Source organism: Vulpes lagopus, chromosome 5, assembly GCF_018345385.1.
Source record: "Vulpes lagopus strain Blue_001 chromosome 5, ASM1834538v1, whole genome shotgun sequence".
Lineage (NCBI taxonomy): Eukaryota > Metazoa > Chordata > Mammalia > Carnivora > Canidae > Vulpes > Vulpes lagopus.
In genome coordinates this window covers 4,405,975-4,548,146 of record NC_054828.1, presented here as the reverse complement: position 1 = coordinate 4,548,146, position 142,172 = coordinate 4,405,975, and the positions used below count along the sequence as shown (strand labels likewise).

Sequence of the window (142,172 nt, the reverse complement as noted above, 5' to 3'; positions counted from 1 at the left end):
TGGGGGGCCAGGGTGGCAGGAGGGGCCGCAGAACCCCTAGCTGGTGTGCAGTCCTGAGTTTCCTGTTCTGATGTGCAACGCTGTCCCGTGCTGGCTCGGGAGCCCCCCCGCCGGTCAAACCTCATCCCCCAGAGCCTGGCCGGGGTGCCACTCCCTCGGGGCACCTCTCCCATCAGCCTGGAAGGAGTCCAAGCCCCGATTCTAGCCTCGCCCTAGCCTGTTATGGGGTTTCTTTGTTTGTTTGTTTGATGTGTTTTGTGTGATTATTTGACAAATGTCTCCTTTTCCTAACAGAAAGCGTCCTGAGCGCCGGGCCTGTTTCCTCCCACAATTGTTGGATGCTGTGCTCCCAGCACATGGTTATAGGCCCTTAGTAAGCACTTGCTGAATGCATATTCATTTGAAAGAAGGAATCGTGAGGCACCTTGTCCTACCAGCAGCCACTGTCGCAGGTGTCCTGGGGTGTCCCGCCCCTTATGCCGGCCCCCGTCCTGACCAATAAATGGAATCCCGGAGTGATGCCCCATGGACAGCTAACCTGGCCTCCAGAATAGCACCAACAGAACCTTCTGCAGTGGGCACCTGGGTGGCTCAGTGGTGGACCATCTGCCTTCGGCTCAGGGATTGAGTCCCGCATTGGGCTCCCTGCAGGGGGCCTGCTTCTCCCTCTACCTCTGTCTCTGCCTCTCTGTGTGTGTCTCTCATGAATAAATAAATAAAATCTTCAAAACAAAACCTTCTGCAGTGACAGAAATGTTCTAGATCCTCCGGGTCCGGTATGGCAGCCGCAAGCCACATGTGGCTATGGGACACTTGACATGTAGCGAGTGCACTTGAGGAGCTGGATTTGTTATTTTATTTACTGTGGGTGGACCGTGAACACCCAGTGGCTGTAGTATTGGCCACGCGGGGCTTTGGAGAAAGGGGAGACTCGACGACAGGGATGGATTGGAGGAGCAGCAGCAGAACAGCCCCCACCCCAAGACTCCCTCCCACCTCTGGGGTTCTTCGCGTGGAGGCAGCCTCTACTAAACATGCAACCTCCCAGGGTCCCTTTTTTTTAATTTAAAAAAAATTTTTTTTTTTTAAATTTATGATAGTCACTCACACACACACACACACAGAGAGAGAGAGAGAGAGAGAGAGGCAGAGACGCAGGCGGAGGGAGAAGCAGGCTCCATGCACCGGAAGCCCGACATGGGATTCGATCCTGGGTCTCCAGGATCGCGCGCTGGGCCAAAGGCAGGCGCCAAACCGCTGTGCCACCCAGGGTCCCTTTTTTCAACGTATACGCTCTCACTGAATCCTTCCAACTGAGTCCTTTGCTACATACGGGAGTTTATTTAATCCTTAGAGCAGATGGAGCATTTCCAAATGAGGACGTCGTGCGGCAAGTACTGTGCTCGGCCACAGCGACGTGCAGCTGCCCAGCTGAGGGAGCAGAGGGAGAAGCAGGCTCCTCACAGGGATCCCGATGCGGGACTCGATCCCTAAACTGGGATCCTGCCTTGAGCCAAAGGCAGACCCTCAACCGCTGAGCCACCCAGGCGTCCGGAAAAGTCATTTTCTGCTGGCAGGGTGTTCACATGCAGACTCCGACACCCAGAGGGCAGTGTTGGAAAACTCCAGGCCGGAGCTGTCCTGTGTCTGAGCCGCGAGAGGCAGCAGAAAGGGGCCAGAGCGTCATCGGGGATGCAGGAGCATGGATGGGGCGAGAACGGATCTCTGAGCCCACCAGGCTGGGGCTGGGCTGAGTGGCTGTCCCCGGCTCTTCCCTCCAGGCCTTGGGGGGTCTGGATGCCCACAGAAGCCCCCTGCCAGCTGGCCGGGCGGTGGGCTGGTTGGGGAGGGGGTGAGCTGAGCAGCATCCCATCAGACCGAGGCCAGGAGTCCAAGCTCCCAGCATCCCCTGAAGTCTGGGGGTGCCCCACACCAACCCTCCATCCAGTCTCCCCCCCAGCCCCTGACCCCCACCCCAGAAGTCCTGCAACACATGCTCAGTGTAGCAGAGCCTGCACAGAGCCAGCAGCCTGGGTCGCAGGTTCAGGTTCTGTCAGGAGACAGGGAAAACACTGCACCTGGAAGTCCTATTTTCTCCTCTGTAAAGAGGGGGTGCGGGTTGGGGAGGGGGCAGACAGCCGGGGCCTACCCCCAGGGGCTGCAGGGATAAAGGGAAGCAGCATGCTGTGGGGTGGGGGGGGAGCCTGGGGAGCTATGAAGTGCTCTCCATCCTCCCACCAGGGCCTGTGCTCATCCTCCCCGCTCATCCTCCCGGCTCCGACCCACCCAGGTTGGCTCAGGGTAGAGGTAAGTGGGGACCAACCATGTGGCAGAGTGACAGCGATCCCGAGCCTGCAAAGACCTTTGTGGCTGGGCAAGAAGGGCCCCCAGGCCTGCCAGCCTCCAGATCCCGCAGATAAGGAGAGATTGTCTAATCTGGGCTTCATTCCAGAGATGGACAAACCAGTTTGCCTCACCTTCCCCCAGGGCAAGGGGGTGGGGGCCAGAGCCTCAGCCTGAACCTCCTCTGCCTGGGGACAGGCAGTCAGCCCCTTGGCCTTGACTCTGGGGCCCTGAGAGCCTCTCCATGACTCAGCGGGTCCTACTGCCCTCCGTCCCCTGTGCCCTAAGGCGTTTAGGGACATTTGGTAAAGGTACAGTCAGGTTGTAAATCAGTCCCCCACCTCCTGCCACCCTCAGGCATCACTGGGGGGAGAAGCCGCCACTTCTGCTGCACCAGCTCCCTGGAGCCCCGGGCCAGGTCCTTTGATAGATCCCAAAGTGGACACCTCCAGGAGCAGTAGGAGCGGGTCTGACCACGGCGCAGGTGGCCCCGGCCGTGCTTTAGGACAGCCTCTGCTGGGGACCAAGTTGCACGTGGCACCTGAAAGAGTCTCCTCTCTCCTCCTTATGCTAATTTAAAAATCCTTGTGCTCATTCCTTCAACACGGATGGGCATGTGCCCTGGGTGGGGCACGGGAGTCACTGTGATGAGGACTCTATCACTGCCCTGGGGGAGGACTCTGAATCTGGGGTTCGGGGGGAGCAAGACGCACCAGTGGCATGATGTCATCAGAGCTATGCAGGCTGTGTGCAGGAGAGCCAGGGAAGCAGGACGCCCGGAGGAGGAGGAATTGGGGCTGGGTCTCCAGGATGGGGATGTCCCTGCAGGAGCTCAGCACGGGTCCCCCAGGCAGAGGGCCCAGAGTGCTGCGTTTCAGGGCAGCGGCTCAGGAGAGGGGCCTTGAGAGCACTAGTCATTGATACCAAAGTTGGGGACAACAGAGAAAGCCCTTGTTTTCAGAGCCAAACGGCTAGAGAGAGTGGGGTGAGCTTGGGGACGTACCAGTGTCCAGTGGGGCTGGTGCCAGAGGAAGGGGAGGGAGGGGGAACAGATAGGCTGGCGGGAGCTGACCTGCCTTGCAGAGCTTTGGGGGCTGTGGCTGTGTCCTGTGGACACAGGGCCCCCAGGAGGTGACAACCAGATTTATGCTGTAGAAATGCCACTCTGGCTTCCAGGTGGAGAGGTGACAGGTGAAAGAGGGGACCCAGGAGGAGGTAGGGCCATGTAGAGGTAGGGAGTGCACACTGGGGTCCCCTAAGTTCATTTATTTTTGTATTTTTAAAGATTTTAATTGAGCAGCCCGGGTGGTTCAGCAGTTTAGCTCCACCTTGGGCCCAGGGAGTGATCCTGGAGACCCGGGATTGAGTCCCACACTGGGATCCCTGCATGGAGCCTGCTTCTCCCTCTGCCTGTGTCTCTGCCTCTCTCTCTCTCTCTCTGTGTCTCTCATGAATAAATAAATAAAATCTTTTCTTTTTTTAAAAGTGGTGCTAAACCTCTGAGCCATCCAGCCACCTGCCCCCTTAACCTAAGTTTAAAATCTGCTTCCCTACTTCCAACCTGGGGGTCACCCGACAGGTCCATCTGGCCAGCACAGCGGTGTCAGGAACTGTGCTGGGTGCTGGCGTTAGAGACCCTGCTCCTGCCCAGGCCAAGCCTCCGTTCTCACAGGCACCTCCTCAACCCCTCTGAGCCTTGGCTGCCTGCCTGCAAAGTGGAGGCGATAATCATACTGCCTCCCAGACTAGGATATGATACAGGAGTTGATATGAGTAAAATGCTTAGTGTCGTCCCTGTCGTTATGTTACTCGTTCAGGCAAGAAGGCAGGGGAGCAGCCAGTTGTGAACTGCGTCCCCTCAGGTCCATAGGCTGAAGTCTCAAACCCCCAGGATCCCAGAACATGACTGTGTTTGGAGATGGGGCCTTTGAAGAGGTAATTAAGGTGAAATACAGTCATCAGGATGAGCCCTAATCCAACCTGATGACAATGACAGCGGCGTCCTTGGGAAAAGAGGAGAGTGGCCTGGGAGGAACCAGCCCTGCCCACACTTTGATATCAGACTCTCGGCCTCTAGAACCGTGAGAAGCTAAGTCTCTGTGGCTTAGGCCGCCCAGCCTGCGGTATTTGCTTCTGCATCCCTAGCAAACTAATAGGATGCACCAGGCAGCGTGGCAGGACGGGGAAGGAGATGGATTTGGGTCCCTTGGGGGACTGGTGTGCCCAGCACACAGTAGGCACTCAGGAGACATCTGTTGAGTAAGGTTCGATTCAGCATGAGAGGAGCCAGAAAGGGGGGACTGGGCATTCCAGAGGGGGCAGGACAAGCCTGATGGGGCCGGGCAGAGGGCGGTGGGAGAGAGATCTCTAACCTCCAACACTGCCCAGCGCCCCTGGCACAGAGCGTGTTCACCCCTCGACTGCACTCAGGCCTCCGCGCAGCCCGGGATACCTCCGTATCCCACATTTACTGAAAAAGAAACCGAGGCTCTGGCAAGGGGCAGGGGGTCCTTTAGGACCCCCAGGGGGTCGCTCTGCAGGACAGGTGGCTGGAGCATGGGGGAGAAGGGGGTGCCACTGAGAACAACCCGGAGCTGGGACCCGGGAGCTCCCAAGGCTTGGGGGTTTGGGTTGCTTTGCTCACCTTTCATGTCATTTAGTTCCAAAGTGACTGAACCTGAGCAGGCTGGGAAGCTTGGCCCTCAGCCCCTCTCAGATGGAGCAAAGGCTGAAAGCAAGGGCGCTCAGGGGTCAAGGTGACCCACAACTTCTCTGATTTCTAAAGAAAAGAGTAGTGGAAACCGGCTCAGGCCTCTCTGGTGCTGGGAGAGACATTTCTGGGTGGAGAATGTCCAACCCATAAATTCCCCATGTTTTGAATTCAAAGGAGGCCTGTATGGGGCCGGGAAGTTTGCATAACCTCTCACATCACAGGACTTCCTGCTTGCGGTGGCCTCCTGACAGGCTTGTCATCTGGGCCAGGGTTCAGAGACGGGCTGAAGCACCCGAGGTATCCGAACGGGTCTGAAGTCAGTCTGAGGCTCGGAGCCATGGAATCTGCTGGATCAAAGAGCGAAAAATTAAAATATATATATATATATATATATATATATATAAAATGTGACAAAAATGTTTCGGGAATGTGTACCCAGGATGCTGGGTCACAGCACAAGGACACAGGCAGGGTGCTGCAGGGGGACAGTGGTGTCGTGGCCTCTCCGTACCCCACCTCCCTGCTCACACACCAGCCTGGGTGTCTCCCGGGGGAATGTGCCACAGTCTCTCCTCTTTCCTGCACTTGTCCGTCTTCAGAACTGGCCACATCAAAGTCAGCATCTTTGAAGTGGAGACTTGTTTATAAATCCAAGACCTTTTAATTTTATTTTTTCCCAGAATGTTTTGGGGCCTCTGCAGATTGTTATTTTAACTCTTTTCCCCAGATGTTCTAGCCATATTTGGGCAAGACAAGAGACTGGAGGACTTTTTGTATTTTTTTTTTCTTTTTTTCATGAGAAATTGCAGTATCTGAGAGAAGACAGCAGTGCCTGGGGTCTTCTCCCTCTCCCTCTCGTGGGTGATTCTGGGCTGAGCCTTTGTGGTCAACTTGGCTGGTCCCTATTTATGTCCACATTCACAAACAATCGTTGGATGAGAAATGTCAGCCCATAAAAATTCTTGGAGGAAACTCCCACTGCCTTGCCCAAGAGATCACTATCTCTGGGGCAGTGACTTTCTATCCCCCAGCGATAGGGATCTGACCATACACTCCATATATCTGGGCTCCAGTGACTGGACCCCTCCCCATGTCACAGAGGGGAAACACGTCCAGAGACGAGCATGCTCCAGAGAGCATGAGTTTTTTTTTTTTAAAAGATTTTATTTATTTATTCATGAGAGACACACAGAGAGAGGCAGAAGCAGGGACATAGGCAGAGGGAGAAGCAGGGTCCCTGCGGGGGAGCAGGATGAGGACTCAATCCCAGGACCCCAGAATCACAACCTGAGCTGTAGGCAGATGCTGAGCCACCCAGATGTCCCCGGATGTTTGGTTTGTAAAAACACTCTTACTTGGGCAAATTTCAAACTATAGACACATTTCAAGAACAATACAATGAATATCCATATATGTATATTTTATTTTTATTTTTTACCAATTGTTCACATGATGTGACATCTGCTTTCTCTCTTACTTTCTCTCTCTGACTTCCTCATATACTTGTGCTAGTTTCAGATACGGTGACATTGTACGCACAGTACTCCAGCACACGTCTCCTTCCACGTGACCACCATACCACAACCACATTCAGGAAACTGAAGGTCTACTCTGTGTGATTATCCAGCACACATCCCATAATCCAGATTTCTCTCATTGTTCTGCTAACTACAAGGGGGCTCATTATAGGTTGGGTTTTTTAAATATTTTATTTGTTTATTTGAGAGACAGAGACAGAGAGAGCACAAGCAGGGGGAGCAGCAGGGGGAGAGGGAGAAGCGGACTTCCTGGCAAGCAGGGAGCCCGATGCGGGGCTCCATCCCAGGACCCTGAGATCACGACCTGAGTCGGAACCAAGGATCAGCCATTCAACCATTCAACTGGCTAAACCAATCAGGTGTCCCTACAGGTTGTTTTTATCCAACAATTAATCAAGGGGCACAGGGAGCAGTGAGCTGTTATGTCTTCTTCAACCTACGACAGTTCTCAGCCTTTTGTTTTGTTTGCCTCTGCCTTTGTGGATATGAGCATTTTCAAAGCATCCAGACCAGTTGGTTTGCAGAAAGTCCCTCAATTTGGATCTGTCCGATTGTTTCTTCTTGTTTAGATTTGGGTTAAAGTTTTTGGATGGGAGCACCACATAGATGGTCCCAAGCCCTTCTCAGAGGCCCGACCCCAGGAAGCACATGAGGTCAGCCCACCCCATTCCTGGTGACCTTAGGTTCAATTACTTCACTAACTTGACGCCCCCAGATTCCCACACATCTTGTTCCTTAAAAATCTTTCATCAGTGGTTTTAACATTGAGAGGATTCTTTCCCATAATCCATTATTACCAGGAGGTTTGCAAATGACGATTTTTGTTTTGTCATTCCTTGTACATTTATTAGTTCGTTTTCTTCTTTGAAGGAAAATGTTCTCTTTTGCAACTTTTCTTAAAGTGCCAGTATTGACTCATGGATTCGTGTTTCACCCAATGGGCTAAATATGTTGCTTCCACTATTTATTTTGTGCACAAACTTTCCATTGGGCTGTTGGAAAGTCTGGGCCAGTACCTTGGACATAACTCCATCATCTTCCAATACTCCTCCAGATTCCAGGATCCTCTTGACATTCCCCATCCCAGCCCCAGAGTCACCTAAAAGGCCCAGATGCCCTTTACTGGGGAATGCTGTTTCAGGATGCAGGGTGCTAAGTGGGCTCCTGTCACTTAGGAGTCACTTCAGTAGGTAGCACTAGGGGGCTGTTATTTTGTCCTAACAATGCTACTAATTCAAAACTCCAGGGGGTATCTGGGGGTTGGGGGGTGTCCACCTTCAGCTCAGGTCATGAAACCAGGGCCCAGATGGAGCCCCTGGACTGTGGGGGGGGGGGTCCCTGCTCAGCGGGGCGTCTGCTCCTCTCTCTCCCTTTGCCCCTTCCCCTGCTCATGTGCTTTTGAGCAGCCGGCTCTCAAATAAATAAATAAATAAATAAATAATCTTAGAAAACTCCCCACACCTCCGAGAGTTCTTCTTCCTCCCTTCCAAATCTCCTTCATCCCATAGTGAGGACCTGGGTCCTGACCCCAGTTCTAGGATACACCCAGTTGCTACAGAACTGCTCCGCCCTCCCCTCTGCCTGGCTCCTGCAGAACAGGGTTCTGCAGGAGTTCCCTTTGCCCTCAGAAAGCTCTCTCTAAGGGAGTGTAGTCAGACAAGCTTTCCAGTCTCTTAGACACTATTTTTTTTGCACAGGATTGTGTCTGAATTCCTTACTTTCTGTTGGTTTCTAATTCTAGTTTTTTCCCATCCTTGTTGACTTATGTCTTAAATGTAAAATATAGTATTTAAGGTACTCTTGCGGAAAACTACCATTCCTGACTCTGGAAGGAACCATCTAGACCAGGTGAAGCCCACAGCACTGTTTTCAAATGCTCCATGGGAAGCAAGCCTTTTGAAATAAATAGCCCAGGCTGGGCAGCAGGACTGTGCTCCTCCAATCTGGGCGTTTCGGGAGTCCCTGAGGAGCCCTGGCCTTGCACCTGTGACCACAAAGGGTCACCCCGAAGTCGCCTGGGTGGCTCAGTGGTTTAGCACCTGCCTTTGGCCCAGGCGTGATCCCAGAGTCCTGGGATCGAGTCCCATATTGGGCTCCCTGTGTAGAGCCTGCTTCTCCCTCTGCCTGCGTCTCTGCCTCTCTCTGTGTGTCTCTTATGAATAAATAAATAAAATCTTTAAACAACAACAACAACAACAAAACAAAGGGTCACCCTGGCGCATCCAGATAGCTCCCAGGCCCGGGACCTCAAGGTTTCCATGACAGCACTTTCTCTGATGAACCTGTTGCAACTATCTCCACCAGAGCCCAGCCAGTACCTGGCACTTAGTAGGGTCTCCATAAATAGCTGTAGGAATTAGCGCCCCATTTCCCAGTGTGGACACGGCGGCCCAGAGAGGGGATGTCTCGTCCCCCCGCCGCCCTCGAGGTCTGATTAGGCTGTGAAAGCGCCGCCTGAGCCTGTGCACACAGTAGGCGCTTCGGTAAAGGCGCGCGGGGTCGAAGGGAGGGAAGGTCCGACAGGTGTGAGTGAGTCTCCGGGGGCACCTCGCGGTCAGGGAACGGGGGCGGCGCGTATGCAAATAGGCCGCGAGGAGCCCGGGGATTGGTCAGCGCGGCCGGGGGGCGGGGCGCGCCGAGGGAGGCCGGGCCGCCAGGTGCGGGTGGACGGGGGCGGTGCGTATGCAAATAGGCCACAAGGAGCCCGGGGATTGGTCAGCGCGGACGGGGGGCGGGGCGCGCCGAGGGAGGCCGGGCCGCCAGGTGCGCGGACGCCGAGAGGCGCTGGGCTCTCCGGGCCCCCCAGCCGGCCCGCGCTCCCGCGGCTTCTTCAGGGCGATGCCCCCGCTCTGGGCCCTGCTGGCCCTCGGCGGCCTGCGGCTGGGCGTGGGTAAGCGGGGAAGGGACAGCGGGTCGTGCCCCGGGAGGGCGGGCAGCCGCCCCACGGTCCTGAGCGCAGGGATGGAGCGCAGCCCTGGGAACTCCCTCTATGCCAAGCCCTGGGCAGGCCCTGGGCATCGGATATTAATAATAAAGACAGCACTGTTTAATGAGCTCCCTTGGGTGGGGGATTCCAGGGCTCACGGATCAGATTCCTGGGATGGACCCTGTGACACACACAGGGTCTGCCGGGGAGCAGAGAAGGGGCTGGACTAGACCCTGGAGGTGCCAGGACATTTCAGGGGAAGAGGCAGCTGGGCAAGTTCAAGAGTGAGGCAGTGTGGTCTATCCTGGGAACCTCCCCACCGGGGTCCATCAGCCTGGCTGGAGCATGGGATGGGGTGGGGTGTGCTTTGGGGTGAGCCTGGGCACCCAGGGAGGCAGAGCCCAGAGCTTCTGGACTATGATGCCTCTCCAGAGAAGCCGGACTGCGCTGGAGGCCCTTCCAATGCAGTGGGCGAGCCCCAGAAGGGGCCTAGCAGGAGAGTGACAGGGTCAGATGTGCCCGTTAGGGAGCAGAAGACTTGGGAAGGGGGGCTTGTTTCTGGGGTCCAAGTCAAGAGAGTGGAATTCCCAGACTGGGCTGACTGGGTGAAGAGATGCCTGGGGAGGCAGGGGGGTTCTTGGCAACTGTCTGTGTGTGGGGAGAGAGGGCAGCCGTTAGGCCAGACTGCTTGGTTTCTGGAGGGACAGCTGGTAGGGGCAGGGGTGCCGCTTGTGACTGAGACAAATTCTTGAGATGGGCCACAGGCAGGGTGAGCCCCAGGGCCTGCCACGCCCAATAATGGTATGCAGACTGGGGCGGGGGGCAGAGCGTGCCCATGGGTGTGGACAGTTCTACCGGGGGTCAGTGCCTGTCCTCCCTGCCTCCTATAGGTGTGAACCTCCAGCCCCAACTGGCCAGCATGACCTTTGCCACCAACAACCCCACCCTCACTACTGTGGCCTTGGAAAAGCCTCTGTGCATGTTTGACAGCGCGGCGACCCTCAATGGCACCTATGAGATCTACCTCTATGTCCTGGTCAACCTCGGTGAGGGTTTGCTTCCCTTGGGCGGTGCTGAAGGGGGCTTCGGCCTGTCTGCGGGGAGGTGGAGAGGGGGCAGCTCGGGGGACACTCTAGCTCTGTCATTCAGCTACCCCCGGGGACCTCACCGACGGCCACCAGTGCCTGCCGTGTGCCAGCCCTGGGCTGCGTGCTACCGTCACACATCCGTGCTTGCCCTTGGAGAGATGTCGGGCAGGTGGAGAAGTAAAGACAGTGCCAGTCACTGAGCACATACATCATGCTCAGGGCTTCACATGCCTTGGAGTGAATGTTGACAACCAGCCCGCAAGACAACTGTCCCATCACAGAGCTGATGCCCATCTCAGAGCGAGGGACCTAGGCTCACGGAGACAGGATGGCTCCTAGGAGCTCCCAGGCTGGGAAGCAAACCCAGATCTCTGTGGCCCCTCAGACCCCAGCGCTTCCCCGTGCTTCCCCCGGTGGGTCGCAACTGACGTTGGTGAGGGGAACCATGCACTGGGACCCGCATGCTCCAGGCCGGCCCCTGCCCAGTCACCAGAGCAATCCTGGGCTTCCCAGGGACCACCTCTTACGTTCCTGGCAGCCAGTCTTTTACAGCAGCTCATTCAGAGCCGTCACCTGGGCCTGTGCCCAATCCATGCACACAGTGGGGTGTTTCTCTCCCATTTCACAGACGGGGTCCAGAGAGGTAGAGTGCATTGTCCAAAGTCACCCAGCAAGTCAGGAAGTGGCCTAGGACCCAGCATAGGTCTGTGCACCTCCACACTATTCCCCCTGAACCATATGACCCCCCTTCTCATTTTACAGAAGAGAAGATCTAGGGGCGCCTGGGTGGTGCAGTGGGGGGAGCAACAGACTCTTGGTTTCAGCTCAGGTCATGATCGCAGGGGTGTGAGATCGAGCCCCGTGTTAGGCTCTGTGCTCAGCGCGGAATCTGCTGGAGACTTTCTCCCTCTGCCCCTTGCCACTACACTCGCTCAAGCTCTGTCTCCATAAATAAATAAATCTTAAAAAAGAAGAAGAAGAGGATCCAGTGGTCTCAGGGGAGAATGACAGAAGTCTGCTGGAGTAGGAGGACCTGTGAGATCTTACAGGCCTGTAGGAAGAGGGGGTGCTCTTGCCCTAAGTCGGGGGTGCTCTGAGGGAGCCCCTGAGGGACCCTACCCCCGCCTGGGACCCCCAGAGGATGTGCGGCAGTGCTGGGTGACTGGCTGAGTGAGTACCTTTGAGCTGGGGCGGCCTGACTCCTGCCCCTGCCCCTGCCCCTACAGCCAGCTCCAGGAACGCCTCGGTGCAGGACGGCGCCAGGGCCCCGCTGAGCTCCACGGTCCAGCAGACAGAGGGAGGGAGGACAGGCCCCTATAAGGCCGTGGCCTTTGGCCTGATCCCCTGCGGTGACCTGCCCAGCTTGGACGCCGTGGGGGATGTGGCCCGGGCCTCGGAAATCCTGAACGCGTACCTCGTCAGGGTGGGCGCCAACGGGACCTGCCTGTCAGACCCCAACTTCGGGGGTCTCTGCAACGCGCCCCTGTCAGCAGCCACGGAGTACAGGTGGGTGCGAGAGGCAGCGCTGCCCTGGCCCCGCCTCGGGAAGGCCCAGGAGGGGGAGGTGTGCGAGGCCACATGTCTTGTGCCTGGTCTCCTGAAAGGCCGTGTGACCAGGCCAGGACCCCTGGGCTCAGAAGGACCTCTGCTTGGCTGCTTGGCTTAATCCTCTGCTGTTGTCACCTTGAAATTCTTTTTTTTTTTTTTTTTTTTTTTTTAACCACGGGGCCTGCATTTCCATTTTGTACCCAGCTCTGCAAATCCAGCACCTGGTCCTGGCTCATCACCTGTGGCAGCTCCTTCCCAATCCACTTCATTCAACAGGGACTAGCTGGTCTGGAGAGAGGATGGGTCCCTGCCTGAAAAGCAGTGGCCCCACATGAATGAGAGCCCCAGCCCCGTTGAAGGCTTTTCCTGCTACCAGCCCATCCTCTGCCTTTTCCTGCCTCCTTCTGACATATCCTCTGTGCCCCCCTCTCCTGACCACAGCACGTCCCTGATTCTTTTCCACACTTGTTTCTTCTCCGTGCGGAGCTGGGGGCTCAGCCCTGATCCATGGTCGTGGGGTCCCGCCTATGCCAGAGCCTCGGGTACCCCCACTCCTGTAACCATGGAAGCGCCCAGGCCCGAGACTCTGCACCTGCTAGGTGCGTTCGGGGCCCAGACCACCCTGCCGGCCATCCTGTCAGAAGGCTGGCGTCTCCTTCGGCCTCAACCACAGGGCCGGACAGAAGCCTCGGTGTCCTCTCCCCTACCTCCAACCTTGTTCTTAATGAGGGAAACCACCCCCCTTCCACCTACATCCCTGAGCCTCCTACCTGGGGAACTCGAGGCACATATCCTGGCCTCTTGAATTCTCTTCAAACCCAGAGAAATAGGAGATTAAGCAAAACACTGGAGGTTGTAGAGATTTTAAGGGTCATCTTTTTTTTTTTTTTTAACATCATACAAGAGGCTGTCACTTTTTTAGTTCTCAGACTATCCATGATTTTTAGCTGACTGTGTAGGAGGCTTCAGGTGGGCTCTGGAAATTTTGTGCTGATCTTTCATTATGGTTAGTGGCACTGGATTGGAATTTCTATATAAATGTGTAGTCCTGTCTCAAGGCAGTTGGGTTGGGAATGAATACTATTCCTTCTTTTGTTTGTTTTTTAAGTCCCTTTTGTGATACCAAGGACCAGGCTGGGAGGAAGGCAGGAACTCCATGAGGACAAATGGGTCAGCCAAAATGCTACACTCATCCTGTAGATAACAGAGAAACAAACAGGGGGGCCCTGGAGGGCGAGCTGCGAGGAGGGCCACTGACCCTGAAGGCTTTGTGGAAAAAGTCCAGGGGCAGGAGTAGGGGGCAAGGGCCCCAATGCCAAGTCCAGCACTGTCCTGTGGCCCGGAGCCCACCTTGTAGCCGTCTACGCTTCCATCTCCTAAAAGGACCTCTTCTGCCCCCCCAACCCCATCCTGATCCCTCCGCCTGCCTCTGGCCGGGGCGCACGGGATGCTTAGATGTCCCCCTCTCTCTGTCTCCTTACAGGTTCAAGTACGTCCTTGTCAATATGTCCACGGGCTTGGTGCAGGACCAGACCCTGTGGTCCGACCCCATCCGCACCAACTGGCGTGAGTGGCAGGGCTGGGCTGGGGGGCGACCCTCAGGGGGACGTGGGACACACCCTCAGGCCGTCGCTCAGCAAAGTACCCCCAGACACAGGCAGGCTAGTGGGCTGATGAGGAAAAGGCAACCTAAAGTGGTTTGACTCGAGACCCCCCACCTGCCCTCGTCTCCCTCCCCTGGGGCCAGGTGTCGGCAGAGGCAGGGGAAAGATGGGCTGGCATGATGGCAGGACCATAGTCAAGGCTTTTGCCTCCAAGCGGCAGGGGATCTATCCCGCATTTCCATCCCAGCCTGCCCCTTTGTGGAGACCTCACAGCCACGTCAGATGGTTCCAGATGGTTCCAGATGGGTCCGGAGGCGAGGACTTGGTGCAGGGGGCGAGCAGGGGAGGCAGCCAGAGTGCCACCCACCTCTCCACCCTGTTCTCTGGAGACTCGGCAGGCCTCCTAAAGGCCAGGGAGCTCAGGGGCCCAGGCGGCGGCCTGTGGTCCTGCCCTGTCCCTCCTCAAGCCTCCATCCGGGTTCTCAACATGCATCTGAGGTTTAGACACAGAATCGTGTCTGCTGAAGCAGAGGGGCAGCAGAGGAGATTTCCCAGGGTAATCTTGACAGCACCTGACCCTAACGTTAGAGCCCCAGCCCCCACACCTTGGTGCCCAAGTTGACACTTGACAGCTCAGCATAAAACCTCCTCAGACCCCCGACCCCCTTGGTAAGCTTCCAGGGTCTGCAGTGGCTCAGAAAGCTTGCTTGAGGTCACAGGGCTAGGGTGGGGTGTGGCTGGGGTGGCCCCCCACCCATCCTTCCCATGGCACATCAGTGCATCGAAGTCTCCCTGCCCTGGGACCGAGGGTGCTGAGTTCAAGCCCAGCCCCTGCATCTCACCGCTCTGTGAACCCGTCAGGACCTCAGTCTCCACATCTGAGAAGTGGGGAGAAAAGCCCTTGCTCTGCGTCCCCTCAGGGTTCCTTGGAGCAATGCAGACAGAAGCGCTAGGCCCAGCTCTTCTTGGGCAGGGCAGGAGGTCAGCTTGGGACAGCGTGCCCTCTGGGACCACCCAGCCCCGTAGACTTGGGTCTGGGTTCCGGGTGCCCTTGAACAGGAGCCCAGCCTCCCTCGGCTGCAGTGAGCGATCTGCAGAGCAGGGGTCTTGTCAGGTGTGCGAGGGACAGTGGCTGTGAAGCGGCCGGCTCGCAGGAGGACCTATGAAGAGTTCGTGTAGTTCCAAAGGGTGACGCGGGCCAGAGCCGAGGGGAAGCTGAGGTGCACTTGGCCCCTTAGCCCGGGCCCTTGTTCCATCCTGAATCACTTATAATCTGCGTCCCTTCCATTTCACCAGAAGGGTTTAGTTTGTAATTGAAAATTACGCAGAAAGACAATTAGGGAGAAAGGAGATGAGCCAGGGAGGGGCAAGCAAGGGGACTGCATCTCGGGGCTGCGCAGGGGGGACACAGACACTGACCGGGGTCCCCCTTCATCCCAAGACCCATGGCTGCCCGGCCGGGTGGGGGGGCGCGTGTGTCCCTGGGAGAAGGCTGAGGGGTGCCGTGTCTGGGGACTAAGTGGGCCCATGTCCTGTTAGCCACCCCGTATGCGGCGATTGACACGTGGCCAGGCCGGCGGAGCGGGGGCATGATCGTCATCACGTCCATCCTGGGCTCCCTGCCCTTTTTCCTGCTGGTCGCCTTTGCCGGAGCCGTTGTCCTCAGCCTTTTGTGAGTACCTGCCGGCTGGAGGCCCAGACTGGGGGCACTGGGGGCACTGGGCGCACCCCACCCACAGGGTCTTCTGAGGTGGGGGAGGGGGGAGCCCAGAAGGCAAGGGAGCCACCTTCCACCCTGGGCTGGGGTGGGGTCCGGTGAGAGGGGAGCAGCGTTCTGGGGTGTCCACGGTGGAGTCGTTCAGCCGGGCGGGGGGACCCAGCAGCAGGACTTTGTGGGCAGGTCGCAGCTCCCACACGTCTCCCATGCCTCAATGTCCCCATCTGGGAAAGGGGGGGTGCTAAAAACCATTATTCTCCCTGTGGAGTCATGACCGGTCAGCGGCATAATCCCCACGGAGTTTGTAGGGCGGCACCTGGATACTCCACAAGTATTAGGGTTCATTGTCATAATCCACCCCCTGGCTAGACTCGTGGGGAAACTGAGGCCAGAATAGGGGAAGGGTGGCCCTGGGTCACATGGCCAGTTAAAACAGCTGGGACCGGAGCTTGGGCTCCTGGTGCTACTGACAGCCCTGACGTGTGTCCGTTTGGATCAGGACTGGAGGTCCCCTGTGGGTGTCTGGAGCAGCTAACAGGCTGCCTGGTGGGAAGTCAGGTGTGCACACGATCCACCAATCCTGGGCAAGTGGCACGGGGCTGAAGCGAGGCGCCAGCAGGTGCCATGGGAATCCAGAGGAGGCTGAGGAAATCCTGCTGGGACTACCAGGGTGGGCTTCCTGGAGGAAGGAGCAGCAGGAGCGAGGTCTCTTCGGGACAGAGATGACTTGTAAAGTCCTATGACTTGTCAAGTCCTCTCATTGAGAGGGAGGGAGCCCCCGGGAGGCTTTGGAGATGGAGAGGGGTGCCTGTCCCGTGTGGGTGGGGGGAGCAGATGGAAAAGCTTGGAGTAGGTGAAGTTCAGTGGATGCAGAAATTAGCTGGGTGGAAAAAGCCACGGGGGCTGGAGGGGGGTGGGGGATGGAGTCAGGGGCAGGGAACTTGCAAATCAGGTGCCCCCCCACCATGGTTAAGTCAATAAAAACACAAACAATAGGTAAGATTAGCCGCCAGGAGTCTGGTCTGTCTGGCCTGGGAGCCGGCAGGGCAGGACGGGGTCATGTCCCTCCCTCCTTTTGGGCAACGGGTTAATCTGGCACCAAAGGTCCTGTTACCTGAGGAGGGCCTGGCTCCTCCACTGAGCCCTCCTCAGTCCCCCGCCCCCACCAGCTCCACCCAAGTGCCCACGGTTGCCCCAGACACTCTCAGCCCTTCCTCTCACATGCCTGGAATGCCTTTCTCTACCCTCTCTCCTCAGGCTATGCAGGGTCCCCTCCTCCAGGAAGCCTTCTGGGGGCTCCCACCCAGACTTGTCCATTCCATCTGGTCATTCTTTGCTGTGGCCCGTTTCCCCACACAGTCGTAGCTCTTTGGGGATTTGGGACCACAGCCTCCACCGTGTCCAGCTCCTGCTAAGATCTGTAGACTGTTCACCCAGTTGCAAAGGGTGCCCCCCGCCCCCTGCACTCCCGCATCTCAGGGCTTGGTGCACAGTGAGTGCTCTGCAAACACTGGTCTACTGAGTGCACGCCTAGGGTGACGCGGGTGAAAACAGCGTCTAGGGTGAAGGGCTCCGCCAGCCGGAGGGGTTTAGGGTTGCTCTCTGTGCCCCTAACCCTCGCCCTCTCCATCTGCTTGGTCAGGGACACGGGCAGCTCTGACCAGGAAACGAGGACTCACGACTCCCAGATCACGCAGGAGGCTGTCCCCCGGTCCCTGGGGACCTCAGAGGCTGTGTACACGTCTGTGAACCGGGGGCCGCCGCTGGACAGGGCTGAGGTGTACACCAGCAAGCTGCAGGACTGAGCCCGGGCTCCTCACCTAGGGGGGTGTGGGCAGCAGGTGCCTGCACCCTGACCCCAGCCTCGGAGAAACAGAGCACGTTGGTCCTGCGTGCAGGAAGGCCTCTAATAAAGTCTCCCCAAGATTCTGAGTTCAATAGAGATTTGCCAAATGAATGAATAAGAGGATAAAGGAATGAATGAATGAGCCAATGTCATAGGGAGGGGTTGGGTTGTATCTCTGGGGGGCGGAGCGCGGGTTCATTTGCAGTCGTGGAGGTGGGGAGGGTTAGGAAAACCCGGGATGGGCAGCCCCCGGGGGCAGGGGTTGGGGCAGCGGTGTAGTGTGGCCTTCTGCCCGGGCCTGATCCTGGAGTCCCGGGATCAGTCCTGGGATCGAGTCCCCATCGAGCTCCCTGCACGGAGCCTGCTTCTCCCTCAGCCTGTGTCTCTGCCTCTCTCTCTGTGTGTCTCATGGATAAATAAATAAAATCTTAAAAAAAAGGGGGGGGGGAACCAGGGCTGTCAGGCCTGGAACATCTAGATGTGAGAACCTGCCCACCCCTGCCCCTGGGAGGGGGAGGGTCCTGACAGGCAACCTGCTCAGCACGTGTTTGGGGTTCACTGGCCATGAGGAACTGGAAGCCCATCTGGGCCCCCCGGGGAGGGTGCTGGCTGGCCCCCAGCAGCCATCTCCTTCCCCCTGGGGCTCAGCTTCCTCATCTGGAAAATGCTGGTGTAAACGGCTAATTTCAAGGCTCCTTCCCTACTTTCCCTGAGGGCCCCACGGTGGGTGGCAGAGAGGCCTCAGACATGAGGGGCCCCAAGGCCTGGGGCAGGGAAGGGGGCGGAGGGACTCTCCCTGTCCTGCTTCTCAGCTCCCATGACTCACTTCTGTCTTCTGAGCCAGGTAGCAAGACCACTTCCCTTTGGGGAATGTGCAAACCGGGTGACGGTCCCACGTCCCATCACTGAAAGAAGACACTTGTCAGAGCAGGGCTGGGTCATAAAGCAGGAACACCACCGGCCACCAGCTGGGAGGAAGACCACCTTCCTGAGCTGCTGCACGCTCCCCATGGGCCTTGTCAGCAGGGGCGGGTGGGGTGCTCTGGAGTCACCTGATGGACCTCTGGGGGCGCGGACGGGGGCTAAGACACGCACGTATCTGCCAGAGGGTTCCAGAGCTGAGAGGTCTGGAGGCACAGGCTGTGGGAAGAAGCCTGAAGGCAGGAAGGAGCCAGAGCAGCTGAGCGTCCCAGGACCTGGGAAGAGCCCAGTCCCTGGGCAGTGGGGACAGGAGGGAGCCATGGTGCTGCTCTCCAGGGGGCACCCAGCCGGGGGGAGCCTTCCACTAGCTCCCAACCCCTCAAGACTGACTTCCGGGACACAGGAGGCTAGCCTGGGCAACCGCTGGAATTCCCGCTTCCTCTGTCTTGAGCCTTCTCCTCAGCCCTGCCTCCATGAGGACAGTCCTTCCAGAGCTTCTCTCTGAGAGTCGCCCGCAGCAGCAGAGGGGAGGCAAAGCTCCCTGGAAGTCTGCTGTTGGAAATTCATGCCAGTTTGCATTCCACTTTATAACATGCCTCTTTTGATTTTATTTTATTTTTTTATTGAGGTGAGATTCACATAGCATAAAGTTAACTTTTTTATTTTATCCTAAAGATTTTATTTATTGGGATCCCTGGGTGGCACAGCGGTTTGGCGCCTGCCTTTGGCCCAGGGTGTGATCCTGGGGACCCGGGATCGAATCCCACGTCGGGCTCCCTGCATGGAGCCTGCTTCTCCCTCTGCCTGTGTCTCTGCCTCTCTCTCTCTCTCTCTCTGTGTGACTATCATAAATAAATAAATTAATTAAAAAAAAGATTTTATTTATTTATTCATGAGAGACACACAGAGAGAGGCAGAGACACAGGCAGAGGGAGAAGAAGGGTCCCTGCGGGAGCCCGATGTAGGACTCCATCCCAGGACCCCGGGATCACGACCTGAGCCGAAGGCAAATGTTCAACCACTGAGCCACCCAGGCACCCCTAAAGTTAACTATTTTAAAGCAAACAATTCAGTGCCATTTAGAACATTCTCAGCGTTATGCAACCATCATCACCTCGACCTAGTTCCAGAATTTTTTTTTTTCAGAATGTTTTATCACCCCAAAAAGGAAACTCTGTACCTATGAAGCAGTGACTCTCCATTTCCTCCTCCCCTACTCTGTGTCCCTGACAGCCACAGATCTGCTTTCTGCCTCTTTGGATTCCCCTACTCGGGGCATTTCCTGTCAGTGCAGTCCTACAATGTGTGACCTTTTATGCCTGACTGCTTTTACTGAGCATGGTGTTTTTGAGGTTCACCCACACTGTAGCAGGTGTCAATGCTTTGTTCCTTTTTATGGATGAGTAATAAGTAGTTTGTTGTATGGATCTCTTGCTCATCGTCGATGGACATTTGGGTTTTTTCCACCACTTTGCTATTGCGCTGTTGTTTGTTTAGAACAGTAATGCTCTGAGTGTGTCTTCATGTATTTGTGTGAACACCTGTTTCACACGTCTCAGGTATGCCCCTAGAAGTGGAATTGCTGGGTTTCATGGTCATTCTATGTTTAACATTCTGAGGAAACATCAAATTGTTTTTGGAGTGGCCAGACCATAATGCATTCCCGCCAGCAACATCACCTGCATTTATTTTAGTATCAAAACAGCTAGAATGCATCAGTTGCTGTGGAGAAGGCCTCAGAATTATTCTATGGGTTTGGGTCTGGATCCATCCTCCCACCCCTTGCTACCACCATTTGAAAAGCAGGACCCCCAGTAGCCCAAGCCCCTGTCTGCTAGCAGGAACTATCCCCTCACTAGGGCCACTGGGTGGTGGCTGTCTCTTGATGCCAAGTCCTCTTCCCACCGGCCTGGCTGACTGAGGCCCAGGGGAACACGAACTTCCAGCTATGGAGACACTTTAGCATGAGTTCGTGACACAAAAGCTGAAGAGACAGAACCACTGGAACGCGGATGGGCAGACACATGCTGGGGCTCCGAGTAAGTGAGCAAATGAGCACTCACTGGTCTGTGGCTCAGGCAGGACCTAGCTCCCTGGGTGATGAGTCTCCTCTCCCCAGGGAGTGTTAATGAGGCCCTGCTTCTGGCTCTGAGGAGACCCTGTTGGGAGAGGCTGTTGGTCTCGTGAGTAAAGCTCAGCCTCTATGGAGTCAGATCTGACTTACCTGTCAGCCGGCAGAATGTAGGTGACCCATGGTGCCTGGTGTTTACTTACTCCTGAGAGACACACACAGAGAGGCAGAGACACAGGCAGAGGGAGAAGCAGGCTCCCTGCGGGGAGCCCGATGCAGGACTTGATCTCAGGACCCTGGGGTCACGACATGAGCCGAAGGCAGACGCTCAGCCATTGAGCCACCCAGGTGCCCCTGAAAAGGTTATGCTTGCTTCCTCCACCAGCATCAGGCCCCCCTGGGACGAGCTGGGGCCACTTCTGAGCAGCTCCTCAAGAGCAGTCAGGTGGCTCCCCTTGAGGGAACATGTGCCAGGGCCACGAGTGAAGAAGACACTGCGGAGCAGAGCCACAGCCTACGTGTGATGTGAGCAGGAATGACACCTGGGGTTGCAGACCCCTGAGCCTTGACGGTCGGCTGTCCTGGGAGGGGATCCACTCCCAGCTGTGCCCAGGGCCCTGGCACGTGGTCGCACCGGCTCCGAGGCAAGGCTGCCCCACTGCTGTCCCCGCTGCCGCAGGCCCCGCGATCTTCCCAGGACAGGTGAGCAGGGCAGGTGTGGCAGCAGCAGCCACTGGGCCGTGTGCCACCAGCCTCCGCGTCTTCCCAGGAGTCTGCCTGGAGCCCGTGTCCCGTCCTGGGGTTCTGATGAGGTCTGAGGCCTCCTGCCTCCCCTCCTGGGGGTGTGGCTGTAGTTGGGGAGCTGGACACGGGGTTCCCCTAGCCCTGTGGCAGTCGTCTAGCCCCTTCTGTCCGGGGTCGGTCTGCGGGGTGTGGAAGGCGGGGAGCAGGGGTCTTGCTTGGTCTCCCTCCGGCCTGCGTCTGATGAGGAATGCTGTGTGTCAGCAGCCAAACCGGCCCCTGGGCCTTGACAGTCGTGCATCGGTCACCACGGGTTCTGCAAACACGGTGTGAAGCCCTGGGACTGGCTGGGGTCACTTAGGAGGGCAGCTACAGGGAAGGCAAAGGACAGAGCCCGGTCAGCACTGGGACCGACCGGGAAGGAGGGAAGAGAACTCACTGGAAAGTGATCCCTGCCTACTCTCCGTGACCCCACTCCGTCTCCAGCCTCCATTTTCCTGCTCAGCCCCAGAACCTCCTTGTCACTGAGACGGAGGCGGTGTCGCTCACCGTGTCCCCTAAACCACCCTGACCCCCAGCACGCACTCTGTGCGCAGAACAGCCTGCCTGGAGGCCTTGGGTTGGTCCCTGTGGAATGTGGCTCCAGGCTCCCCCTGCCCCTCCCCGGGCCGGTGACCTAGCATCTTTCAGAGGGTGAGTTTAAGGCAAGGCCAAGCCTTCACTGTCTTCCAGCCAGCTCTACCCGACCCGGTGTGAGCACAGTGACCCAGGCGGTGCGTGCAACAGCCGAGCGCGGCTCATGAGCCCTGGGGGGGACGAAGCCCTCACAGAAACTGCTAATTGTAAATATCCGCGGGAGCAGGTTTCCTAGCTCCCGTCCCAGATTCTGAGGCTGCCCCTCTCCCGCCTGCCTGGTGGCTGAGATGGCAGAGTCTTCGGAGCCAACCTTTCCGCCTCTACACGGGGACCCCAGGCATGGCTCATGCATTAGCTGATCACACAGACGGTGCTGTGTGGCGGGGGACCAAGGATGTAACCTCTCTGTGCACCCTTGACCTCCTCTGTGCAGAGAGGGTCAGAATGCTGGGGAAGCCTGCTCTAAAATGGGTGATTTGTTTTTTGCTGAGATCCGATCAATCACAAAGTGATGTCAACAGAACCCTGAACCCCAGGCTTAGGAGAACTTGGAGCCACCCATCTGGGCAGGGGAACAGAACTGCACGGAGCATTTATTGGGGGCAGAGCCTTGGGCAGAGCACGGGCAGGCCTTCAACACACACGCTGGGCTAGAAGTACTGTAGAAATCAGGGCTTGAATAGGAGGGCTTCCTGGAGGAGATGGTACTCTTCCCAGATCCCTACCGCGTCTCTACCCAGAGCTCCTGAGGCCCTGTCACAGTAGATAGAGGCTGAGTAAACAGTGATAAGTTCCTGGGATGTTGTAGTTCTCGTTTCCTCCAGTTTTAATCAACAATTCTACATTTTACCAGCTGTGCAGCATACAGACAGGCTGCTTGAGAAAAGAGAAGAGGAGCCCAGAGTGCTCCTGAGCCAGGCCTCGGTCCCCTGCCCTGTGCTTTCTTCTGGAACACGGAAGGAATTTTGTCCCCTGGCCACAGCATTCATCCTTAGGTGAATGGGTGTTTCCGGGGACACTTGGGTGTTGCCAGCTCGGGGGGTCTCATGGGTGCGGCTGCCGTGAACGTGTGTGTGAGCTTCTACAATGGTTTTCTAGTTTTTTTTCTGGGATGAATCTCCGAGGATGCAGTTGTTGGGCAGCGTGGAGGGGCGTGGTCACTACTTTCTGGGGGCGGGGGCGGCTGGGAACCATTTACGTTTCCCCAGCAGTGGGTGGATGATCCAGTTTCTCTGCATCCTTCCCAGCACTTGGTGTTACTGCTATTTTTTATTTTAGCCTTTCGGATAGGTGTGCGCTGCCTGGAACTTGTGCCCCCCCCCCCCCCCCCCGGCCACCACCAGGGCAGCATGGGAGGGCTCGGGTTCCCCCTGCCCCTCAGCTACTCTTGGTGTGGTCGCCTTTTGGTTTTGGCCGCTGGAGTGGTGTGCGGTGCCGTCTCTTCGTGGTTTTCATTTCCATTTCTGCAAAGGTTGAGTGTCCTCTTAGGTTCTTATTTGCCATCCACAGACCCACCCTGATGAAGCATGTGTTTGGGTTTCCAAAAAACTGGGCTGTTTGTCTTCTATGAGTTACAAGAGTTCCTTCTATATGCTACACGGGGTCCTAGGTCAGACACATATCGTGCACGTTTCTCCCCAGTCTGTGTATCGCCCTTTCATTTTCTCATTGTGTGGGCTGTCCCTCACCCCACTTCCTTTTTCTTTAAAACCTCGTCCCCCCCAAAAAAAAAACCTCGTCCCACCTGACAGGTGTGATTATTGCCTGCTCCACCCCCCCCCACCCCCCACTGTCAGCTCCATGGGCTCAGGTGCTGACTCTCCTGCTGCATCCTCAGCTCCCAGCACAGTGGGAACTTGGTATTTGTTCAGTGGCCCTGCCGGTCCCCCAGCCGCGTCAGAGCTGCCAGGGGTAGAAGGGGGGCATGGACTGGGAGTGGAGACCGAGGGCAGCCTGTTGCAAACTTCCAGGTCGGCTTCCAGGAGGCTCGGCCTCCTCAGACCTCCCGGCCTGCAGACAGGTGGGAGCCGCATGAGTTTCTACAGGAAACTGGTGGGGGGCAGGGGGGGGGGCGTCCCAAAGATACAATCAGCTCCTTTTCCATCAGAGTGTGCACGTGTCACAGGGGCGTTATGTGCACAGGGTGTGTGTGTGTGGGGGGGGGGGGGGATGTGGTCTATGGAGGGCGTGGTCCAGGGTATATGACGTTCGGGTGTGTCTGAGTGCACCTCTGTTACGACGCACATCTTCCCAGGTGAGAAAGCAACTTCTTCTCCAGGATGCAAGGATCGCAAGGATCGCAAGGATCGTGGCTGGTCTCCATTTCCTGCTCACCCCTCCCGGGGGGCCCATCTGTGACTCTGTGCCTTCTCTCCTGATGGCGCAAAGCTCCTTCTGTAGCCAGACACCCCCTTTCCAGCTTGGCCTGGCTACCCTGAGTCTTTCAGTCTGTTAAAGGGGAATAAGGGCTACTGCACATGGTGACGGTGAGGATGAGGACCATATGAACAGTTTAGAACGTGGCACCTTATGGTGCTCAGTAAGCCGTAGTGAATACACGCACACACCAGCAGGTCCCTTCCGAGCGCTCTCACGTCCCACCTGGCAGCCCCTGTCGTGCGCCCACCAGGGCAGCATCCGTGCAGAAATGAATGGGGTTGGTCCCTGGGCTTGGGCTGCTGAGCCTCGTCATGTACACACATATTTATTCTTTGTTGAACACACACTAAGGGACGATCGTGCCAGCCGGGTGGCTGCTGGGACAGGCGACTAGCTGGTGCCGCACTGGGCACCATGTGACCCACACGCCAGCAGGCCAGCCCCCTATCTACCCCGGCAAAGCTCAGGGCAGCAGGTGGCACCAGCACCCAGTGATTCTCCACCAGTAGAGACAAGCTGCGCCCCTCTGGGTCCCCCTGGCACTGATGGCGATGGCGTGACCCTTACCACGCTGCCCGGAGGGCTGATCCGAGGCATGGACCCACAGACCGAGGGCTCGGGTGAGCGCCCCGCCAGCGCAGGGGGCCACTTCTGCCTGGTTCTCTCCCAAGCCACTGACCCCCCCTCCCCGCCTAGCCGGCCGGTGCACAGGCTGCTGCATCCCACCAGCTTCCCTGGCCCAGGCTGGGGGTGGGGGCGGGGGTGGGGGCAGGGGTGGGATACGGTGAGGGGGGAAGAATTGTTAACTGTGACTGGCTCCGCAGGGCAGGGCAGCCAAGGCGGGTTTTGACCGAATTGGGGCTTCTTCGGCCTGGCCGGTCCAGGGGCAGACGAGGGGAGGAGGGGGCCCCTGAGAAATAGGATCGCCAGGCGGGGGAACCCAGCTGCGCGCTCCGGGGGCGCAGTCCACGCACACATGACTCTGAGTTCCCTCCAGCACCCCCGGCTCACGGGGACAGAGAGGACCGGTCACAGGGCCTCGGAGCGAACCCAGCCGAGGCCACTCTCAGCCTCTGGGAAGAGCCTTTCCGGATGGCGGGGCACCTGGGGAGGGCACTGGCGCGTTCACGGGCACCTGGGCAACGGCCGCCGGGTACGCGCAGCTTCGGGGACCCGGGGACCCCGTGGAGGGACGGGAGGGACGAGAGGGAGAGGACAGCAGGCGCGCTGCTCCAGGGGGTGCGAAGGGCTCTCAGGCAGCACAGCGCTGGGCAGGACTCCCTGGGCCGCAGCGCGAATCTGGGGCGCGGAGGCGGGGGGTCCTCCCGGGGTCGGGGTGCGGAGGGTGTTCCGGGGGTCAGGATGTGGAGCGGGGTTCCGGGGGTCAGGGTGCGGAGGGGGCCCCGAGGTCCTGGCGCGGAGGGGGGTTCCAGGGTCCGGGTGTGGAGGGGGGCTCCGGGGGTCAGGGCATGGAGGGGGGTTCCGGGCGCAGAGGGGGGGTCTGGGGGTCAGGGTGCGGAGGGGGGCTCCGGGGGTCAGGGCGTGGAGGGGGGCTCCGGGATCTGGGTGTGGAGGGGGGCTCCGGGGGTCAGGGCGTGGAGGGGGGCTCCGGAGGTCAGGGCGTGGAGGGGGGGTTCCGGGGTCTGGGTGTGGACGGGGGCTCCGGGGGTCAGGGCGTGGAGGGGGGGTTCCGGGATCTGGGTGTGGAGGGGGGCTCCGGAGGTCAGGGCGTGGAGGGAGGGTTCCGGGGTCCGGGCGCGGAGGGGGGTTCAGGAGGTCAGGGCGTGGAGGGGGGGTTCCGGGGTGCGGGTGTGGAGGGGGGCTCCGGGGTCCGGGCTCGGAGGGGGGTTCCGGGGGTCAGGGCGTGGAGGGGGGGTTCCGGGGTGCGGGTGTGGAGGGGGGCTCCGGGGTCCGGGCTCGGAGGGGGGTTCCGGGGGTCAGGGCGTGGAGGGGGGTTCCGGGGTCCGGGTGTGGAGGGGGGCTCCGGAGGTCAGGGCATGGAGGGGGGGTTCCGGGGTCTGGGCGTGGAGGGGGGTTCCGGGGTCCGGGCGCGGAGGGGGGTTCAGGAGGTCAGGGCGTGGAGGGGGGGTTCCGGGGTGCGGGTGTGGAGGGGGGCTCCGGGGTCCGGGCTCGGAGGGGGGTTCCGGGGGTCAGGGCGTGGAGGGGGGGTTCCGGGGTGCGGGTGTGGAGGGGGGCTCTGGGGTCCGGGCTCGGAGGGGGGTTCCGGGGGTCAGGGCGTGGAGGGGGGTTCCGGGGTCCGGGTGTGGAGGGGGGCTCCGGAGGTCAGGGCGTGGAGGGGGGGTTCCGGGGTCTGGGTGTGGACGGGGGCTCCGGGGGTCAGGGCGTGGAGGGGGGCTCCGGGGTCCGGGTGTGGAGGGGGGCTCCGGGGGTCAGGGCGTGGAGGGGGGGTTCCGGGGTCCGGGTGTGGAGGGGGGCTCCGGGGTCCGGGTGTGGAGGGGGGCTCCGGAGGTCAGGGCGTGGAGGGAGGGTTCCGGGGTCCGGGCGCGGAGGGGGGTTCCGGGGGTCAGGGCGTGGAGGGGGGGTTCCGGGGTGCGGGTGTGGAGGGGGGCTCCGGAGGTCAGGGCGTGGAGGGGGGGTTCCGGGGTGCGGGTGTGGAGGGGGGCTCCGGGGTCCGGGTGTGGAGGGGGGTTCCGGGGGTCAGGGCGTGGAGGGGGGGTTCCGGGGTGCGGGTGTGGAGGGGGGCTCCGGGGTCCGGGCTCGGAGGGGGGTTCCGGGGGTCAGGGCGTGGAGGGGGGTTCCGGGGTCCGGGTGTGGAGGGGGGCTCCGGAGGTCAGGGCATGGAGGGGGGGTTCCGGGGTCTGGGCGTGGAGGGGGGTTCCGGGGTCCGGGCGCGGAGGGGGGTTCAGGAGGTCAGGGCGTGGAGGGGGGGTTTCGGGGAGCGGGTGTGGAGGGGGGCTCCGGGGTCCGGGCTCGGAGGGGGGTTCCGGGGGTCAGGGTGCGGAGGGGGGCACCGGGGGTCAGGGCGTGGAGGGGGGCTCCGGGGTCCGGGTGTGGAGGGGGGCTCCGGGGTCCGGGCTCGGAGGGGGGTTCCGGGGGTCAGGGTGTGGAGGGGGGCTCCGGGGTCCGGGCGCGGAGGGGGGCTCCGGGGGTCAGGGTGTGGAGGGGGGCTCCGGGGGTCAGGGTGCGGAGGGCGGTACCGGGGGTCTGGGGGTCATGGCGCGGAGGGGAGGCCTGACCGCGGGAGGCGCGCGCACACGCACAGGCACCCGCAGCGTCGGGCATTTCCGGGCGCACGGAGTCGCTCCCCGGGTCCCCGCAGAGTGCGCCTGCGCCCATTTTCCCGACGGGAGCAGCGAGGACGCGCAGACCCGCGGGTTCGAAGGCGCGAGCGCTCCGCGCGTCCCCCACCGCGTCTGCGCCGGAGAGCCGGGGGCGGGCCCACGGGGCGGGGCTTGTGCGTCCGCGGGGCCGTTGGGCTCGGGGCGGGGAAGGCTTGGCGGCGGCGCGGCGGCCGCTCACCGGGAGGCGGCGGCTCCCGCCCCGGGTCCCCGCCCCGCCCCGCCCCCGGGCTGCGCGCGCAGCCCTCGCCGCCGCCGGCCCCGCCCAGCCGGGGAGCGCGCGGCCGCCCGGAGCCCGGGATCGCGGTGCACCGCTGAGCGGGAGGCGGCGGCGGGAGCCGGGCCCGCAGGTGAGGCGCCCGCGGTGAGGGGCCCGGGGGGCGGGGGGCGGGGGGCGGGGGCGGGCCCAGAGCCCCCGCGGGCCCCGAGACCCCTCCACGCCGTTACGGGCCCCCCGCCCCGAGGCCCGTGGCAGCCCCTGGCCTCCCCGATCCCTGCCGCTCCCAGGACCGCGGGGCCGCAGAGCCTCAGGATTCCCGGACGCCGGGGACCCCCGAGGAACCCCGAGGCCGCCCGGGGCCCCCTGAGCCCGCCCGGGTCACCGCCCGGCGCGCAGGCCCTCGGCGCCCTCCCGCGACCCGGGCCCGCACCTCCTCTGTCACCTGTCACCTGCTCCGCGTCCGGTGCCCCCCCCATGCTACGGTGGAGTCGGGGCGGCTGCTGGGGCGGCTGACGACCCCTTGCAGCCCCTCCGGGCCTGTGACCTCGGCGCCCACGTTTCCATTTGTGTTCACTGCTGCCTGAGGCCCGAGCAGCCACAGTGATTAACTTTTAATGCTGTTGCCGAGACTCCTGTGGCCCCGAAGAGTCTAGAGAAGCCATCTGAGGTCGCGGAGGGAGGGGCAGCCGCGCAGGTGGGGAGTTGGAGCAGATGGGGCTCTGAGGTTGTCTCCTTGGCTTAATTTTTTCATTTGTGGAATTAACATATATATGTATATATTATTATTATTATTATTATTTTTTTTTGAATGCCCAGTAGTTTCCAGGAATTGGTGCCGGAACCAGAGATGCCGGAGTCCTTGCTCTCAGGGCCGCATGTGGGCAGGGTCACCTGGGGGAGGACCGTGAAGCAAGCAGGTGGTTCCTTGGGGCAATGATCACCACATAGGCCTTGAGCCCAGCTGAGGTGGGAGCCTGATTCTCAGGAAGTGGTGTTGGGGAGAGCTCCCTCAAGAGGGGAGGGAGGCCCACGGTAACCGGTGTGCTGATCTTGAAGGTTGAGGTTGAGAAGTTTGCCCCAGTCCTGGGAAGGGGACTGTGTGTGAAAACACAGAGCGGTGTTGCCACCAAGCACAGCGGATTTTGGAAGCAGGGGTGGCTGGAGCCGAGAGCCATCCCAGGGGACGGCTGCAGATGTACTGCTGCCTTAACAGAAAGGTCATCAGGGTGGGACTCATAAGTGGGGTGAATCCAGCTTTGTTCCCTGAGACTCATGCCCTTGCTCCTTTCTTGAATTGCGGCTGCTCCTATCGTGGGAGGAGACAGTGACGGGGCTCAGGGCTGAAGGAAGGCAGGAGTTGGTCAGTGGGGAGGACTGAGGGAGATTCCAGGGAGACCAGAATGGGGAAATCGGGAAGTTTGGCAGAGTGCAGGGTTTGGGACGCAGAGTGGTAAAGAAGAGGGTGGGCAGGGGGGATCAGGATGCAGGCACGGAGTCAGGGCCCGCTGAGGGGTTTAGGGGAGTGGAATGGTTTTTGTGTTTATAGCAATCACTGGCTGTTGCAGCGGGAGGAAGCGAGGTGAGGGATCGAGGGGTCCCGGACCAGGGTGGGGGCAGTGGAGACCTTGGCTGGGCCTCTCAAGGCTAGACCCCAGAGACTGCCGTTCAGCTCTTTCCTGTCTGAGCCTACACTTTCCTGCCTGGAAATGGACTTTGGAACTTAGTAGTCCCAGTAGGAGAGGTTTTGTCCTTTTCCTCAAAAGGTGGGTGGTCTCTGGGGCTTCGGGGTCACTGCATTGGGGTGGGAGCCCAGCACCACACAGGAGATGCACACATGGCATGGGGTGGGAGAGGAGGCAGTGTGAAGAAGCAGGTTCTTGGAGATGGAATAGGATACAGGGTTTGGAGTTTGGACTTTGGACTTAGGAGCCCTGAAGAGATGGGAAGTCCGTGAACGAGAGGCAAGTTCGGATGGGTCCTGTTCTCTGGAGACTGTGTGGGACTGGAGGCAGGGTGGCTCTCAGGAGGACACAGGTGGTGGCCTGGAATTTCACGTGGTGGTGAAAATGTTCGGCATCCGTGCTCTGCAAGGCACTAGCCCCGTGCACCTATCAGGCACTTAAAATAAGGCTGGTGGGACTGAAGAACTGGATTTGTAGATTTATTTAATTTTAACTAATTAAATCCAGGAAGGGCAGCCAGTCACATGCAGGGTGTAGTGGGAAGCATACTGTTCTAGTCTGTGTTCTTTTAAGTGTTACCTTTAATGTTTCCAGCAACCCTAGGAGACATGACATAGGATTCCTTTTTTACAGATAAAGGAAATAGAGACCCAGAGTAAGTAACCTATCCCCATGTTAAGTAGTACAACCAGAGTGGGGTGTGGAACTCCTCGGGCTGGGCTCTTTCCACAGACCCTGTTTCCTCCCTGCCAGGAGCCTGGAGCCTCTCCTTGCCCGGAGACAGAAGTCCTTTTGAGGCGGCCCTGGTTTCTGCCCAGTGCTCCGGGTCTGGTCTGCCCAGGCCGAAGTCTGTGTGAACTGTGGGGTGGTGAGCCAGCCTAGACCAAACAGAAAACTGTTGGGAGCTGCTGCTTTTGCCTGCAGCTTCTTCCTGCTGCCTCTTAGACCTTCATCACGGCGGCCGTTGCTCTTAGCATTTCTGGAAAGTGAGCTAAGAAAGCAGGTGAAACTGCAGGTCAGCTAGACACTGTGGCTTGTTACCTGTGAGGAGTTGGTGGTACAAAAGGTGTCTTAGATGCAGTGAGTACTTGAGATGAAGCTTTGCTCCCATGGGGGAGCAGGTAATGCCCCAGGATGCAAGGTCAGGGGCCATGAGGCAGGAGCAATTTTCTAGCTTGCCCCTTAGTCCTCGGTGGGGGGCTGGAGAGGGGGAGAGGAACTAAGTCACTACCTCCCAGAGTCTTCATTTTCACTTCTCTAAAATTAGGGCATCTGGCATCCCATAACCTTTTGGATCCCCCCAGCTCTAGAATTCTGTAGTGTCACATCTCATTAGAGGTTTACTTTCTAGAACATCTCTTATTTTTCTTGGGATGGCTCAATGCCGGTGGTTCAGCCTGCCTTTGGCCTTTGTGGGTGTGTATCTTATCGTTATTGGCTTATCATTAAGTAACGTGTCTATTTGAGTTAATTTGACGCATCTCGTCTGATGGACAAACTAAAACAGCAAACACTTCAGAGGTTGCCAGGGTTCACGATAAAACGTCAGGTATGTTTGCCATCCTGAGCTGGGCCCAAGTCAGGAGAAAATGCACAGGCCTGTATTCACCATGGTGACCGGTCTCTGGGAAAGGTTTACTGTTGCCTCGCCCGATGAGGGGCCATAGTAGTGAGCACTTCGCCGGGTTACTGATGGGATGAAGTGAGATGATGCACGTGAAGTACTTTCCCCTGAATCTAGTAAGGGTACAGAAAATGTCACTAACGAATGTTGCCATTTGAACCAAACTGTGACGTTCACGTTTTTTATGAGTGGTGGGTTTTCTTGTCTTCCTTTGGGGTATATGCCCAGGCAACGCTAGAGGCATTATAACTGTTAAAAATGCAAACGAATGCATTATAACTGCTAACAAGATGCATTTTTTTCTGTTGTTAATTTATTTTGACCACATTTAAAAAAAGATTGGTTTAGTGTCAGGTGTTCAAATCAAAGTTCTGTGTTTTCTGTAAAATGAAGAAAAAACATTCATTGTAAAGACCCCTTGTTAGTAATGGCTGGGAGGAAGTTTGACCAGAACTGTGGCTAAGTGAGTGTGTGGTTGTGCTTGCCGCCTTGGAAACCAGAGCCTTGAGCTGGGAGCCCCCTGATGCTGAGGGCAGCCAGCTGCTGCCGCGGTGGTTTATGGTGATCAACGCTTTACAGCCGATCAAGAACCTTTTTGGTCTTTGCCTCAACTGAAGTTTGTGCAACAGTGAGCGGTGTGGGAGGTGGAATTCCCAGCTGACACGTTTGGAAACACAGGTTCACAGAGAGATGGCCCCTGCTCCTGAAGTGGTGGCATTTTCTTAAGCCCAGATCTTGTGTTTTCTCTGTAGCGGCTCCAGGGCTGCCCCCATATTGGGGTTGCTGTGGTCTCAGGGCTAAGCCTCTTGTAGTTCTGGAAGTTTGCTGTCCATTCGCACCTTGTTTCCACGTCAGGCGAACTTAGTCATGCTAATCAAACTCACCAGAAGCACATTTATCACTCCCAGATGATTCATTTGTGGTTAGAAGTATGGCCGTCAGATGTACTTGAAAACTTTTGTTACCCAGTGATTTCTGCTTTTGCGTCCACCACCCCCACGTCTGCATGCGGAGCCAGGTTGCTGTGAAAAAGGCAGTTTGTGGGAATGACATCAGAGTAAAAGGAGAGGACAGTATTAAATACCAGTGTTTGCGTCAAGAGCTTTGGTAGCTGCTGTAGTGTGCCCATAGGTGGAGACGCACTGGGAAGCGCTTGCTTTATGGCTTCCAGGCTTGCCTTGAGTGTAGCCAGAGTACAATGGCTAGGTTTTGGCCTCCTCTTAGGATTTTCCAGTCCTTAGGAACCACACTGATGCTGTGGATTACACTTAATACTAATACAGTTGACCCTTGAACAACACAGGTTTGAACTGTGTGGGTCCACTTACACGCAGTTTGTTTTCAGTAAATACATTGGAAATTCCTTTTGAGATTTGTGACAGTTTGAAAAAAACAGACAAGCTGCAAAGCCTTGAACTAAAAAAATTCAGAGAGAGATATGTCATGAATGCATAAAATAGTTGTAGATACTAGTCTATTTTGTCATTTACCACCATAAAGGATACACAAATCTATTATAAAAGAAGTCAAAATTCATCAAAACTTACAGACTTAGGACTTCATTCTTGGTCAAGAGAATGTAAATAGAGATGCAGTATTAACTGTAACTGCATCGAATGCACTGCAGGGATACTGTACTGTCCTTATTAGGTGGCTGCTTCCTATTGCTCTTGTGGCGAGTTCAAGAACTGCCCGTATCTGCCTGAAATGATGTGTGCACTAATCTCCCCGTGAACGGTTCATCTCTCTGCAAACTTTGTGGCTCTTTCTATTATTATAGTTTTGGGGAGTCAAAAGTTAGACGCAGCTTTTCAAGCATACAGGGTGCCTCTAACCCGTCCCTCCTCCCCATTGTTCAAGGGTCAACTCCATTTCCGAGTCTCTGTCTTTGCGAGCAGCACATTTATACATGATTTCTCAGCCTGGGTTACTTTGTAACAGCGGCAGGGCCTGACTGTGGCTAGTACCTAATACCCAGGCCTTGCCCTGCTGCCAGTCATGTATTTCCACATGTCCAGGGAGCACCTCATTCCATGACTGTGGGTCGGCTACAGGTGAGGGGAGAAGCCAGCTTTAGGAAACCTTGACAGATACTTGCATCTTCCCTTCCCCTGCTGTGTGAGAGGAATATATTTTGAGTGTACATCCCTCTTCACTGAGAGCTCTCATCTCTCTGCTCTTATGCTGCGCCAAACGCATATCATTCATTTATAGAGAGAAGTGAAGAGGTTTTCCTAAGGATACTTTTGAGGACCCCACAGATTCTCATTTGTGGTTTGTGCTTGTAAAAGGAAAGTGTAGTTTATAATAGAAAATAATTTGTTTCAGTAAGTTTTTTGTTATGCTAATTTCATAAAGACTATTCTTGACATTTTATCCCTCCCCCTCAAAACTATGATTGGAACACTCCTTGATCCATTCTTTTTTCCTTCTCTTGACCCTTTTGCCTTTTCCATCCCTGTGCCCTTCCTAGCAGTGGAGAACAGTGAGGTAATTCCAACAAAGGTCGGTTCTGCAGATTGGCGTCCGAGCCTGCTCCAGCAGGTCTTCAGCTGGCCTCACTGCAATCTCTCGTGATCTGGCTGTTTGGCCGGCACCAAATAGCTCCAGGTAACCTTTGATGTGTTGGGTGGACGGGTGCTGGATAGTTGGATGGTGTGCCTCAGCCTCCCAGGAGGCTAGACTGTGCATTGCAGGCCCGAGTTCTAAGAGGGCTGGCTCCAGAGTCAAAGCTCTTAAGAAATGCTTGCTTGCCTGCCCTCCCATCTCCTGTTGGCTGGAGAAGTCACACAATGAGTCCAGAGTTAGAATTGTGGGGCCTCTATGTAGGCATGGTCAGGAAGGATGATGGCAGGGGAAGGTCATGAACCATCTGGCACAGTGGGGTTAGGGAGTTGGGAGGGGACTTTGTCTTGCTAGTTGTAAATAACAAGGGCCATGTTCATAGTTGATTCTCTTGCATTGGACCCAATGTGGTGAACATTTATTTTGTGTTGGATGCTGGCAGTCTCTGGCTACTCTGAAGCTAGTTCATAAAATACTCATGATCTCAGATTTTAAGCAGAAGACATCCTGTGAAGACTTTTATTCCTGGCTTTAGATGAAAAGGACAGGAACTGCTTCTACAGATCTGTATTGGGCCAGAGTTTGCTTTTAGGAAATGCTGATAGGTCCTTGAAAAAAAAAAAAGGTTGCTATGATGACTTGGCTTTGGGCCTACACACTGTGGTGACGGCATGGTCACCAAGGAAACCAAAAGATGCAGCTTCTCAAAGGTCTCGGAAGGCTTTTGTTGCTGCTGTCTGGAATCCGATTGGTTTAGAAGAGTGGTGTTGAGCATGGGAGCAGACCAGCTGGGGCTTGCCATCCTGCCGGAACTTCTAGGATCTGGCACTAGTTGCTTTGGAAATCTCCTACTTGGCCCTTGGTGTGAGAAGAAGGAGATTTGGGGGTACTCTCCAGATTCTGGTGAGATTTGGCTCTGATGAGTACTCTGCCGAAAGAACAGGAAGTGAGGTCGTATCTCCAGCCTGCAGCGTTAGAATGAGCCGTCGATGTCTAAATATGGGCAGCTGTGCAGCTCATCACAGTGCTTGTGTGGAGTCTTCATATAATTGGGGACTTCCCTGTTGGCTACTTTGCTTCTTAAAGATGCACAGAGGTGTGGAAGTCTAGAGGCACATCTATCTGCCTGTTGAAGCTGGAGCCTGGGATTCGGTTGAGGCGCTGAGGGGCCAGCTCCTGACTTTGATCAGGCTCAGACAGAGAAGGAGGTTTGAGCATCTGGACCAGCAGCAGAATGGTTTGGAGGGCGAGCTGGGAATCTGTTGTGTGTAAGTGTTCAGTATTTACAGGGATGAATTCCTTTGGAAAACTTTGAAATCATGTAATTTGGGAGTTAAATCTTGTCCACCGAAGTTTAAATTGTCCATACTGTTTTGCAGATGTGTAAATGCAGTGTTTGGGTTTCCAGTTTGTGCGGGTACAAGCAGTTGCACAAGAATTGAAAGAACTACAGGTAGATTTGTAAAAGTCTTTACCATGGAAAGAGATTGGGGCATTTCTTAAGTCTTTGGTTGACCAGTGACTGCTTAAAGATTACTCTTAAGATGTTATGTAGAGGAGGCTAAGATAAGAGGCTTCTTCCCAGGAGTAACTGTGTCAAAGGGATGTGCATTATTTTGGGAGGCAGGGGCGGGAGGCCATTGGATTAGTCAACTGATAAGCATCTCCTACTAAGTTGTCCAATAGGATTGAGTAGGAATGAGTCTCAAGTTCCATCCTGAAGTGGGAGGTTAGGAAAGCTGCCTCATTGGCAGGTCAGAGCCTGAGCTGTTTGACTCAGCAAATTGAGCTTCCAGAGCTCCTTTCATATGAGAGATTCTCAAGCTTTCAAAACTTGGGTCAGTTAGCCACATTTCATATTTTATAGATGTTAAAACAGGATTGGTGAACAGTTAGGTCAGCCATTGAAATCTCAGGGCTGGGATCCAGGGTGTCCAAATAGAGTGGAAAGCCCCAGTATGTTACTTTCCTTAGAAAATATCTAGTAGGTTAAAAAAAAGATTTGACTTTGATGGCTCTGATAGTAACTTTTTTTTTTTTTAAGATTTTATTTATTTATTCATGATAGACACAGAGAGAGAGAGAGGCAGAGACACAGGCAGAAGGAGAGAAGCAGGCTCCATACAGGGAGCCTGATGTGGGACTCCATCCCAGGACCCCAGGGACTCAATCCCGGGACCCCAGGATCACGCCCTGGGCTGAAGGCAGGCGCTAAACCGCTGAGCCACCCCAGGGATCCCCTGATAGTAACTTTGTAGTGGAAGGAAGATGGAGTGAAGGCGGAGAACCAGCCCTGACTTTGCCAGCCTCTCCCTGGACAGATGACAGGCATCTGTGAGCAGCATTTTTCTTGCCCGTGTACTACGATTTCTTAACATTTGGGGAAAGGTCACAGACACCATTGGGAGTTTAAAGGAATCTGAACCCTTTCCCCAGGGTGGGGTGGGGCGAGGCGGGGTAGGGTAGGGCGGGGTGGGGTGGGAGGAGGCATCCAGGCGCCTACATTGTGTGTGCATTGTCAGGGGATACTCTGAGGATCCCATTTAGCTCTAAAATCTAATGATCCTTACAGGGAGATTAAGCCTGTTTACTTACCCTGGGAAATTATTTTTGGTGACCTGGTTCTAACTGAGATTAAAAAAGACAAGACTACACATGTAAAAAGGCGGATTTCCGTCAGGGCTGGTTAGGATCTGGTGAAGCAGGCACTCACATATTCTGCTGACTTGCTTTTCTGAGAGGTAGTTTGCCAGTATGTTTTCAAGTATTTTACAGTGTTTATATTCCTTAACTCAGCAATTCCACTTCTCAAAAAATCTCTCCTAAATAATTCCAAAATAGATAAAAAATCTTTGCGCACAAAGATGGTTGTCAGGAAGATGCTTTGATTATAATGCATGGAAAACAGTAGGTTATGGCTTTTGGACTCCAACGAGAGGAAAATGTAAAACATCTAGAAGGCAATATATACCTGTTCGCAGCAGTTCGTGCTGAGGTAGTGGTTTATGGGCTTTTTAAACTTTATTTTTATGTTTCCTTGTTTACAGTAAATATTCTGGAATTGGGGTAAAGTGATTCTGCAAAATTTGTAGAACATGGAGGTAGTTCGGCAATAGAGACCTAGCTGGTTTAAGATTCTTGTTTTATGTAAAGCTAAGAATTGACCTTTTATTTAGATAATTTTTTGTGGACTGGCTTTCAGCACGGCCGAGCGGGCTGGAGCCTGGGAAGACTTGCTGAGGGGGCTGGGCTCCCTTGCACTAGGGCACTGCCCCCTGCAGAGCATGTCTGTGCCTCCCCCCTAAGAAACTGCTTCCTGGCTCTGCTCTGTTGGGCCACTTGCCCTTCTTCCTTCTGTGATAAGTCATTTGTGTCCATGTCAACTGGAAGCAGAGTCATAAAGGGGGCGGCAAGGGGACACCCACCCCTGAGCCCACTGCACCGTCTAGGTGGGTGTGTGTGAACTTTCGTTCCCTTTCTGTCTGGCGTGGAGCTACGGGGAATCTGAATAGGAGGCTTTGCCTGGCCTGGGTGGTGGGAACCGTGGTTTAGGAAACATTAGGGAAGTATGTGTTTTGTCTATGACATTTTTTAGGCCTTCTAATTTAAATAAGGATCCAGGGGATCCCTGGGTGGCGCAGCGGTTTAGCACCTGCCTTTGGCCCAGGGCACGATCCTGGAGACCTGGGATCGAGTCCCACGTCGGGCTCCCAGTGCATGGAGCCTGCTTCTCCCTCTGCCTCTCTCTCTCTCTCTCTCTCTCTCTCTCTCTCTCCTCTCTCTCTCTCTCTCTCTCTGTGTGTGTGACTATCATAAATAAATAAAAATTAAAAAAAAAAATAAGGATCCAGGACCTTTGATTTTAATTCCAGCTTGAACTCTCTTCCATGTACTAATAAAAGAACTTCTATCTGGGAAACGGAAGTCACTTCTAATGTTTCTCTTTAGGATTTACAGATGGATCCAGTGGAAAAGACAACAAACAGAAGTGAACAAAAGTCAAGGTAAATAAAGTCAGCCACATCTTCACGCAGGTAGATAGCCTCTGTCACACGTCTCCTGAGGTGTCATTTATATTTAACCTGCCACCTGCAGAAGCAAATGTGGAAGCGGAACCTTGTGTCAGGAGGGAACGTTGCGGGGGCTGTGCGGCCAGCCTTCACTGCGATGTAAGAAACGTTCCAGAAGGTAGTTTCCTCTTTGCATAAGGAAACGACTGTAACCTGGTCTCCAAACCAAGCAACGAGTGATCCCAGGGTCACCTCGGGGACTGGGGTGCCATGCTTCACTGGAGAGCACTCTTTGACCCCCAGTGAAGTACGAGTCGTGCTTGTTCAAAGTGATGCTAGATGAGGAAGTGTTAGCTTGGGAGGGGCTGCGGTGTGTAAGAGGCAGAAAACCAGCTCTGGCTGGGAAGTTTCTTACCTGGCACTGCAAGCAGGGATCGTTTTTGTCATTGTGGTTAGTATTTACAGGCTCTTGGCAGCTTCAAAGGAATTAAAACTGCTAGCTTTTTGTTCACATATATATCACTTAAATGTGTGCTTCACACCATGGGGGACTCAAGATGAATAAGACACAACTGTCCCCGGGTCCCAGGAATGAGGATAGGACGTGTAAAATAAATACACAAAAAAGAATAACGTGCAGGCTCTGTCTTCTGGTGGTGTGAGTGGGGGCAGGGGGCCTGTGGTCCGTCTGACCTCACAATTCGTAGATATTCCTAGACACCATTTTCCTCCATGGGTGCAGTACTTTCCACATTGACTTCTGTTCTTTCTGTTGTTTTAAGTAGAAAGTTTCTGAAAAGCCTCATCCGGAAGCAGCCCCAGGAGCTGCTGCTGGTCATTGGGACAGGCGTCAGCGCCGCGGTGGCGCCGGGAATCCCAGCCCTCTGCTCGTGGAGGAGCTGCATTGAGGCAGTCATCGAGGCTGCTGAGCAGCTGGAGGTGCTTCACCCGGGGGACGTCGCGGAGTTCCGCAGGAAAGTGACGAAGGACCGGGACCTGCTGGTGGTCGCCCATGATCTGATCCGGAAGATGTCACCTGTAAGTCTTTTTCAGACAGGCACTTTGGGTTTCCCTGGGGTAGCATGGTTCTCTGAACCTGTGGCCGGGTTGGGACCACGTGCTCCCGACCTGGGACCCTAACGTGGACATTTCTTTAAGCCTATGTCATGTTTAGTTCTCGGCAGAGTGAGGCTGCTGGGCCAGAAGCTTCTGGTCCACTAGCATAGCACCTCTCGTAGCAGTGGTGATGCCAGGCGCACGGTGGGGCTCCTCAAGGAGTGTGTGCTAGCTCGGGCCTGAATCCACGTGGGGCATCTGGGACGGGCTCTGGGATGTCGTCATGCCGCAATAGGGACAAGCCTTAGGATTTCGTACTCCGCGGAGTGGTATCCTTGAGGTGTATTTTGGTTTAAGTGGGCCAGCCATGTATCTTCAGATGACAAGTGGTTCCTGCCAACTTTTGAAGATAGGAAAAGGTAGAGCGGCTTCCTCGGCAGGTGGAAGTGGTCTAGTAGAGAGGAAGGGTGGAACAGGGGGCCATTGCCGAGGGATGCCCTCAAATCAGGCGCTGGCGCAGGTGTGGGGTCTGCTGTCAGCCGCTGCTTGGCCAGGTCAGCCGTGTGGACTGGTGTAGACGCTGGAAGCTACATAATGTGGTAGAGGCTCGCGGCAGGTTTCTTCTCGCTACTTGAGTATCTATTAAAGCACAGCCATCCTCTGAGGGTTGGGGTGGGGGAAAGCTTTGGAGGTGTTGCACAGAAAGCATGAAAAGGTGTCTTTGGGGTCCCTGGGGAGACTGGAAGCGTTTAGCTGCTGTAGACACCCCAGCTTGGCTTGCAGATGATCACGTTTTTATTTCTCACATAAAAATCTGGGCCGGCAGCCCGGTAGAGCAGGTGGCGTGCCAGTGTTGGGGGCCCAGGCCCTGTCCTGCTGCGCTGCCGTCTTCACCATCCAGCTGGGGGGAAATGAGGTGAGCTCCTGCCTCCTCCCCTCAAGGGCCTGACAGGGAGCCACATCTCCCACTGCCAGGTTACACATGGTCCTGCCCGGCTTTCCAGAGCCTGGGAAGGGTTTTCAGTGGGGCAGCTATCCCACAGGGGGGTGTTCTATTAATACTGGGCCACTTGGATCTGGGCCAGGGCTGGCCAGTTGCAGTCCTGGCCAAACCTGGCCCGCCGCCCATTTTGTAAATGAAGTTACTGGTCCACAGCCACACGGATCGTTTGCATATCGTGTGTGGGGCAGTTGAGTAGTTGTGGCAGAGACTGTGAGGCCCATGTTCTAAAACAGTGGCTCTCTGGTCCTTTATGGACAGGGTTGCTGAGCCCTGTCCTAGGAGGAGGGGGCTGCGTCCGTGGACAGAGAGGTGTAGGAGTGCTGGGCAGTGCCAGGGGCACCGTCAGGTGAGGTCGTTCGTGTGGAGAGAGGCCAGCGAGGTGGACGCTCATTTAACCCACTTAGAGCGCCCACCTTCGTGGAGACTTACTCTTCACGTGTGTATTTTGTAAAACTTCATAAGGACTTAAAGTGAGGCCAATCGGAACGACTGTGTCCCCCCCACCATGCTGAGCAGCTGAGAACGGGTGTGGGAATGTGGTGGGGGGAAGAGGGGTCGTATCCAAGTTGCCAGGAAATCCAGCAAAGCACAGGAAGAGGTCAGCAAGGTTGGAAGCTTATTCAAGGAGGTAGTTGCAGTGATAAAAATTCTAAAAATCGCGAGTGTAAGCTGCTGAGTGGGAGGAGTTAGGTCGGCAGGGGGGCAGACTCGGGGTACCTGTAACCCAGCTGGTGGTGTGCTGCCTTGGGAGTTGGGGCTGCAGGGTCAGACAGTGGGAGCCTGGGCCAGAAGTTCTGGAAGGGTCCTGCTCCTAATAGTGTCAGGTTTGGGATGTGATGGTAGGCTGGTTGGCAGAGATGGGATAAGGCCAGTGGAGGAAAGGCCGCGATGCAAAACGGGTCATCTCAGTGGATGAATAAATCAGCAGACACTGTGACCTGACGGCGAGCCATTTCCCCATCTCCCCAGGCCCAGCGAGTGTGAGGGCCTCAGGGACAGCGAGGGACAGCTTTTCAGTGGCAGAAGGAGGATGATGTGGGGGTTTACTGACGATGGACCCACTGGGAACAGAGGAAGGGTTTCCGGGATTGGGGAGATAACAACTGTCAGAAAAGTGCTGGCTGGGAGCCACGAGTGCTCACAGGAGGGTCTTGTGGCCTGTGACATCCACAGAGCCAGATGGTACAGTGGGTGTGTGTGTGGGTGACTTCTGATGGACGGTCCCGAGGGCAGGCTGAGGGATTTGGTGGTGATGCAAAAGTCCTGGCCCTGCTGACCCTGCAGCTGGTGCTCATGGAATGCCTGGGGGAGGTTCAGTTTTACTGGCGTGCACGACACCTCCTGCCCCCCAGGTACTAGCCACCGCCCCAGGCCTCTGCTCCCCTTCACAGCTTCAGAGTTGTTCAGAAGCACTCTGCGTATTTGCTGCTGCCAGTTGCTTACGTCTCCTCCTGAGCCCATCCCAGCCAGGCTTGGCCCCACCGCTCCACTGAAGCAGCTCTCGTGCAGGCCACGAGTGACCTCTGAGACCGTGGCTGCTCCATCCAGGGGCCGGCTCTCGCTCTCCAGCCATCGAATCCCTCCGCACTCGCTGTCAACCCCACTGCCTTGCACCTAACTGCAGATGCCATTAAGATACACTTTTCCTCTACCAGCAAGAAAGACAAACCAGTACCCCTGCCGCACTCTCGGGGGGAATCTGAAGTCTTTCCTACGCTCTGAGGTCATCAGAGCCTCACGTGATCTGGTTCTGGGTCACCTCACCTGCTGACCTTAGCCATGCTCTCGCCCTGCGACAGGGGCCCCTTGCACACCCTTGGATCTACCCGTGCTGTTGCTACCTCAGTGCCTTTGCACCTGCTCCTTCCTCTGCCTGGGACACGCTCTCCAGAGGCCCCTCATTTCCTCAGCTCTGCTCAAACGCCCCTTCGCAGAGGCCCTCCCTTCCACCTGTCGTCCCTCTGCCCCCAGCAGCACCTGGCCCCCTTTCTCTTCTTACTTTCCCATAACATTTGCCACTATTGACAATCACTTACGTATTTGTGCAGGAACTGTCTCCCTCTAGGGTTTCAGTAAACTCGTATGAGTCAGGGGTTTCCTTCTTTTAACGCTGGTGCCCAGAGTATCACTGCTTAGCTGCTCAGGGGTTGATGAGAGACGATGTTTGTAACTCCTGTTCCACCTCTTCGTAGCGTACAGGCGACACCAAGCCCAACTTCTTCCAGGATTGCCTAATGGAGATTTTCGACAACCTGGAGCAGCACATCCAGAACCCGCTGGTGCTGCAGTCCATCCTCAGCCTGATGGAGAGGGGCACCATGGTGCTGACCACCAACTATGACAACCTGCTGGAGATCTTCGGGCAGCAGCAGAGCAAGCCCATGGAGTCTCTGGACCTGAAGGACAAGACGAAGGTGCGGCCCACGGGTTCCAGGGCGGGAGGCAGCCACGGAGGAGGCGGTGCGAGCCGGCTGGGGATCTGCACTGCCTCGGAGGCGGCCCAGGCTTCCCACGGGGTGATGCCCTTCCCGTCTTGCTGCCTGCTCTGGTTTTGTTGTGTGTTCTGTCCTGCACATCCGTAAGGGCTTCTTGTGTGGATTCATCACAGTCCTCGTGGGAAGTAGGGGCCGTAAGAGTCACGAGCAAGGTCGCCCCCGGTCCTGGCACCGTGGTTCGGGTGGTCCTGTCCCTTCGTTAACAAACTGGGAGTATGCCATATGGAACGTTTTTATCTTGTTTTTTTTCCCCTTAATATTATACTTTGAGTATTTTGCTGTCCTTAAGCTGTGTTTCAAAGCGTGCTTTTAAATAGCAGTTTAATCATTGAAACATAACCGTTAATCTTTCTTTATTATCGTTAGCATATTTCCACGATTGTAAGTAATGCTGCAGTAAAAATCCTTATGTTTCCATGTCTGTTCTTTAGGGTAGATTCCTAGAAGAGTTGTGGGGTCAGAGGGCAGGAGTATTTTAGATGATAGGAATCACCAGCTGGCTGTCCAGAAAAAGAGTGAGTTCATCCTCCCACCAGCTATGTGGGAGGGTATCCACCTCCCACGTCTTGTGAACACACCGTGTTACCAGAAAACAAAACACATTTCCCCCGCTGAAGTGAAAATAGGTGAAAATTTAACATTTTGGTTTTGCCTTGCTAAGGTGGATCATGGTTTCGTGTTATTGACTATTGCTTTTGTGACATGTTTATATCTGTTGCATATTTGCTTAAAGATTTTATGTCATTACCGATACTGCCTCCACCCCATGTGTCTGCACCCTGAGGGTGATCTCGGCCAGGCCTGCCCTCCACGCAGGAACCTAAGGCCTAGAGATTATGCCCCCTTGAGGCCCAGAGTGAGTATGCAGCTGCAGCCAGTTCAGACCCGGAGCTGCTTTCCTGCAGAGCTTGGCACAAGTCTGGTGGGCGGCCACGTGTGTCCAAGGGACAGCCCGCTAGGACTGTGCTGGTGCTGTCACGGGTCCCACCCTCTTCTGAGCTGTTAGTGACACTAGTCCCCTCTGTGAGGCTTGCTTGCTGTTGTAAAGAGCATCTCTGGAAATTGCTGAGGGCTTGAGGCTGAAGTGCCCACTGGCTCCTCTGTCTGGGTTGCACCAGTAGAGCCGTTGGGGTTTGTCCAGTTTTCTGGTACCGTGGGGACTACCTGCCACCGTGAAGGTGCCCCTGGCATGAGGATAAAATTCGGTGTGTGTGATGTGCCTCTTTTTTTTTTTTTTTAAGATTTTATTTATTTATTTACTTACGAGAGACAGAGAGAGGCAGAGACACAGGCAGAGGGAGAAGCTGGCTCCATGCAGGGAGCCCGACATGGGACTTGATTCCAGGTCTCCAGGATCAGGCCCTGGGCTGAAGGTGGCGCTAAACTGTCGAGTCACCTGCCCTGATGTGACTCTTTTTAAAGACCTCTATTCTAGATCTTGAAATGAAATCAATATAGAGCTTTTTGCTAATTATTTGTTTCATATGTTTTTTTCTGGGTGTAAACACAACTGCATTTTAATATACACAGCGGTAATTAAAATGCAATGTGTCACTTAGAAGTCCCCTTAGTCCCCTAAAGTCACCAGCCTTGACCGTGTGTTTTGGTCTTGGGTGCTGGAGGTGGCTTCTTCGCAGCTGTCTGTGGCTGTCCTGCAGTCCTCTTTTTTTTTTTTTTTTAAAGATTTTATTTATTTATTTACTCATGAGAGACACAGAGAGAGAGGCAGAGACACAGGCAGAGGGAGAAGCAGGCTCCAATGCAGGGAGCCCGACGTGGGACTCATTCCCGGGTCTCCAGGATCACACCCTGGGCTGAAGGCAGCGCTAAACCGCTGAGCCACCTGGGCTGCCCCCTGCAGTCCTCTTTGATGTGACAGGAGTCACCAGCGCCAACAGCTGATCACTCTTAGGCTTTGTGTAGCACTATGACGTGAAGTATCTCTGTCATTCTTTCCAAAGAGGTTTGAAAAAACCACAAATCCAATTTAGGTATTTTCCTCTTCTGTTTTGAATAATACCCGGTTTTCCCCTTTGTCTTGGCTTGATTTCTGACAGGTCCTTCAGTGGGCAAGAGGACACATCAAGTATGGAGTTCTTCATATTCATGGCTTGTACACGGATCCCTGTGGGATGGTCCTGGATCCATCGGGATATAAAGATGTTACACAAGACCCAGAAGTCATGGTACGGCCCCCTTCCTTAGGCTTTGGTCGTGTCCCCTGGGACTTGGTGGCAGTGCAGGTAGCTCCCGGCCTCCAGGCATGCCTGCCCTGTGGGGCACACAGCTGGCCCTGTTCTCAGCTGGATCTCCAGGGGCTGGCACCTCGCACGGATGCCCAGTGCTCACACGGTGAGTCCTGAGTGCTCCACGGTGCCCGTAAGCCTCCAGCGTGGCCCATGGACCCTGCACCATCTGTGCGGACTCTCGGGCCACCCCCCGCCCCACTACCCTCGTGTGTTTTCCTTCAGGCACCTCCTTTCCTTTCTCCACTTGGCAGTCTTTCTCTCTCGCTTTCGAAACCTCATTTTACAACCTCATTCTCTGTGAGGCTGTTTTGATATCCTGGACAAAATGAAGTGTGGAAAAGCTGCTTTTCAGCTTTCTATGAAGTTTTTGATTAGTGCATTTAGAAACCACTGTACCTTCACTGAGTCCCTGCTGATCTTGGGGTCAGGCACTCCTGTCCTTGGGCTGACCCGGCTTGTGGCCCATGGGACAGGCGTGGCCTGATGGGTGACTGGACTGGTGCCCCTCTGGGGGTCAGGGATGCTCGTGGGAGGCTGTGAGAATGGCTGGGTGGACCCTGGCCCTCTCACTAGGGTGTCAGATGTCTGAAGTGCTGACTCTCTGCTGCGTGCCTGAGTGACCCCCTGAATCTTTGCCGGCCCCTTTTGCCTGTTCCCTTGGATCACTGTCATGGGTCCCCTCCTTCCTCAGCTCTTTTGCCTTCATTCCCAAAACCCCTGTTCTCCTGACAGCGGTCCCTGGTTCCCATCTGTGATCCATGCAGACACATGAATTCCCAAGTGTTGGATGTGCACAGTTCTGAACAGAAACAAATGGAATGTCTTTATTTCATGTTTTAAGAATTTAAAATTGTACATAATTCCCGAAGATTTGAGTTGCTAGGCTGCACCACAGGATGGCTGGGTGGGTCGGTGGGTGGGCATTAGGCTTTCCTTACTTTGAGGCACAATGACACTGGACATTGATGGGGGCTGTACCCATTACCCTGGCTTGGAGAGGAAGGGGCTCCCACGAGTGCTGAGCAGGGACGTCCGCTCAGCTTGGGCCTCTGTTTGCTGAGTGCTGCACTGGGTTGACTTGCAGAGTGTGTGCTGCCTCTTGCTCTGTCCCTGGTGTAGCTGGTGGAAGGGGCCCATTGCCGAGCAGCGTTCTGAAGGCGTAGACATGCAGCTGGCACTCGGGCCTAGGGTTGCACCACTTTTCAGGTGAGCATCCATGGCTCTTCGTTGGCTTTTCCACAGGAAGTCCTCCAGAACCTGTACCGCACCAAGTCCTTCCTGTTTGTGGGCTGCGGGGAGACCCTCCGGGACCAGATCTTCCAGGCTCTCTTCCTGTACTCAGTGCCGAACAAGGTGGAGCTGGAGCACTACATGCTTGTGCTCAAGGAGAATGAAGACCATTTCTTTAAGCATCAAGCGGACATGCTTTTGCATGGGATTAAAGTCGTGTCCTACGGGGACTGTTTTGACTACTTTCCTGGCTACGTGCAGGACCTTGCCACTCAGATCTGCAGGCAGCGCAGTCCAGGTAGGGGATTTCTTTCTTGCTTTTTCCAGGCACGACATTAATGGAGTTCTTTTCAGTTTTTCCTTTTTTTTTGCGATACAATTTACACACAGAAAATAAAATGGGGATGGAGTTTTCATACCACTAAGCTCCCCAGCCCTCCAGTTACCTTTAAAAAGATGCGTGTATAAAATCGAAGGTCAAGGTAGTCAGTGTGATGGTGATCTCTGCACAGGACTTGAGCATTTAAAGCTGTTTGATGGCAGTCAGTGTTTGCCATGCTTCTGGTATCCTTAGCCAGGAGACGGCACACCCCGCCAGCTCCACAGTGGAGACACCAAAACCCTGGGAAGCGCAGAGCCTCAGTTACCCTGTCTCCTCACTGCATTTTACAAGTTAAAACTGCAGAGGCACAGAATGATCTCATGAAGACTTTTACACTTTTTTGCAAATACCATCTTTATCCCATTGTGGTGCGTGCAACACATAAGTCTCCTTGGCCCAGCTGCTGGGGACCTGTCAGGAATGACCTCGATAATGGAGCCGGTCTTAAATTGGTCATCCCGACATAAGGTGGTTAATGGCTTTGAGTTTGGGGTCCTAAAACATGGATGATGGCAAACTTGGAAAGGTCTGGACTGGCTGGATTTAACTACAGTGAGAACGTAGCCCCGCTCCCCACCCCCTGGGCAGGGGAATTGGGGGCCAGGGTCACAGGTGACCGGAGGCACACGTGGTCCAGCGGCTCTGTCTCTCCCCGCTAGTCCTAGTGAGAATTGCGAGTGATTAGCAGGTGGACCAGTTTAAGTTGCATGTCCGTGAAGGAAAGTAGAGTTAGGGCGTTAGCCCATTTCCTCGGCGGAGGAGAAGCAGGGACAGATGCTCACTCGTAAAACTCTGCGTTTTACGTTATTGACCTTCATTTTCAGTGACAGTATCCATGGCCAGAAACTAGATGATTTGACAGATGCAGGACCAACTCAAAGAGATGAATCACTTGTCCAGGTAGCTCTCAGAGAGTTTGGAGTTGGGACTGGAATCCAGTGTGTCCCAAAGTGGACCACGGGCCCAGCTCTGGAGAGGACCAGAGGTTACCCTACGTGACCCACAGCCTCTCCTGCCTCTGCATGCATGGCTCCCCGGAGGACCAGGGCCTCACAGACACCCACATGAGCTCGGGCCTCGGAGGGTGCCTCTGGGTGCCTTCCTAACCCGGCGGAGGCCCCATTCCCGAGCCCAGGCAGCTGAGAGGATTTGACAAGCTTTTGGGGCCAAAAGATCTTTTGGACTTATAATTGGTGATCGGGTCCTTCAAGGATGTTGTACTTAGGTTTTTGTTTTGTTTTTTAAGATTTTATTTATTCATGAGAGAGACACAGGCAGAGGGAGAAGCAGGATGCATGCAGGCAGCCCGATGCGGGACTCGATCCTGGGTCTCCAGGATCATGCCCTGAGCCGAAGGCAGGTGCTGAACTGCTGAGCCACCCAGGGGTCCCTGTATGTAGGTTTTTGAAGTACCTCTCTTGACCGGAGAGGGTGGTGTCCCAGCAATGATGGTCATGATAGTGATGGTGGGTCCCGGACCCTTTCTCCCTGTGGGCCAGGCCAGCCCATGCCACCCCTCCCTCGGTCCTCACAGTGACACTGGGTGTAGGAGAGGAGGGCCGCCTGCTGGCCGGGGTCCCCCGGCTCCCCAGAGCTGGTATTGAGGTTCCCAGTTGCTGTGGCGCTGCCTGAGTAGGCCTGTCCGCTGTCCCTGCCACTGGCCCGAGGAGGACGAGCATGTGAAGTCTGGGTTCTGCTGACTGTTTTCCTTTCTTCTCCAGATGCTGACCGAGTGGACAGCACCACACTGTTGGGTAAAGCAGATCTTGATTTTTACCAGCCTGTTTTTTGCCTACACGTTCCATTATCTTCCTGCCATCGTAGAATCATGAAAGTTTCTCGCAGTAAATACCTAGCCTGTATTCAGACAGCCCCGCCAGAGATGTTGGCCGGCTGTGCCTCTACGGTCCCCATGACAGTAGAGAGATTAAACTCGCGTCCCTTTGGCAGGGGCAGCGTAAACTGGGGTCACTTGCTGGCACCTGACGATACTGTCCCGCAAGTGAGAGATGCAGGGCAATTGGAATGAGAGTCCTATTTTACCATGGGGTCTAAGGCGTAGTAGCGTTGTCCCAGCCCCTTCTGAGATGTTTATTGCAAAAGTTCTGACCTTTTCACATCAAGTTTTTCTGTGCGCTGCTTGCTGGAAAGGAGAAGGTCCTTGCTGCTAGGCTCAACTCTGGCTGTTGACAAATTCGCAAGATAGGACCGAGCTCAGGAGCGGCCAGCGTCTTCCCAGCGGACTTGGTGGCAGGCTGTGCGCTTCGGTCAGGCGGTGGGGGAGAGGGGCCTCTGTGCACCGGCCCCGCGCCCTCGGCGGGTCTGGTGCGGGTGCCCTGCGCGTGGTGGATGGGCTTCAGCGTAGAGACCCCTGAAAGCGTCGTGCTCTGTGTTCCATTTCTGCCTCCTTTCCCTGCAGAAGGACACCTTTATTAGAGTCACTTTGTCACTTAGATGTGACTCCTGGGTCCATCCTTCTCTTTTGGACAAAGCATCATCTGTGGCACCTGGCAGGGCTTGTTGGCCAGTGCTTCAGTGCAGTCAGATTTATAAACTGGTCCTTGAAGGGTGGATTCTAGAAGAGATCAGCTGGTAAGTAAAGGTTTTCACCTTTCAGGGAATGCTTGTCAGGACTGCGCCAAGAGGAAGCTGGAAGAGAACGGAATGGAAGTCTCAAAACGGCCCAGGCAGTCCGACGCCGGTATGGTGCTTTCCCTGTGGTGGGGCCTGCTGTGGGTTGGCTGCGGGCACGGTGCTCTCCTCACCTGTGCTTGGTCGGGAGGGCCTGGAGGGGGTGACGGGGGTGGCGCCCGGCATCAGCCTGAAGCCCGTCTGGATGTCTGGGGAGGCATGTGATGCAACAAGTACACACACACAAGGTGCACAGTCTTGGGTCAGCCCTCAAATTTCACAGAGCGCATCTGCCACCGGATTGTGTCCAGTTCACCAAGCAGTGTTGTTGGGAGCCTGTCCCCCACCCCTGGCACCTGGGGTTGACCACTGTCCTGACTATAGGCCTCCTCCATCTCCAGAAAAACCACTTCAAATCCTGTTTCTTGTTCCCCCTGTCACCGACTGAGATTTACTAAACGGATTATGTAAGTGGGTCCGGTCCATGGCCTCGGGACAGGGGCTCTGGTGCTGCTCACGGCCTGCCCATCCTCCCGGGGGTCCTCTATGTGGGGGTCCCCTCTGCGGGGATCCACAGCACCTCCTCTTTGCTGCCCACGTCATGAGTGGGACTCCCGCATCCGCACTGGGCCCTGCCTGTCAAGCCCCCGCAGCCACCTCACCCCCTGCGCCGTGTCTCCTCTGCGGGCTGCGCTGGGTGTGGTCATGGCCCGAGCGCACGCGAGCCCTCTGGTCGGCCCATAGGTTGGGTCTCAAAGTTGGAAAACAAAAGCACTTTTGTTAAAAGAAGGCAAATATTTTTTTTCTTGGTTCTCTGTCTTGTGTGCAGCGTTAATGGGATTGGTGCCAATTGCAGGACGTTCTCAGTATCAAGGGAAAATGCGTTTTTTCTCTTGTTGCATATTGGAGTTACTGCTGTTGTTTTTTAGTTTTTGAGGAGTTTCTAGATTTCTTTTTGTCTTGTTCAAAAAAATCACATTTTGCGGTGTTTCTAATGTCTCGTTCTGTCCGTCATACTGCCTACCCCCTTCCTGAGACCCTGGCCTGCTGCTGCTCTGCCCCGGGCTGTGTGCAGAGTCGTGCGCATCTGCCCCCCCACCCCGCTCCTGGCCTCCTAGGCTGCTGCCTGGGTCTCCCCTCCTGTCCCTGGCCAACCTGCCATGACCCCTCGGGCTGTCCCACTCCGCGTGGGGGGGGGGCAGCTCCCCGAGGCCCAGGCGTCTGGGCCCCTCATGGTCCTTACCCTCCAAGTGTGGCTGGTGCGTGGGCTTCTGCTGCTTCCTTTTCCTAGGGACTCCACTGTCTTACAGGTCGGGTCGGGTTTTCTGTTGAAGAGGGTTTGTTGCCAACCCAGGTCTCCATGACCTGTGGGTAACCTGTTGCTTTCCTATCTGGAAGCTTTTTCCTCATGTTCAGAAATTTCATGAAGGTGTGTTTAGGTGGAAATCTTTTCTATGTCCCTGCTGAATTCTTTCCCTGCGTCTCCAGTCCTGGGATAACTCTGGTTTCCTTGATACTTTCTTTCGACTCTGTTCCTTGTTCCTTGACTTCATGGTCCTGATTTACGGTTGATTGATTTCTGGTTTATTCTCTTGTCTTCCTGTCGTTTTTCAGTCTTTATTTTTTCAAAAACTTTCTGGGCGGTTCTCAAAATTATGTTCTAGTCTCTGGTTAAATTTTTGAGAGTTTTAATGTTAATTTCTGGGAGCTCTTGTTTTCTGATTTATTCTCTTTCATAGAATCTTTTTTTTTCTCCCATGACAGTGATATGTTTTCAAATCTCTAGAGATTCCCAGGTTATCTGACTCTATTCCATTCCTAAAAACATTGGGATTGAGGATTTTCAGATAACAGTATTAATTTTTTACTACTTTAACTAAGAAAACTTAAGTAAAATGCTCTTAAACACTTCTCTAAGAACCCACTGAGATTCTCAGACTACAAAGCATATCGAGTGTCAGGTACTTGTTACTCAACATTTAAATTAATCCTCAGTGGGTATGTATGAGGAGTGCTGCGATGCTGCATTTTCCTTCTACATCACAAGGAACATGTGCTGTTGAAATAGTCTGTTATTGATAGAAAGATCCCTAATGAAGCAAACAACAAAAGCAGTTTTTAAAAGCGGCTGCGCAGTGTCGTGCCCGAGCAGGACTGGTGGCAGGAGACGGAGTCTGTGGTGGCTGGAGGTGTGTCTGTGAGCCTTCCTGAAGGACACTGAGCCACCACTGCAGCAGGTCCTCAGCACACAGACCTGTAAGGGGAGAATGCCACTTCAGCATTTGGAATACAATTCTTTGAAGTCTTTCGGCAAATATTTAGACTGAATTCAGCCAGTAGGGACATCTGTAACCAAATAAAAATGAAAGAAATGAAATGAGCACTTTGACTCGTTTCTTCCAGGACAGGTGGTTTTTTCCACTAGGCTCTTTCCTGCCTCTTGTTTTTGTCCTGTCTGGGCTCCTTGGTCACTTGTGATAATCAGGAAGGCAGACCTGGAGATGCTCCGCCCGTAGTGGTGCTGCTCTTCGTGCGGCTCCCCCTCCAGGGCTGCCTCCGGGTGGTGTGGCCCATGTGGGGCGGCCCACGTGGGGCAGAGGGCTCACTGGCTGGGGCTTTGGGGGAGAGCGGCAGTCGAGCCAGTGGGGCCCCCAGGGATCCCCTGGATGCCAGCACCCCTGCTCTGGGCAGTCGTGTCTCCCTAGAGGAAGCTCTCTGGGTTTGTGTTCCACGCTCTGGCTGTCCCTGTGGGCTGGCTGTCACCTGCACAGCCATCCCGCTGTGGACACTCCTCTGCTCTCCAGCGGGCTATCATCTGAAGGTTGAAATTGTCTCTGTCTGGTGACAGCCACCTACTCCCAGTCCTCTCAGAAGGAAAAGGGCACCCACATCTACGGGTGCAGATTCTCTGCTGTTGTGTACAGGTCACAAAGCCATTTCTCAACAAGGGCTACTGTTAACATTATGGAGTCACTTTGAAAGTGTGTAGCATGGAAAATAAACTCAACAGTGTCTGAAATGGAGATCCTCTTGCAAATACTCCTTTAAGCTGAGTTTAACATTTCTGTATTCCTTTCATTTTGTTGAAACAGATGATGCTGGAGGGTCTTGAAATGTTTAGGACCAATAAAACCTGCAATGTGAAAACCAGCCTTCTGTAACCACAGTGCCATAACCCGAACGCTGAGGAATGTTCAAGAATTCCACGTGGGATCTCTCACTTTGAAACCATCCCATACCCTGGAAGAGCCATGTGGCTGTGTGGCCTCGGAGGCTGGGTGCAAGTTCCACTGTGTGGTTTGACTGTTCGGGAGGGGAAGCACGAACGTCAGGGTTCCCGTGAGGCCCGGCGGACACCTACCTCAGGGACCACTAGCAGCGGGGAGGGAGATCCTGGGCCTCCTGGCTCCTGCTCGACACACTCCCTTTGTCAATGAAAAGGGGAGGGTGAGGACTGTCTAAGCAACAGTAGTTGCCAAAGAGGAAAAAAAAAACTAGACACTTAAAATTTTCTAATTTTTATGTGGAAACCTCTGTTACTGTAGAAAAAAAACTTAAAAGTTTTTGTTGCATTGTTAAATAGTAAAGTGTGTGCAGGTGCTCCTTTGAGGCACGACATCTGCTGCTGAGAATGGTATGTTTTGAAAAAGGAAGAGCAGCTCATGGGCTTCTTTGGAATTAATCTAATTTTAGTGACTTCGGCTCCAGAGCTGCCCCAGAGCACAGCAGGCCTGACGGCGGTGGAGGAGCCCCAGAGGGCAGCTCGGTGCTGGGCGAGTCCGCACGCTGGCTCACAGCTGCCAAGCTACATGTGGAGCACAAGACCAAGTTTGCAAATTTTAGTTACAAATTTCAAGCTTTCCGAGTTTTTATTCCATGGGGTAAGGGCCAACCTTTCTGTTCTTGTCTCTTAAAAGTCTCTTCCTGTGGCCCACTTGGGGTTCGCATGCAGCGAGGCTGGCAGAGCTTGTAGAGGGCCTGTGGCAGTGTGAGCCGTCAGGGTCAGCCGGGGCTGAAAGCGCTGGACTGGGGGCAGTGCTCTCGGACCCTGCTTGCTCTCCTTGCAGGGGCTGCTATTTTTGACGTGATGTTTCTTGCCAAATCTCATGACACTCCCCATTGATGGCGCTGGAACTCTCCCAGGTATAAAGTTAAGAACAGGAAACACAAAGTTGGTCAGGATGTGTTGTGTTCGAGAGAGAAGCCAGAGACCCACTTAAGACTTTCTTTTTGAAGCATGAAAAATCTTTTATGTTACTCTGGTCATCAATAAAATGTTAACTTCAACTTTGTGTGCTCAACTTCAGTTATGACAAAGCTTGGTGTGATGTAGTTAATGAGAATGTTTGCCCTGAGCTCTCAGTTGTGAGGTCAAATGACTACTTGAATGTGTGTGAATTTTTTAAAAAGCAAGTATTTGAATTTGTTGGTTTTTTAAAGACACGTTTACAAAGTGCAATCAGCGATGAATGTTTGCATCTGAAAGTTGGTTAGATGCAGGGCAGACAAGCATGAAAAGTGATGTGGAACAGGATGATACTGGAGACGCAGAAGTAGCTCAAGATGAGCGCTGAGTGCCATGCTGAAGGATCTGAGGGCTTCTTGCTGTAATGAATGGGTATATGTAGTCAGTTCTGCTAATGCTTATATTAAGATGCAAATGCATTCCAACATGATTGATCTGTTCGAAAAAATTCGAGCATCACTCATTTGTGTATAATTTCATCACTGAGAAACACTGGCTCAGGGTGATTACAGGATGGCCCTGTAGTAGCGCCCCGCCCGCACATTCCCCATAGTCTGGTGGTTTGCAGGAATGGGGGTGCATCGTGCTCTAACAAAACAGACTGTACTTTGAGGGATCACTGAGTGAGAATGGCCCAGGCAGCGATAAGGGACTGACTGCCCTGAGCTCATGTGGCACTCCAGGGACATTTCAGCGTGATGTTGATGGTTTCCAAGGCAGAGAAAGTCCGTGATTTATAAGTTATTCTGGTGTTTTCTTAAAAAGGGAACAAGTAGGGATCCCTGGGTGGCGCAGTGGTTTGGCGCCTGCCTTTGGCCCAGGGCGTGATCCTGGAGATCCGGGATCGAATCCCACGTCGGGCTCCCGGTGCATGGAGCCTGCTTCTCCCTCTGCCTATGTCTCTGCCTCTCTCTCTCTGTGACTGTCATAAATAAATAAAAGAAAAAAAATTAAAAAAAAAAAAGGGAACAAGTAGAGTGGCTTCTGCTGACTAGTTGATAGAGATTGGCTGGGTGAGGGCAGGAAGCGTCTCTGTGACTTCAGTCTACTTCTTGGGTGTGGAGTGCACTTTGTTTACGTGCAGTGAGTGGTGTTCACAAGTGATTGCATTACTTCTTCAGGAGGCTGCTCCCCAGTTAGCACTTGGGTCTAGACCTTTTTTTTTTTTTTTTTAAGGTTTTATTTATTTATTCATGAGAGACACAGAGAGAGGCAGAGACACAGGCAGAGGGAGAAGCAGGCTCCCTGCTAGGAGCCCGATATGGGACTCAATTCTGGGACTCCAGGATCACACCCTGACCTGAAGGCAGGCACTTAACCACTGAGCCACCCAGGCATCCCCAGCCCTCCCCAGTCCTGTCTTCAATGGAAGACGCTCGGCACCTTAGAATTTTTTTATTCCATATTTTGTTGCTTTAATTTTTTTTAAATGTTTATATGCTTACAAACTCTTGTGTCAAGGGGTGACTTTCGGTAGATTGCAGTGAGGGAGCTACTCTGTCAGGTACAATTTTTTTTTTTTTTAAAGATTTTATCTATGAGAGAGAGAGAGAGAGAGGCAAAGACACAGGTAGAGGGAGAAGTAGGCTCCTCACAGGGAGCCCGCTGTGGGACTCGATCCCCAGACCCAGGATCATGCCCTGAGCTGAAGCAGATGCTCAATCACTGAGCTACCCAGGCATCTCTGTTAGGTATGAAATTTTACTCCATTTTGAAAATAGAAATGAAGTGTTATTGAAAACACTGCAACTTTCTTTCCTCCCCATAAAATATATGTAAGTGGAGAAGTCAGTTGTTACTTGGGAAAGCTTATGTTCTTCGATACTTCCTTAACAGAAATTACACATAGAGAAATCTAGATTTCATTGAAGCAGACATAACTCAGTTTCACCCTAAAATTTTTTTTGTCTGTAAAATTATAGATTGGAGACATTTGAAATTAGAATATTCTTTATTGATATTTTCAATATTGACATCAGTTCCTCTGAAATAACTTCCCATAAAACCGGGGTTCAATGCCGTGTAAGTAGTATACTTGAGACCCAAGAATTTTCCTTAAAGATTAAACGTACAAGGCAAGAAAGACCTGAATGAAAAAAATGCAGAATTCAACATTTTTCTGACTGGCTTTCAAAATGGCAGTTAAGATTATGGTACAAAATTGTACCTGCCACACTAACTCTGGGGAAACTTGACCTATGGGGAAGGGGCCCAAACTGGGACGGAAGCCAGCTCCAGCGCCTGGCCACTCAACTGCTTCCGCACTTTGTTGTTCAAGAGCAAGGACTGAGGGGTGATCCTGACCTGCCTGACTGTCCTGTTGGCTCAGAGTCATGCGAGGTCTTAACGTGACTCGTGGTTTCTTTTGCTGTTTTCTCGGTCTTCGGTGTCTGGATACTGGGAAAGATCCAGGGTCAAAACTCTGCTGAACATGCAGTCATCATGCTGAAAAGAGAGGAGACAGCCAAAAGTCAGCTCTCTGCTTAGGGACGGTGTCCTCAAATATCTTGGGTCACTAGGGAACCTGGATCCACACTTAAAACAGGGGCCACTTGTGTCCAGTTACATCAACCTCACATCTGTATGTTCCCTGGTGGAAGGTAGGAGCAAAGGTTCGGCTTTGAGCGAAGGCCTGCTGAGGCCAACAACACAGGACGAGTTCTGACAGCAGGTACAGGTGTCCCATTGGCATGGGACAATTGGCAAGGACATGTGCGCTGCAGCAGGAGAAGGTGCTTGCTCTGCTCTGCCCTGCGGTCGCCATGGAGAAGGCGCCCACATCCTCATGCACCACAGGCTTCACTGAGGGACCTGTGCTCACCACACTTCTGTTCATTTCTCCCTCCCCTCACTCCCTGATCCAGAAGCCCTGAACCCCTTCTCCTTGTTTAGCCTGGAATGGTGTAGAAGCCCAAGTCCTAGCCAGCAGCTCTTGGGGTTACTCTTCACCAGGTGTGTCTGCGGTGTGCATGTGCGGTATATGTGTTGGTAAGCTGCCTTTTGCCATTCTGATTTACAGAGCCCCAGCCAGAGAACCTAGCATGGGTAGAGGAAAAAGGTATTTTTTACTCTTCTACACTGGTATGACAATTTCCAGTGGCCCCCTAACATCTTTCCCTAACAGGAGTGGGAAGTTAATTTTTATCTTAGTTTAAACGAAAACTCAAGAAGTAAAGCCTAACTGTCCAAAACTGAATGATCTGAATTAGTTGCTCTATTCGTTAGCTCAGGTAAGTGTCATGAACAGGTTAAGAAAGGAGTGTTTGATCAGACGTAACTTAGAATTCAATTTCTTTTTTTCCTCTGGTCCTTTTTCAAAGGTAAATAGGTCCTTTAGTGCTACCCACATGCGTTTGTTTTGCCTAAAGCATTCTAACATTACAAAAATATATAATATTCATAGTTAGTGGTATATGTTAGAAAGTACCTTAACAAAACTATCCTACTGTTCTGCAATTTTTGATTTGCTTTTTCACTTAAAACATATCTTAAAAATTTCTGTGTATTGCCATAGAAAAATAATGAGGTCTTAAAATCTTATTCTGTTTAAAAAATCATTTAAGTCTATATTAGTTAACTGAAGAAATCAAACTGTATCTCAATTCTACTGGTACTTATGGTTAGGTGTCAGGAGTCAACCGAGTGACTTCTCTCCCCGTCGCTGGTCCTCACCTCTGGATAGACGCCTATCAGCGCATCGGCTTTGGAATAGAACTCCTCTTTTAGGGAAATGATTATCATCTGAAACTGCTCTTGAGTCTGCTCTTTGATGTAACTTGAGACCTGGGGGAAATGAAAAGCCCACATTTCACCAGCAGGGAAAGGCCTCATTGCTGGCCCTGGGATGGTGACTGCCTGTCCCTGGGTCTGCCCCTTGTAGGTAATGAGGCACTGGGCTTTCTGGTAATTCAGTAAATCCATGATAACTGCAGAAATGGAAAGAACTCAGATTCCAAAATAATAGGTTAGTAAAAAATTGTAAATCTTATTAAATCTATCCTCTAAAACTTTAAGAATTTTTTTAAGAACAGAGCTTTTACTTAAGATACTGTCAAGTGAAAATGCAATCAGCTTTCATAACAAGATAAAAACTGTTGCTCATACACTACGTGAGGGCAAGAACAGACTGGTATTTAAACTTCCAACTTCCTGTTTTGCTAACTCAAAGCCAGAAGATGAAAAAATGGCAATTATGGTAATTGCCATTTTGTGGCAATTGTGGCCAAAAATGGTAATCCTAATCCATAGCATAATTATTTGGTTAGAGCTGAACTCTGTGGCTCCTTCAGGAAGCTCGAGTACAAGGCATGAGAATCCGAACAAAACAAGCTCTGGATAGAAATGGGTCTTGCTGAGCAGCCTCTACTCAGAACCCAGAAAAAGATGGAGATGAACTGAGCTACAGTTTCACAAGGTATCTGCTGACACTGCGTGTCTCCGAGGGGCTTGAAGTGCTCTTCATTTGCATCGTTCCAGACAATGCTGCCGCGCTAAGGACGCAGCTCTGGCAGCAGGCATGGCAGCAGGTGTGGCTGCGCCGCGTGGGGAGTAGTCCCTAGCTGACGTGTGCCATGGAGGGGAAACTGCTTTGGGCTGAGGGCTGAGCAGCAGACCCACAGCAGAAGGAACTCCATCTAGCGTTGGAAGCAATGGTAGCCACCAGGATGCAGGGCTAAAAGTCGTGGGGTGCTGACAGGAGTGGGAGACGAAGCAGAGGGATGCATCTGGCTTGGAGAGTTACCTACGGTAAGTGGGGGCACCCTGACCCTGGGAGGGAGTGGGAGCAACTTCCGAATTGCTCGTTCTACATGTCACACTCAGGGCAGTGGTGAGCATTTACAGGAGAGTAAATCTCAAGGGGAGACAAAGCTAAAAGGTTTTTAATACCTCAGATGGGTGTCACCAGGAGAGTCTTAAGTCTCTGGAGGCGACAGTGATATATCTAAATTTTGCTAGAAGACCCGGATACCTTAAGAGAAAAGCAGTCCACAAAAATACATACAACCTGGGTTCAAAGTGCCAGAATCACCTCTTCAGGGGAGGTTTCTCCAAATGAGTCAGGCCGTGGAGTCCAATCAGCTGATGCACACTGGCTGGCATTAAAGAGACAGATTTTCTGTTGTCCCCATGTTTTCCTCCACCTATTACCTTGAAGTCCGGCAGGTCACAGAAGGTGGCTCTTTGTTGTCCTCTACAAGGTTCAAGAATCTGGGGATCAGTTTTCTAAATTTTGTGACTGTGGAGCAGATATGCTGTCCTTATGCACATGGTGATGTGCAGAAAGCAGGGGCCTGGAGAAATCCGGGCTGGAGTACCCATCGGGAAGTGCTGGAGGAAGACACGCCTGGTTCCCCGCTGGAAGGCCCCTCAGCCCCAGCCCCTGACACTCCCTGCCTCTTAGGCAGCTCATGGCAGGCTCTGCAGATTAAACCTGGCAGGTCAGGTTCAGAGACTCAGACCCGGCTGCGGTGGCACCTGAACCCTAAAGACCACTGGGAGATGGACTCCCTAGCCAAGCTCACAAGACTAAGGTATATTGCAGGATGCCAGTTTACACTGCCTGGGATCAGAATCAGGAGTCTGATCCATCCAGCTCCAAAACAGCGCTGGCATGGCAATGGGACCATGATACAGAGTCTGTGGGCCAGAGCTATGGCTTCCCTCTGCAGCTGACTCATGCTGTCCTTTGGTCATGCTTCCACGGCTGACTCCATTCTCATGTCAGAAAGTCACAGTGGAGATGTGTGGCTTCAGTGTCGGTCCTTTCAGGGGGTTTGTATATCGATGCTTTCATCTTGAAGGCTGACCTTAACTTGAACTCCCAAGAGTCCAACTGTTTCCTTAGTTCCCTCATTGTCTCAAATACTGAAAATAGGATCATGTAGGAGTGCAATGATCAGGTAAGTTTCAGTAAATGAAGGGGGGTGGGCAGAAGTTTGAACTTTAATTCCTTTGGAATTTTGTTTAGAAATGTTTATTTTTGGACTTTATTAAACAACTGATTTGGTCCTATTTGCCACGGGGCCTACTGGTAACCCTCTAAGTCCCAGTATCTAGATCTGGGGAGAAGTTACCACTAGCAATGGTATGGACTCAGTAAAACTTGATTCCGTTTTGATTCCATAAGAATTCATCGAGGGTCCCTTAAACCTTGAATGAAAACTATTGCCCCTAATTTTTAGATATTTAACTCAGATTTGATTTTTAATCAGCAGTTATCAAACTGTGGGTGTTCAGGATAAACTGTCTTTCTGACCAGAATATGATCCTTGAATTGTAAACATTCTACTGGAAAATTAAAAGCAGAAAGAAACTTACCTTGCCAATGTTTGTGTTGTCCAGGGCTGCATCTACTTCATCTAAAACAAAGAATGGAGCAGGCCGAAAACTAGAAAAGAAATTACACTCAAGTTGCAGCTTTCTATTTGTTTTACAAGAGACCTGGAGAGGATTAACAGTATTCAGAGTAAGTAAGCTACATCACCTTGGATGCTTCGCCTCAGTCACCAATGACCCCTATGATGCTAAGTCAAATGTGCAAGGCTCAGTCCATGTCTCCCATAACTGATGCAGGTGGCATCTGGGGCTCCCCCGGCCTTTGGCTCTGATGTCAAGGATGACCATCTATTCCCCCAACCTGACCCACTGCTCCTTCCATCTCTTCCACCAACTTCTCTCAGTGCACTGCCGTTGAGGTGCAGTGCTTACATACTAATTAGCTCCCTTGGTGATTTCTTCTCCTCTCAGGGTTTGAATATGGTCTATGTTGGTGGCTCCCATGTCCAGCAGCTTACTCGAAAACTCCATGTAGAGGTCTAATAAATAGCTCAAGCTCATCCAAAATCCCACTCCTCACCTGCCTCTCCAGACCTATTCCCTCCTGGGTCTTCCCACCTGAGCTGATTAGGGGTCATCCCTGCCTCCTCCTTCACACTCCACACCTTGTCTGCTCAGCTTCTGCTCTTGCCCTGGTCCAGCCCACCCTCCTCTCCCACCGTGATTGCTACAGTAGTTTTCTAGCCCTGTGCCTGCCACTGTTGCATAGAGGCTATTCACTACAGATGCCAGGCTCTCTCTGGCTTCCAGACCTTTGTACTTGCTGTTCCTCGTGTCTAGAACATTCTTCCCTTAGCTATCTGCATGACGTGCTCCCTTCATTCTTTCAAATCTTTGCTCAAACAGGCCTTCTTAGGTGACTCTTTAATATTGCAAATCCTTCCCAGCTACTTACGATCTCCATTCCCTATTTTGTTCTCTGTAGTTATGTCATTTCCTCCTGATAGTCTCTATGTTACAGAATGAGTTTACTAATATACCTTCTCATCTGTCTTCCCCAACAGAAATAAAGTCTCTTTGAGGCAGGTATTTTGTTTTGTTCACTGCTGTCTCTCCAAAGCTACACCACCACTTCCACACAGTAGATATTTAGAGCTGTTGAATAAATGGATGGCAGTGACACCTGATACTAGTCCTGTCCTGCTAGGACTTGCTCACACAGGCTCATGGTTTGATTCCCAGAGTCCACAGACAGAGGAACTGTCTGTTCCTCTCCTGTAATGGCTTCCTTTTTTACCCCTGGGAACAGTTAAAAGTAGTTGGAGAACTCAAGATAATCCTCCTGGTCATGAAAGCAGAGAGGCAGCATCATGTGCACCTACATCTTCATCTCAGGATTTGCATGTTGAAAATCAGTTGCCCTAATTTTAGCTAACAATTTTACTGACTGACTTCACAAACCACCACCACCACTAGTGGAAAGGAGGTTAAACATTTTTTCAGAAGAAATGCTTCATTTAACATGCTTTCCATAAACAGCTCTCTGAATAGGCACTAGGAAAATAATATACAGGTCGGGAGTTTTTGTTCTGTTTGGGTTTGTTGTTGACTGTTTATTGGCAATCCTGATGTCACATCTGGCTATTCCAGAATTTCTTTTTCTTCTGTAAAGCTGGAATATTAGTAGCTGGTAATTACAGAAATTAAATGAAAATCTGCCAAAGACTGAGTTGTGTGTTTTGTGTGTTAGATTTGCAGTCTAAATTATTATAGGCCTAAAACAGAACCTGAATATTGTCTGGCTGAAGAAAAGAGTCTTGTTTCACATATGCGGAAACAGATCTTCTGTGGGGAGGTCTGTTTGGTTTCTGCCCTGATGCAAAATCAGATAGCTCACTGTGACCTTACCTGTGCACAGCAAACAGGAGGGCTAATGCTGCCACACACTTTTCTCCCCCTGACAGATTGTCCATTGGCATGAACCTTTTGCCTGGAGCCACACAGTTATAGCTAATTCCCTCTAGGTAAGGCTCTTCTGGGTTCTCTGGGCTAAGAAATGCCTGAAACACAGGTTATTTATTTACAAAATCAGAAAAGGAGTAAATTTCAACTTTGGAAATTGCAACCGAGTTTAAATGCCAAATATTCTATTGGTTAGGTTTCCCTCCATTGTGATGGCAAAATACCAATGCCTGCAAATATGTAGCTCTACAGGTAGTCACAGGAAACAGGGCTGTCTGGGTGTGTAATAGAGGGGGAACATGGTAACACACACAAAAGATCAGGCCTCTCCAGAGGCCTGCCACACCTTGGCAGCACACGCCACAGTCTGACAAAACAGCCTTTATTCAGCACACTCAGCCCATTCACTGGCCACTTACTGAATACCCACTGTGGGCCAGGTACTGTGGCAACAGATGAATCCTGCTTCAAGGAGTTTGTGGGTTTATTTTAGTTTTACTTTGCTGAAAATAAGTAAATTATTTTTGGCTAAAATTCTAAATATCTGATCCAGGATCAACTTTCAGCCATAAAAGAACACCACAAGAAAGGTAAGAGCAGATGAAGACCTGGTCTACATCTTGACTTCACATCCAGTGCAACAGGATCTGCTATGGGTATTGGCTCTGGAATGGGCAAGGGTGATAGCAAAGAGACTGTTGACACACAGTCCTGCTTTGGTTCTTTCCCCCTCCTGACCCCAGATCAGCCATTCCCCAAGACCCCCTACATTACATGCACCTTCACTACAGAAACCACTGACTGTTCCATAAAATCAAATTAGCACTAGAGAGCAGAACTCCAAAACTGAAGAGAACCTGGAAACTAAATGACCTAACCCCCTCATTTTTCAGATGAAGAGATGGGACCAGAGTCTCTGCCTTGTCCAGGCCGGCCAGTGGGAGTGAGTGGGAACACAGTTACCACGGTAACCAATCTTCTGGAATGCATTTTGCTCCGGAAGTGGGTCATTCAGATAATGTGATGGACATTTATTTCCCACCAGAAAAAAACTACCACCAAAACCAAGTTCTCAGTTACCTTTTGGGGGTGAAAAATATGTACCTGGGCACTGACGTTTCTGCAGAGCTTCTTGTAGATTTCATCAATAGAGATTGAAACGTGCTCAAAACACTGGCTGAAAAGGTCATATCTCCTTTTTTTCACCTGTTCAAACTCTTGCCTACACATTCTGGCTTCCTTTTTGCTGGCCTCAAAAGCTAAAAGAGAATCATTGTTCTTTATTTTGCAGAACACTGAGGGGCTGGCTCCTCTTATTTCAACTTTAAAGCATAGAATATTTTAAAAACTGGATTTTGAGTTTGATTGTCTTGAGTAAAATCTATCTTTAAAATACTTCAATTATTATTGATTTCAAGAACATGGCTCTTAAAATTGATGAGCCCTTTTTCCAGTAGAGCTAATTTTAACATAATAATGAAAAATTCTGAAAGTACCGAATAATGACCATTATGTTGATATAAAAAAACATCTGTTCTAAAATAACCAGTACACCTGGGGCGCCTGGGTGGCTCAGTCAGTTGAGCATCCGACTCTTAGATGCTCCTCTTCTACTTAGGTTGTGATCTCAGGGTCATGAGATTGAGCCCTGTGTGAGGGGGTGCATGTTCTCTCTTTCTCAAATCTTTTAAAAAAATAAACCAGCACACCTGTTCTTAAGTTAAAGCAGAACACTTTCAAAAAGGAAGCAATTAATAACTCAGTATTGAAAATGCACATTAATATAAGACAACAGAGGAAAATATATGATACAGATAAATAAAGCTATAATGGGGGGGGGAGGGATTGCTGATAATTGTTACAGAAATCAAAACCCGTTGCACTCAAGAATACGGCCTCCTGGCAGCTACAGCTCAGGCTCACCATCTGTGGACTCCTGAAACTTGTCTCTGATGGTTTTTAGGTTTTCCAGGGCTCTCAGGTTGGGGGCTGCCGTCTTCAACAGGACATCTTCCTGGGATGCTACTTGTTGCAGTAGGAGTTTAAGGTGGGCCTCTATTTCTTTATCAGACTCTAGAGCCTATTATTGGGCAGAGAATTGCAATGATTACCCTGTCTTTCCAAACTGCTGAGTAATCAGGAACAGGGCCCTTCAGGATTGGGCTCCTACCTTCCTTCCTCCACACCTACTCCTTCCCTCCCACGAATCCCTGAGTCTGAAATACGGTCAGGCTGCCCTATGCCAGCTTCCTGAGCCACCTGGGCTCTTCCATGGCTCTAGTGTTACGGATACTGCTCTCAGAACATACTTCCCTTCCATATTTCCTAGTCTGGCAAAAAGCAACAATTCATATACCATCTTCATTTACTCAGTCATGAAAAAACAGTAATTGTTTACTATGTATTAGACACAGAGGATTCAGTGATGAAAACTGTTTTGGCCTGACCTTAGCTCACAGGGAAGTCAGACATATATGCTGGCATTTACAACAGCGTGAAAACCCTCACAAGCATAGGTGCTGTGAGGTACGGAGAAGGGATCCAACCCATCTGGAGGGGGGAACACTTAAGCTGAAACCAGAACAATGAATAGAGTTTGAGTGAGGAGGGAAGGGAAAAAGAGGTATAGGCATGCGTGACCTTCTTGGGAAGCCTTCTTGCCTCCCAGGATCTTTAATTTATACATGATAAAGGTGACATTTTAAGTCATTGAGAATTATTTGAAGAATGTTGGGTAAACTGGCTAACTTAGGTAATTTTTAAAAAACAGATTCTTATACCATATGCCAAAATAAATTTCAGATGAATCAAATAGGTACTAAAAGCAAAGCCATGGACAGAAGAATATTTATAAATATTTACTCGGTAATAAGGTGGGAAGGATTTTCTAAGACAAAAGCACTAAACAGACTACAGAAAAGACAAAAGACAAAAGCTTTTCTTTGCGTAAAAGCAGCACAAATACAATCTAAGAGTCCAACAAATCTCACAACATATATGAAGAACATGCAAAATTAAAATACGTGGATATCGCTATTTGGCCCCCACTCTCCACTCCCTCCTTTCTTAGGGATCCCGTGTTTAATCATTTCTCCCTCCTGTGTCCCCTGTAGCTGGGGGCTAGTCCACCCCACCCCCCCCAACAGCGATTGGTCAGGAAGGAACACATGGCCTAATTCAGGCCACTGTGATGTGGGCCCAATTCCTAGAGTTCCACACCACGACAAAAGGCAGCCTGTCTCTTCTCTGAAGGTTGTGGTTGTGTGGCTGGAAAGCCAAGAATGGCTAGTCATTTGGCCTCAATGAGAGAGGCAGCATCAGGATGGAGTCAAAACACAAAGAAATGTAGCATAATGGTATGGCTTACAGGGATGCCTGTGCAACAGAGCCGGAGCTGCTCAGTTAAAGCGCCCTTGAAAGTGGATCCCAGGTGTGCCCCCACAACTTTGAAGCCTGTGTCTTCTACTGCAGGGGCCACACTGGGATGCTGATGGGCCACAGCCAGGATGCTGGAGTGTGGTGGCTCCTTCTGTGTCTTGCAGGACTTCGCAGAGACTAATAATCATTGTGAATCTCCAAGGAGGCAGCCCTTCAAAAAACTGGCTGACCACAGCTCTTCTTCTTTGGAGAGAAATTTCATGATACTAATATTCTGCTGAATACACAGTAAGAAATGCCGATCTAAACATTTTTAAAAAGCTACCTACTTACACTATTTCTTCAAAAACCATCAGGAAATCTACTTTCCCCCCTAATCTTATGCTCAATGTCCTAAAAACTATTCCATAGTATATTTAAATAACAGTAAGTTAGGGCTAACACCAATCTTTCATTTACCTTCAAATCATCTCTTAGAGAGCTGTAGTCTATCTCAATGGCTTCTTCTTTCTCATAGATGTCAACTGTCGCCTGGGTACTTTCTGCTTCAGTTCCCAACTGAAACACAGACAAAGCCCTTTCTTTGTAATATGAAATGTGATCTCTCCTCATCCATCTGCCAAGGCCTCCAGCGGATTCTCACCTCACTCCTTACTGGGGCCTACCAGGCCATGATGCTCTGACAAGATCCCTAGGTACTTCCATGTGTACAGTATGAATTAAGAGCTAGTGATCTAGTATAGTCTCTCCCACAACAGAAGAATCTTCTATAAGAACCCTGGCAGGTCTAGGTAACGTACCCTCTGTCTGAACACCTCATCCTAGGTTCCACTTACCAATTGTGGTAAGACAATTACTCTTGTAACGACTATTATAATTATTTCTACCCAGTGAGCCTTGTTTAGCCCTTTGGAGAGAAAGAATTTAGACCTCACGCCTTTTCTATTTGAGGCTTTATAGAGAACACCTTGCACAGAATTCCTGTTACATAGCTTCTACTGGATGTGCTTACAGAATTCCAGTCAGGGGACTCACCACTAAAGGCTCTCCATCTTCCTAGACCAAAGTTCCCTAGGAGAAGAAATCTGTCTCTGTGGCCTCTACTTCCCAACCCTGTATCCCCCTTGGGACCAGAAAGAACAAACAGTAATCCCTCTGTGATAGATTGTCTTCTAATGGAGGAGAATGACTGTATTCCCTGATGGGCTTTCTCCTCCCAGCACATGACTTCTGGGTCTCTTCATTATCCTGAACACTTTACTCTTAAGAAACATTATGCTTTAAAAAGTAAAGGCAATATTCCAGTGTAGCCTGACCACCACAAAGTAGAGCAGAACTATCACTTTTTCTCCTTAGATGATGATTCAGTATTAGTCCAGCTTAAGGTCTTTCATACCTGCCCTGAAGTAGCCCACCATGAGTATGACATTCTTTCAACAATCAAGAAGTCATTTCAAATTCACAGGGGCATGCTGGAGAACAATTCTGAAGGTTCGCTAATGGAAAGCCATAGGAGCAAAGCGGCAGCGCGAATACTTGACCAGTAACATTCACTTCGAGGTCAGTGATTAAAATTGCTTCCTCCTCTCCTCTGTAACCTCTTCTAAGATTACATTGCCTTTTAAACAGATATTCTATTTCCTTCTATAGTATAACTATTGTTTTCCTGCTCCTATCCATTTCTGCTATTAATAGACCCCTCCCTTCTCTGCACTTACAAAAGTGGACCCACAACCCAAAATGAGCCAGAATTTTTCCCCAGGATTTTCCTAAGAGAGAGCAGGGGAGAGTTCTCTTTTCCCCTCTGGTCAGAGCTAGTGATTATAACTGCAGCCTTGTGGGGACAGCTGATTTGGGAGAATAAAGCAAATATATTCTGAGCCAGAAAGAGTTCTTGACAGTGTTCAAATTCCTGGACTGAGTCAGGCATGAGACCACCCCATCACTATCCTGCCTCCCTACCCAGCCGTATCCCTTTACCCCCTTTAAAGCCATCTGAGTTGGGTTTATGTCACTTGTGGGCAAGAAAGGGTTTTCTCCTATCCTTACCTCCTGTCTGGAATGGGCTCTCTGCTACAATTGAGAAAAAAGACAAAGACTTTTTGAGTATAAGGTTATGAGAACCGGTCAATGTTAGCAAGAGAAGAAGTGTTTTTTATAGATGCTTCATTCTGAAGACTCCAAAGGACTCAGGGCACTTCTGGAGTGGAGGAGGGATGGAACAGAGACTGCTGGGGCAGAACAGAGAGGGGAAGAGGATGTGGAAGGGAGACCCCAGGGAAGAGGCTCACTAACAAGCTCAGGAAAGAGCCAGAGATGACCCAAACAATTACTGTCACCAGCTTGTGGATGAGCTAAGGGGAAGATGCTCTTTACAAAGCACACAGCAGCAGCTTCCCTAACATCACCCCTAAAGGTCACTGACACCAACAGCTTGAGTTCTCTGACTCCTCTCGGGTATCTAATGTGTAGGAAACAAACTCCAGCCCATCTTGTGGAGCTAAAAGAATGTGGATTAAAAACACACATGAGACAACTGCACAAAATGCCCAGCCCTGGGCAACGATGATCATGCTGCCCTTTTTCCCTTAGAAGGAGATGCCTTCTCCACTGTTGATGGGGCTTTAGGACCAGAGGAAGTGTCCACAGAGCTGGGGCTTCACCAAGCAGCCAAAGGGCATCACATGAAGTTCCACACAACTGCACTTAGTCTGAAATCCTGTGGCCAAATACCTCGACTTCAATGATGTCATCCAGTGATCCCAACAAAAGGATTATTTCAATATCTTGAACTTTGCAGTCAAGCAGTAGATTATGCTTCTCTAGCCGTTTCTGTTCCAAAGAAGTTTGAATGATTACAACTTCTTTTTGCCATTTTCCCACTTCCCTGTAAATACACGATATGAAAAGTGATTTTACTCCTTATGTAAAGTTGCACCAAAGAAGAAAAATGAATGTGTTATAAATAAACTTACATGGAAAAAAGATTTTTTTCCTATGAGTGCTATAAGATCTGGAATTACCTCATTGATGTTTGTAATATAAACTTTAACACTCTTGAGAAAGGATGAATATAGTTAGTTAACCCAAGGGAGCATTTTAAAATAATAAACATAATTACTTTAATTAGGCTAGCTTTAGGAGTACCTGGGTGGCTCAGTGGTTGAGCATCTGCTTTCAGCTCAGGTCGTGATCCTGGGGTCCTGGGATGGAGTCCCACATTGGGCTACCCGCAGGGAGCCTGCTTCTCCCTCTGTCTATGTCTCTGCCTCTCTCTGTGTCTCTCATGAATAAATAAAATCTTAAAAAAATCATGCTAGCTTTGTTTCCTACTTTAAAATATGTATATGTATATTTTTTCAAGCTGCACTTCTCCCTCAATATAAGCTCTACACTTTAGAGCCTCAAAATGAAAGAAACAATCTTTTAATAAGAGAAATATTTTACCAATTAAGTCATTACATATCTAATGGTCTGAACTTTTTTTTTTTTTTTTTAACTATAGCCACTATCAATGTAATGCCTTCTATCTTAAATGAGGGCTTGGGGGTTTTACCAGTTAAAACAATGTAGGATTTTAAAGACCTAGAAACAGGACTAAAAAAACAAATTAAGAATTATATGGTTTTCAAGAATACAATGATGAACAGAGATGGAGTTGTTTAAATACAGGAGTGAAAAAAACTCAAGAGTAAATTAACTTTAATTTCACTCAAAAATCTTAGACAAAGAACTTTCTGACTCTATCTTGAACTGTTGAAAGTCTTCTAACAGGAAAACCGTGAAATGCCAAGAGTCAACTAAATCAGAGCACATTTCATGTGATTGCATACAGTTGTGTCAATTATACAGGAAAGTAGAGGTCACTGTGGTACAACGGGCCAGGTGATTCCCAGGGTCACCATCCCCATCATGACAGACACACATGCTTATCACATGCTAGCTACTAAGTGTCATATGAACAGTGTCTCACTTAATCCTTACAACTCTCCTGGGAGGTAGGCACTATTAGTATCCCCATGTTACTATTTACTAGACGAGGAAATGAAGGCATGGTATGTAAGTAGCAAAGCTGGGGTACACAGTAATGCAGGCTGGCTCCAAATCCCACCCTTGCCCCATCAGGCTTTGTCGCACAGTGGGCTAGAGAGGGGCCCTGTATGACAGTGTCAGAGGGGTTTAGGGTAAGGGGCTCTTCATACAGGTCCATGTTTTCATCTGCCAAAGAGAACTATTCATTCTAAACAGCTAACCACCTCTTTGGTTTTCCCCCAAGGGAAAACACTTGAAAGGTGTGATGAGGGACCAAAAGCACCAAGGGTATATATTCAAATAATAAAACTTCCTACAATAAATTTTAAAATTGGTAGTAAACTTCTCTAAAACTCTGGTTATGGTCCTGGAAAGTAATAAGCTTAATTACTTGTCAATGGCCAAAAATTTCTTCCGTTTTTCTTCAATCTGAGCTTGAACCTTCTCAGCATTGGCATTCTGAGTGACAAATATGTCCTTAAGCTGCTGCCGCTTTGCCATGAGTTCATTCACAATTTGCAGACAGTCTTCTTCAACCTGAATGAAGATGATTTGCATTGTAGACTCACCATCTTTTACAATAATGTCAACAGATCATCTTATTGTCAGGAAACTAGCACAGTGATTCTGGGATTAACCCTTAAAATCTGTGTTCTGCTTGAACCTCTATCTCAGAATGTGACCCACTCTTGTTCTACACTTTGGAAATTGGTAATGACTACCTGCTTTTGTCCTTCACTTGGATTAATTCCACAGCCTGCTGCCATGTGACTTCTGTTCCCATTGTCCCATGAAAATGTTCTTGCTACTATGACCTCTTAGTTGTCAATAACCATCCTCACTTCCTCCTTCCTGGAGTGGTGGGATTTCTGTGATGCCACCTCTTCTGGGTCTATCTTCAGAACCTCTGTGACTACTCCTTCCAGAGTTCCACTCTTGCCTCACTGCTCTTCATTGTCCACTGCTCTGCCTGGGAGTCTCAACCACTCACATACAGTTTCAATTCACTCCCATAAACTAGTCTGGACTCCTCCAGCTATTGCGTGCTCTTCACCTGCCAGAGATCGCTGCCTAGGTGTCAATACAGGCAACTCAAGCTCCACAGGCCCAGAATGTTCTCCCTTTGACTTGCTTCTCTGTCCACCAATCACCCAAACTAGAACTCGAAGTCATCAGTGGCATCCCCGCTAGCCCTCCTCTCCCACTTCAACATCTAATAATTCATGAATTGCTGATTTGACTTCCAGTATTTCCCAAATCTGCCCACCACCCTTTCTGTCACCAGGAGTTCAACACACGTTTACTCAATGGAGGATGTCGTCATTTCAGTGATGTCACCTCAGCCCCCTGTTACAAGTTACCTGCTTTAGGTCCTCAATCTCCTCTCTGCCTTTCTGGATGGTTTCTTTTAATGTGTTGATCTTACTCAGTCTCTTCTTCAGCTGATTGCGACTATATTCAAGTTGAACATTAAGCCGAGTTTTTTGTTTCTCAAATTCTAACCTAGTATAATAGAGTCAAGTGTTACAAGTGGCAAAGAATCCTTTAATTCTTTACTTTTGTTATTATGGAAAATTTCAAGAAAATACAAAAGTAGACGGAATACTATAATGAATTCAGTTCACAGTCAATCCTGTTCCATCTATAGCTGTACTCATCACTCTGCTCCAGCACAGGTGTCTGAAGCACATTTCAGACATCATGTAACTTCATCCATTAATGTTTTAGTCTGTATCTCTGGATGTGAAGTGGCCATTAACACAAACCACAAACTACTATAGATACAAATGACGAAAATTCCTTAATATTAGATGGCTCTCATTGCCAGATTTCCTGAGTCTCATTAACACCAAAACAAAACAAAACAAAACAAAACAAAACTGGTTTGTTTGGATCACAATCCATACGTTGCATATAGATGTATGTTTCTTCCATCTTTTGTTATCTGTGGCTTCCCTCCCCTCCTCTTTAAGTTACAATTGATGTGCTCATTCTCGTTTAGTCAGTCTTTCCAAACAGCTCATTACCCACAAACTCTTAACCTGGGACCTGAAGAGCATGTTCCTACCTCAAGCGCCTTCCTACTTTGTAAGCTTCACAAACTCCTCAGAAAGAACTCTAAGACCAATGGTAGCTCATCCTTTCCATCCTCTCTCCCTCACATACCCTGCTAACAGATTTTCAAGCACTAACTGTTATCAGAGACTGTGCTAGATACTGCTGATACAAAGACCACAATAAGAACAGTAATGATAAAAACAAAGAGTGATACTCGATGAGAGGCCACTGTGTATCAGACTGTCACACCTGCTTTTACATGAATTAAATCACTTCAGTTGCAGGACTCTCTGAGTGGGTAATACCACTATCCCTGTTTATAAGGAGGATGAACAGACAAGGCACTGAGTTAAGTTTCTTGCCCAAGGCTACCCCATGAGAAAGTGGTCGAGTGGGCGTGACACACACTGAACACAGTGCCTGCAGGCGGGGTTAAGAATAAGCCCGTAAAGGATTTATTCCTGCTGCAGGAGGCAGACATGCAGACTATGTATGAGGGAAACATTTCTTCAGTTGGCTCTGGAACACTCTACTATTCTAGCTTTCCTGTTTCCTCACTGGCTGCTCCTTTGATGGTTCCTGGTGATCTTACCTAGGCATACAAACAATCCCAGAACTTATACCTCCAGGCAGGACCTCTCCCACAAACTCCTAACTTATACATTCAACTGCCTACTCCAGGGATCCCTGGGTGGCGCAGCGGTTTGGCGCCTGCCTTTGGCCCAGGGCGCGATCCTGGAGACCCAGGATCGAATCCCACGTCGGGCTCCCGGTGCATGGAGCCTGCTTCTCCCTCTGCCTGTGTCTCTGGCTATGTCTCTGTCTGTGTCTCTGGCTCTGTCTCTCCTTCTATCTCTCAAGAATAAATAAATAAAATCTTTAAAAAAAAAAAAAAACTGCCTACTCCACCTCTCCAATCAGATGTCAAACGCATCCCAGAATACATAATGGATAAATTACTGGAAGGAATAAGAGGTTTTAGCAAACTCATAATATGTAAATCTAAAATTTGATAGCATTTTTCTACACTAGTAAAAGCCAATTAGAAAAATATTATAAAAATAAATACTACTCATAAGAGAAAAAAATCTATAAAATATCTAGGAAGTAATTTAAGATCACACAAGTTCTCTATGAAAAAAAACCTTTAAAATTTTAATAAAGGATATAGATGATTAGAATAAATGAAGAGACATATTATATTCTTAGGTGAGAGGACTTGATATTTTGAAGATGTTCTCCCCAAATCTATAAATCCAATGCAATATCAATCAGAATTCCAGTTGGATTTTTATGGGAAACTCAATAAACAGTAATAGGCATAATTCTTTACAAAGAAAATCTATCAAAGTTCAAGTAGACTTCAGAAAAAAGACCATGACAGGGATAGAGAGGGACATTGCACAGTGATAAAGGGATAATTCAGCAAAAAGACACTGATCCCAAATTACATATGGATTGTATCACAAGGCTATAAAATACATGAAGTACAAACTCACAAAACTGGAAGAAGAAACTGACAGGTCCAAAAAGTATTTGGAAAGCTCAATACTCCTCCCAGTATTTGCTGAACTAGGCAGAGAAGGACCACTAAGTACAGAGAGGACCTGAGTGACACCAACTGATTGGATTTAACTGACACTCAAAGAACACTCCAACCAACAGCAGGTATCTATTAAATAACACACTTCTAAATGCCCCATGGGTCATTGAAAGAAATCACAAGAGATATTAGAAAATATTTTGAATGGAATGAAAATGGAAATATGGCACACCAGAAGTAGTGGAATGTAATGTAAGCAGTACTTCCAAAGAAATATACAGTTTAAAATATATATACAGTTTAAAAGAATTAACCCAAAATAAATAGAAGAAAATAATAAAGGTAAGAACAGAAATCAACAACACAGAAACAGACAAACCACAGAGAAAACCAATGAAGCCAAGAGCTATTCTTAGAAAGGATCAATAATTAATAAAATTAATATACCTCTAGCTAGGCATCAAGAAAAGAAGACACTAGCTAGGCATCAAGAAGAAAATCAGAAACAAAAGAAAGGACACCAGTACAGATCCTATAGACATTAAAAAGGATAGAATGCAAATATTAATAACTTTATGTTAATAAATTTGACAACCTGGATGAAATACGTAATTCCTTGAAAGATACAAATTACCAAAACTCACTCAAGAAAAAAAGATATTGTTGAATAGCCTTATATCTATAAAGAGAACTCAATTTGTAACTAAAAACCTCCCCACAAAGGTGGGTGGCTCCAGTGGCTTCACTGGCAAATCTTACCATATATCTATGAGAGAAGTAACCTATTCCACAAAATCCCTTCCAGAAAACACAAGAAGAGACAACAGTTCTCGACTCATTTTGATTGTGGCATTACCCTAATACCCTAATACATGATAAAGATATTGCAAGAGAAGAAAACTATATATGAGTACAGTCATGAACATAGATGCAAATATCCTTAATGACATTTTAGCAAATCAAATCCAAAAATTTTTGAAAAGAATAGTGTAATATGACTGAGTGGAGTTTATCCTGGGTTATAAAGTTGGCTTAACATCAATCAATATAATTTACCATATTAATAAACATCAACAAAAACCCCAACCATGCGATCACTCAAAAAATGGCAGAAAAAGTATTTGACAAAATTCATTATTTATTCATAAAAATTTCAGCAAACTAGAAATAAAAAGGAACTATCTCAACCTGCTAAAGGGGATCCTAAAGTTAAAACTATGCTTAACCATGAAAGACTGAATGCTGTACCTCTAAGACTGGGAATAAGGCAGGATGTTTGCTCTTACCACGTTTATTTATTCAGCATTGTACCAGAGGTCCTAGTTAGTGCAATAACACAAAAAAAGAAATAAAAGGTGCACTAATTGGAAAAGAAGAAATAAAATTCTTTTCACTGAAATACAATTACCTATGTAAAAAAAATCCTAAGGAATCTATAAAAGAGCTCCTGCAACTAGTAAGTACAGCAAAATTGCTGGATACAAGGTCAATTTATAAGAACCAATCTTATTTAGGAGCACCTGGTAGGCTCAGTTGGTTGTGTACCTGACTCTTGATTTCAGTTCAGGTCATGATCTCAGGGTGCTGAAATTGAGCCCTGAGTTGGGCTCTGTGCTCAGCATGGAGTCTGCTTGAGATTCTCTCCCTCTGCCCCCCACACCATCCTTTCTAAATTAATTAATTAATTAAGTCTTTAAAAAAATCACACCAATCTTATTTCAATATACTACCCATAATCTACTTGAAATTGGTAATTAAAAGCAATTCTATTTATAATAGCATAAAGATATAAGGTAATCAGAATAAACTCAACAAAATATAAGACCTGTACACTGAATACTAAAGAACACTAATGAGAGAAATTAAGGAAGTTTTACGTAAGTGAAGACAGACACCATGTTTGTGCGTTAGTATTTTTTCAATGTCAAGTCTTCCCAAATTGATTTATAGATTCAACATAGACTCAATCAAAAGCCCAGTAGACTTTTAAAAGTAATTGAAAAGCTGGTCCTAAAATGTACATGGAAATGCAAAGGACATAGAATAGGCAAGGGCTTGAGGCTTGACCTTCCTTGTCCACTGTTGTAGTCTCAGTGGCTAGAAGGGTATCTGGTTCATAGAAGGCTTATAGTAAATAGGTGTTGAATGAATGAATGGACCATGAGGGAATTAAAATAAAATTAAAGGAAACAGGCCAAAATAGTGATAGCTTTTATTTCTGAACAATAGGAAAATGATTTGATTTTAAAAAAATGTTTTTTCTATGTTCTTCAAGACCCACATACTACTTTTGTACTTAAAAATTATACTTGATTATATGAAAAACCCACAGTTGGGACTCCTGAGTGGCTCAGTCAGTTAAACAACCAGCTCTTGACTTTGGCTTAGGTAGTGATCTTAGGGTTGTGATCTCAGGGTCATGATCTTGAACCCCACATCAGGGTCTGTGCTAAGCACGAAGCCTGCCTGAGATTCTCTGTCTCCTTCTCTCTCTACCCCTCCACCCCAACCTCCTTCTTTAGATAAATAAAAAGAAAAACTCACCGCTAAGATTATACTACTGAGTGGGGGAAAACTGAGAGCTTTCCCCCTAAGGTCAGGAATAAGACAAGGATGTCCACTCTCGCCACTTTTATTCAACATAATACTGAAGGTGCTAGCTACAGCAATCAGAAGAGAAGGAGACATAAAAGGCTTCCAAATTGGTAATGAAGAATTAAAACTTTCACTACTTGCAGATGACATGATACTATATATAAAAAATTCTGAAGTACCCTCCAAAAAAACTACTAGAGCTGATAAATGAATTCAGTAAGGTCCCAGGGCACAAAATCAATCTATAGAAATCCATTGCATTTCTATGTACTAACAATGAAGCAGCAGAAAGAGAAATTAAGAGAATGATCCCATTTGTAATTATATCTAAAATAATAAAATACCTAGGAATAAGCTTAACCAAATAGGTGAAAGATCTGTATTCTGAAAATTATAAAACACTGGTGAAAGAAATCAAAGACACAAAGAAATGGAAAGACATTCCATGCTCATGGGTTAGAACAAATATTGTTAAAATGCCTATACTACCCAAAGGAATCTACAGATTTAATGTAGAGGCGTACATATTGCCTATTAAAATAGGCAATAGCATTAAAATACCAATAGCATTTTTCACAGAACTAGAACAAACAATCCTGAAATTTGTATGGAACCACAAAAGACCCCTACAAGCCAAAGCCATCCTGAAAAAGCAGAGCAAAACTGGAAGTATCATAATTCCAGATTTCAGGTTATACTACAAAACTGTAGTAATTAAAACTGTATGGTGCTGGCACAAAAATAGACACATAGATCAGTAGAACAGGACAGAAATACAAGAAATAAACCCACAATAAATCTTCAACAAAGGAGACAGGAATACACAATGGGAAAAAGACTCTTCAACAAATCGTGTTGGGAAAACTGGACAACTATGTGCAAAAGAAAAAAACCAGCCCACTTTCTTTCACCATACACAAAGAAGAAACTCAAAATGAATTAAGGACCAAAAATGAGACCTGAAACCATAAAAATCATAGAATTCAGGACAGGTGGTAATGTCTCTGACATTGGTTATAGCAACTTTTTTTTTTCTAGATAGGTCCCCTGAGGCAAGGGGAAGAAAAGCAAAAATAAACTAATCGGGATTACATCAAACTAAAAATCTGTACATCAAAGGAAACAATCAACAAAACTAAAAAATGACTTACTAGATGGAAGAAGTTATTTGCAAATGACATATCTAATAGAGTAGTATCTAAAATATATAAAAAACGTATACAGCTCAACACCCCCAAATCAAATAATCCAATTAAAAATGGGCAGGGTCACCTGGGTGGCTCAGTGGGTCAAGCATCTGCCTTCAGCTCAGGTCATGATCTCAGATCCTGGGATGGAGCCCCATATTGGGCTCCCTGCTAAGTGGGGAGTCTGCTCCCTTTCCCTCTGCTCCCCTACCCTCACTTATGCTCTCTCTCTCTCTCAAATAATCTTAAAAAATAAAATACAAAATAGGGATCCCTGGGTGGCGCAGCGGTTCGGCGCCTGCCTTTGGCTCAGGGCGCGATCCTGGAGACCCGGGATCGAATCCCACATCGGGCTCCCAGTGCATGGAGCCTGCTTCTCCCTCTGCCTGTGTCTCTGCCTCTCTCTCTCTCTCTGTGACTCTCGTAAATAAATAATAATAATAATAAAAAAAATAGGCAGAAGACATTAACAGATATTTCTCCAAAGAAGACACACAGATGGCTAACAGACACTGAAAAGATGCTCAGCATCACTCATCATCAGGAAAATACAAGTCACAGTGAGATATTACCTCACACCTGTCAGAATAGCTAAAATCAAAACATAAGAAACAAAAGATGTTGGTGAAGATGCAGAGAATGGGGAACTCTCATGAACTTTTGGTAGGAATACAAACTGGTGCAGCCACTGTGGAAAATAGAATAGAGGTTCCTCAAAAAGTTAAAAATAGAACTACCCTACAATCCAGCAATCACACTACTACTGGGGATTTACCCCAAGAATATGAAAACACTAATTCAAAGGGATACATGCACCCCTACGTTTACAGCAGCATTATCAACAAATAGCCAAACTATGGAAGCAGCCCAAGTGTCCATCAATTGATGAATGGATAGGGACGCCTGGGTGGCTCAGCGATCCTGGAGTCCCGCGAACGCATCCCATATCGGGCTCCCTGCATGGAGCCTGCTTCTCCCTCTGCCTGTGTCTCTGCCTCTCTCTGTGTGTGTCTCTCATGAATAAATAAATAAAATCTTTTAAAAATTTGATGAATGGATAAGGAAGATGTGATATATGTATATTCCAGTATATATATAATGGGATTATTATTCAGCCATAAAAAGGATGAAACCTTACCATTTGCAACAACATGCATGAAGCTATAGAGTATTACGCTAAGTACAATAAATCAGTCAGAGAAAGACAAATACCATATGATTTCACTCCTCTATGGAATTAAAGAAATAAAATAAATGAACAAAGGAGGGAAAAAAAAGAGAGACCAACCAAAAAACAGACTCTTAACTATAGAGAACAAATAGTTACCACAGGGGAGGTGAGTTGGGGGAAGTGTGAAATAGGTAAAGGGGATTAAGAGTATAGTTATCTTAATGAGCATGGCATAACATATGAACTGCTCAATCACTAAATTGTATACCTGAAATTAATATAACACTGTATGTTAACTATATTGGGAATAAAGTAAAAAGTAAAAACACAGGTAAAAATAAAAATTAGATTTGTTTTTGTACCTATATGAGATGATAAGTGTTAACTAAACTTATACAGTAATCATTTTACAATACATGTAAGTCAAAGCATTATGCTGTACATCTTAAACAGTGATGTATGCCAATTATGTATCAATAAAACCAAAATAAGAGAAATGCTTATTACAAAATACACCAACCATCTTGATGAGTAGAAGTACAGTAAACTCTAGATCTTAAATAATCTGCAGTCATAAATGCTTTGTTCCTATTTCTGCATAACTTTGACTCCTTTTAAATATAAAATGACTATCTTGGGCAAAAGGGACTGTCCTCTGAACTATAACATAACCTTGTCATCATCACTGTTAATCTCAAATTAATTAATTAATAATTAATCTCACTTAATCTCAAATTAAGAATTTATAGTTATAATGGCAATGCAATTATATTCAAATAGATAACACATGGATGTGGTACAAAGTTAAAGAGATGTAAAAACACACAAAAAGTAAAATACCCCTATCCCAACCTCTCAGTCTCCTCAGAGGCAACCACTCTTAAAGATCTCTAAACACATGTGTATGCGTATTTTCCCCCAGAATGTCATTTGTCTCGATTTTCTTCATGGTGCCATTGCCATGCAAAACATGTTATTTCTATACATTTGCATTTTATCTTTTCTTTTATGGCTTCCAGCATTTATGTCATACTCAAAGACCTTCCCTGATCTGAGATTATTTTTAAAAATTCTCTTATGACTCACTCTAGTATTTTTATGCCTTAATTTATTGAAATCTTTGATTCAGCTGGCATTAATCTAAGGAATGAGACAAGGATCCAAATAGGTTTTTTTCCAGGTTACAAATAGATGTATCCTAACATTTACTGAAAAGTATATTTTTTTCTCCACTGATATAAAATGCCAGCTTTATGTTAACTCTAATTTCCCTTATAGATCTGAGTATATTTCTGGACTCCATTTGTGAACAAACATCTCAAGATTTTAATTAATATAACTTTATACAGTTTTAAAATCTGGGGTTCTAGTCCTTTCTCACTACCTTTTTCAGATTTTTCTTAGCTAGTTCTGAACGTGAACTCTAGAATTAGCTTATCTAGTAAAAAAAACTTTGTCCATATATGTATTGAGATATATGTAAATTAGAGATTAAATTAGGGAGAATCAACTTCTTTATAATATTGAGTCTTCCTATGAAAAAATATGCATTTTTAAATTCAAGGTTATTATTTCTCTGTTCTGTTTAAAAGTTTCTTTTTTTATTAAAAATTTTTTAGGTAAACTTTACCCTCAACGTGAGGCTTGAACTCACGATCCCAAGATCAAGTATTGCATGCTGGGCACCCCTGAAAGTTTCTTTATATACTTTCACATTTAGTAAATGTCTTCTTAAGTACTAAGTATTTTACCTTTTTCATCTCTTACATAATTGAGACATTTTCTCCCTACATATTGTCTCCCTGGTAGTTTTTAATAAAGGAAGTCTAAAAATTTTTAAACTTTTATATTAATTTTTAAAGTTTTCATATTAATGTTTGATTCCAGCCACATTACTGAATTCTTTTTTATTTCTAACAGTTTTCTAGAAGTTTCAGTTTCTAATTTGTTTCCTAGAAATTTCTAGATATATATCATATAGCCTGCAAATAGTAGAGTTTTATTTCCTCCTTTGTAAATGTTTGTTTATATCTTATTTATATTTCTTGTCTAACTCTATGGACTAGGATTTCTAGAAGAGTATTAGGTAACAGTGGTGATACAGAATATTCTTCTCAGTTCTAACTTTGCTAGGAACACTTCTAGTGTTTTCCAGTGTTGCTCTAATGAAAACATGATGCTGATTTAGAATAAGGTGTATTTTCTCATATCACAGATATCTATTCACATTTTTAAAACTTTAAATCAAGAATGGATGCTGAATTCTGTCAAGTAACTTCTTCATCTTCTCTAGAGTTGTTCGCATGATTTTTCTTCTTTGATCATTAATATGGCAAATTACAGCAATAATTCCTGATATTGAACCACCCTTTTATTTCTGGAATGAAGTCTACCCTAGATAACAATGTATTGTTTTGCTGTGTTGTTGCACTGCTGGTTCCTGCGTAACCTTACTTTATTTGGTTATTTATAGATAGGAATAATTTAGAGTTTCTTATTCTATGTGTACATGCCTTTTTTGGATTTTTGCATCAATACTATTAAATATTAGGTTCATTTCATAAAAAGGTGTTTCTCTTCCTCTTCTATACTATGAAGCGGCTTAAATATCAAACATTTGTTTAAATGTTGAAGTTACTTGTGCCTTTGAAGTTTGCTGGGATGATTCATTTGTGAAACCATATGTGCCTGGTGAATCTGGGAAGGGAATGCTGAGTAGGAAGCTTTTTTACTTTTCCTATGGTAATTGGCCTCCTTAGATTTTTCTATTTTAAGAATATGTTTTTTCTTGAAGATTATCAATTTTATTCACAGAGATATTTAAAGAGTAATAAATTATGTTTGACTTTTAAAAAAATAACTACTATATGTGTAATTATGTCCCCATTCTCTTATTTTGTATATTTATGCTTTCTCTCTTTAAAAATTATGGAATAAAAGAATTATATCTCTTTATAAGAATATCAATATTTACTAGCTATTTCTTGATGAACTGAAATGAAGACTCACCCAGATATAATTTCCTTAAATTAAAAAATAATAATTACAGGGGTGCCTGGGTGACTCGGTCAATTAAGTGTTGGACTCTTGGTTTTGGCTCAAGTCATGATCTCATGGGTCATGAGATCAAGCCACACACTGGGTTCTGCTGCACTCAGCAGGGAATCTGCTTAAAGATTTTTTCCTTCTGCCCCTCCCCTCTACTCTCTCCCTCTAAAACAGATAAATCTTAAAAAAAAAAAAAAGAAATAATAGTTACATTTATATATGCGTAAGTTGCTTACTAACATCTTCTAATAGAAATACCTTTTCTGATCAATTTCTTGTTGCTGTTTAACATGTTTCTTCTCAAACTCACGAATATTTTCTACACCAATTTCTTCACAAAAGTGTTGGAAAATCTCATCTTCAACCTTTTAAATTATTTCAAAACAACTGGTTTAATAATTTTAAGAAAGTATACAATGCTTAAACCTAAATTCCTCCTACCAAGAATTCCCTGTATTACAAGGTCAAAAACTAGTCTGAAAAGCATTATTGTACTCTGAGGAACCAGTGCTTTTTTTTTTTCTTAATTCCTCAAACTACACCCATCTATTTTCAACTTTCTTACTCTAAAATCTAAATAAGGAAGCTCATAACTGGCCTTAATAACTGTTTTGGCTTTTTGAAGTATTGGGAACAAAATTAGAACTATTTCCTTTACATTAGCCACACCATAATATAACATTCTACATAAATAAATAAAATATTCTTTAGATATGAGTAATATTATAGAGTCTCAGGCAATAGAAACCAAGAGGACTAGAGCATAGAATTAAGACTCAGAAAGATTTGGAAGAACTAGAATGAGCCAAATCCAACAAAACAACATCTAACTTCAATATTTTTAAAGCCCTGCATTTATATACAATTATAGGATAAGAAAGGCCTGCTTTAAACAGCAGGACATGTTAAAAACTTTCAGATTTTAGTTGAATATAAATTAAATATAAATGGGATATGATTGATGGCAGTGGTAGGTTACAATTTACATAACTAGATAATCAAAATTATGGAAAGTTATAGTTCTATGTGTTGAGTCCCACAGTACTCTGTACAGGTCAGACAGTATTTTGACATTATACTTTGTTCTGAGCATTGACAAACAACAGAGCACCCAGAAGATGGTTGCCAGAGCTACTCTTAAATCCATGGGAAATGTACATGATTAAAGCAATAGGGGTACTTAAGCTGGAAAAGAGATAATTAAGGAACAACAGAAGCGTGGTTTCAAATCCTGTGATATAAGGTAGAACTAAAGCAATGGCTGGAAATTATTAAGTGATTGTGGGACAGACAACTTTCTAAGGATTAGGATCAACAGCAGAATAGATTAAGCCATAAAGTTGCTGTCATTTTATCAGCAGAGGTTAGATGACCAAATCTTTGTTGCCTCAGAGCCAAGCACTGTGCCTGGTACATATAATAAATGTTCAAGAAATAATTATTGAGGGAATAAGTACCTTTAAAAGATAACCTGAAAAGTTCTTTCTTTCTGTTGTTAAGGACAGTGGGAGATGAAAGGTGCTGTAATTTTTTACAATGGGCAAGGAGATGCTGGAGAACAGAAGAGAATAACTATGCACTGGTCATTATCTCTTAAGTGGGGCAACAGTGGTTCTCCAAAGACACAAAGAAACTCATCTGGCAAACATAAAATCAAGCACTTATCAAACTGCTTTAGTATATATTCAAGAAGTCCCAAATTTGGTATCTGGGCTAGAACTATATTTTACATGTCAACCAGTAATAAATACACCACTCATGACCTTATCTATCTTTTCTTGAAATTCTTCAATTCTTTGTTGCCGTTCTTTGATTCCTTCACTCAACATAGTACATTGAGACTCAATATTTAGTAGTTCACTTTGTAGTTGAGATTGTTCCTAATTACAAAAGAGAAAGATTTCTTTTTAGCATAATTATTTTACCTTTATACGGTGAAGCAAAAAAAAAAAAAGTGAAGATATCTTTTAGAATAAAAAGGGAATCCGTGAGACAAGGTAAATGCAGGTAAGGCTATATGTTAAGATTAACAACCACAAAAATAAACTAGAATATAACCTCAATCATGAGTTAAAGTGTAAAAACTACATGATGCTATATAAACATAATTCCTCAAATTCTCGGTCCTGCTTCTCATCGCCACCAAGTTTTCTATAAGCCCATATTACCCGGTAAAAAGCAGCAAGTTGTTTCTTTTTAATCATCTCTAGTTCACTCTGAGAATATTTGAGTCGTGTATGAGTTCCCTGTACTAGAGTTTGTATTTGTTTCAAATCTGCTTCCTTGCGAAGTATCTTCATTAAATCCTAAAAAGGGAGAGAAATAGAACATTTTACAACGGAAAGGTACTTTTACATGTCATAATTCCCCCTTCTGATAAGAGACTGATAATTAAGTACACAAGTCATCCGGAGGGATCACAATGCCCTAGAGCATCCTCAAAGACTACCATGCTTCCTAGTAGGAAACAGGAATGAAAAGTGAGGAATGGGAAGGGTGTGTTCCATCCAAGGCACACAAGTGACATAAACGGGATTAGCCTTCCTTTGAGTCCATTCCTTCCTCCTTCGCCCACCCTATTACTCAATCAAAATAACTCCCTGGTATATGTATGTTCTTCTGTATTTTTACTCCTAGTCTTTCCATGAATACATGCGTACATAGTCACCTATATGTGGTTTTTTTCACTCTTATTTTACAAATTTAGAATCCGGTTGAATGTGCTTTTCTGCCTCCTGTTTTACTCATTCAGTTACTCATAAAAGTCAGCTGATAAAGCTCTAAATTGATTCATTCAATGGCTGTATATTATTCCAGTGTGTAAGTGTACCAAAATTATTCAACTGTTCTCTTAATGATGGGCCTTTGCTTTGTCCAGTCTCTGCCATTACCAACAGGGCTGCAACAACAGGCTTATGTGTTTTCATTTCCATGCAGTAGGTGCCCCAGGGTGAGATCAATGGGTCAAAGGTATTCATGCGTCTAATAGCTGCTACCCACTGTTTCCCAATGGCTGTATTAAGTCACGTTTCTATAAATAGTGTAGGAGTACATGTTTCTTTACATCTCCTCCAGCATTTACGTATTTTTCCAAGCCTTATTGATAGGTGTGGAGTACAATGAATTTAGTATGTATTCTCCTGAGTACTATACTCTGTATTGAGCAATTTTTCATGTGTATTAGCCAATGGACTTCTTCCTGCAAACTGTCTAATCTTATCCTTTCCCCAGATGTTCTATCATAAAGTCCTTTTCATGTCAACTTGTGAAGAGATCTTTGATAGTACAGAAACTAGTCTTCATTTTAAACTTCAAAAAACATATATAATCACTCTTATCCTCGTTTAATTTTTTTTTACATTAAGGTTTTTAATCTATCTGGAATTTATTTACTTATTTTTTAAAGATTTTATTTGAGAGAATGAGCAAGAGATTCTTAAGTAATAAATACCCTTATATCTCATCTTTCTTCTTTAATAATGAAGGTATTTCCTCTTGAAGGTATTTCCTCTGATGCTTTTATGTGTCTCAAAGACTTTCCATTTACCACTTTCAGGACATTTTATAATTTGCCTTTTGGTTACTTCTTTGATCCCCAAGCTATCTACAAGTCCATTTCTTATTTCTATGCACACAAAAACTTTTTAGTCATTACTTCTAACTTCATTAAATTATAATCAAGATGACCTTTTAAAAAGCTACTGAGGTTTCCATTATGGACAAGCATATGATCAGTTTTTAAAAGTGTTTCATGGATATTCTAAATAATAGCTCACATTTATTGAGCACTTACCAGTGTTCTATCAAGTTTACATTATTAACCTACTTAACTCTTTCAACAGGGCTATGGAAGAGGCATTATTGTTATCCCTACTCTCAGTCCAGGGTCCAGGGAGGAGACTGACTACAAAGAAACCAGGGCGGGATGGAAATGTTCTGTGATTGTGGGGGTGATTAAATGACTACATACATTTGTCCAAACTTACTGAATCACACACTTAAAGTAGGTGGTGTATATAAATTATACCTCAATTAACACAACGAAAAGTCAAACAGAATATTATTTACAACATATATGATTAAGAACAAATTTACTCATTATACAAATAATTCTTAAGAGTAGGTAGCAAAATAATAAGCACCTAATAGAAAAATGTACACAGGAGATAAACAGTTTGAAGAAAAAATTACCAAGAACCAATAAAACAAGGGGAAATGCTCAATCTCAGATATAATTTAAGAAAGGCATACTCAAACAATTAGATTATATATATATATAAATATATATATATAAATATCATATATATATTATCAATCAGACTGGTAAAGATGGAAATATCTGCTAATATCTCATGTTGCAATTCAGCGGCATACACACTCTACTACAGGTGTTCTTTTGATGGGAACTTAGCAACACCTATTAATAGTTTAAATATGTATAGCCTTAGACTCAGAAATTCCACATATAGGAATTCATCTTAAGAGATATATTTATACAAATAAAGATATTTTAAATAATAACAACAAACATTTATATAGTACTCACACATGCCAGTCACGTTTTTTTTAAAAACTGGATTACGTGATTTAACCCTTAAAATAACCCTAAAAGGAAGGTACTTTTATTATACTCATTTTATAGGTGGGAAAACTAAAGTACAAAGAGTTTAGGCAACTTGCCCAAGGTTATAGTGTTAGTAAGTAGCTAGTAAGTAAGTTAGCCAGGATTTAAAGTCCAGCAGTGTGGCTACACAACTCATACTCCTAGGTACTGTGTTATTCTCCTTCTCTATAGAATGTTTAATGCTGCCTCATTTGTAACCCAAAATGTCCATTGTCCAGCAAAACCCAAAATGTCCATTATTGGAGACTGTTAAGTAAACAACTTTTACAATGAAATACCAGGCAGGATTCATTACAAATAAGTGGTTCTCTGTATGCTAAGATAAAAATGTTAAATGAAAAAGCTTCTTGTAAACACTATTTGCAGCAAAATCCCATCATAAAACAAACAGGAAAAATAATACATATGCTTGCATATACAGAGAAAATTCCTAGAGGCTATATATCAAACAATGTTTAGTAAATATCACTGAGCTATGAGGATTGGTAAGAGAAAGATTTTTATCTTTTGCTTTATTCTGTTTTGCTTTACTTAAAGTTTTTTAAACTATAAACATGGTACTTTTATTACCACAAAAATTAGTTTAAGATTTTTTTTTTTTTAATTTTTATTTATTTATGATAGTCACAGAGAGAGAGAGAGAGGCAGAGACACAGGCAGAGGGAGAAGCAGGCTCCATGCACCGGGAGCCTGACGTGGGATTCGATCCCGGGTCTCCAGGATCGCGCCCTGGGCCAAAGGCAGGCGCCAAACCGCTGCGCCACCCAGGGATCCCCCAAAAATTAGTTTAAAAACACAATTATTCTACTTAGTATTCCACAACTTTTACAGCATGGGCTTACCTTTAATTCTTGGATCAGCTGGGCTCTTCTGTCTCTTAAGTTTTTTATCTCCTTCTCATCCCAGCATCTAGCCTTGTATTTTAAGTCGCTTGACCCTCCAGAGATCACCCCAGATTTTAAAAATAATGTTCCATCAAGAGCTACTGTCTGTAAAATTAAAAATATTTTATCCTGGAGAAATGCACATAAGGAAGATAAAAATAGGATATAAAATGGCAATTTTTACAGCTGAGAGTTTATAGATGAGTAAAGTACTTACTGAAATTCACTAATAAAATACCTCACTTAAAGAGGGACACTAGCTAATAAACAAACCATAAATACAACATTCTGTTTTGCTAAGGCCCAAAGCAATTCTAGACAACAAACCAGCAGCAATTAAAAAGGTTAAAAATAAATAGTATATTAGTTCCAAACATATTCAATCAATATTGAGAAGCAAACACCAAGGGTATTGTACTTAGTATCAAAAAGTTTGCATTATATAATCCTGTATTTTGAAGATTTGTTATCACATGTCAATGGCATATTATGAAAACAGCCTTAGCAACTTTAGGACAGCAAACATAGCACCTTCTCCAAGATGCATACGAAACTGTGATCAAGAAAAAAATTTAGATGGAGTCAAAGGTATAAAATAGCTTCAAGTTTATAGTCCTGTGATTACATATATGCTTTATAGGATACATGATTCTTAATGTTTTGTAAATGTTTTGTAATTATTTTGTGAAAGCAGGAGAGGACCACGTTTGGATGACTAAAACCATGCAACATGAGTTTAGGAAGAAAAAGAAAAGCCAACAAATAGGAGTTTCATTCATTCCTTCATTCAGACAAACCCTCCCCACGTGCTACTGTGTTTGAGGCTTTCTATACTGGGGACTAGAGAGACCAATGGGAGTGACAAAAGGTACTGCCCTCAGTCAATCATGCTAGTGGGAAAAGAAACATATCATTGTAACATAAAGTGATGAAAAGCCAGAGTCATATTCAGAGCAATCTGGAAGCATAAAATTGGGGGGGTCCCCACCCAGCCACTCCATAAAAGGCTTCCTGAAGAGGGGAAGGTTTTCACTGTATCGTATCAGAAGAACTAGTTAGAAGCAAGGTAGCTATATTTAGCAGAAAATTCAGTTTATTTCTCTCTCACAATTACAAAGGTACACATTAAAGGGTTTGTATGTGGGTCCATAATTAACAAACCCAGACTCCTGATATAATATTGCTCTATCATCCTTAGTATTTGGATTACTCTTCAAGGGAGACAGCCTTTTTATTTTTTGGAAGGCCTTAGGGGCCCTCTTCCCTCCCAGTTGTTAGTTTGGCAATGAGTTTGGTCACTGGGTCTGAAATGGCTCTTTGGACAAACACTAGATCTTTACTGGGCAGCAACAGCAGAGGCAATGGAAACTGAGCTCCTGATGGGAAGCTCTCTCTGGTTGGGAAGGCAGTTTCCCTGACCAGGAAGCCTACTGTTACACACTTCACTGATTCTTCCAACATCTCCACAAAAAATAAAGTGTTATGGAGACAGCATCCCTCTCCTGGAATACTTTTAGCTCACGCTATTTTTGACTGGCCAAACCACACCCCTATTGAATGAAAGGTAAAGATCCACACAGGCTTTTAAGTTCTCCATAAAGCTTACTTTACTATGTGACTATGTGTCACTAGTGATGCATGTGTATTCTCTTATATGACAGTTTTCAAAGTCATTTTGTAGTCCAGGAGAATCCTAGAGCTCTAGCTATTGTGTCTATGTTTTAAGATAGAAGGTAAAAGGGTTCTATTAGGAAACTTTCCTGGCATATCTACTGATGACTGCCATTTACTTGCAGGGGCCCCTCCTAGTTAACACAGTAATATCAGGTTTCTGTTAGCAAGGACAAAGGGGACACGGATACAGAGGCAACTGCAGTCTCCTAAACAGACAGGTAAGAGATAACCAGGAAAAGGGTAGTGGCAGGCCACTGGCTGTGAGGCACAGACACATAAACAGATTGTGTGTATGCATGTGTCACAGAGGTGGGATGGAGAAAGAGGGAACAAAGAGTTTGGAATTCCTAGCAAGTAAAGTGAGAGTTAAGGAATCAGTTGGAGGTGAGGCTAGCAGGCAGGGCAGACTGTGGAGCCCTTTGTGTGGCATCCTAGGAAGAATGGGGATGGAGTACAATTGAGGACTGATGGGTTTATGGAGAGCACGGAGGCGGACTAACACTGAACAGTGTGACAGCACTGAGAGGTGGTCAGACAGGTGCTTTTAACAGACAGACCACTCTGGCAACGATTTGGAAAATGGATTGGTTCAAGTGAGCCAGAAGTGATGGTAAGAAATCAGCCAATAATAGCTAGGATGAAGAAATGGAAAAAGATCTGAGAGATGTTTAGGACATATAATCAGGCAATTATAATCCTCTGGGGATTACAGAAATTACATGGAAATCCCTGAGGAAAAACCAGAACTTCATTTGGCTAGAAGAGTTGTACCAAAAATTAAATACAGGAGATCAAGATTTAGAAAGAACATAAATTTAGACATACTGATTTTACAGTGCTTGTGGGCTTATATTTTACTTACTTACAACATATATCTTATTTTCTGAAAGAAACTAGATTTTATAAATTATAATAAACATAAATATGCAGTAAGATAACTACAAATAGTAGAGATAAGAAATTATACTAGGTGAAAAAAGAACCAAGTATAAAAATCCAGACTATTATAATGAGAAATCACTAAATTCAGTTAAGCTGGGATCCCTGAGTGGCTTAGCAGTTTAGCACCTGCCTTCGGCCCAGGGTGTGATCCTGGAATTCCAGGATCGAGTCCCACATCGGGCTCCCTGCGTGGAGCCTGCTTCTCCCTATGCCTGTGTCTCTGCCTCTCTCTTTCTCTCTGTGTCTCTCAAGATAAATAAATAAAATCTTAAAAAAAAAAAGAATTCAATTAAGCTGGTAGATTAAGAAAGATTATTCAATATATGATATTAGGACAGGCAATTAACTATTTAGGAGGAAAGCTAACAGCTACACCTACTAATGCAAATCAAAATAAATCCCAGATTAAAATTAAAATACAGAAGTGGTACCACCAAGAAAAGTGAAGAAAGGTTAAGTAAATCCATACTTGGTTTCATAGTAAAGACCCAACTATGTAAAAACAAAACTTAGAAAAGGTAAGGGATAAAGCTGATTTCTAACTATATGGCATAGACACTGTGGTACACACTAGACACTTCCAGAGTCTGGCTGCCAGATTTACCAAACAGAAATATGGCATTCCCAGTTAAATGTGAATTTCAGGTAAACAATGAATAGTTTTTGAATATATATACATGTGTCCGAATATCTTCTCTTTCAACTCTATTCTAGGAGACAAGTTGGGGATGGTTTTCATTTCCCTTTTTGAGCTCTATTTTCCAAAATTTCTAAACTGCACACTTATTAACTTCTATTTCTGATATATAAAAATCAAATATAATGCTGAAGAAGAACCTCAGTGGGCCTGGCTTGGAGAGAAATGTATCAAGAAGTCAGCTACGAACAATCTGCCACACTGTGCATAGGATTGCCATGACAGCACCCTCTTCCCAGCCACTGTATTCAGGTAAAAATCAACTTCTCCTCTCTGAGCAGGGGGTACAAACAATGATTTTCTGAGGTTATTTTTACTTTATTGCTTGCCTGCCTGTTGCTGTTGTTACTGCAACCATTTACTATTGCATATACTGTGCCCGATGTAGTGTATATATGCTATTTGATTCTATGTTCACAAGCCTATGATGTAAATATTATTTCCATTTTATAGATAGGGGCTAAAAGATATTAGGCAACTTGCCTAAGGCCATATGCAGGGACTCACGTCCGAGTTGGTCAAATATCAATGGCCATGTTCTTAACCACCATGTTATATATATCTCCTTCAATGCCAAAAACATAGTAACAATTTGTAGAATTATGGATCTTAGGGGTTTTAATAGTTCCTGTGTTTATTAAAACAACTCATTTCTTCTAAAGGTAAATATAATCTTGGATAACCTATTTTCATTTGACTTGCAGTCAAATTCTTATTCCAGAAGGACTATAATTTTTATTTCCAGCCTGCAATTTCCTTAACTTACAGCTTACATTAGTTGGCCAGGGCAGTAATCCTATCCCCACATTGAGGGTTACATTCCTGAAAAATAACCTGGCTGATGCAACTGGGATTTCATTTAAAATAAGGAGTGGAGGAATTTTTAAAATTACATTAAATAAAAGTTTGAGAAAGTATGGATGGTATGGGGTAGAAAAAAATTCTTTGCCACTAAAAATGTTTTCTGCAGGATTATCAATCATTCAACTGTCTCAAGAAATAGTGTTTCAGTGTTACAAACTGCTAACTATAATTCTCCTATAATTTTTGTATTATGTAGATTATACATAATTTTGAAGTTGCCTTTCATTGGTCTAAAAAATAATATACTTTAACATTTTGTTTCTGAATGGATGAGACAGTCACATATTTCAAAGTCCAAAAAATACAAGACTGTAGAGTGAAAAACTCCCCTGGCTGTTGCCACCCATATGCCTTCCCAAGAGGTAATCAAAGGTGTGAATTTCTTATAGATACTTCCAGAAATGTTTTTGCATAAACACTTGCAAAATGTTTGATACAGATATCATCTCTTATTTCCCCATTGTTTTTACACAGATGGTAGCATACTTACACTTAGTCTGCATATTACTTTCTAAAAAATTGAATAGATCTTGGAGACTGCCTCATTCTTGTATATAAAGAAATTTATTCTTATTTAGGATTTCATAGTATTGCATTCTATGAAAGCACTATAATGTTATTGAACTAGGCTTGTCTGGATTGTTTCCAATTTTTCCTGTTACACAAAATGGTTCAATAAATAAATTTTGTACATACATCATTTCATTTACATGTGAGTTTATCTGTATGTGAAGTTCCCAAAAACTATAACTGGAAAAACTGTCCTACATGGAGCTGGTACAAATTCATACTCTCACAGTAGTAAATGGTAGGGCTTCTTTCCTCATAAAGTGTTAGCAATCCTTTTTTTTTAAAGATTTTATTTATTTATTCACGAGAGACACACACAGAGAGGCAGAGACACAGGCAGAGGGAGAAGCAGGCTCTATGCAGGAAACCTGACATGGGACTCAATCCCAGGTCTCTAGCTAGGATCATGCCCTGGGCTGCAGGAGGCACTAAACCATTGAGCCACCCAGGCTGCCCAACAAACTTTTTAATGTTGATCAACCTGACAGGTGAAAATAGTATTTCACTCATTTTGGCAGAAAAACTTACTCTAGTGTTGGGAATTCACAATGATGCCACAGACACTGCCCTTTCGTCTGAATTCTGTGAATCTCCACCTGGCCTACCCTGGGGTGGAACCTGGATGGTACTGTCGCCCTTGTCTAACCTTCTTCCCTACATCCCTGGCAATGGTCGTTTTCTGTGAAAACAGCAGTGAACAGGTTCGGTTTTGCACTGGCCCTGAGGAAATGGATCAGGAGTTGTGTGGGCAAGAGGGAAGGATGAGAGCCGTTGGAGAACTGAGAATGAATTTTTTTTCTTTTTAACATTTTTTTATATTAGTAATAAATGTAGTGGAAACAAACAAAAAAAAAAGCATTTCAGTGTAGTTTTAATGGTCATTTCCTATATTTTAAGTGATTTTAATATGAGCTTTCATATTTAAGAACAATTATATTTCCTTTTATGAAAATAAGTTTATTCATATCCTTTGTCCATTTTTCTACTTTGGACCTCGCTGATTTGCAGGAAAATTTGCTCTTTGCTGTGAGCTGTAAACATTCTCCATGTTTTTTGCTTTTGCTTACGGTGTTTTTGCCATGCAGAATTTTTTTAGGTTCATGTGAATGTAACTCATCTTTTATAACTTTTGTCATACTGAAATGGTCTCACCATTTCTGACATAAAGAATAAATTTCCCATGCTTTCTCTCAGCATACTTACAGTTTCATCTCCTACATTTGCTTTGAAGCCATCAAAAACGTATTCCGATATAAGGTATGAAGTTTAGATTCAACCATATTCTATTCCAGATGGTACTGTTTTTTCAGCTTACTATTCCCTGCATTTTATTCTCTTGTTTAATGTGTGTAATTTTTGGAAAAATTATCTTTTCATAAATTACTAGCTAGTTAACGACATTTTTCTGAATCTGCTTTTTGCTACATCATATTAAAAGGGCAAAGCATAAATAGATCTTTCTATTCACTTTTTTGAGTAACAATCATCCAGTCTATGGGAAAGGAAGCAAATAACTGTTTCTCTGGTTAAGGAGAAGGGATGGAATAATCACATGTATTCAAATAGACTCCATATTTTAAATTTTTGCTATATAAATTTTAAAAATATTTTAAAATTGAGTTACCATAAAAATCTTGATGACCAAACTATAGCTAGCAGAACTGCTGCTATATATAAGATAAGCTGCTGCAAACTATATGATAAACTTATCTAATATAGTTTATAAATACTGTATGTAGTTCATAATCTAGCCAAAATACCATTTTGTGATTTAACTTGCACTATTTGAATTTTAAAAATTCTAAAACATGATATCAAACCTATAGAAAGATAATCAATTCATGGAAAACCAAGAGCACAAATTCAAGACATTGGATGATTTCTGTGAAAATGTGACATCTATTCCAATGTTCTACACATCCTAAAACAGCAAAAATTCTAGAAGTGGAATAATAGTAAGAAGGTTAAAGTCCCTGAAATATACTTGATACAAATAAGACAAAGCAGATTAAAATTTTGAAATAATTAAAACAAGATACAGTCTAGAGGAGTTACCCCAAAGTATGATCTAAGCCTCTTACTTTCCGTCTCTCAGGTCCACCAAATGCAATATGTCTTGCTTCTTCCACAGTCTCACAGACAAGGCCATTTCCACACACAAACTGAATTACTTTCTTCAGCTGAGGAAACTGAGTCTTTATGACATCAATCACCATTTTACAGCCTTTAATTTCCCTTAATCTTTCATTGATTGGCTTGATCTAAAAGGTTAAAAAATATTTGATATATTAGATACTCTAAAATAAAAACCAAATAGTACATCCCCAAAAAGCATACATAATAGTAAAAAAAAACCTACAGAATGTACTTATATATAGTAAAATTTTGACCAGAATCTGATGAATTATATCCCAACAGTGGCTCATGTAACATTTAAAGAAAACACACTTCAGCAAAAACCAGAAGACATAATTTCCAGATTCAACTCTGCCACTGACCAGCTGGGACAAAGCCATGCATGAGAAGTGTTCCATACTCTCAAAATCAGAAAATCTAGTGGGAAAAAATACCTATTTACATATGTGTCAAAAGAATAGCGTGTCATGGAACTCAGAGAATCATGTTAGGCTTAAATGACCAGGAAAGCCTTCAGACCCTCTTTGACATGACTTTTAATTTTTAAGCTGGGTTTGTAAATAGATGTTTTTAAAAAGATGTTTGCAATGATTACTGAAGAACAGCAGGCATGACCTCATTTTTATAAGAAACCAATGAGAACTAACGACAAGCAGGGCTGACAGTCAAATGCAGGGCAGTGCATGTCTGCTCTAACCACTGCTCACGTCGCCTGCAGTTCAGAGTCTTGAAAGCTGGACCAAGTGGAGCATTTTCTTTAGTAGGCAATAAAAAACCAGTAAAGGACATCACTTGTGATAATGGCAAAATTCCTGCTGCAGGAATTTACTCTGGATACTCTAAGGCCTCTCCATGCATATCTTAAGGTCCCAAATTTTGTCTGCTCCACCAAGGGGTGATTGCATAATTAACAGTCGAAACCCAGGGTTGGCATTTCATGGACAGGCGATATGTTTTAACTGTTCTATAGTTTGCTATAGAACAAAATAAATTGCTGGTAGGTTGGTGTACCACTAGAGTAATGTCCTCTAGGTCATCAAGGTAGAATTACAGCAAAATTAAATTAGGAAGAAATATTAAATCAAGAATTTTTATTCCTGAGGAACCTGGGTGGCTCAGTCAGTTAAGCATCTACCTCTGACTTAGGTCATGATCCTGGGGTCCTGGGATGGAGCCCTGTTCAACAGGGAACTTGCTTCTTCCTCTCCTCTGCCCCTCACCACTGCCAGAGCTCACTCTCTCTCACTCTGCTCTCTCAAATAAATTAAAAGAAAAAAAGACTAAAAAAAAAAGGAATTCTTATTCTTTGCCTACTAATACGTTAACACCTGCTGATTGAGTGACTAACAGGCATCCAAGCTATGACTTTTTTTCAATTACTACCATAGTTTTAGGTAATAAAGACATACTTTAAAAGACAAGATTTTATCACTATTAAGCACTAATAAGCATTACAGATTTCTTACATCAAGGTAATCTAGAGCAAGGAATGTCTCTGGTTCAGCTCTTTCTTCCTTCAGAAATCGAATACAATCTTTTGCTACCTTTTCAGAGGTTACAACAATGGCAACCATGTACCGGCCAAAGAGTTTAGTAACAGCCAGCTGGTATTTTTTATGAATAGGATGACAGAGGTCAAGTAGTCTTCCAAACTTAGCAGGTTTCAAAAGAGGAGAAAAACAAACACGTTACTAAGGAACATATAATTCACTGTTTCTTAATATAACAAAGAATAGACCAAAAATGAATTTTATAAAATTATGAACATATTTGAACAGAATCTCATTCAAATGGACATAGGTTTCATCATGAAGTATCAATTTGGGTGTCACACTTCACCTAAGAGAAGAGTAGTGAGGAGGGACTGCCTTACCAAGGTATTAAAATATAAGGCTATGGTAATTAAATAGCATTCATCCACTATCTTAGTTATTAAATAAGAATCAATGAAGTACCTACTACATGCAGGTACTCAGCTAGACATTGTGTGAACATTATAGATAAAAAACAGACACTCTGACTTCACAAAGCTTTTAGTCTAGTAGGGAAGAAAGATACAAATAATCAATAATTACAAGCATGTACAAAATAGAGCAATAATACACACTATGATAAAGCAGAGAGTGCTCTGAGAGTGTGTAACAGGGACCAGGCTGACCTGAGAAGTTAGGGGAATCTTCCTATGAAGAAGTGTTACCTGAAGTCTCAAGAATGGCCAAGAAGTAGATGCAACATCAACACCTTTGCTACAAAATGTCAGAACGTCAACCGTCCTGTATCAATGTTCCCTAGAATACTTGAAGATTCAATTTTACATCTTTCTACCTTTTTTGCATGATAATTTCTACTTCAGGGAATACCAATTTTTTATGATAGCCCATCATTGTAATTAACATTTATTATTCTGCTCTTTGTTTTTTCCTTCTCCATTCACCTGTAATTAACTCAAATCTTACTTCTAGGTCAGTAATTTGATTTTCACCTATGTAACCCATTCCTTGCTACTTGCAATTTCTTATTAGTTCAGTAATATTGCTTGTTCTTGATTTGTTTTCACAGTTCTGTTTTACTTTTTATCTTGTATTAGTTCATATGTGAATCTGGTTTTAGGAATTCAAGCTCTTATTAAATTGCCCATAGCACAAATTACTTAGGGGGGGATTTTGTTCTGTAACCTTCTTCCAGACTAGGCTCTTTGACTTCTAAATGCTTCTAATTAATTAATTAATTAATTAATTAACTTATTAAATGCTTTTTAAAATCACCCTTTCTTTTTATAGTCATATGAACCTATAGCTGCCATATTGAATCCTTTCCCCTTGTTATGTTTAAGGTGGGGAACTCTATTCCAACTTTGAAGTTGCTGAGGTGGATAACTGTTTTGATTGCCTCACCTAGACTGAGACAGTTATCTCCTCTGAGCAACAGGTGACAGACTAAGTATTTTCTGTTCTAGCTTCTCAGTATTTTCTGATCTATTTCCTATTATCTAAGGGCATGGAGGACAGCAAGTGAGACCTGAGTTGAGGCTGTGTGTTATCTTTTGTCTGAACACCTGAGTTTTACCCTTTGAGTTTTTAATTAATATCCCTTACCAAGTTTCTTCTATGGGGGAGTGGGAGAGAAATCCCATTTTTGGGAGAGGGCTTTGAATTGGCCTTCCCTTCCATCTAAGAAGATCAGAGGTTCATGCTCCCTGATCCACCAGTTTTTTAACCAAAAGGTAGCAAATACATATGTGTTTATTTCTTGCTAGGTTAAGGGATACTAGGTGAGAACTCTCAGGAAGTAATCGATTTGTTAGTTTTCCTTCTGCAGAGTTAAGAACAAGGAATGTTATCGTTTAATCTTTTTTTTTTAAATTACGGACTGTCACCATTTTCTGAAGTTCTGGCATTAGATATAATAGCCTCTTTTATTTTTTGATTGTTAAATTCATTTTTTAAATGAGTTTTGCTATTTTCTTTGGTACTGGGGGAAGGATTCTGTGACCGAGCCTTCCTCTTTCATCACGATCTAGAAGAGCGGTTTCAGAACAGTTCAAGTGGTTAACAGTATCAAAAGCTGGAGGTAGGCCCTCATAAAGTAAGGACTACACAGTGTACACTGGAGCTAGTGACAAGAAAGTCAGATGCCATGACCCTAATGCCAGAGGAAATAATTCTGTGAAGTTGATACCCTAATAGGTTAGATATTGCTATATTTGAGCTAATGAAATACATTAGCAAAGTGGATACACAGACTTACAGAATAAAAGTTCATTGTTTCAAAAGCATGCCAATGATGTCTACTGAAAATATATTTTTTTAAAATTCAAACTACGAAGAACATGTGGTTTGAGGCTATTCACCCGGGGTGGGGTGGCCAGACTATTTGATGGCACCCATGTCCTTTGGTGATACTGGTCGTAATTTGGACTTTCTGGGTAATATGTTCATGTCAACGATTCTCTCCCATAATTACTTATCTATAGACACTATTGTATTGGAATTAAAAAAATTTTTGTTGTAATTATTTACTATTGTTTTAAATATAAATTATCAAACACAAAAATAAAAGATTTCTGAAATAATTCTACTTCCTAATGACGGTAACATTTTTAATCCCAAATAAGAAAGATTAGCCTTTTTGTTTAAGTTAACTATTCATTTCTTATTACCACAGAATCTGGGTAAAGCCTTTTAAGGTGCTCCAGAACCTCTGCTCTCTTTTGCTGACGAGTTCCCTCATGGCTATCAATTCCGGCATTCTGCAATTCGCTTCTAATAAGATTCAATTCTTCATTAACTTCAGACATTCTTGATTTTGTGTTTTCAATTTCACCCACTAGGGTTTCCTCTTGCTGTTTTTTCTCTTTCAAGCAATCCCTACATAATAACAACAATAAATTACATAGCAAAAAGAAAAAACAAAATTTAATTACAAGATATAATACTCTGTGGTCTGGCATCGCAGGGGAATGGAATAGTGCTTATCAATTTTAAATGATGAAAAATACAATAAAATGAGCCTAGCACTAGACATGGACAAAGAGATTTTGATCATTCTTTGTTGATTCAGAAGATACATACTTCTGAATACTGAGAAGGTAAGGATAGACTGTTATAACCAGAGTAGTCATTGTGGCTTAGTAATAAGTAAACACCAATGAAAAATAGAAGTCCCAGTGGCAGGATACTTAGGTCACATTAGCTTTCGTGACCTAACTTTTATTATAAAATATCAATACCAAAATTTCATCATTTAAAAGTTTATATTTTCAAAACTTAAATACTGTATTTACTTATGTGATTATAATTTTTAATTATCTATGATGAAATGGAAAAAACTGGAGGACTGAGAACATTAGGATACAATCACTGGAAGCCTTCATTTCATGAATATCCCACAAATATACCAGGATCCCTGAGATATAAGAAAGCCACAAGAACTCCTCCTATACCCACATGCATGTTTTTGTATACTCCTCCAACTTCTCTATTCGTTTTTTATGATCTTCTATCTGTTCTTTTATTTGTTTTAGATTTTCCTAAAATAGGAAAAAAAGAAACTTAAAATCAGTACTAGCAACTCCAAACAAATACAATTGACTATTTTTTCACTATATCCCTAGAAATTACTATAGAATTGTAAGGTGTGCTAAATTTGAACTATGTCAAATATAACTTTATGAAAACACTCTAAGAACAAGGTTTAACTCTGAAAAGGCATAAGGGATAGAGCTTTATGCTTACAAGCTTAAGGTTCAAATTCTGGCTTAGCCATTTACTAGGTCTCTGTGGTAACTTCCAGCTCTAAGAGCTGGTTTTCAAAGGTCTCACATATTTCATGTGTCCCTCAAACCAATTCATTCAATATTTACTCCCTAGCTACCATGTACTAGGAAATAGAGATATGATAATGAACAGAAGGGGTGCGTAAGTGGCTCAGTCAGTTGAGCATCTGACCCATGATTTCAGCTCAGGTCATGATCTTGTGGGTCCTGGGATTGAGCCCCTTTTGGAGTCAGCAGGAATTTGGTTGTGACTCTCTCTCTCCCTCTTCCTCTGCCCCTGCCCCCACTCATGTGCATGCTCTCTCTCAAATAAATGAACAAATCTTAAAAAAAAAAAAAAAAGAACAGCACAGAGTCTCTGTTCTCAAGGGCAGAGGGCTGGTGGGAGGAGGCAGACAAATGCACAGCAATTCCAGGACAGTGACTTGGTGTTACAATTACATAGAAAGCTGGAAGGCAACAATGGGTTTTGGGACTAAGCCTTTACAGAAGCCTTGCTCCATTCATTTTATCACTAACTAAGTACAAGTGTTGTGCTAACCTTCAACTGGTTTCACCTCTAACCTTTCCCCTATTCACCCTGTGCACCACAGCAAGATTAACCTTCCTTATTCCATTACTAAGTGATCTAAAACCAGGAGTGTACCAAAGTAAAAAAATATAATATTTTTTTAGTGTATAACACTGGGAAAGAGAATAAATGCCAATTTTCATGTGAAAAAGGACAAATACATTCTATAGAGATAACTATGTCATTTTATTCATTTGTAATACAAATTCACTGAATGAACACTTACTGTACCAGAGTTATAACAATAACCAACACATGGTTCCTTTTCTCTAGGACTCACACATTTCAAAATGAAAGTACCCATACTGAAATTCTATTATCTCACTTATCTTTCATTCAAAGAAGTCCTTCTACAAAATGTCATCTCTGCTACTCATGATTATCAAATAGTTCACCTTTCTACTTATTAGTATTTTCATCTGCAAACTCACAACATGCAAACTCACTGAGAGGCAGTACAGTGTAGGGTTGAAAAAGTTTACTCTGGAGACAGTGTTTAGAACCAAATCCCAGCTCCTCCACTTACTAGTTCAGTCAAGTTAACCATCTTGTGCCTTGATTCCTTCATCTGCAAAATTCATCAGTTCAACAAATATTTATTATCTGCTCTAGATAAGGAACTATTCCAGGCACTTGGGATGTATCAGTCAACAAAACAGACATCCCTGCTTTTGTGAAGTTCACATTCTAGAGGAGGAAGGTAGACAAATATAATATGCAAATTAAATCATGTACTAGGGGATCCTTGGGTGGCTCAGCAGTTTGGCACCTGCCTTTGGCCCAGGGCATGATCCTGGAGTCCCAGGATCGAGTCCCACATCAGGCTCCCTGGCATGGAGCCTGCTTCTCCCTCTTCCTGTGTCTTTGCCTCTCTCTCTCTGTGTGTGTGTCTCTAATGAATAAATAAGTAAAATACTTAAAAATAAATAAATAAATAATGTACTAGGACAAATGTTATGGGAGAAACAGAGCAGGGTGAGGGGAACAGAAGTGCAGTGGGGACTGTAATTTTAAACAGGGCCATCAGGGTAGGCCTCACTGAGAGGGGGGCATTGAGCAAAGACTTGCAGGAAGTGAGGGAGTCAAAAATGAAGAAATGTAGGGAAAGTAAGTTCCAAGTAGAGGAATAACCAGTGCAAAGGCCCAAAGGCAGAAATATGTCTGCTGTGTTCCAGAGGCCAGTAAAGGGAATAAGAGGGAAGACAGCAAAACATATTTGAAAGGTAAATTGCCATGGGAGAGGTGAACAAATCAGGCAGGTCTTCGAAGGGCATAGACTTAAACTTTATGTGGGATGGTGAGCCACGGGAGGACTTACAAAAGAGCAAGTTTCATGATCTGACTTAGATATTAAAACCATTTCTCTGGTGCTGTGCTAAGACTGTTGTGGAGAAGAAGAGTGGAAATGGGAAACTAACAGACTACTCCCGGTGGCCTAAATAGACAAACAAACAAAAAGATGGTGACTTGGGCCAGCAGAAGTGGACAGAAGTGATATGATTTTTAGTATACTTTGAAGGTGGAGCCAGCCGAATTTCTTCAGAGTCAAAAATGGTTTCTAAGTTTTCTGGTCTAAGCAACCAGTAAGATTGAATTGTCATCACATAAAATGAGAAAGATCAATATGCGGGAGGCATTTGAGTGTGAAGATCAGAAGTTCAGCTTGGGATTTAAGTTTGAAATGTCTATTTAACATCCAGAATGGAGATGCTGACAAAGCAGCTGGATATAGGAGGTTGTGAGCAAGAAATACAAATTTGGGAGTCATCAGCAGATGATATTTAAAGCTATGAGAATATAGATCACCAAGGCAGAGAATGCAGAAAACAGGAAAAACCAGGATGAGAACATAACAGTACTAATATCTACTTTACAGAGTTGTTTGAGGATTAAGTAAATTGGGTTCAAGGCAGGGCTGTAAACATGGAATATACATGGTCTGCACAAAAAAGCACTACATTATAATATTACTGCTGTTACCTCTGGAGAATGTCAAACCCGTTTCCAGAGACATATTTCATTTTGAAATGTCAATCCTCAGCTTCTTCATCTGTACCCTACAGCAAATACCTATTCTTCAGAATAGTGAAACATGCAGGAGCTAATGAATGCAAAGTGCCTAGCAAAGTAATCAATAAACATTTTTCCTGGGATCCCTGGGTGGCGCAGCGGTTTGGCGCCTGCCTTTGGCCCAGGGCGCGATCCTAGAGACCCAGGATCGAATCCCACGTCAGGCTCCCGGTGCATGGAGCCTGCTTCTCCCTCTGCCTGTGTCTCTGCCTCTCTCTCTCTCTGTGTGTGACTATCATAAATAAATAAAAATTAAAAAAAAAATTAAAAAAAAAACAAAAAACAAAAACATTTTTCCTCTAAATTCCAATCCACTTATAAATCAAATGTATGTATAATTCAGAACCACTTCCCCTTTATGGTTCTTATCAGAAATGGTCCTGTTCTCAGCATGGCCCACTGACTCCATAGAGTATCACGAATTGTTATTACTGTTGAACTGCCACAGTAATAATTTTACAGGCCAATGCTCAGTCTTTGGAAAAGGAGGTCAAGAGGCACAGAGGGAAAGACCAACTACTTCATATATCATCGCACTTCCTTTCACCTTGTTCAACCTCCCCATGTCTATGAGGTAGACACATCTTCCTCATCATACACATGAAGAAATCAAAGCTCAGAGAAGTTAAATAGTTTAGTTATTTCTCAAGATTACACCAGTCAGTGACAGAGCAAGACTGGCAAAGACTGGCAGGAAGCCATGTCTGCCTTACTCAAGGGCAGAATACAATCATGCTGTCTTGCTGGTCACTTCCTGTGTAGAGAGGGCATGAAGCTCCTCCTGGACCTTGTCCTTAATGTTTCCACAGGACTTTGCACTCACCTCTGTTACGACAGTTGTTTGTTTTCTCTCTTTTTCTGTCCTCCTTCTCACCTTACTGGACTAAAATAGATGTAAGAACAAAACCTGTATGGTCTGCCCATACTTATCACTACAAAGATGTGTAGAAGGGATCCCTGGGTGGCGCAGCGGTTTGGCGCCTGCCTTTGGCCCAGGGCGCGATCCTGGAGACCCGGGATCGAATCCCACGTCGGGCTCCCAGTGCATGGAGCCTGCTTCTCCCTCTGCCTATGTCTCTGCCTCTCTCTCTCTCTCTCTCTCTCTCTCTCTCTGTGTGACTATCATAAATAAATAAAAAATTAAAAAAAATGTGTTGAAAATATTAACACGAATGAAGGCACTGTATACTTCCACCTTAGACCACAATGAAAGAGTACCTGGATGATTCTAAGCAACAAAACAGGGAGTTCAGCACTTTTTAAATTGATTGTTATGTTTAGTGTAAACCCATTTATATATCGAAAAGTTGATATGAAAAGAGAATATACTTTCATTGAAAATAATTCCCAGTCATGACCGCACAAACCAAGGTACCTGAACTTCTCCATGCCTCCGCCTTTCAAATGCCAGTCTCTCTTTGTCCGCCTTCTGTTCCCAGTGCAGCTTTTCCAGCTGTTGGGTCATTATAGCCACTTTCTTTCTTACTTGTTCCTTAAGTCCTTTGTAACGATCCAGCTGTAGAAGGAGCATCTAAATATTACTAACTCACAGAAGAAGCGTGAGAGGGAAATTTTAAGATACCATTTACTAGCAGATAATTAATCTTATCAAAAGTTTTACATAAATTAGAGGGATAGTTGGTCATCTTCTCTGGTAAGATAATCTGAACAGAAAATGAAACTCTTCTTATTCAAAACTGCTCAAATAAGTAAGGTATTCAAACCTAGCTTTATAACATTTCTGTAAGAAATTCTTAGAAGAGAAAGGGGATTAATAGTCCAAAAGCAAGAGGATTTCAGATAAAATTGCATATTTATATAGTTATAGTTATTTTAGTATATATATTGTGATGTAAGATTATCATAAAATTAGTGAAAGATAAGCGACAAAAATTCAGTTGAGAGAATTGTGAAAACTCTGATTACAAATTTTTGGATATCTACTACCAATTTATAATTAAATTTTTTACATACCAAATTGGATATTAATTCACCACCACATTTATACTACTTCAAACAATCAACTTCCCTCCTGCCAATTAAGTGGTCATGTTTCTTCAAAGCCATGTATATCTTATTTTTAGTTTTTATAATATTTATAAGGAAAAATGATTACTAAAACATAGGAATATTATTAATTATCTAATTTTTAATACAAAATATTACCATGTAGTCTTGTTGAAGCATTTTATAGGACTTTAATTAATTCATAAGGTTATAATACCATTTAATCTTATAAAGTAAAAATAGCCTAGCCTAAAGATTAAATTTAGATTCTATATATAGGCTATTTTCAACCCCCATAATTTAGATGAGGATTGTTTGAAAATAATCTCTTAAAATATCAGAGGACATTCTTTAAATTGTTTCTAAGAAGATGAAATAATAGAAATGACAATGTTCTCATTCATTGACTTGTTCACCTGACTGGCTTCTAGTTCAATGTCTCGCCCCTTGTGTAAGATTTCTTCCTCAACCTGCTTCTCAAAACTTCTCCATGCACCATCTAAATCAACCAGCTCTGTCTCCAGGGCTTTTATGTCATCTTCCTGTTTAGAACACTGTTTCTCACTGTCCTTTATTGATTTCTTAGCCACGTCTAATTTCTTGAGGTGGTGAGAAGTATTTTCTTTGGCTTTAATGTATTGAGGCCTTTTCTGATTTAAAAGTGCTTCAAGAGATCTAAAAAGAAAATAAAGTTTGCTTTAAAGTAAATTAAATCTATACTATATAAAGGAAGGAAGTTCTTTTGATCAAATCATACATTTAAAAATAAATTCTAGGCAGCTTACTAAATGTAAGTTGGTGTTCTTGATCAGAAACAGGACACTGAGGAAAAATCAGAAAATATAAGTAAAGTATGGTCCTTACTTAATAGAAGTGTCTCAACACTAGTTCATGGATTCTGACAAATGTATCATATTATTAATGTGTAAAGTAGCAGAAATCAAGTGTGGGGAATACAGGAACTCTTACTATCTTTGTAATTTTTCTGTGTATCTAGAAGTATTCCAAAGTAAAAAGTTTTTTTTTTTTAAAAAATCAACTTTCAAAGTGTCATTTATATTTTTACGTTTTCTATCAATGTACATAAAATCCATCTATTTATTAACATCTACTTGTAAAAACTTACTTTAATTCTTTTTCTGTTTGTTGTAGTTGTCTGGTTAGCATTCCATGTTCCTTCTTCTTGGCTTTCACTGTGTTTTCATGACGAGAAAGAGACTCCTTTGTGACACTCAAGTTCCTACTCACATGCTCTAACTCAGTGTTCAGGAAATGAATTTTCTTCTCATTATGATATAGCTGGAAAAGCTGTAATTGTATCTTATTCATTTTCAGTTCTTCAAGCAGACTCTGATAACGTTCTGCCTATAAAGCAGTATAATTCAACAAGAGTTAAAGGTGAGTATATTTAAGGTGACCTTTCATAAACTCAGCAACAGTACCAACAAATGATCTCTAAGGAATGAAATTGTTTTTTATTCATCTATAATTTATTATTCACAAGTTATTAAATTTATGAAATAAATTACTTATGTCATCAAGAAATAGTATTGTCAAAAGTAGCATTATTTGCAGAAAGTTTCTGGATACACTTATATAACAGACTGGTACACCAGTAAATGATTTTGTTTTCATATACTATGTGATAGGAAACCACAGGATATGGTTTCCTAATATGTAAATTGAAGGAAGTTATAGGACTTGTAATATCCTTAGCAACTTTATTTTTTTAAGATTTATTTATTTGAAAAAGAGTGCATGGACACCCAGGTGTGCATGAGCAAGGGAAGGGGCAGAAGGAGAGGAAGAGAGCAGATTCCCTGCTGAGGAGGAGCCTGAGGAGGGGCTCAATCGCTCCACCCTGAGATCATGACCTGAGCTGAAATCAAGAGTCAGATGCTCAACCAACTAAGCCACACAGGCACCTCTCCCTACCAATTTTAGTTTTTTAAAAAAGATTTTATTTATTTATTCATGAGACACACAGAGAGGCAGAGACATAGGCAGAGGGAGAAGCAGGCTCCCCGTAGGGAGCACGATGTGGGACTCTATCCTCAGACCCCGAGATCATGCCCTGAGCTGAAGGCCAGATGCTCAACCACTGAGCCACCCAGGTGCCCCTCTCCCTAGCAACTTTAAATTCAAGAATTCCAGGTAAAATTCCTGCTATAATAAATTTCAATTTTTTTTCTGTTAATAGACAAGAATATTAAAATTCTAAAATAGGGACGCTTGGGTGGCTCAGTGGTTGAGCATCTGCCTTTGGCTCAGGGCATGATCCCGGAGTCCCAGGATCGAGTCCCACATCAGGCTTCCTGAACGGAGCCTACTTCTCTCTGCCTATGGCTTCTGCCTCTCTCTGTGTGTGTCTCTCATGAATAAATAAAATCTTTCTTAAAAATTCTAAAATAGATGTAAAATTGAAGAATTTCCTTAGCATTTGTACTATTTATAAAGGAATAATGGGCTGCCTTGAAGGGAAAGCTCCTAATTAATGATGTATTCCAAGTAACAACTAAACAACCATTTGCCATGACATTCATTGTAAAAAAATAGTTAGGAAATTCAATGACTGTCCTCATAAAGTTTAAAGTTCTGCAATTCTACATTTCTGTAAACTGTTTCAGTATATTATGAATATCATAGTCTTTCACTGACACCACCTCTCTCCACTAACAAAACGAAGGACATATACACACATGTAAAAATAAGAAAAACAGAGAAACATCACAATGAGAAACATATACACCTTTCATTTATTTCTTCAAATATATTAATGATTGTCTACTATGTGCCAGGCTCTTCTTGCTGGTAATGTAATAGAGAAAATGGAAACAGTCCCTGCTCATATCAGCTTATAAGCTAGTTGTTCTAACGGTGGGGAAGGGGGAAGCAGAGAATAAATAAGCAAATAAAATAAACAAGACAATTTCATACAGCAATATATGTTACAAAAGAAACAATAGGGTAATGCAATAGTACCAGGGAGGGGTGCCAAATTAGATTGGGGTTAGATAGCAAATGCCCACCGGAGAAAGTATCTTTTTTTAACAACAACTTGAATAAAGAGAATTGACCATCCAAATGTCAGGCACATGGCTATCTAGGCAGGGGAAACAGGAAAAGCTCTGAGCTAGAAACAAGCAAAGTATGTTCAATAAACAGTAAAGATTAGTGTGGTGGGAGAGTAGAGGAACTAATTTAGAAGTGGGTAAGGGGCCAGATCAGAGGTTGGGATGCAGACTAGAGGGAAGCATTATACTGATAGACATTTTATGCAAGAGAAAGACAGAATCTGATTTGCATTTGACAAAGATCATGGTAAGTGCAGTTATCAACCATAAATAAGGCACTATACCAGGTATTGTGAAGGGTACCAAGAAAATACCACAGAACAACAGTATTTGCAAAGTGTGTCTATGGCCTCCTAGAAGTTCCTGGTACCTTTTAGAGAGCCCCAGAGGTCAAAACTCTTTTCATAATAAGTAAGACTTCATTTGCTTTTTCATTGTGTTGACACCTGTACTGATGGTGGATAAAGCTGCTAGGCCTCAACATAAATAAGCTTTATTATAGAAGGAAATAAGAGAATTCATCTGTCTTCCATTAAGCCATATATTAAAGAGATTATAAATATGTAAGACAATGTCACCTTTCGAATTAGTTTTAGAAAATGCAGTTATTTTTTATAAAATTATGTCATTTATGTTAACATATAACACTTATTATTGGTTTTTTTTTACATTGACTTAAAAGATATTTTTTAAAATTCTCAGTTTTAATTTCAAATATTATAAATATTAATAGATATGACCCACATTAACAGAAACACTTTGGGGAACTTACAAATTTTTAAGAGTTTAAGGGGACAAGACCCAAAAGTTGAAAGGCTCTGTCATATAAGATACAAACCCTTCATGCTTATTTTTAGTCAGGAAAATCAGACATTTTTGTGGTTGAAGTTGTACGGTCTATTTAGGATAAACCAAAAAAAAAAAAAAACAGTGGAAACTACATCAAAAAGTTTATCTTTAATGAATGGTGGGCTTTGTCGTACATTATTTTAAAAATCTTGTTAGTAACCCCAAGCCAATACCTAGAAATGCTAATAGTTTTTGTACCCAATTTATTATTTCTATCTTCATGACCTTACCTCTTCTTTCTCTAATTTTGCATGTTTGCGTTCTGCAGCTACATTTTTTTTCTTATTAAAATTAAACTGTGCATCCTCTTCAGCTTTCTGTAATTTTCTTTTCTTTTCCTCATACTCTCCTATAAGCTCTCCTGAAGTGCTGATTTCCTCAAAAAACTGGGTTCTTTCTTTGGGTTTTTTCATTGAAATAGACTCTACGGTTCCCTTTAAAAAACAGTAAAGCACATCAACATATAAAATATATGGATGCATTTTCAAAATCACAAGCCAAATAAACTAGCACAGCTCCTTACCTGAAACACTAGACAGTTCCGTGCTTTAACTATTATGCCTATCTTTTCCAACTCAGCTATGTAAGCAGAACGACTCACTGGATTATCATCAAAATGAAATTCTGAGCATCCCCCTAAAATAAAAGAATAAAAGCTGTTATTGGAAGTATAACATGTAACAACAACCATTCAAAGTTTAGTAAAATTATTTTTCTGATCAAAGCAGTCAGTTATGCTATAACATATGTGTTATTAATAAATGTGTTTAATCAGTTAACAAATATTGAATGTCCACTCTAAGCCAAGGAGTATTGTATAGCAGTGAACAAAACAGATGAAAGTCTGGATCTCAAGGAGTTTATATGCCACAACAAGGACAGACAAAATGAGATATGTAAGAACAATAAATACCATGTAAGAAAGTGTTAAGTGCTAAGGAGTAAAAAGAACTGGGAAGGGGATATGGAAGTCTCTGTGTATGGGGAACAGGCATTACAATTTTAAATAGGATAGTGTTATGGTCTAGATGTTTCTGAACCCTCTAACTTCATATGTAGAAATCTTAACTCCCAAGAGTGATGGTACTAGGAGGTGGGGTCTTTGGGAAGTGACTAAATCATGACTGTGGTGCCCTTGGGAATGAGATTGGTGGGCTTATAAAAGACACCCACAGAGCTCCCTAGTTCCTTCCACCAATGTGAGAACATAATGAGATGTCTGCAACCCATTAGATAGACCCTCATCTGACCATCCTGGCATCCTGATCCTGAACTTTCCACATCCAGAACAGTGAGAAATAAATTTTTAGTGTTTATAAGCTATTTGTTATAGCACTGCAAGCAAACAAAGGAAGGTGGTTTAGGAACAAGAACAAAGCCGAGGCACTGCACTTCTTCTTTTAAAATATATTACAAAGCCACAGTAATCAAAACAGCATGGCACTGGCATAAAAACAGAGACCAATAGAACAGAACAGAGTGTCCAGAAATGCTGCATGATCTCACCTATATGCAGAATCTAAAATAGTTAAATTCACAGAAGCAGAGAATAGAATGGTGGATGTCAGCAACCAGGGGGAGAAAAAAAAATGGAGAGATGTGGTCTAGGGTTACTAAGTTTCAGTTATGCAAGATGATAAGTTCTGAAGATCTAATGTATAGCAATGTGACTACAGCTAACAATACTTATATACTTCAAATTTGTGATGAGGGTGGATCTTAGGTCTTCTCACCACAAACACACACACACACACACACACACACGCACATGCAAAGAAAACAGTAACCATGTTTGGTGATATATATGTTAAGTAACTTGATTGCGGTGCTTACTTCACAATGCATATTAAAATATAGATGTATACCTTAAATATATGGAATTTTTAAAATTAACTATTTCTTTTTAAGTAAGCTTGAGGCCCAAAGCAGGGCTCAAACCCATGACCCCGAGATCAAGAGTCACATCCTCTTCTGACTGGGCCAGCCAGGAGCCCCTAGATACTTGCAACTGATACCTCAATAAAGATGGGAAAACATAAATTTATGATGATTTATTAGATAAACAGAGTAAGCTAGGGAATCTTTACTGTAACAGAGACTTTTGAATAAAAACCCAAAGGAAGTGAGAAAACTTACTGATAAAGATATCTATGTGGTAATGCGGTGAAAAACTTAAGTTACATACTAAGGTATAAATACACAATAATAAGTATTTCCAGAATTATTGGTGGCTGAATTCAGGGAAAGTTAATAAGACAGTATTTATACATTAAAACATTAAGACAATGTTCTAGGGCACCAGGACAAAATGCCGAAAACAAAACAAAAACATGACTATTTTATGGAGGCTCTGTAAACTCTTAGCGTACAGAAAAGATACACATCACAACTCTCAATCTTGCTTTTTTGGGAAACAGGGGTTTATCATGAAATCTCTGTTTCCTGAATAAATCACAAAATACAAATTAAAATATTTCATTCAAGTTGCTATTTGGTGGTAGAAAAACTTTCTATACAAACCAAAAATATACATATAATCAATTCATCATTTAAAAAACCAGACATACATACAGAACCTCCTTCATTTTAACCCAATAATCAGGTAGAAAAATGCTATTTGACAGCAAGGAAATGTGAACAAATCCATCTGCTTAAACAAGACTCTTAGTGGAGAATCAAACAGGTTCTATTACCTGCCTCTGAGATTTGCCATCTAAGAGGGAAAAAACCCCAAATCTCTAGTTTACTATGCCAGTGGAATAACAAATCATACTCTCCAAAAAAAGAAAAAACAGATGACCTGAATTAACTTATGAAAAATCAAATGACTCATTAGCAATTATCTACCAAAAAAATACCTCGAATAATCCTTGTAAATGTTTTCTCTTCTCCACTTTCCTCCACATACACAATTTTCACACTTGCAGAAGAGGAGACCGGTTTTCCAATATGTGCTCCATGAATGAGTTCTTGAATATTTTTGACTCTTAAATTAGCTGTTTTCTCTCCCATTACAAAACTAAGTGCATCCATTACATTAGATTTTCCTGGGAAAGAAGAGAGAGGAAAAAGTTATTCCTTCTTTTTTTTTTTTTTTTTTTTTTTTTTTATTCCTTCTTAATAATAAAAAACCTTTCCCTGAGCCAAAGAAACCAGGCCATCAGTGTAAGTGAAATATAGGCAATATACATCTCAACAGTACTGTCTTGTCTACATTAAAATGCATGTGACTGAACAATTTTTCATAGACCACTGGTTTCTTCTACAGTAGAAAGCTATGGTAGAGTATTAAGTGCCCAAATTTATAAGATCTAAATAAGGGGATCTAAACCTGAGCTCTCTTTCATTACTAAATATTATACTATGGCAAATTTATAAGATCTAAATAAGGGGATCTAAACCTGAGCTCTCTTTCATTACTAAATATTATACTATGGCAAATCATCTCTGAATTTCAGTCATCCCATTTTATGAATATTAACTATCACATATTTAAAAAAATATATCCAAGATATTCCCAAGGATAGAATAAGGTTACTAGAATATTTATGATTTGTAGGAGTTGGTACAGAAAAGTTATGTAGCAGGCCTGAGCCTGCTCTCCTTTCTTTTTTAAAGATATTTTTTTTATTTTTAAAGATTTTATTTATTTGTGAGAGACACAGAGCGAGAGAGAGGCAGAGACACAGGCAGAGGGAGAAGCAGGCTCCCCATGGGGAACCTGATGTGGGACTCAATCCCAGGACACTGTGATCATGACTTGAGCCAAAGGCAGACGCTTCACCAACTAAACCCCCAGATGCCACACACCTGCTTTCCTTTGAAAGGCCTGCTTACAGGATTAGCAAGCATCTGGGAGCTTGTATTTCTATTTTAGGAGAGTTTCTACCACTCTGATAAGAATGTCTCACTGTGCCTAAATTATTTGTTTAAAACAACATGATTTATGCTGGACACCTGTCTTCTTTCTAGGAGTCTAGAATTTTGTTATGTGCTAGGCAGAGAGTACCTAGGTGGCCAATCCCCAATAAAAACCTTGCACAGTCTTTAATAAGGTTCTCTGATAGACAACATTTCACATGTACTGCCTCAACTTGTTGCTAGAGGAGTTGCCTGTTCTGTGTGACTCCACTGCAGAAGGATTCTTAGAACCCTGTGCAGGTTTCTTCAGTTGGCTCCCTATGCCTTCCCTCTCGCTGAGTTTGCTTTGTTCCTATCACTGTAACACAGAACAGTTCTAAGTACAACTATACCTGAGTCCCGTGAATCCTCTTAGTGAATCACTGAAATCAGAGGTAGCCTGGGGATTTCCAATCCACATGGCAAATTGTTACCCAGTCATGAGCCCATGGATAGCTCCAAGCCAATTTCCAAGGTGCTGTGTCATTTCAGCTACTACCATCTCTATTTCTTTCTTTCTTTTTCACATTTCTTCCCTCATATCCACAAGCTTAAATTTCCAATAGCAGAATGGGTGGAAGGTAATACAAAGAAAAAATACTGTCAGCCACTAAAAATATGGCTTAATTTTAGTTTATGATCTTTCTAAAGAGAACCAGAAGTGGTTAAAATGCTATAAATTTATTTATCTAAATATCAGTGAACTAATGGGTATGAAACATGGCTTTCTGGGTCAACTGATAATCTGCAGATTGAAAGCTATTGTAAGACAGAGCAAATATAGGACAAAGTGAACACTCATTGAACTGAATTAAGTCTGATGACTGTAACAGAACTAAACAGAAACTGGTTTTGGTCAATCCTTATTTAACATCTGCCTAAAATAAACACTTGCTTGCCCAGATCCATTTATTCCATTAATATCTTCTGAACAGCTATCATGTGTGAGGTCATGAGGACATGGTAAAAGAAAAAGACAAAAAGCACCCCTGTCTAATGAAGATTATACTCCATTAAGAGAGACACAACATAAATAAGACAATTATATATTACAGTAAGTGTCATGAAGAAGGAAGATGGGTGATGAAATCGAGGATAACCTGGAGACTCGACTTCAGTTAGAACAGTCAGGAAACATTTATTAAGAGCCAACCTGCTAATTAGTGTCAGCTTAAGACCCATCTGCTGAAAAACATGAATGAATGAACCAAGTCAAGACTGGGGACCTCTGCTGTAAATAATTCAAAACCAACACCAAGAAAATAATAATTCCAGAAGAATTATCTTTTAGGCTATCATCACTTGATGAAGATGGACCAAATACTCAGATGTAAAAATTACACTATCGCTATCCCATCTCAAGAACCTCAATCTTTCCATTCATTTGCTTTCTTACCTAACAGGCTGCTGAGTCCCTCTGCGTTCCAATTCTGTCTACCCATTCCATTTCTTCCTTTCCCAGGCTTCTGCTCATTCAAGCCCTCCCTATACTTCTCAACCTCTGTGCTCTCACCTCCTTAAATCCACGCATTCATTCTGCAGACATTTACTGAACACCAGGCACTCTGCAAAATACTAAAACTACAAACAATAGGTAGGATTCTCTCCCCAGGTGTTTACTGTGGGGATACGATAAATTTTCATTGAATTCCATTTTGTGCCAGAGATTCCATATCCATTATTTTATTCAGTCATTGCAAAACCAACTACCTCTATGAGGTAGGTTTTAATTTGCATTTCATAAATTAAAAAGTAGAGACACAAGGTCAAACAAATCATTTGTTTTGGAGATAAGTATCTGGATCTAAAATCTGTACTCTTCTTACAAAAAGCAGAAAATTATAATCCACTATAACAAGTTCTAAAATAAAAACACACATTCAAGTACTTAAGAGAAGCACAGACTACTGGAGGCTCTGAGTAGACTTTAGCAGATGATTCCAGTAATTAGAAGTTTGGGGAGGGGGATTCTGAAGGTAATAATACTATTTCAGGAAAAGAGAACATAGAGGTAGAGAGGAGTGAGAGAGCATGGTACCACTCCAGTAAGAAATGGCAGATAATTTTATATAGGTGGAGCAGAGTTTACCAGGTTGGAAATGGTAAGAGAAAAATTGAACTTCATGCTGAAGATTACGTGAAGCCACTGGAGGACTTTAGGAAGAGCAGTGACTTTTTCAGATAGGTTTTTATCAATTTCTTGGATAGTGACCCACCAGAAAAATGAGCAAAGGATGTGAAAAGGCAATTTGGAGAAAAAGAAAATGAAAAGGCTATTACACATATGAAAGCATACTTGAGTTCCATCATAATAGGGGAAATGTAAATTACAACTGTATTGACTAGCATATGTCAACTATCCAGACTGGCAAAAATCCAAAATTTGAAAATATATTCTTTTAATGAGGCAGGAGGGAAACAGACCCTCTCATACATTGCTGCTGGGAGTCCAAAATGATAAAACTGCTCTGGAGGGGGAATTTGGAAATAGCTAACCAAATTATAAATCTGTTCATCTTTACTTTTCATTTGAATTTCAGTAGAGTTAACATATCTTAGTTTCAGGTATACAATACAGTGATTCAACACTTCATATATTACTCCATGCTCTGATGGTCAGTGTACTCTTCATCCCATTACCTGTTTCTTCAGTCCCCTATCCCCTCTCCTCTGGTAACCATCTGTTTATTCTCCATAGATAAGAATCTGTTTCTTGGTTTGTCTCCTTTTTTTCTTCATTTATTTGCTTTGTTAAATTTCACATGAGTGAAATCACATGGTATTTATCTTTCTCTGACTTATTTTGCTTAGCATTATACTCTAGCTCCATCCACGTTGTTGTAAATGGCAAGATTTCATTCTTTCTTAGGACTAATACTGCACTGTATATACATACCCTATCTTCTTCAACCATTCACCTATTGATGGACATTTAGGCTGCTTCTATATCTTAGCTATTGTAAATAATGCTGCATGTGTCCTTTTGAATTAGTGTTTTTGCATTCTTTGGGCAAATACCCAGGAATGTGATTACTGGATAATAGACTAGTTTTAACTTTTTGAGGAACCTCCATGCTGTTTTCCATAGTGGCTACACCAGTTTGCATTCCCATCAACAGTGCAAAAGGGTTCCTTTTTTTTTTTTTTTTTTACAAGGGTTCCTTTTTCTCCACATCCTCCCCAACACTGTTATTTCTGTGTTATTTCTTGTGTTCTTGTCCATGGCAACAGGTGTGAGGTGGTATCTCATTGTAGTTTTAATTTACATTCCTTGATGTGGGGCATCTTTTCATGTGTCTGATGGCCATCTGGATGTCGTCTTTGGAGAAATATCTGTTCATGTTGTCTGTCCATTTTTTAATTGGATTATTTGCCTTTGGGGTGTTGGGCTGTATAACTTCTTTATATATTTTGGATACTAACCCTTTATCTAAATCCACTCATCTTTTTTTTATTTAAAGATTTTATTTATTCACTCATGAGAGACACACACACAGAGAGGCAGAGACACAGGCAGAGAAAGGAGAAGCAGGCTCCATGCAAGGAGCGTGATTGTGAGACTCGATCCTGGGACCCCGGGATCATGCCCTCGGCCAAAGACAGACACTCAACCACTGAGCCACCCAGGCATCCCCCATTCATCTTTTGAGCCAGTAATTCACTTCTAGAAATATATCTCCCTGATATACAACTACACAATGGCAAATACGCAATTATCCAATTAATTATAGGTTGTTTCTAACAGAAAAAGAATGGAAACAACTCAAGTGTTTAAAAATTAAAGGAATACCTGGAAATAACTATATAGGGATCCCTGGGTGGCGCAGCGGTTTGGCGCCTGCCTTTGGCCCAGGGCGCGATCCTGGAGACCCGGGATCGAATCCCACATCGGGCTCCCGGTGCATGGAGCCTGCTTCTCCCTCTGCCTGTGTCTCTGCCTCTCTCTCTCTCACTGTGTGCCTATCATAAATAAATAAAAAAAATTTAAAAAAAAAAATAACTATATAACAGCCCACAATGGAGAATTATACAGCAAAAAGTGAATAGAAGATGTAGTAAATGAAAAAAAAACAGTGCATAACAGCATATACAGTAAAAAACAAATTTAGAAGTAAAGAGAACTGGGTGGTTAGAAGCAGCAATACATACATATTTGCTTGCATTTGCAAAAAGGAACACTGAAAGATAATCAAGAAATGAATGGTCACCTATACAAAGTGGAGAGTAGCACACAGAAACTGACTTGGATATCTGTTTGCCTCTCCTGGTCCATTTTCCACCCTGCTTTCTGCCCTGTATCAATAGGCTCTCATATCTTTTGACTTCTGGTTGGATTTGGCCAATGGGGAGCTCTGGCAGGAGGGAAAGAAAAGAGTGGGGTCAGGTATTTATTCCCCTACTTCCCTCTCTGTGATGTGGCTTCTGACTAGCTGTGTCCTTTGACAGGTCACCACTCTTAAATTTCCTTTTGAGTTCCTTCCTCTCTGGGCCTTGGTAGTGACAGATCCATTGTGCTAACCCTGCAACTCTTCTGGTCCTGGGAATTCCTTTATAGCCTCCCACACCTTTGTAATTAGTCCCTTTGTAAATAATCCTTCCACAAATTGTCCTCATTTGAATGTGCCACCTGTTTCCTGTTGGGACCCTGACTGATAGAGGGAACATGGCAGAAGCAAGATTTCTCCATGTATACCTGTCTATAGCTTTGACCTTTGAAATACGTATACGTCTTGCCCTTTTTAGAAAAACACTAAAATTTTAAGTAAATGAAAACAAAACACTAAAATTTTGAATAAATGAAAACAATCAGAAACAAATAAACTTAACTGAGTATTAAATTGGTGATAGTCATGAAAATGGTTCATTTCAAGGGACTTCAGATCACAAAATTCTGACTACATTCTTCATAGGATGTATTTTAAAGACCAAAAAGAAGTAGAAAAGATTCTAAATATCCTTTGATATCTTTATACTAAATAATATACTATAGAGCTATCTATATTATAATATACTATATAATAATATACTAATAACATTTGGAATGTTATTGGTAGTTTTAAAAGTTTTCTTTATATTGCACATTAAAGCAAATATGTAATTATATTAGTGATGTTAGGAACTAAGATTTTCAGAGTAAGAAAAAACATCTGCAATGACAAGAATCAGGAAACAGTAAAAACATAGTTGTGTTAACACTGAATGGAGGGGGACGCCTGGGTGGCTCAGTGGTTGAGTGTTTGCCTTCGGCTCAGAGCATGATCCCGGGTCCTGGGATGGAGTCCCACACTGGGGTCCCTGCAGGGAGCCTGCTTCTCCTTCTGCCTGTGTCTCTGCCTCTCTGTGTCTCTCATGAATAAATAAAATCTTAAAAAAAATAAAAAACAAAACTGAATGGAGGGGTGTTTGGCTAAGTCAGTTATGGGACCAACTCTTGATTTTGGCTCAGATCATGATCTCAGAGCTGTGAGATCCAGTCCTGCAAGGGACTCCATGCTTAGCAGAGAGTCTCCCTGAGAATCTCCCTCTCCCTTTGCCCCTCCCCCTGCTCTATCTCACAAATAAATAAATACATCTTAAAAAAACCGAATGGTAACATCAACATTAATTCAATTTGTTTTGTATTTTATTTTTTAAAGACTTATTTATTTTATATATATAGAGAGACAGCGAGTGCGTGTGCCCACACAAGCAGGAGTAGGGGAGGAGGAGAGACTCTAAAGCAGACTCCACACTAAGTGCAGAGCCCAAATGGGGGCTCAATCACACAGTCCTAAGATCATGACCTGGGCAGAAACCAAGAGTCAGGGGCTTAACCGACTGTGCCACTAAGGTGTCCCATGAATCTGATTTTTAAAAATTACTATAACATGGAAAGATGCTCAAAATCATATTAGTCACTAGGGAAATACATATCAAAACCAGAATGAGATACAATTCACATTGACTAGGATGTCAAAACAAAAAAAGTAACAACTACTGACAATGTGGAGAAACCTGAACCTTCATTCATTGCCAGTGGGAATGCTAAAATAGTGCACTTACTTTGGAAAACAGTCTGGCAGTTCCTCAAATGCTAGGCACAGAGTTATTATGCCACCCAGCAGTTCCACTCCTAAGGTATACACCGAAGAGATATAAAAACTTGCCCACACAAAGATTTGTACACAAATGTTGAGAGCAGCAGAATTCAAAACCACCACAAAGTGGCAACAACCCAAATGTCCTTCAACTGGTGAATAAATACAATGTGGTATATCTTGCAATGAGATATTATTCCACAATAAAGAGAAATTAAGTACTAACACATACTATAACACAGAGGAACCTATTACGCTAAGTGAAGGAAGCCAGACACAGAGGCCACGTCCTGCATAGTTCCATTTACATAAAGTGTTCAGAATAGGAAAATCCATAGAAACAGAAAGTAGATTAGTGGTTGCCAGGGCCTGAATCAAAAGGAGATAATGGAGAAGGATTGCTAATTCATACAAGGCTTCTTTTTGGGGTGATGAAAAGGTTTTGGGATTAGATAGTGATGACAGGTACACAACTCTGTGAATATAATGAACATCACTGACTTGTATTCTTAAAAAGATGAACTTGATAGTATGTAAATTATATCTCAATAAAGCTGCTATAAACAAAAGAACAAATCTGTAAAAGCACCTTATACATTTTCTAGCCTCAGCCACTGAAATGGCCTAGACCTACTATTACCCAAATCCACCGACCAAATGTACAAAGTATCCCTTGTTCCCAGATTGTGGTGGTCTTTAATAACTTCCCTTCAAAAAGAAACCAGAAATACTTGGAGAAATGGCTAATTCCAAGTCTGAGGCTCGGAAAACTGAAGAATAGCCTGGAAACTGGGACATCTTATGTCAGAAAGCAGGAAGATTTCAATTAATGAGATCATGACCAAAGGGCACAGGAAGAGGCTTGAAAGAGCTCCTATTGACTAAAGAAATGACAAGGTAAGCATCAAAAAGATGAATGAGAGCAGCCCAGGTGGCTCAGCGGTTTAGCGCCGCCTTCAGTCCAGGGCCTGATCCTGAAGACCCGGGATCGAGTCCCACGTCAGGCTCCCTGCATGGAGCCTGCTTCTCCTTCTGCCTGTGTCTCTGCCTCTCTTTCTCTCTCTCTCTCATGAGTAAATAAATCTTAAAAAATTAAAAAAAAGATGAATGATTTTGATGTATTAAAATACACTATATCAATGAAAATTCATGAGTTCAAAATGACAGTAACAAAAAAAGAGAAAAACTCATTTTTACCATTTGTGGTAAAATTTTAATTTTACATTTTAATATAAAACTTTTATCTCTGTAAATACTAATTTAAAAGTACAAGCTTTTGGGTTGCCTGGGTGGCTCAGTTGATTAAGTGACTGCCTTCAGCTCAGGTCATGATCCCAGGGTCCTGAGATCAAGCACCACTTTGGGTTCCCTGCTCTGTGGGGAACCTACTTCTCTCCCTCTCCCTCTGTCCCTCCCCCCAACTTATGCTCTCTCTTGCTATCTCTCTCTCAAATAAATAAAATCTTAAAAAGAAAAGAGGACAAGCATTTACCCTGTTTTTCTAATGTGAACTCTATTTTAGGTTTCTAATAATCCCAGTCAATAAAAAAACTTTTTTAAAAACAGGGGACTACCATTCAATGAACGTAGAAAAGCATGGCACATTAAAAAGTCAGTTTTGCAAACTTTTATGAAATTCTGATTCAGTCAAGATTATTATCTGGCATTAATACCATGTGGGTAGCACATACAGTAATTTGTCTGACATTGGTTGTAGCAATATTTTCCTAGATAGGTTCATAAAGCAAAGGAAATAAAAGCAAAAATAAACTATTGGGAATCCATCAAAATAAAAAGCTTCTGCACAGCAAAGAAAATCAACAAAACTAAAAGACAGCCTACTGAATGGGAGAAGATATTTGCAAATGACACAGGCAATAAAGATCAGCATCTAAAATACATAAAGAAGTTATACAACTCGGGCAGCCCGGGTGGCTCAGTGGTTTAGCGCCCCCTTCAGCCCAGGGCCAGATCCTGGAGACAGGGGATCAAGTCCCATGTCTGGCTCCCTGCATGGAGCCTGCTTCTCCCTCTGCCTGTGTCTCTGCCTTTCTCTCTGTCTCTCATGAATAAATAAATAAAATATTTTAAAAAAGAAGTTATACAACTCAATACCCAAAAAAACAAATAATGCAATTTAAAAATGGGCAGACAACATGAACTGGTATTTCTCTAAAGACATACGGATGGCCAACAGACACACGAAAAGATGCCCCACGTCACTCATCATCAGAGAAATGCAAATCAAACTATAATGAGATAATACCCCAGACCTGCCACAATGGCTAAAATAAAAAAACACAAGAAGCAACAGTGTTGGCAAGGACTTGGAGAAAAAGGAACCCTTACACACTCTTGGTGGACAGTATGGAGGTTTCTCAAAAAGTTAAAAATAGAACTAGCTTATGATCCAGTAATGACACTACTGGATATTTACCCAAAGAATACAAAACACTAATTCAAAAAGACACATGCAGCATTATTTACAATAGCCAAGATATGGAGGCAGCCCAAGTGTCCATTAATAGGTGAATGGACAAAGAAGATGGGGTATGTATATACAGTGCAGTATTAGTCATAAGAGAGAATGAAATCTTGCCATTTGCAACAACATGGATGGAGCTAGACAGTATAATGCTAAGCAAAGGAAGTCAGAGAAAGACAAATACCATGATTTCACTCATGTGGAATTTGAGAAACAAAACAAAGGAAAAAAGAGAGATAGACAAACAAAGAAATATTTTAAAAAGAAAAAAGAAACAGACTCTTAAGTATAGAGAACTGATGGTGACCAGAGAGATGGTGGGGGGAAGTGTTAAATAGGTGATAAGGATTAAAGAAAACACTTATCATGATGAGCACTGAATAATGTATAGAATTGCTGAATCACTGTATTGTATACCTGAAACTAATACAACACTGTATGTTGACTATACTGGATTTAAAATTTAAAAATAATTTTTTTAAATTTTGGTAAATGGTTGATAAGGAACATTTGTCTAATGTCAAAGTAACACTAGAACTACTATACTAGTTAGAAGGGAAAAACTAATTATACAATGGAGTGATTGATCACTGTCACCACCCTACCACTAGGTAAAACAAATAGATATTATGTGATTTAATAAACTGTGAAGTACACAACATCATCTATGATGGAGTCTAACCAAAAATGTTTAATTTGAATCCATCAACCTATTAGGTATTGAATTTTTTCAAATGCCTATCAAAAAATAAGATGGATCTTCTTTCTTGTGGGAATAGATGAAGACTACTGAGGTAGCAGTGTGGCACATCGATTAAAGTGGGGTGAGACCAAAGGCCGGGAACTCAGGTAAAAGATTACTACATTAATCCAAGGAAGAAATGATGAGAGCCTGAAACAGTGATAGTAGTGGGAATAGAGGGAAGAGGACAAGGTTATTAAGGCAGTAGAACTGGCCCGGATTGGTAACATTCTAGGTGTGACAGGGAGAATTTATAAGGACGAAGGAGAATTCATTTAGTTGGCAGCCATACAAAACTCTGGGAGAAAAGCATTCTAAAGTCCAAGGAACAGGGACGCCTGGGTGGCTCAGCGAGTGAGCGTCTGCCTTCAGCTCAGGGCATGGTCCCAGGGTCCTGGGATCGAGTTCCAAGTCGGGCTTCCTACATGGAGTCTGCTTCTCCCTCTGCCTATGGCTCTGCCTCTTTCTCTGTGTCTCTCATAAATAAATAAATAAATAAATAAATAAATTAATTAATTAAAAAAATAAAATCCAAGGAACAGCAAATGCTAAGACCCTGTAATGAAAGTAAGACTGGTCTATGTAAGGAAGGCAAAAAGAAGGAAAGAAAGTCAGACATATAGACAAGACAGACAGGCAGGCAATTCCTACTGGAGCACAGTAAACATGAGGGAAGAAAATATTAGAGAAGAGAAATACACAGGGCCAGATCATAAAGGGCTTTGTGGATTATGGTAAGAAATACTGGATTTTACTCCAAGTGTAGGGAAAAGCCAATGGAGAGTTTTAAGTGGAGCAGTGCTCAGACTTATAGGTTGACTTTTTTAGTTTGTTTTTTAACTGCTCACTCTGGCTGCTGTGAGAGTGAATTGTAGAGAGACAAGAAAGAAAGCAGAGGGACAGGTTAGGAAGTTATAGCAATAGTCCAAAGGAGAGCTCTAGTAGCTTCAACTGGGTGATAGCAGTGCAAAGTGGCAAGAAACAATTGGATTAGGGTGTATTTCGGAGGTAGAGTTATTAGGCTTTACAGAAGATTAGATGAGGGAAGTGGGGTGTACAAGAAGGAATATAGCATTACTCTGGGTTTCTGGTCTGAATGAACCAGTAAATGGCGCCCCTTACTGAGCAGGTAAGATCTAGGAAGTAACAAGTTTGGGGGAAATAGGGGAGAGGAAATTTACTACTCTTTCTGATTACAGTATTCTTTAAAGATTTTTTTTAAAGATTTTATTTTTAAGTAATCTCTATGCCCAACATGGGGCTTGAATTAGACTAAGCCAGCCAGGCACCCCTGATCATACTATTTCACATGCTTATTAGAAATGGCAAAAAAAATGCTGAATATTATAGGCTAGGTATGTAATTTTGAAAGTGACTAGCATAGGGATATATTTGAAGCTATGGGACTGAATAAGATCACTTGGGAAAAGAACACAGGGAAGACACACAGACTGAGGACATATTTCCAGGAGGTGGGAGGACTCTAGTGCTTAAGAAACCCAGGGGAGAAGCAGCCAATTTCTGAGGGCTTGCTGACAGGAGAAAATCTAGTTGGTACACAAAATCAGAAGAGCAAAGAGGCTCAAGGGAGAGATAAAATATGACCTATCATGCCACCTAGACAGCAAGACCTTCCTCTGACCAACTTCTTTAAAAATAACCCCAGCATTTGATTCCCCTCCCATTTCTATTTTTCTCCTTGATATTTAACACTTTAACATTCTATAAAATTTTTGATATTTTGTTGTCTCTCTGCACTGGAATGCAAGTTCTATATGGGCAGGGGTTTTTAATCTGTTTGTTTACTGATGAGAACAGTGAATAGACAAATAGCTTCCACATTATTTTTAAATGAATGAAATACCACTGAGATGTCAAACAAAGTGAGGATAGGAAATTGGCCACTGACTCTTACAAGATGTAGGTCAACGGTGACCTAGATAAGTGTCATTTCAGTGGGACTGAAAACTGAGCACTGAGGATGGTTCAGAGTTTCACTGTACTGATAAAATGGAGCAACAGCCTACAGAGAAAGTGAAATTCAAGGGCTTTTTCCTCAAGCATTTCATTACAAAATTTTCAAACATACAAGAAAGTTGAAAGAATTTCATAGTAAACACCCATATATTTATCACTAAATTCCGCAATTAACATTGTACTATGCTTTCTTTTCATATAGCTATCTATGTCATATCTATGTCATAAGAGTGAATAATAAGGCATGTATTAATGTCATATCTATGTCATAAGAGTGATAATAAGGCATGTATTAATGTCAATGAAAATTATCCAATAAGGGAGGAAGATACAATCCAAAATAGAAAGATAATCACAGAAGCAAAGAACAGAGGAGGGGGCAGGATGTAAATCACAAGTGGAGAGGATAGCCTTAGACTCAGGCACATTGTGGAATTTCCCTGATAAATATGCTTCAAAGTCTACCATTTTTTTCCCCCATAAGGTTAAATATATCACTCTGGCAAGGACTTACACCATAGGATTCCAACATTATACACCACTGCTCCCTTACATATGCACTACATTTTTGCCAATTTGGGCTACTAGCAGTCCCACAAATAGACTCACAAATTTCTGGAAAAATACTCTTTGGGCCAGCTCAAATGCTAACTCCCCTAGAAAACCTTTCCTTATCCTTACCTCTTCCTGTCCATACATCCCCAAATCAGATCTAGTATTTTCCTCTTGAAGGTCCATAAACCTTCAAGGATTATTGGGCCTTCTATTTTAAGAAGTGTGCCATTCTCTTATATGCCCCATGCCTTGGGAGCAGAAGCCGTCTTATTATACTTATCTTCTTCTACTTCTGATACTATATATACGCAAAAATATTTGCTAAATTTTAGTGGAAAAGATCAAGGTTAAGACTAAATATGAAAATTTTCCCTTACCCACAAAAAAAACCCAACATTAGATTTACTAAAAAGAAATGAGAACATGTCAAATTCAGACAGGTGACAGCAATAGGAAATTATTACAAAACATATGACCAACTAACTAAATTGAAGTTTAAGAGAAAATGAGTATAACAGAAAATTATCAATTGGTCTAATAAAATCTACTTAAATGTGCCAGCAATTCTGTAAGATTTTTAGAAAGATGATTTATTACAAGTGTTCAAATAAGTATAGATGAATATCATCCACTAAGTTAGTCATGGATTAGTATTATACTGAGTTTTGGCTATGATATAGGAGAATGTGAATAGCCCATATAAAATTCAGCAATAAGTAGACCAGAACTTTTTGTTGTGGAGAGATGATATTAAGGTAATGCTGAAATAATCCACAACTGGCTTTACATGGTTCTAAGCAGTCTCTGGGTTACCAGTGATTCTCAGGAGGGAAGTGGAGCTTCCAGGGCAAGAGGGACAAGAGGAGGTTATAAAGGCATTTTCACAATAACCTCAAGATGTGTTGTTAATCACAATATGTATTGCTGAATTAAGAAGATAAGACTGGGCAGCCCTGGTGGCGCAGCGGTTTGGCGCTGCCTGCAGCCTGGGGTGTGATCCTGGGGACCTGGGATTGGGTCCCACATCGGGCTCCTTGCATGGAGCCTGCTTCTCCCTCTGCCTGTGTCTCTGCCTCTCTCTCTCTCTTTGTGTCTATGAATAAATAAATAAAATCTTAAAAAAAAAAAGAAGATAAGACTATCTTGAAACTTATGTTTGGCACTAGTTTAAAAAGGTTCAAAACACCATGTTATCTGGATTTTGACTGGCAGTGGGCAAGTAATTTAGGCTGCTTGTAGATTTTACCCAAATACCCATTCAAAGTATTACACTATTGGAAGTACAAAATATAATTGAGCAACCCTTCACATAATCAGGTTAAAGGGTAAAAATCAACTGATGGTGGGCCTAGTAACCTGATAAATGAGTGGAGATTATTATAAATACTCTTGTATTCTTACCCTTTCCTTCTCAATGTCTTTTTGATAACAGAATCAAGGACATCTGGCCGGAGAGAGCCAAAAGGAAGACTCAAGTCAGGAAAATTCTCAAATTATCATTTTAGGCCTTCCACCTGCTGGGGTTATTACATCTACAGATTCTTACTGCAGTGCAGTGGGGAGCCTGGCCAGGCCCAAACTCAAGTCCAGGTCCTGCCACTTTCTGGGCAACCTTGGAGAGTCATCTGGTCCCTCTGAACCTCAGTTTCCTAAACCATAAAATGGGATAATACCCATTTATGAGCATTGGAACAGGGATGCCAGGAACTTGGTAAAAGCTCCATGAACACTGTTTTTATTACAATATTCCCATGTAAAAGGTTCCTTAAAGCCAAACAGTTGTTCAGCCTCCTTAAAACCAATTATTTCCTTCAGCTGTCTCTAACTTAATCTTTGGAGGAGAAAAGGAAGGGGGTGGAGAGGAGAGGTATCTCAAGCAAGACAGTCACTCATGTCAAGCAGGGGCCTGTGTCAAGCAATGAGGTAGTGGGTAGGGCACTGCAGCTAAGATAGATGTCACCTGGACCAGCACCCAGCTGATGACACACTCAGAACTGAAGACCAGAAGAAACAGAGGAGAGGGGTTTGCAAAGGCCCAAGACTAATTAAATCCCTTTAAAAAGAGGTCTTTTGCAGCAAAGTGTCAGATTCCTCAGACATTGGCCCCTCCAGGCCTGACCACTTCAAAAAGGCAGTGGAGGAAGGCTCTGCAGCCTGATCTCAAGAGATCCTTCACTATTTGAACATAAGAAGCAGTAAGTGCCCAGCACTCACCCTGCCTGGCACCCACAGACTGACTTCAGGATGGGTTGGTTAACTTCCTACCTCCTGCTCTATCTTGTTTTTTTGTGACTTGCCTTGTGCTTCACTTTGTGCTGTGTGAGAAGCCAGGCTAAACATGTGATGAAATGTCACTGAATCTGGAATCCTGAACCTGCTGTATAATGATATCAACTGTGCTCAGGACAAGAGGTGACTAGAGCTCAGGGCTGGAGAAGAAACCTGCAAAGCACTGGGAGTCAGGGCAAAGGAGAGGAGGGTCCCGGGCAAGCCTGGGGATGAGTGTGGAGGAGAGGGGTCACCGCCCAGCTGCAGAGGCCATGGTGGACACCAGGCTGGGAGCACTGGTCCCTGGAGGGCTGGAGACTGACAGCAAGGGTTTGGTCTGGGCCCTGGTGCTGGAGGGCTAGGGGCCAGATGGTGGAGGTGAAGGGTCAGGTGAAGGTGGCCAGATGGTAAAGGTGGGGGCTTCGGGGCTGGGCAGAGGGCAGGGGTGGGCACCTGGCGGCAAGGACACCGGACGAGCAGTGCCTGAGGGTGAGGGCCAGGCTCTTGATCCGGGCGGTGGAGGACAAGGATGGGCACCTGGCAGTGGAGGCAGAGAGTGGAGAGTCGGGCTCCAGGTGCTAGAGGGTCGAGGGTGAGGGTCGGGTTCCTAGGGTAAGGGTTGCAGAGGGCCAGGGGTGGGGGGGCAGAGGGTTGGGGTCCCAGCGGTAGAGGACGGGGAGCTGGGAGGGAGCACAAGGGTCAGGGTTTGGGGTCCGAGCACTGGAGGGCCGGAGTCCTGAGGAGAGAGTTGGAGTCTGGGTCCTGAGGAGAGGGTTGGGGTCTGGGGTCTGGGCACTGGAGGGCGGGGATCTGAGGACAGGGTTGGGATCCTGAGGAGAAGGCTGGGGTCGGTGGTCCGGGTGGCGCGTAGGATGGGAGGTGAGGGCAGAGCATGAGGGTAAGGGTCTGGGGTCCAAGTCCTAGAGGGTCAGGGTCCCGAAGAGAGAATTGGGGTCTGAGTCCTGGACAGCAGAGGGCCGGGAGCTGAGGGTGAGGCACGCGGTCGGGGTCCGGGGTCCTGAGGAGAGGGTCCAGGTCCCGAGGAGAAGGTTGGGGTCCGGAGTCCGGGGTCCGGGCAGCAGAGGGCCGGGAGCTGGGGGTGGGGCACACGGTCGGGGTCCAGGGACCCGAGGAGAGGGTCCTGGGTCCTGAGGAGAGGGTTGGGGTCCGGGGTCCTGAGGAGAGGGTCGGAGTCCTGAGGAGAGGGTCGAGGTCCGGAGGAGAGGGTTGGGGTCCTGAGGAAAGGGTCCCGGGTCCTGAGGAGAGGGTTGGGGTCCGGGATCCTGAGGAGAGGGTCCCAGGTCCTGAGGAGAGGGTCGGGGTCCGGGGTCCTGAGGAGAGGGTCGGGGTCCTGAGGAGAGGGTCGAGGTCCGGAGGAGAGGGTCGGGGTCCGGGGTCCTGAGGAGAGGGTCGGGGTCCGGAGGAGAGGGTCAGGGTCCAAGGTCCTGAGGAGAGGGTCAGGGTCCTGAGGAGAGGGTCCCGGGTCCTGAGGAGAGGGTTGGGATCCAGGGTCCTGAGGAGAGGGTCTCGGGTCCTAAGGAGAGGGTCGGGGTCCGGGGTCCTGAGGAGAGGGTCAGGGTCCAAGGTCCTGAGGAGAGGGTCCCGGGTCCTGAGGAGAGGGTTGGGATCCAGGGTCCTGAGGAGAGGGTCTCGGGGCCTGAGGAGAGGGTCGGGGTCCGGGGTCCTGAGGAGAGGGTCAGGGTCCAAGGTCCTGAGGAGAGGGTTGGGGTCCTGAGGAGAGGGTCGGGGTCCGGAGGAGAGGGTCGGGGTCCGGGGTCCTGAGGAGAGGGTCGGGGTCCTGAGGAGAGGGTCGAGGTCCGGAGGAGAGGGTCGGGGTCCGGGGTCCTGAGGAGAGGGTCGGGGTCCGGAGGAGAGGGTCAGGGTCCAAGGTCCTGAGGAGAGGGTCAGGGTCCTGAGGAGAGGGTCCCGGGTCCTGAGGAGAGGGTTGGGATCCAGGGTCCTGAGGAGAGGGTCTCGGGTCCTAAGGAGAGGGTCGGGGTCCGGGGTCCTGAGGAGAGGGTCAGGGTCCAAGGTCCTGAGGAGAGGGTCCCGGGTCCTGAGGAGAGGGTCTCGGGGCCTGAGGAGAGGGTCGGGGTCCGGGGTCCTGAGGAGAGGGTCAGGGTCCAAGGTCCTGAGGAGAGGGTTGGGGTCCTGAGGAGAGGGTCCTGGGTCTGGAGGAGAGGGTCGGGGTCCGGGGTCCTGAGGAGAGGGTCCTGGGTCCGGAGGAGAGGGTCCTGGGTCCGGAGGAGAGGGTCGGGGTCCGGGGTCCTGAGGAGAGGGTCGGGGTCCGGGGTCCTGAGGAGAGGGTCCCAGGTCCTGAGGAGAGGGTCGGGGTCCAGGGTCCTGAGGAGAGGGTCCCAGGTCCTGAGGAGAGGGTCGGGGTCTGGGGTCCTGAGGAGAGGGTCGGGGTCCGGGGTCCTGAGGAGAGGGTCGGGGTCCGGGGTCCTGAGGAGAGGGTCGGGGTCTGGGGTCCTGAGGAGAGGGTTGGGGTCCGGGGTCCTGAGGAGAGGGTCGGGGTCCGGGGTCCTGAGGAGAGGGTCGGGGTTCTGAGGAGAGGGTCGGCCCGAAGTCGGGCCCGGGCGCTGGGGTGGGGCACGCGGTCGGGGTCGCGGTCTGGGGTCCGGGGTCGGGGTCGCCGTCTGGGGTCAGGGTCCGAGGTCCAGGGTCGGGGTCGCGGCCCGGGGTCCCGGGGCGGCGCGGTGGCAGAAGCCCGCGGGTGGCCAACCCCCGAGTCCCGCACCCGAGGCCGCCCTCCGTTCCCTTGGGCCAAATGCGGCCTGGACGAGCGGGGCGGGCAGAGGCTTCAGGGTCCCAGTTACCGGAGCCATTGGGGCCGATGATGCAGGTGAACCTCCTGAAGGGGCCGATGACCTGGTGGCCCCGCCACGACTTAAAGTTCTCCACAAGCAGCACCTCCAGGCGGCCCATGGCTGCGCCCTCCGCGCCTCAAGCGTCCTCCCCGCACGCCCGCAGGAAAAGCGCGGGAAGGGCCTCGCGGCGTCTCGCGAGAGGAGAGAGAGCGACGCCCCCACCCCCAGCTGGCGCCGCGCCGTTCCTAAGCAACCAGGTTGTTTACGTCTCCCAGGAAACCGGCCTCCGCGCCCCGCGCTAGGTAGCGGAGAGCCGAACTGAAAAGCTCGCGAAGGGGCCGCGTGTTGCAACGGAACCAGCCTCTCCTAGGCTACAGCTACTTTTATTTTCGTTGTCTTTTTCCCTTTTCACCTCGCAGGCCTTAAAAAACCCGTAGAATTTCTTCGCGATTCCAGTCATGGAGCTAGCGCAGCCCAGGGACCTGGGGCAGGACTTGGCTCTGGGTAAAAGAAGGCATAACGAGCTGTGCAGGCAGAAACGGGTCTTCAACGCCAGGAACCGGATCGTAGGGGTGAGGCCCGCGGGCCGGGAGGGCATGTGCGGGGCGGGGGGTGGCGAGGGCGGCGGGCGGCGGGAGCGGAGGCGAACCGCGGGGGGGGGGGGGGGGGGGGCCCGCGGATGCAGGTACAGCTGCAAAGGCTGACGGCTCTCCCGGGGAAGACGGGTTCCTTGAATGGGCTGCTGACCTTGTGGCGGGGGGAGAGGGGCGGGAGCCCCTTCACCTGCAGGGCATACCAGATACTGCACTCTCTCACTTGCAGGGCACACCAGACTGCACCCCTACACCTGCAGGGCACACCAGACGCTGCGCCTCCTCACCTGTGGGGTACACCAGACACTGCACCCTCTGACCTGCAGGGCACACCAGATGCTGCACCCCCTCACCTGCAGGGCACACCAGACACTGCACCCTCTGACCTGCAGGGCACACCAGATACTGCATCCCCTCACCTCAGCACACCAGACGCTGCACCCTCTCACCTGCAGGGCACAGCAGATACTGCACCCCCTCACCTGCAGGGCACACCAGACACTGCACCCCCTCACCTGCAGGGCACACCAGACGCTGCACCCCTTCACCTGCTCAGCAGGAAAATGGAGTCCTGCAGTAGGGAAGGGGCTCACCTGCACCCACTGGCTCAACGGAGACCTGAGCACATCTCCTTTCCCTGAGCCAGATTTTCTACACTTGCCAGGGGCTGCTTCCAGTCTATTTATTTGTTTTGTGGCAGGCTTTTGGGGGGGGGGGTCCAGGTCCTGAGGAGAGGGTTGGGGTCCGGGGTCCTGAGGAGAGGGTCCAGGTCCTGAGGAGAGGGTCGGCCCGAAGTTCAACTGACTAAAATTATCTGGCTGTAACTGGTCTCCCCTTGTTTTCCATTTCCAGGGAGACACAGAAGCCTGGGATATTCAGGTTCAAGACCAGAAGATAAAAGAAGCAACAGAGAAAGCTAGACATGAAACTTTTGGTGAGAATTTCCTGGAGCCTATCTAGCAGTTTAGGGCCGGGTACCTCTAGACTCCAGTTCTCATGTCTTCAAAGATGTAAAACTCATCATTTTCATACTCCCCCCTCCTTTTAAAATTTCACCGTTGATTGTATTCAATTAATGTGCTGATTCTTTCTCTCTTCAAAGGAAAACAGCTATTGAATTCTATGTAGGTGGCAGGAAATATATTTTAAGGGTAAATGTACATTTGCATCAGTTTTCTTTAAAAACTGATTATGAGAAACCCTACACACACATCATTCTGTGCCCCAAGGTTCCAGACCTTCTCCTGGGGACAGCTGCTTGCACTAGATGACATGTGCACACTCTCAGCTCACACTCCTGCGTGGATTCAGAGCTAGATATGGTAGTGTGGTAGCTCTGAGATAAAAATCTCAAATAGAATTCATTTTCCCACAGCAGGTACAACAAGTCTAGCTTATTTTTTTTAAGTACCATAAGGATATTTTTAAAAAGATTTATTCATTTGAGAGAGAGGAGGAGAGAGCAAGAGTGAGTGTGGGGGGAGGAGCAGAGGGGGGAACTCTCAATCTGACTCCGCACCCAGTATGGAGCCCTACTGGGGGCTTGATCTCATGACCCAGAGATCATGACCGGAGCTGAAATTAAGAGGCAGACACTTCACTGAGTCACCCAGGCGCCCCTAAATGTTAAAATATACTTTAAAAAATAAGCTTAGAAAAAGACAGACAGAAAATCTATCAAAATGTAAGCAGTGGTGATGTTGAAATGATAGAATACAAGTGAACTTTTATTTTCTTCTCTAGTTTCTGAACAGTTCAGCTTTTTTATGTTAATTTAAAAATAATTCAAAATGAAAAGAACAATATGACAAGCACATACATAACTACTTGCAGATTAGATGTTAATATTTTGCCAAATTGGCTTTAGAGATCTTATTTTAAGTATTCTTTTTGAGAATTAAATGCTATATATGTATGTATATCTATAGCTATAGATATATAAATGCTATAATGTATATATAAAAACATATAAATGCTTTGTATGCATACATATAGATAAGCACTACACATGTATATGTGCGTATATATAGCTATAGATAGAGCTCTCGCCCACCTCATCTTCCCTCTTCCTCCTTGACAGGTGTATCATTTCCATACGTGTTTCTTATAATATTATACAGTTTATGTATATAGTCATGATGATATAAAATTTTGTGTGTGTATTTTAAAACTTCACCTAAATTTTACGTAAATATATTGAATGAATCTTTTTGCAACTTTTTTTATTCAACATTTTTAAAATTTATTCATTCATGGAAGACAGAGAGAGAGAGAGAGAGAGAGAGAGAGACAGGCAGAGGGAGAAGCAGGCTCCATGCAGGGAGCCCGAAGTGGGACTCCGTCTGGGTCTCCAGGAAGATGCCCTGGGCCAAAGGCAGGCGCTAAACCTCTGAGCCACCCAGGGATTCCCATTATTCAACATATTTTTAAAATTAATCAGTGATGGGGTGCCTGGGTGGCTCAGTTGTTAAGCGACTGACTCTTGATTTTGGCTCAGGTCAAGATCTCAGGCTCCTGAGATCAGCCCCAGCTTCCAAGCTCCCCTGTTTGGTTCTTAACACTGATTTGTAGGTACTCTTTATATATTCAGAATACTAATTCTTTGATGATTGTGTTACCTCTATAGAGGCTTATGTGACTTTTAGAATCACCAAAAATTATTTTTTAAAGTGGATTCAAATTTATTTTTTCTCTGAACCTAATCTTACGGGTATGCTATATTTCTTCTAGCCGCTGAAATGAGGCATAATGACAAAATCACATGCATATTGGAAGGCCGGGAAAGGAGAGATAAGAGAAGCCTCTGTAAAGCCATCAATGACTTCCAGCAGAGCTTCCAGAGGCCAGAAACGCGTCGTGAATTTGACCTATCTGACCCCCTAGCCCTTAAGAAAGATCTTCCAGCGAGACAGTCAGATAATGATATTCGGAATACCATATCGGGAATGCAGAAATTCATGGGAGAGGATTTAAATTTCCGGGAGAGGAAGAAATTCCAGGAGGAACAAAACCGAGAGTGGTCCTTGCAACAGCAAAGGGAATGGGAGGATGCCCGTGCCCACCAGAGATGTGCAGGTAATGAAGCAAGGAGGAGGAATTGGTCTCAATACTTTGCTCGGCAAATTGGCCCCCTGGTCTTCTCCCCAGCTTCATTTTTGTCTTTTAAGTCCTATAGATGTGCTGCGTTGGCCATGAGGAGCAGGGGTCTGCATCCCAGGGTATAAATGTCTTCAGCCACATAGCAGTCACCCAGGAACCCTGCTCTGAGCTTGTGCTCGGTGCCCAGGATTCAGCTGGCCCCATCAGAGGCAGCTCACCACCCTCCTCCCAGCCTCCTCTCCCCTCTTCTCTTCTCACTCTGCTCTCTGGGGGTGAGGTCTCCCCAGATGGCTATCTCCTGTCGCTTCTGAGCCCACCCCCACCAGACATCTGCCCTCACCCTGCCCTGAACCTGCCTGGCCACCGTCACCAGGACCTCCATGCTGCCCCAACCAAGCTCCATTTCCAGGCCTCTCCTTCACCTGCAGCCTGTGCCATCGTGGATCACCTCCTCCTCTTCCTGGGACTACTTCCCCCAACTGGTTTCCCAGATGCATCGTCATCCCAGTGCTCCTCCCCAGGCCATTTCCTGGTTTCTCCTCACTTGCCAAACCTCTGGATGTTGTTGTTGACCAGGGCCCTCTGCCCCTCTCTTCTCTCAACTACACTCATTCCCTTGGCGATCTCAGCTAGTCTTATGGATTTAAATACCACCCACAGACCATCCTTCCCCAGATTTACATCTCCAGCCTGGACCCTTCCCTGAATCCAGACTCATCCATCCAGTCACCTCCGGACATCTCTGTGCTCTTGGATGTCTAATAAATGTATCAAAGTCAATACTAGACACACTGGCTGACCTTCCCCCAAAGCTGACCTTCCACCTCTGTCAATAGGAACTCCACTGTTCTAGTTGTGCAAGTCCCAACCCCAAGGCATCTTGATTCCTTCCTTTCTCTCAAATGCCACATCTGGCCCAGCAGCAAATCATCTCAAATTGCAACTACCTCCCTCCACACCCACTGCAACCGTTCTGAAATAAACTATCAGCACATCTCAGTGGGATTATTGTAACAGCCTCTAAGGGGTCTCCCTGCTTCAGGCCTTGCCCCTCTGAAATCTCCTCTTGACCCAGCGACCAGGATGATCCTGCTAAAAATGAAACTAGGTCTTTTGCTCAAAATCTTCCAATAGCTTCTCTTTTCACTCAGAATAAAAGCCAGATTCATTTTTAGGACCCATAAGGTTTTCACAGCCTGCACTGATCTCCTACCACACTTCCCTTCATTCATTCCACCCTTGCCACCCTGGCTTCCTCAGAACGTTAAGAGTGTCCAGCTCACTTCTGCCTCAGGGCCTTTGCACCTATTGTTTCCTCTGCCTGAAAACATTTCCCTCTACATTGGCAAAGCCTGCCCCTGATCCTTCTTCAGGCCTTTGCTGAAATGTCATCTTAGAGAGGTCTCTCCTGACCACTCTTTTAAATTGCACCCCTGTACCCTCCCACATCCCCACACTCTCTTATCCATGTCTCCATAGCAGTGATCACTGACATACTATACGATCATGTATTTGTCATTCCTGTCCCCAATATCCTATACCAAGCTCAGTGAAGGCAGGAGATTTGTCTGTTTTATTCACTGCTCTATCTTTAGTTCTTGGCACATAGGTAGCTGTTGAAGAATGAATTCATAGGCCTTTAAAAACATTGCACCCACTTCCCAGGCGCTCCACATTTCCATCTCTGGATGAGAGCCTTTGTCTCAGCCTTGGACTTGGTCCTTGAACCACCCCCTGGACATCTCCCCAGGCACCTCAGAACATTCTAGAAAGTAACCCTGAATTTCTCTCCAGCTCTGCTCCTCCCTCCACCCTCCTCCCCTCAGTGAATGACGTCTCTGTCCCTTGTCAGGCCACAGACCCAGGAGTCCTCCTTGAGCCACCCTTATCTCCAGGCCATCTTCAACCCCTGTCCTTCCACCTCCTGTGTATATTTTGAATTGTCCATTTCTGCCATCCCTGCCGTCACCACGGTGATCCAAACCACCTGAGGTACCACGCCAAGGACTTTCTCATTGTCCTTCATTTTCTTTCTTGTCCTCTCTACTCTATTCCCAACATAGCAGTCAGAGAAATTTTTTTTTTAAGATTTTATTTATTCATGAAAGACACAGAGAGAGAAGCAGAGACACAGGCAGAGGGAGAAGCAGGCTCTCTATGGGGAGCCCGATGTGGGACTTGATCCCATGACCCCAGGATCACGACTGAGCCAAAGGCAGATGCTCAGCCACTGAGCCACCCAGGCGCCTCCAGAATGCTACTTTTTAATCAACGTCAAGTTGGACAATGTCACCCTCACCCCATCCCAGCTTAAAACCCTCCAGTGGCTTCCCATTCTGTATGGAATTAAGTGCAAAATCCTCTGTAGCCTGTGGGGCCCTGCGTGCTGGGCCGCTGCTCAGCAGCCCCCCACCCCGGGCCAGCTCTGCCCCCTACCCCACTCACTCACTACCTTCCAGCTACTTGGCTTCCTTTCACTTTTGGATCCTGGCAGATCCCATCAGAGCCTTTGCACCTGCTCCCCACCCAACTTCTTGTCCTTCTGCCTCAGCTTCAAGGTCACTTCCTCCTGGAGAAGCGTCTGACTCCCCCACCCACCTCCACTGGAGGTGGGTACTCCCAGCACTTCCTCCCCTGGGACCCTTCCCCTCTCGAGCACTATCTCCACATGCATTCATAGATGTATTTCGGGGTTTGCTTGTTTATGATGTTGCTCATCTCCGGACAGTAAGTTCCACGAAGGCAGGAAAAGCCGTGATGTCTTTGCCACCGCTGCACACACCACACCGTGCCCACAAAGGGCGCAGTCCGTGTGGTTCTCCTTGTGTCACTGTGTCACCTGGAAGGTATAAACATAGGAGGTGGGGGAGATGGAGCTGAAAGCAGCAAAGGCCATGAACTCACCCCTTGATCCTTGTGTTTGGAGATAACAAGGACATCACGGGGCATAAGACCATAAGGAGAACCTTGTGACTGGTGACTTAAAAAAAAAGTGTAACAACCCTGCAACGTAGGAGCTGTCCTGCCTCCCAAAAGAGGGCTGTAGGCTCAGAGAGGTCGGGTAGGGCAGCCTGGGTGGCTCAGCGGTTTAGCACTGCCTTTGGCCCAGGTTGTGATCCTGGGGACCTGGGATCGAGTCCCACTTTGGGCTCCCATGGAGCCTGCTTCTTCCTCTGCCTGTGTCTCTGCCTCTCTCTCTCTCTCTCTCTCTGTGTGACTATCATAAATAAAAAAAAAAAGAAGAAAGAAAGAAAAGAAAATGTCTGGGTGGGGACAGGGGTCTGCTCTTGTCTGACGCTAAATCTTTAGCTTTTGCTGTTTGGATGCTCCTCCTCCAAAGTCCCACTGTGACTGCACGAATATCTCCCCCCACTCTGACACCTGTCCTCTAGGGAGCCCCCTCTGGTTCCCCTTGCAGAACTCCCTTGCCCATTGTGAGGATGATTGCTCAGAGCCCCTCCACAACCAGCGCCCCAGCCCAGGACCACAGCCCACATCACCGATCCCCAGGTAGTGGAGCTAACAGCCGGTCCCTGCACCCCAGAGCTTTACCTGAATCCCCTCACTGAGTGTCCCCGCAGCCATGAGCAGCCCTGCTCTGTGGAAGAGGGCAGGATAAGAAGAGGTGCTCTGCATGCCTGGGAAGGAGCTGGGGTAGGGCCTGCAGGTATTGTCTGTATGAATGGATATGCCCCAGGGTGCTCTGCTCCCCTGGGAAGGAGCTGGAATGGGGAGCCTGCAAGATTTGACTGCATTTTGCTTCATTTTCAGAGGACCTGTACTTGAAGACAAGGCTGCAGTTTGATGAATCAGCCAAGCATCTACAGAATCTGGAGAGCGCCACCAGAAAGGCGGTTTGTGTAGCTGTGAAAGAATTCAACAAGAGCCAGGTGCGTCCCAGGCTCTATGGGGGAGGACACACCCACGGCTACAGCCATGGCCGCTCCCCCGGGGCACCCCAGCCTCCCCTGCCCACACTCAGCCCCTCACCTGCTCACGCCACACCTGCACAGAGCTCTGCCAGGGCTGCCCGGGTACAGGGATGAATGACACCCAGTCCCTGCTCCGGAGCTCTGAATCAGGATGTGAATTCAACAAAACTAGTCATGCGAGCCTTGGTGGGGGTGAGGGTCTCAATAGACCCTCTAAACCCCAGGCTCTTCTCAAATACTGAGGACCATGACATCTACCTAAAAGGATGCCACCCAGCACTGCTTTGACACCTTGTCTCGGTTTCCCTTCCTCTCTGTCACCTCTCAGAGCGCTGGTCCTTACCAAGAACAGGTCCACGGGGGCTCATTAATGGGAGCAATTACTATGGGGATGATTAGAGCAGACTCCTGGTGGCTCCTGACACCCCCTCTAAACTCTGTAGGAACTCCTCCCAGACTCCTCCTCGCCTGGCCATTCCCTGTTTTCCATCCCTTTTGTTAATTAGACAAAAGTCTAGACAGCTGTCCTCAAGGACAAATTCCCAGCAGGTCAGTCCAGTTCGACAGAGGAGACGCACACAGGAGAGTCTCCCTCGAGGTGGGGGGGCTGCTCTTTTTGTTAGATGTGTGTCGTGGAGTCAGGGTGGGTGGCAGGCCCCGGAGCCCACCTCCGCAGGGACAAGACCAGGCCCTTGTCTGCCTCCTTGGGGAAAGCTAGCCACATGCCTCAGTTCTGTCATCTGTAGAGTGGGGATAATGAGGACACTCACCTGTGCCAGTCAGAGTGAGCTAATGCATGCTGGGGTGGGTGGGAAACACCTCCCAAATCTCAGTCCCCACCGTTGGGGCACCTGGGGGTTCAGCCAGTTGAGCGTTGGACTCTCGATTTCGGCTCAGGTCATGATCTCAGGGTCCTGGGATCAAACCTCACATGAGGCTTTATGCTCAGGGCAGGTGGCGAGTCCATTTGAGATTCTCTCTCCCTCTGCCTCCCTCTCTCTCAAATAAATAAATAAATCTTAAAAAAAAAAAAAAAGAAAGAAAGAAGTCACCACTGTTGTCAATCACTCTGTTGGGTGCACTCTGTGGCCTGCAGCCATCCAAGGGTGACCAGGGCCACCAGGAGGGGCCCAGAGCCCTGCCCTGAGGTGAGGGAAGCCACGCCAGGGAGAGATGGCGTCCTAACCTGGGAAGACAGCTCCCTGCTTTGGCAAATCAGTGCAAACAGCTGCAGCTCTTACACACACAAGCAACAGGTAGGGAGTCCCTCGGCCCAGCCCATGTGCCTGTTGTCATCCAGGCAGCCAGGATCCAAGGGCCTCCGCACATCCATGTCTGATGAGTCTACTGCCCCCTCCTACCTGTCCCAGGTGCACTTTAGCAAACTCCTCCTTCAAGGGCCCCCAGTGAGATTTGCCCATCTGTGCCTCGATCCCCATGGGGTCACTCAGGGCATCTTCCTTAATGTCTCCCCCCTGTGCAGGCCACCGAATCACTGGAAAGGAAAATTCAAGAGAAAAAACAGGAACAAGAAGACAACGTGGCTGAGATCTCCAATCTGCTGCGCGGGGACCTGCTCTCGGAGAACCCACAGCAGGCAGCCAGCTCCTTCGGGCCCCACCGTGTGGTGCCAGACCGCTGGAAGGGCATGACCCAGGAGCAACTGGAGCAGATCCGCCTGGTTCAGAAGCAGCAAATCCAGGAGAAGCTGGTACTCGCCCCTCATCCCCCCTCACAGAGCCCCCAGACGTAGCCCTGTGCCACCTGCTGTCTTCCTCCAGCATCTAGTTATAGCTGCGCTGCCCTTGTCCCTAGAAGAAGCCCTCAAGGAATTTATGTTCTGGGTGGGGCTGGGGGATAAAAGCCAAATAATCCCACACATGTGTGACAGTGCTTGGGTAGAAGTAAGGCCGGGCCAGGGGAATGGAGGGTACGGGGTTTGAGGGGAGTCACCAGGGGACTGGGAAGTGACATGGTTTCAAAGACCTGAAGAGGAGGAGGGAACGAGCCATGCAGATACCTGGGGAAGGACCACCAGGCAGGGTGAACGGGATTCAGGCAGTCTGAAGGGTTGGGTGTGGCATATGAGACCCAGAGGAGTTAAGGATTACTCCAGGCCTTGTGGCCTGAGCATTCAGAAGGATGGAGTTGGCATTTACTGAGATAGGAAGATAGTGGAAAGCGCAGGTTGGTAGGTGGAGTGGAAGTCACAAGTGCAACTTTGGATATGATATGTGTAATGCAATGTCCACTAGGCATCTATGTCTGTTAGGATTTTGTACCTGAACATCCTTGGTAACTGGCTCCCACCTCCTAGTGCAAGATGGCTGCTTGAGCTCCAGCCCCCACATGCATATTTCATCTAGCAGGAAGAAGGAATGAGGAAGGACTCTCCAAGGACACTTCTCAGAAGTTTCACAGGACACTTCCACTTAAATTCCGTTAGAGAACATTCAGTCACAGAGTTGCCCCAAACTGTAAGATTGGGAAATGCAGGGTTTATTCCAGGGGTAGTAAGGTGTTGGCAATTGTTTCATTAAGGAAGAAAGAAAAATGGCTACTGGGAGGGACGTAATATTTTCTGCCACAACCTCCAAGTAGAGCCAGCAGCTGGAGTTCAGAACAAGGTATAGGTGGGAGACACAGGCATAGGGACACGACCACGCAGGCAGCGTTTAAAGCAGTGAAACTGGCTGAGGTCATGCAGGGAGTCAAGATGGACTAGCAAAGGGATCCAAGGACTGAGTCCTGGGACAGCCCCCACCCCTGCCATGGTCTGTGAAGAGCAAAAGGGCAGCCAGTGAGGGAGGAGGGGCCCAGCCAGGGAGCCCCCGGGTCAGACCCTGCCGCTCTGCTGCTGCCTGAATGCTGGGTCCAGGTGGCGGTCCTGGGGACTCAACCTGGAGCATCCTTGGAGGAGGGGTGGGGGCGATAGAGGGGTCACAGGCAGGCAGGTAACACTATCTAGGTTTTGCTGTAAAGGGTGCAGGGAAACGGGGTGGTAGCTGCTGGGGACCCGGAGTCAAGTCATTTGGTTTCTCTGACTGTAGAAATAACAGCATACTTGTCATTCCATGAGGATGACAGCAGAGACGGGGAAACTGATGCCAGTGAGGACTTGCTGGAGCTGTGTCCTGGTTGGCAGGAGCATGAGGCACCGAGGCATTAGTGAAGCTTGGGGTGGGTGGGAGTCAGGCTGACTGTCCTTGGCTGTGGGAGCAGCCTGCGGGGCTTCTCTTCCGGAGACCCAATTTCCTGGGGAAGTAGGAAGATAGCAGCTGAGGGTGGGGGATCCAGTTAGGGATTTGAGGACAGAGAACCAGGTGCCAATGGTCACCTCGGAGAGCTGGGACGGGATGGCCTGGGGAAGAGGGCAGGATGGCCAGGCAGAGCCAGGGGTGGGGGGCCCTAGAGATGGAAGGGCATGACCTTGAAGTCTCCCTAGTGAGCACTGTCAGGGGCTGTCCTGGCCACGCTCAGCTGTGAGGGGCCCCTGGGCCCCTGGCAAGTCTGTCCAAGTGAGAGTTTCAAGGGTGCTGAGGGTGTCTGCTGGGCCAGGTGTCAGCCACGGATGCTGGGCTGAACTGGGGTGGGGGTGGGGGGTGGACGAAGACGCAGGAGCACCAGGAGAGTGGAAAGTGTGTGGTCAGTGGATGGGAGGGCCCTGCGTGGGGACCCAGTGGAAGAGGCAGGTCAGAAAGGTGGTGGGGGTTGGGGCACTTGAAGGTGATACCAGGGAGCCTGGCCTTCTTGGTAGTGACAAAGTGGGGGCAAGAGTTCTCAAAGTGGGGTCTCTGGACCAGCAACATTGGCATTGCCTTGGAACTTGGGAGACATGCAGATTCTCAGGCTCCACCCCAGGCCCCCTGAATCAGAAACCCTGGAGTAGGGCCCATAGTCTGTGGCTGGGAAAGCTCCCTGGGGGTTCAATGCCCATTGGAGTTTGAGGGTCACCAGTAGGCTGTGCCCAGAGGGTAACAGCTGACAGGTTGGCCCTAGGTCCTTGGAGAGGAAGGGGAATCACTGACAAGCCAGGGAAAGGAAAGTTCTCAGGCCTATGGGATGGGGGGCACCGCCCCAGGGTCAGCAGAGGAGGACCTGGGGTGCGGTGGCAGGTGCTGTGGTCAGTGTGAGCTTCCAGGCTGGCAAGTCCAGGGCGAGGGGCAGCAGCCCAGCTCAGGAAGTGAGGAGTGGATGGGACGGCTCCCCTGCCCGCTCTGCTCCAGGCCCAGAGGGTCACCTGTGCGGGAGGGAAGATGGCACCTGGGTGAGAGGCAGCGGGGGGCCTGGGAGCCAGGATGGGGGGCCGCCAGGGGGTAAGGTGGGGGAGCAGCCCAAGAAGAGCCCTAAGGTAGGTTTCAGATGCAGGGAATGTTGGTCACCCTTGCAGGGCCCTGCTTTGCCCTTCTCTCCTGCAAGTCAGCCCAAATGTCTGGCAAGGAAGGTCAACCATCTGTCCCCAAAGTGGCATTTTTATCTGATTTTTGATCTTTGCAGAAAATCAAGACAGAAAAACACAAAGGGGAAAAAACGCCTACATTAGGTCTCACCATTCGCAAATACTCCCCCTCCCCACACCCTTGTGTGCTCCCTGGTGCCCGTCCCTCTTGCCACCTTTCTCACCTGTGTAGATGGTTTGGAGAGCTGAGGTCATGTAGACTAGTTAGGCCATCCGTCTCTGAGTCCAGGGCGAGCATGCCCCCCGCCATTCTGTATTCTTGACTGAAGCATCTTGTGTCATGACGGGGGCGGCTGTGAGCAGCCTCATTTTATAGGTAAGGAAACTGAGGTTTGGACAGGCAAAATGACTGGCCCAGTAGGTGGCAAGACCAGGTGCCAGCCTCGTCTCCGTCCCTGGGAGGGGGGCCAGGGCCTCTGCCTGTCTGCACATGGTGGCCGGCGGCCCCAGGTCTATGGGGCCACTGGACACTCAAGCCCTGCTCATCTGGTGGGTGGAAGCCCATGGAAGGGAAGGAGGTGTGCTTGTCTTCAGACCCGGCAGCACCCGCTTTTGCTTCCTTTTCCTGTAGAAGCGGTGATCCATAGGCAGGATGGCTGATAAAACTACTCACATTTGGGAGAGTGACCCCTTCCCTCTGCCTTACTCCAGTTTCCTCTTCTAAGGCTCGGTGGTTTTTATAGAGGGATCTGGAAGGTGATGAGGAATGAGCTGAGATGCAGAAATTCCCCCCAAGCTCATGAGTCCATTGTCAGGTGGGGGTGTCACTTCCGTGCCTTCTAGAAGCGACCAGGTGATCCCAGTGTTCGGCAGCATGGCCCGCCGGCAGCATCCTGGGTGGGAGGCCCTCCTACGGAGCCCTGGGCTGGCAGCTGCTGTCCCTACACACCTCAGAGGGCCAGCTGGCCCCTACAAGCATGGGAAGCCCCTGGGCTACCTGGACTTGTGGCAGGCAGGGGCGGTCTCTGCTGATTTCCTGCATGACGATGCTCACCTGTCTGCCCCCCCCCCCCCCCACTCCGAGCCTTAGTTTCCCCAGCTGTAAAATAAGAGGCCGATTCTCCTGGATGGTCACAGGCTCTCTTCCGGGTCTGGGGATGGGGGGTGGCAAGTCACCTGTCCTCCCTCCAGAGGCTTCAAGAAGAAGAGCGGCAGCGAGACATGGACTGGGACTGCCGGCGGGTGCAGATGGCTCGAGCTGCCCTTCTCCTGGAGCGGCAGCAGCGGCGCCGGCAGCGTGACCTGCGCAGGGCCCTGGACTGCAACAACCTCAGCCTGGCCAAGGAGCAGCGTTTGCAGTGAGGGCCTGGGCCAAGGGCCATGGGGAGGGGTGGCCGGGTCGGGGGAGCAGGTGGGATGGGGGGTTGTCCGAATGGAGATCTGACTGAGTGGTGGGGAGGGTTGAGGCAGGCTGTGCAGGCCCACCCTGAGGCTCCAGACCCGAGCTGTTGATCCCCTTGGAGGCCCCCCAGCAGCGGCTTGGGCCCAGCACAGCCTCCTGCTATAGGATTCAAACAGGAAGGGGAGAGGCCTGAGAGCCACAGGCCAGGGGTTAAGTGGTTGGAAACCAGCTCCCTGGGAGGTGCTCATGCGGGCACTAGCACCCTCCCCCCACCCCAGCAGCTCAGACTGGGTGCTGGTGATGGAGTACACAGGGCACTGGGAACCCCAGGGGAGGCCCCTGGGTGGGCCTGGGGGAGTGGGAGGATGGTGCCAGCTGCCTGGTGCAGGGAGGGGCCTCCTGGGCTGCCAGGGGCAAGCTGGAGTCTCTCCGTCATGGTCGGACCCCAAGAGTAGTTCAGAGTTCCGGCTACAGAAAATGTCAAATGCAGAGCCATATGTGAACTTGTTCGTTAAAAAACATTACTCATTAATCTGTTCGTCGAGCTCTGTGCTTGAACTTGGCAGAGAACCACCCGTATGTTTGCCAGTGGGTCCACCGTTACTGGGTCCCTTCTGTTGGGGGCCCCAAAGGAGCAGTAGAGATAACCTGAGGGGAGTCAGATGGGATGAACAAATGTCTTTACAGCCATACTCATGTATGTATATATGTATACATATATACATATATATATATATATATTTTTTTTTTTTTAAGTGGGAGGATATTGGGGCACCCGGGTGGCTCAGTGGTGGAGTGTTTGCCTTCGGGTCAGGGTGTCATCCTGGAGTCCTGGGATCGAGTCCCACATCAGGCTCCCCACAGGGAGCCTGCTTCTCCCTCTACCTGTCTCTCTGCCTCTCTGTGTCTCTCATGAATAAATAAATAAAATATTTTTAAAAAGTAAAATAAAACAAAAAGTAGGATATTTAGGAGGCACTTGGGTGGCTCAGTGGGTTAAGTGTTTGCCTGCGGCTCAGGTCATGATCTCAAAGTCCCGGGATGGAGCGCTCTTGCAGGCATCCTGCTCAGCAAGGAGTCTGCTTCTCCCTCTCCCTCTGTCCTTCTCCCCTGCTCGTGCTCTGTCTCCCTCTCTCTCAAATAAATAAATACAATCTTAAAAAAAAAAAAAAAGGTAGGATATTTAAGAAACAAGGTATTTGCGGATTTTTTTTCCCTCGTTTTATTTTCAGGAAAAAATATATGGAGGAAATCTGTACAAATGAACCCACTGAAGACTATTTCACGCAATTTAATACAAGAAGTCGGTAACGAAAGAGACAGCGTCCTTCTCTTCTGAATTGTTTATGCATAAAATGCAATGGCCGTGAAGAGTCTCATTTATTAAAAAAAAAAAAAAGAGAAATACATTCCTTGTTTCAGAGAAACCCTCTTGCTTTTCTCCCTTGGGTCAACAGGTACGGAACCCCATGCTTGTATGTGTGCAAGAAGCGTTAGTTTCTGTGCAGCTCCGCTCAGAGAATGTTCCCGGAGCAGCTGTGGGTGCTGTGGCCACAGGGATGGAGCAGATGTGACCCTGCAAAGGACCATCCCAGAGAGGGGCATTTGAGGGGGCCTGCATCTCACTGAGACCCTAGTTCCAGCTGCTGTCAAAGCTAACACAGGTGCTCACTATGTGCAAGG

At 46.7% G+C, this 142,172-nt stretch overlaps 4 protein-coding genes across 11 annotated transcripts; 3 read left to right on the top strand and 1 right to left on the bottom strand.

Annotated features, from left to right (window-relative positions):
* Positions 1 to 9,390: 9,390 nt before the first annotated feature.
* UPK3A (uroplakin 3A) lies at positions 9,391 to 17,385 on the top strand. Its single transcript, XM_041757293.1, has 6 exons — positions 9,391 to 9,484; positions 10,411 to 10,566; positions 11,835 to 12,114; positions 13,640 to 13,722; positions 15,300 to 15,432; positions 17,120 to 17,385. The coding sequence occupies exons 1-6, from the start codon at positions 9,433 to 9,435 to the stop codon at positions 17,280 to 17,282; spliced, it is 867 nt and encodes a 288-aa protein (XP_041613227.1). The 5' UTR covers positions 9,391 to 9,432; the 3' UTR covers positions 17,283 to 17,385.
* A 10,244-nt stretch (positions 17,386 to 27,629) lies between these two features.
* On the top strand, positions 27,630 to 52,804 carry FAM118A (family with sequence similarity 118 member A). Of its 7 annotated transcripts, none has more exons than XR_005987944.1 (8): positions 27,630 to 27,720; positions 37,410 to 37,465; positions 38,257 to 38,509; positions 41,723 to 41,944; positions 44,083 to 44,211; positions 45,517 to 45,802; positions 47,608 to 48,587; positions 51,610 to 52,804. XR_005987944.1 is itself a non-coding variant. In XM_041756218.1 (8 exons), exons 1-8 carry the CDS (start codon positions 37,419 to 37,421, stop codon positions 51,627 to 51,629), a joined length of 1,074 nt encoding a protein of 357 aa, XP_041612152.1. In that variant the 5' UTR covers positions 37,410 to 37,418; the 3' UTR covers positions 51,630 to 52,804. The 7 variants fall into 7 exon arrangements, 2 of the variants coding, with proteins under 2 accessions (XP_041612152.1, XP_041612151.1); XR_005987942.1 differs by having other exon boundaries at positions 38,254 to 38,509; XR_005987946.1 differs by lacking the exon at positions 27,630 to 27,720 and adding an exon at positions 27,750 to 28,284.
* A 2,241-nt stretch (positions 52,805 to 55,045) lies between these two features.
* Positions 55,046 to 127,182, bottom strand: SMC1B (structural maintenance of chromosomes 1B). Of its 2 annotated transcripts, XM_041756419.1 has the most exons (25): positions 127,074 to 127,182; positions 109,109 to 109,297; positions 106,774 to 106,886; positions 106,481 to 106,684; positions 103,454 to 103,692; positions 102,744 to 103,002; positions 101,696 to 101,836; positions 97,351 to 97,433; positions 96,564 to 96,771; positions 93,871 to 94,056; positions 92,350 to 92,529; positions 85,480 to 85,626; positions 82,182 to 82,319; positions 81,777 to 81,893; positions 80,272 to 80,378; positions 69,773 to 69,914; positions 68,803 to 68,948; positions 67,113 to 67,266; positions 64,839 to 64,937; positions 62,925 to 63,081; positions 62,106 to 62,260; positions 60,948 to 61,099; positions 59,082 to 59,151; positions 56,436 to 56,546; positions 55,046 to 55,208 (listed from the first exon to the last, which is right to left on the bottom strand). In XM_041756419.1, the coding sequence occupies exons 1-25, from the start codon at positions 127,180 to 127,182 to the stop codon at positions 55,107 to 55,109; spliced, it is 3,708 nt and encodes a 1,235-aa protein (XP_041612353.1). In that variant the 3' UTR covers positions 55,046 to 55,106. The 2 variants fall into 2 exon arrangements, with proteins under 2 accessions (XP_041612353.1, XP_041612355.1); XM_041756421.1 differs by lacking the exons at positions 59,082 to 59,151; positions 60,948 to 61,099.
* A 234-nt stretch (positions 127,183 to 127,416) lies between these two features.
* RIBC2 (RIB43A domain with coiled-coils 2) lies at positions 127,417 to 141,800 on the top strand. Its single transcript, XM_041756608.1, has 7 exons — positions 127,417 to 127,636; positions 128,510 to 128,591; positions 130,388 to 130,732; positions 134,528 to 134,646; positions 136,172 to 136,399; positions 140,279 to 140,445; positions 141,722 to 141,800. Exons 1-7 carry the CDS (start codon positions 127,523 to 127,525, stop codon positions 141,798 to 141,800), a joined length of 1,134 nt encoding a protein of 377 aa, XP_041612542.1. The 5' UTR covers positions 127,417 to 127,522.
* The last annotated feature ends 372 nt before the right edge of the window (positions 141,801 to 142,172 follow it).

Bases quoted from the DNA above. Each gene is read 5' to 3' on its own strand.
- FAM118A (XM_041756217.1), top strand. From the start codon at position 37,419: ATGGATCCAGTGGAAAAGACAACAAACAGAAGTGAACAAAAGTCAAG. The intron at 37,466-38,253 runs GTAAATAAAGTC...TGTTGTTTTAAG, and splicing joins AGAAGTGAACAAAAGTCAAG to TAGAAAGTTTCTGAAAAGCC. The intron at 47,641-48,503 runs GTAAAGCAGATC...TTCACCTTTCAG, and splicing joins GGACAGCACCACACTGTTGG to GGAATGCTTGTCAGGACTGC.
- SMC1B (XM_041756419.1), bottom strand. From the start codon at position 127,182: ATGGGCCGCCTGGAGGTGCTGCTTGTGGAGAACTTTAAGTCGTGGCGG. The intron at 64,938-67,112 runs GTATTTGGCCAC...TCTGTGTTTCAG, and splicing joins ATGACATCATTGAAGTCGAG to TTGGGAACTGAAGCAGAAAG. The intron at 62,261-62,924 runs GTGAGCCTGAGC...ATTCTCTTTTAG, and splicing joins GTTTCAGGAGTCCACAGATG to CTTTTGAGGCCAGCAAAAAG.
- RIBC2 (XM_041756608.1), top strand. From the start codon at position 127,523: ATGGAGCTAGCGCAGCCCAGGGACCTGGGGCAGGACTTGGCTCTGGGT. The intron at 128,592-130,387 runs GTGAGAATTTCC...TATTTCTTCTAG, and splicing joins AGCTAGACATGAAACTTTTG to CCGCTGAAATGAGGCATAAT. The intron at 134,647-136,171 runs GTGCGTCCCAGG...CCCCCTGTGCAG, and splicing joins AAGAATTCAACAAGAGCCAG to GCCACCGAATCACTGGAAAG.
- UPK3A (XM_041757293.1), top strand. From the start codon at position 9,433: ATGCCCCCGCTCTGGGCCCTGCTGGCCCTCGGCGGCCTGCGGCTGGGC. The intron at 9,485-10,410 runs GTAAGCGGGGAA...TGCCTCCTATAG, and splicing joins CGGCCTGCGGCTGGGCGTGG to GTGTGAACCTCCAGCCCCAA. The intron at 12,115-13,639 runs GTGGGTGCGAGA...GTCTCCTTACAG, and splicing joins TCAGCAGCCACGGAGTACAG to GTTCAAGTACGTCCTTGTCA.